This window comes from Camellia sinensis, chromosome 2 (assembly GCF_055761805.1).
Source record: "Camellia sinensis isolate YWXY chromosome 2, ASM5576180v1, whole genome shotgun sequence".
In the NCBI taxonomy this organism is placed as follows: domain Eukaryota; kingdom Viridiplantae; phylum Streptophyta; class Magnoliopsida; order Ericales; family Theaceae; genus Camellia; species Camellia sinensis.
Window position 1 is genome coordinate 196,002,666 of NC_138962.1, and position 144,179 is coordinate 196,146,844.

The 144,179-nt window shown below is 37.1% G+C and overlaps 1 protein-coding gene and 1 long non-coding RNA gene across 7 annotated transcripts; one reads left to right on the forward strand and one right to left on the reverse strand.

Moving 5' to 3' along the window:
- Positions 1-20,557: 20,557 nt before the first annotated feature.
- Positions 20,558-87,658, reverse strand: LOC114304208 (uncharacterized). 6 transcript variants are annotated; one of them, XM_082916524.1, is made up of 6 exons: positions 87,343-87,658; positions 65,264-66,215; positions 56,804-56,918; positions 23,776-23,851; positions 23,023-23,116; positions 20,558-20,872 (listed from the first exon to the last, which is right to left on the reverse strand). In XM_082916524.1, exons 2-6 carry the CDS (start codon positions 65,967-65,969, stop codon positions 20,808-20,810), a joined length of 1,056 nt encoding a protein of 351 aa, XP_082772650.1. In that variant the 5' UTR covers positions 65,970-66,215; positions 87,343-87,658; the 3' UTR covers positions 20,558-20,807. The 6 variants fall into 6 exon arrangements, 1 of the variants encoding a protein (XP_082772650.1); XR_014362246.1 differs by lacking the exons at positions 23,023-23,116; positions 56,804-56,918; positions 65,264-66,215; positions 87,343-87,658 and adding exons at positions 30,028-30,142; positions 30,546-32,952; XR_014362245.1 differs by lacking the exons at positions 23,023-23,116; positions 56,804-56,918; positions 65,264-66,215; positions 87,343-87,658 and adding exons at positions 30,028-30,142; positions 30,546-32,951 and having other exon boundaries at positions 20,558-20,869.
- On the forward strand, positions 51,546-52,647 carry LOC114299452 (uncharacterized). Its single transcript, XR_014360549.1, has 3 exons — positions 51,546-51,598; positions 51,740-51,797; positions 51,956-52,647. It is a non-coding gene; the product is annotated as an uncharacterized LOC114299452 (long non-coding RNA).
- Positions 87,659-144,179: the final 56,521 nt, after the last annotated feature.

A 144,179-nucleotide genomic window follows, 5' to 3' on the forward strand; every position in this document is an offset into this window, starting at 1 on the left:
CCTAGACCTGAAATCCCTTTCTATGAAAACATCCACATGGGTGGTGATTTTGACATTAGTAATCGTGATGTCGTTCCCCGTAACCGAATCTGGAACGCTGAAAATCCAAAGTTGGGCAAAGGAATGGTTTTCGTTGATAAGAAACAACTCGTATATGCTGTGAAATTGTACTATGCAACAAATAATCGAGAGTATAAAGTCGTAACCTCCAAGCGAGACGTTTGGGTGTGTGCTTGCAAGCACGATTGTAGCTGGTGGTTGCGTGCATCTCTTAGTAGGAAACATGGTCTTTTTGAAATGAAGCAGTATAGGGGTCCTTACCATTGTTTATACCCACGAATGAACAGGGACCACACTAATATTAGCTCCAGTTACATTGCTTCTCATCTTTTGGGACAAGTTGCGGTGAGTATACAAAATAAATGTTTACATATATATACATATTTGTTTGTTTATAGTGTTCACACCAAAATAATCTGACTCATAGGTATTGTCGTATGCAGAATGAACTTGATATGCCAATTAAGAATGCCATCGAAGATATCAAAAAGACCATGAACTATAGTATATCATACAAGAAGGCGTGGCATGCAAGGGCAAAGGCAATTAGAATGGTATTCGGGGATTGGGATGAATCATATAGGCTGTTGCCTAAATTCATGCATGCATTACAAACATCTAATCCTGGCACCATCGTGCAATGGAAGCATAGATATACTGGAGGTGCAACCATTATGCCCGTCTTTCACTTTGTTTTTTGGTCTTTCAAACCCATCATCAATGGATTCAGACATTGTAGGCCTGTTATAACCATAGATGGTACATTCTTATACAGGAAATACACTGGTGTGTTGCTTGTAGCAACGATTGTAACTACCAATGGCAAAGTATTACCGCTTGCATTCGCTGTTGTCGACAGGGAGAGTTTAGAGTCTTGGTCCTTCTTCATTTCAAATATCAAGGAACATATTGTCATGGACCGACAGGGAGTGACTTTGATATCTGATCGAGCTGAGAGTATTTTAGCTGCTGTGAGGCGGCATTGGCTGAATCCCTCGCTCCAATTTGTTGGATATCATCGGCACTGCCTTCGACATGTTTGTAGTAACTTTAACACTAGGTTAAAAAATAAGGAGCTGAAACAACTTCTATGGAAAGCAGGGAGTGCTCATCAACGACGAAAGTGTAATGGTTACTTAGAACAGATACAGGCTATTAACCAAGATGCCATCAATTGGGTTCACAAGATGAATCCTGTGGAGTGGGCCCTTGCGTATGACGGTGGATATCGGTGGGGGGTATTGATCAGCAAGGAAGCAGAGTGCTTCAATAGCGTCTTGAAAGGTGTAAGGAACTTACCTATCTTAGCTATGGTTGAATTTACATTTCGGCGGCTCATCAAATATTTTGACGAGATGGGAGCCCAAGTTGAAATAGATGTACGAAATGAGTTCCAATACCCTAGAGAGATGCAAAAAACTATTGAGGATGGCATCGCAAGGGCAAATACTTTCAAGTTGATATCGTATGACAGGTTAGTTTGTAATATAAACTAAATTGTTCTTATTATGTTATGAAGTTAACTACACCTAAAAACATGAACTTGATTAGTTTATATTACAATTTTCTTATAGGCCCCGCCGCGTATTTGAGGTGCAAACATCTTTTCGCCATGGACGAGGTCGCAATACACAAATTTTGCGGATGAATCAACCCACGTGCAGTTGTGGGAAATATGAGATAAGACACTATCTATGTTCCCATATGCTCGTTGTAATGTCTGAATGCGGTGACAATCCATTTGAGTACGTTGATCTAGTATATAGGCTTCCTGTATACATGAGGGTTTGGGAAACTAAATTCAATCCAATACCGCATCAAGATTATTGAGATGATCCGCAGTGGACCTTAATGCCTAATGTATTTCGTTTGCGAGAAGTAAAACGGGGTCGTACATCTATGTCTCGTATTCCGAATGAGATAGATATATTAGATAGGCGTTTGACCGCTCGTTGCAGTGAGTGCCAACAGATAGGTCATGATAGGCGAACATGTTTGGCGCGAATTGGTCGATGAAGACTATGTAATACTTACATATTGTAATAGATCATTTTTTAATTCTTTATTTGTAATAGATCATTTAATTCTTTATTTTTTAATTCTTTATTTGTAAACGAGGTCGTACATTTAAATAGATCATTTTTTATTTGTAATAGATCATTTCTAATTTTTAATTCTTTATAGATTGTAATTGTTTGATTTCCTTGAAAAAATTTACAACTAACATACTAAACAAATAACTTAAACTAAATATGTATTCAAAAACATTTAACTATACCACATAGGCCTAAGTTTTTTATTCTCTACTTGATTGAAAATGTCTATTACAAAATTTTAGTGAAAATCACATAATTCTTCTACCATTTTAAAATTTATTATTTATGAATAAATTTTATATTTTCGAATGCTGCAAGCATTTTTTACATTTACAATTTATGAATCAGATATACGTAATTTACAAATTTTATACTTTATTGGAACTTTTACCATTACAAAATCAATAATGAAGTTTGTCAAATATGCCATAAATATAATTAGCAACCTCTTATTTGAAAAAAAATTCTCATTCAATTTTTTCGCAAATATTTATGTACGAAAACTATCCACATGTTTATACTCATTATTAAGCTTATGTAACTGAGACCCTAAAATTATTTTGTAAAAGATTTCTATATTAGTTATAGCATAGATAACGGTAGGTTCTGTTGAATTGCTTATCATATGTAATGGCACATAAATTGATACTTTTAGATTTTAGTGAATTGCTTCCATGTTAGTGGCACATAAATTGATAATTTTAAAATAATCGATCACATTTGTTTTTCAAGTCGTCATGTATGGAATAATTAGAGTTTAATTGTTATAGTTAAATTACATGCTCACCAATACAGTTTTTTAAAATAAAAACTAATTACATTTTAGTGAATTGTTTCCATATATGGTGTCACACAAATATAGATTTGTAAATAGTTGAGCATACTTTTCATTTACAAATCGTAATTTATGGAATAATTACAGTTTTGCTGTTATGATTAAATGAGACTTTTATTGTTATGATCTAGTATTTCACTTGCTGTACAGGCTTCATGGCACATCTACCTGATGAGGTCCCACTATTTAGTCATCCACATCGGGCTGACAGTATATGGGAGGATCCGGTATGCAATAATGTTTGTTGGACTTTACGCTTACAATGAAAATACCTTGCATTTTGTTTTATATTATGTGATAATGCTATAATTTAAACTAGTCATTCTGTTATGCAGGACGAGGCACGCGCCGTGGTGACATGCCGGTGGAGAGATTCCGGCCTGTGGGCATAGAGTCTTGCAGTGTCTACTACGTGCGGGATTCTATGGTGTCTATCGTATAGGCCATATCAGACTGGACCACCCACTCATCATTGCTCTCGTCGAGAGGTGGCGCACAGAGACTCATACATTTTATTTTCTGATCGGGGAGGCCACCGTCACATTGCAGGACATATTTGTCTTATATGGTCTTCGGATTGATGGGCGAGTAGTTACTGGAGCTGACCCATCATTGACGAGGGGGTAGTGGATAGCCCTATGTGCTGAGCTATTGGGAGTAGCACCTACACCTGCAGACTTACAGGCATGTAGACTGAGGGTGAGGTGGCTGTCCGAGCAGTTTCAGGGTCATCTTCCAGATCAGGCTCCAGATGAGTTAGTATAGCAGCATGCCCGAGCATATATTCTGTGACTTATTGGAGGTGTACTTCTCCCTGATAAGTCACAGAACTTGCTCAAGCTGATGTACTTGCCACTGTTGAGAGACATTGACGCGATCGGCCAGTACAGCTGGAGCACCGCGGCTTTGGCATGCTTGTATAGGATGCTATGTCAAGCATCTCAGGTGGGTGCGAAGGAGATCAGAGGACCCCTTGTCTTGCTACAGGTTAGTAAGAATTTTATTACATGTCAATTCATATTGTATGGCATATATCAGTATTGTAATTGCGTTCAAACTATTGCAGATTTGGGCGTGGGAGAGATTGATTCGCATTGCCCCGTCTAGACGGCAAGTGGTTGCTCCTGGTGAGGTTCCCATTGGCCAGGGAGACATGCAGTTGCTAGCCGAATCTCGAGGTAGCCGGTGGAGGGTTGACATGGGCCACGAGGTCGTATCAACCCACGTAGTCATCGTATATAGAGACCAGCTTGGCTGGATGATAGAGGGCAAGGTATGAAATTTAAATACCTAAATTTTAATTGTCATATGGAGTGTATATGTTCATGAACGATTTTTAATAGACTTGTTGTTATTGTAGTTTATCTGGCAGCCTTATGCTGGGGTCCTTAGTACGCTCCCAGACTATTGCCGACTAGGTGAGGAGATATGGATGGCAAGAGTGCCACTCATTTGTTTTGACGTGGTTGAGTGGCATCTCCCTGATCGTGTCCTCCGACAGTTTGGTCGGGTCCAGTTCGTGCCAGATCGGTGCGACACCGAGTGGCGGTTGCATGCGACTGATAGACGTGGCCGAGCCGGCACTGACTGGAGCTTGTTTCATATGCTGTAGACGTCCCCGAACGTCCCGGGAGGAATCCCATTTTGTTCATTCGGGCTTACTACAGTTCAGGACTCAATGTCACGGTCTTGTATCTAATCTTGCGGAGTGCAATGCAAGACCGATGAATTATCAAATAGTCCAAATCCGGCAAATCGTTTTGAAAAACTGATTTTTAGAAAGAAGTGCCAAACATGGACTGCTTCGCCAGATACAGAGTCGCCACCTAAATATTTTATTTTGGGGGAATTTAGGAAACCCTGACTCGTCCCTAAGGCCACGTGTCCGTCATCACCAAAGTTACCTCGGCTTGGGAACTTGGGTATGATTGAGGAAGGTCACTTCGTGAGCACCCCCACTCGCCCGATCAAAGATCGGCCTCTACTAACCATGATATCGAGTTTTGAAAACATTATGTGCTCTTACTTCGGTTATTAGCCTAGAATTACTATGTGATGCATACAACATACAAGTATAGACTGGATCGTTTGAGTTGGAACAAAACATTTCATGTTTGTTTATTTGAAAGATGGTTTGATGGTGCTACTCGCAAGTAGGCTAAGACGTAGATTTGCCACCCTCAAGTGGGCTTAAGAAAACATGATTTTGCCACTCTCAAGTGGGCTTAAAACTCTGAATTGATGAATTGTTCTAATTCAAATAACCCAACCTTCACCCACAGGCATTCAGACAATTATATCACATAAGCAAATAACCTCATGGTAAGCATGCTATCATGGCAGTCACTCTATGCAAGGATGCTAAAGCATAAATACTTACCGAGTACTCCAAGTCAAAACAGAAACTAGTTAGTAATCAATGCATGATCCTAGTTCATGTTAAGATAGCTAATGCAACACATACAAAATGTAACTAAGATAAGCTCGGCTATTCTAAACGTGGCATATGAAACGCAACAGATAACATGTATTCAACTTGAAATTGAAATACAATGCAGTTAGCATGATGCGCCGAGCCCGGTGCATGCAATACATATGAATGATGCAAACATGCGAGCATAAGTATGCTAATTGAAACATGCCCTAAACTAACCATCAAAAGCTAGTAAATAAAAAGGAGAAAGACGTGGGGTTAGAAGACATTCACACACGCACGCACACTTATTACAATATTGCCCTCCTCGGAGGGTCTGAATAAATAATACACAGCCGAATGAATAATGAACTACAACTAATTATTACACGACATTAACTAATTAACAAACTAGCTAAGTAAGCATGTAAACTAAATGAATGTGACTGCCTCGGCTCTGTTTTGGATGACAAAGGATGCATGCATGCTCGAATCACCTTTGTCGGGAAATCCATCGCAATGCCCCCGACTCGCCTTCGTTTGCAATTGATTTCAGAAACTTGCACAGAACTCCAAGAGGTTGAAACTCTACTCTGGAAGGCTGTGGGAAGGCTGCCGACCAGCCCTTGGCTATGGAGACCACCTGTCGACCACCCTTTGGGGTGGAGACCCAAAAGGGTGGTCGGCTTGCCAGAAAATCTGGTCGGCCGACCACTTTCTGCCCTGGATTCTGGTTTTCTGCAACACAAAGCAATAGGGAAGCATGGCAAGGTATTTTTAACAAATGTGTGCTCGACCACTCTCCCCATCATAGCATAGGCTCTAGGAAGTGTAACCCTCGATCCTCGGACCACCAATCACGCATCTCGATGCATGATGGTCGAGGAGTCGGATTGCACGACTTAATGTGACATGAATGCACAAATAAGCATCTAAAGCCAACAACTCTATCATGGATAGTCAAGATTGTCAGCGATCGGGAATCGAGGCACATTTCATCACTTGGAGTATGAAACGCTCCTCGTTTCCCATGTTTGGGCTAACTCCTATCCCAAACATGATGAAACAAGAATGGCATGCTCAATACAACTTCTAGCATGCAATCCTAATGTAATGCAACTAAATGATACAAAGATGTAAATAATGACATGCAAGCATGCAAATGGCATACACAATGCTATGAACTACACATGACATACTCAATGCACATGGACTAAACAATGGCATACACAATGCATATGTGAAGACTAACAAACACAATGAGATGAACAAGGCATGCTCAACGCAATGATTAATTCATGCGACAACATGGACTATGTGGCATACACAATGCAAGATGGACTTAAACCAAAGTGAATGGGCCTCGGCCACACCCAAATCAGTGGCCAAACATGATGAAATCAAAGCAACAAGACACACATAAAACAATGCAAAGGCTCGAACGTAAGGCATCAAATACCACTCTACCAAAGCATGGTAAGGGATGAAATATAGCATACAATCATACATTTTACAGCTCTAAAATGATATGCAAGATGGTCCCGAATCATGCAAATATGTCACACAATGCATGCTAGATGGCCCGAATACCGAAACTAGTGAAGTGCATTACACTAGAGGTATACAAAGCAATGCACAAATAGAAAAAACAGCCCCAAACAGACCCTAGGCAGGTCCAAGATAGTGGGAAAATGGCCTAAGATGATGGCTCAAAATGCATAGAAATGAAGCTCATGCTAAGGGTAAAAAATAAGGCATACAAGCACAACTCTCAAACATATTGAAGGAGTGATGAACATGAGAATATGGCAACCTTATATGCTTTGAAATATCATGCTTGATGATGCCAAAACATGTCAAGGACCCAAACAACGCATGCTAGTGGACCCGATATGCAAAGCTAGTGAGCTTAAATTGAACTATGGCCATATACAACAATGCATGCATGACCCAAAACACTTCAAACAGAGCTAAGGAAGCCCAAAATATGAATAAAATTAGTTTGGATCATGGCTAAAATATGCTAGGAAAGAAGGCCAAAACGTCATGCAATACAAATTAGTGAACCATGATTTACACTACACCCATATGAAGCACATGAGAGGCCACCAAACCAGTCAAAAATAGAATCATGGCATGTCAAATGAAGCCCAAAAACCCACTGAAACTTGACCAATGCATGCAAGAATGACATGCCCCTTTGATAGGCTATAAAGAGGGTTGTTCTACACATGCAAGATGGACACCCAAAATGGCAAAAAGGGCTCTGGATAGAGCCTATGCAGGTCCTAAAACCCACTAAAAATGGCCTGAAATATGGCTTGGAAGCATGCAAATAAGGGCTCCTTTGTTAGGCCGAATATGCTAGTAAACAAGACAAGGGGTGAGAGGGTCACCCCTCTTTGATTTTGGTGCTCAAAACAGCATAATAACCACTGAAAATCTTCTGGATTTCAGTGGTCAAAAGGGCCAACAAACCTCAACACAAAGGCCCTAATGCATGGCTCAAAACAAGATGAAATGAAGCATGCAAGGGGGTAGATGACCCCCAATAGAAAAATGGTCTTAAACAAACATGTTAAGGACTTCAAAACAAGACTTTTTTCAGTTTATGAAAAAACCCAAATATGCTCGCAAGTATGGCTAAGACATGAAGCAAAATAAAGACCAAAATAGGGAAAGAAGTGTTACCCTTGAAGCTCAGCAACTCCAGCAGCTTTGAAGCCAAAAACTCAGACCTTAGGACCTCTCAAGACCTTCCAAGAAGCTTAGGTTGGTGTTAGAGGTGTTGGGCTAAGATGTGTAATGTAAATGTGCAAGAACCATGGACTTTTGAGATCAAAATAGAGAGATATAAAAAGGGAGGTGTGTATGCCTTAGACAAATTTTCTGAACCTTTGCAAATGAGGGAGAGGGTCTCTCTTATAGAGGAACAAAGGTCCAAGCTTCTTCAAGAAGCTTGTGCAAAGGTCCAAGCTTCTTGAGGAAGCTATAGCAAAAAGGGTCAAGCTTTTTGAGGAAGCTAGAGCCAAAGGGTCAAGCTTCTTCAAGAAGCTAAAAAAGGTTCAAGCTTCTCTTAGAAGCTTAGAGCAAAGGGCCAAACTTCTTTAAGAAGCCAAAACAAGGTTGCCAATCCTCCATACACGTGTATGGAGGATACAGTCTGTGCCTTCCAGCTGGCACAGCTGGCACACACTCAACCAGTTCAAGTGGTCGGCCGACCATCTGCCCTGGTCAGCCGACCAGGGTCAAAAGGTTTAAGCTTCAAAAGCTGGTCGGCAGCCTCTGGGGGTGGTCTCCCAACTCAATTCAAGCTAGTAGTATGGTGGGAGACCAGTAATTATGGCTCAAAAGTCAAGGAGACCAGCTACCTGACAAGAAAAATCGGTCGGCGGGGAAAAGTGGTCTCCAAGAAGAAAAGGTGGTCTCCCACCCTTGTACCACCTTCCAAACAATGAAAACAAGGTCCATGCCAAAAGTGAACCAAGACGGATGCAAAACGAGGGTTCGGGGGCCAAAACGCGCAGCCGGGTGCCCCGAAAACTGACTGTTAAGCATCGAAAGTGGCGTGCGACCACGAAGGTGGTCTCCCGGGCCACAGTGTCCCTCCAGAGAGAGGAAACAAGGTGTGTGCCAAAAACCGGACCAAATGGATAAAGTTATGCGGTCCCGAACCGAGGCGCACGGCCGACGGCTCCGAAAATTGAAAACTAGTCTCTAAACGGGAACAGTGGTCTACGACCACGAAAAGTAGCCTACGACCACTGAGAGATGGTCTACGAGACCTCTCCCTCCCTTCGGCCTTCTCTCGATAACGAGCACAACATGCGCAATCACCGAGCGCTCAATCGATGGCGTCTGAGTCTTAAGGTCGGTCAAAAATGGGGTGTCTACATAAACGATATATACAGCTGTGGGATGCCCGTCGCAATAGTATTGTACAGGTTGACTGGAGCGATGAGGTCCTCCCCTCTTTCGACCCTTACATGTTGTGGTATCGGCGACATACACACCTACTAGTCGGTAATCTGAGCCACCTGTCTGAGTCCGGATATCAGGGACTTGGGCCTTCTCTCGAGACATTGGTGAGTATCATAGTATGTGTCAGATAATTGTTAAGATCATAATTGATTTACTTTCAGTCAACTATAGCCTAATACGTCTGAATTTTTGTTCAGGTGGTTCGAGCTGGGAGGTCATATCACTTGGCTGAGGACGCCCTTTTCGGACGTGATGGATAACATACGATGTAGGCCCTTGTAGAGATCCGAGAGTTATTGTACGAGGGGATCTAGCATGCCCATGGGGTAGATCGTCTGCATTTTGGCCACTGCGATGTACACAGTGCAGCAACTGCTCCAGACACATCAGTCTCGTTCATGTCAGCGCTTTCCACATCAGCGCCAGCCACAGCAGGTCCTTGGACTTCAATCACCCCACCGCATGTTACCCCATACATTTCTCCAAATTCCCCACACGTACATCATACCCAGCATGCTGGCCCTGATTGGACACCGCCCCAATACATGCATGACGTTGTTACCCCACCCACCCAGTTACCACCTGCTTTTCTGGGGACTAGTTCGACCGCGATCATGAGTACAGATGATGCAGTTCTCACTAACATCTCCCACGTTGAGGATGAGGCCCATATTGAGCACCCTCTAGAGCGCGAGGGAGAGGCCGAGGTTATGGTCGTGGCGGACGTCGCGACCGAGGTCGGGGTGCGGGCAGAGGCAGAGGTCGAGGTCCAGCTGCAGATCGTGATACAGTTGCACTAGATGAGGGAGTTTCACAGCTCACAGCAGTATCCGATCTTCAGCCAGAGACAGGATCAGGGGCAGCACATGCAGGAGAGGGGGGGTCACACTTACAGGCTCCACAACCAGTCAGTGGAGGGCCACATACAGGGGAGGGAGTGCTAGATATTCAGAGAGTCTACCGCAGGAGACCGAGGAGGGAGGTCCACGGTCGGGGTTATGGGACTCGGGGCAGGTTAGGGCATTAGCGGGTGTGATATGGAGTGTGTAGTTTTTTTTATTTGTAGTAATTGTTATAGCTTTTGTAAATCAAACTTGTACAGATGATGTAAATGTGTCATACTTATTTATTCGAAAATATAATTTCAACATTTTTTATTCTTACTTATTTTGATGAATCACACAAATCTCTTTCACATCTCTATCTCATTCTCCGTAGTCTCTGCATTATTTATAGTAATTTACGTTTTTTCCTCAAATTTACAAATTGAGACAACCATTTATAAACCAAAAAAATTATCAAACAAGTTTTCATGATAGTTTTTAAAATTTGATAAAAATGTCTTCAAATTAACAAATAATTAAATAATTTACCAACGTAAGAAGTGACTTATCAAAAGATTTTTAGGCTATGTATGGTTTGATTTTTAGAATTTTTTTTCAAAAAATTAAAAATTAATTTGGTTAAGAAATAAAAAATAAAAAATCACTTTTATAATTTAAGGGTAAAAAATAATTATCATTTTAACTTGTGGGCAGGTTATATATATACGTATGGTTATTTCAAATTAATTTGTAAAAAATTATTTCTAACCACTCGAAAAATAAAAATTATATAAGAATGATATATATTTACAAAAATTATTAAAATTATATAGTTGATTATTATTTGCTATTATAAATTATTATATATATTTAATATTGGTCCCAAATTTAACAAATAAAATTTATATATATTAAAAAAATGTGAGTGTGGTGGGCGTGTCTGTACGTGTCACAGAAAGAGAGAGAGAGTGTGTGTGTGTGTGTGTGTGTGTGTGAGTGTCAGTGTGAGAATGAAAATGAAGAGTGAGTGCAACAGTGAAAACGTGTTTTCAGAAGACGTTTTTATGATTTCATTAAAAGCGCGGTTCCTAATCACGTTTTCTGGAAAAAAAAAAATGTATAAAATTTATTTTTTAGGGTTTAGGATTTATTTTTTTTATAAAATTGAAGTTAAAATAAAATTTAAGAATTAAACTATAAATCCTAAATCCTAAAATAAAAATAAATAAATTTTAAGAATTAATCCCTAAACCCTAAAATAAAAAAATAAATTTTATCCCTAAATGCTAAGGTAGCGTTTGGTAACGTTTACGTTTTTGGTTTATGTTTACAAGAATTTTATAAACTGGTTTTTGTTTATTTTTAGAAAAACATAAATTACAAATGCGTTTGGTTTGAACAAAATGTTTAAAATTTTTTAAAAACATAAAATAAAAAATATGTTTGTTCAGGCCTAAAATATTTATATTTATTTTTATTATTTATAACAATGGGATCATACATATTATGATTGAAAAAAAATAATTGAAAAAAATTTAATTGAAATAAAAGATTAACTGAAAAGAAAAATTAATAGAAAAAAAAATTAATTTGAAAAAGAATTATTTGAAAAAAAATTATTTGAAAATATTGGTCTTAATTTCATATAGTTGATTATTATTTGCTATTATAAAATTTATTATATATATATTTAATATTGGTCTTAATTTTATAAAATAAAATTTATATATTAAAAATTATATTGGTTTGGTGTGTGTGTGTGGGATGAGTGTTTGTGTGTCAGAGAGAGAGAGAGAGAGAGAGAGAGAGAGAGAGAGAGAGAGAGACATAAGAGAAGAGTGAGTGCGTAGAGTGAGTGCATAGAGTGGCTGGTATTGAAAGCGTTCTTCAAAATAACAATAACGAAGAGAAAGCAAATGTCTTATGTGTGTGTAAAATTACAAGAACTCTTAAAAAATAATTGAAATATCTCCCTTCATTGATAAGTCGTGGATAAGCATTACAAATCCATTACAAGATAAATGGTTTGGTCATTCATCCAAACAATTTCATTCATTATCATCATCATCTGACATGTCAATATCAGATTCATACATAACATCCATGCTCCAGGCGAAGTATTGGTGTGCATCATCCATTAACCCATCTTCGGCACGCTCATTTGCGGTCTTCATTAGTGAGGACCTTTGCAAACGTTGGGTCATGCGATTAACTTCGTCGCGGATACGATGCAATGCCCTTTGCAACAACTGTGGAGTGTCAGTTGGCATACGCATGGCTAACCGGCGAAGAAATTTAATATTAACTTCACGACATAACTTAACGAGAACGTTTGCTCGAGTTATGCAAAATTCCCACTCAGCTCTCATGGTATTAACGGTGGCATGTGAGTAACGCAAATTTGGATTTAATGGGTATTGAAATTCATCTCCATCTGCAACCCAATAGCGACCCATTGCTGAATATAGATCAACCACCGTATATCTCATGATGATATCGCTCGAAATAGCTATAAAACTTTTGTTGTGGTATGATGCGATATTTATACCATATATACACATGGTAGCTGTATGTATGCAATTATAGTAAACAACTATGCATCAGAGTTGTCACGTCAACTTTTATGACCTGAACAACTATGCATCAACTTGATAGGAGTTGTCACTTCGACTTTTATTTAATACTCAGGGCATATCTAAAGGTTTTAAGCAAAGTTCAAATCCACTTGGAAATGTAATTTAATTTTTCCGCTTACAAATATAATTCAATTTATTTTTCCTTGACAACATATTTAATTTCAGTTTTTACCTTACATATTTCATTTAATTTAATTGGAGAAATTTGACCAATTTAATTTGAAGTTAATTATGTGTTGATTTAAGTCGGTTTTGTTCTTGTCTGCATCCTAGGCTAGGTTTTATCTGTAACACTTTCAAGTTACGAAATGACGAAAAACCCATTCATTCTAACTCTACTACAAATTAATCTTCAATACATTCTAACTGTATAATATTTTATCTTCAACGTTTATGAATCTATTTGGGGCTGCATAGGGTGGCTTTTTAAACACAAAGGGTCTAATTGTTTTGTTATTTTGTTCTGACACCTCAAGAATTTTATGAATTGCATAATTCACATGGGCACAGTAGGTATGGTACGATAATAAATTGTAGCTCGGCGCAGTGATACGTCCAACATTTCTCAGTGATGCTTGCCAGTGACTTGAACAGACGTAATAATTTGTATGCTTTGTTTTTTCCTCAGATGCTAGGTGACTTTGTGCAGTGATACATGTGATGCATGTGACACTGTGCAGTGATACAATGATGCATGTCACTTTGTACAGTGATGCAGTGATGCATGTCACTTTATGCAGTGACGCAGTGATGAACGTGACTTTCTGACTTTGGCATGCTTGTATACTTTGTGAATTTTTTCCTCACATTACGTGATGCATGTGACTTTGTGCAACGCAACTTAGATGTTTTGTTTTTTCCTCACATTTCTGAATTCACTACTAGAAAAATCACTTTCCGTGACGAACATGTTTGGTCGCGAAAAGTACCATATTTGGTCGCTAAAACCTTTTCGCGACCAAAATATGTTGGTTGCGAGTTGGTCGCTAAAGCCTCGTCACAGATAGTTTTCTGCGACCAAAAAAGCCTTTGGTCGCTAAAAGTGACCATTCGCGACCAACTTTTTTGGTCGCGAAAAGTCCAATTCATATTAGCCAAAAGTAAACTTTTAGCGACCAAAGATAAGTTGGTCGCCAAAAGTCAGCGCCTTGACCCAAAAAAAATAATTCTTTTGTGCTCCCTGGGACTTGAACTCCTGACCAAGGAGTCACCATGCACCCAATCCACTCTGCCAATAACATACTTCTTGTTCATATTTGACAAAAAAAATATATGACCCATAAAAATTGGGTTATATATTATTTTATAAAACTTTTAATGCCTAAATAGAAAAATAGCATGTAATTACTGTAGTATCATTTTTTTTAAAAATTTATCCCGCAATAACTTTCCGCGACCAACTTTTTTTTTGGTCGCCAAAGGGTAATCTTCCGCGACAAAAAAAGCCTCTGGTCGCCAATAGTAGACTTTTCGCGACCAACTTTTTTTTTTGGTCGCCAAAAGGTGATCTTCTGCTACCAAAAAAGCCTTTGGTCGCCAATAGCATACTTTCCGCGACCAACTTTTTTTTTGGTCACCAAAAGGTGATTTTTCGCGACCAAAAAATTGTGATCGCCAAAAGTTAAATTTTAGTCGCAGAAAGTGGACTATTTGCGACCAAAAACAATAGGTGGTTGCCAAAAGTGTTTTTTCTTGTAGTGATTCATGTAAGTCACATTAATACGACCACATGGCAATAATGTTGATAAACAATTATATAAAGGACTGAAGGAGTTAAGTGTAATTTACCGAATATAAAAAGAAGCAGAAAATGCAAAGAGGAGAAAAGGGGATGACTACGAAGTTCATTAAGTAAAAATAAGATAAAATATAGGCTGCCGTGCCAATCTTGTTACTTTTTATCAGGTGACCATTGCACTCTGTTTCATAGTTGTTTATGAACAATATTACTTTAAAACAAAGAAAATTAAAGCCCCTGTTTCATTTTGTGATTTCATTTATAAATTTTTGAAAACCCCAATTTGCACTGAAATCGTCAATTCGAAGTGACTACTTACTGTATTAAAAAACGTAAGTATGAAAAAATAGTTTCATGTGGCGATGTGACAACTCACTGCATTATTGATTAGTTTGACAACTCACTGCTTGAATATGAAGGGATTGCATTGTGAAAAGGACGGCTTACAATTATAGTTTTATCTGACAACCACGTCCGTGACTACATCAATTCAGGTACACAAAGTCACGGGTACTCAGGATTGCATGAAATGAATAAGATCAAATAATATCATGGGTATCACTTCTTCCATAGTGCCCCAACTCAATTATCGTCACCAGATCATCTGTAGTTAACCCCCAGTATGATATCTATAAATAGCGGTACCCCTTGTATGATATTTGTTCAAGTCATAACAATAGTAATATACCTACAATTACTATTATTATTAATTTTTTTATTTTCTGAACAATGTCTTCAAGGGGTGTAGGAAATTCACGTCGGCAAAGAAATCTGAAAGTGTGGCTGCTACCTCCATTTACTTATGACTACAAGAGCGAAAAGTACTCGAGTCCATAGGATTATTATGCTGGTATCCAAGCAGAATGGGCGTTCAAGGTAACGGAGCAAGAAGGATTGTTTAATGATCTACGTAACTTTGGGGCACCGGTACCTCATCGTCGTTCATTGACCATGGCTAGACGAAATGTGAGTGACTATGAAAAAGCAGTTAGCAGAATTAAGAAGGAGAACAACATAATGTTGATGCGGAGATGTCGACATTTCATGCTTCAGCTAGCTACCGAAATGGCAGAAGCAAGTAACAGAGATTTGACAGTGATTGAGCGAAATAATGTCTTAAACAATGAAAAATATATCTCTGACTACTACATGTCAGATGAGGAATGAGAAATCAAACACCTTTATCTTTCATATATGTTTGTATGTTGTGTCGTATCTTCGTTACTGGAGTGTAAGACAATGTTGTTGTTCATCTAACTTACGGATGTATTTTGAGTATTTGTTATATGAACCTGAAATTTATGAAATAACTAGATTTATAAGTATTTTATTTATTAGTTCATGACTTTCTTTATTGAATTGCAATGAGTTAATGAATATTCTGGATTAATGAATGGATTAATGTATGTTGAATTATGTGAATACTTAAGGTTATTTTTATTTTTATTTTTTTTCAAACATGATATACAACTCCATTTTTTGTACCCACTTTATAGATTCAGTGATGTGTGAAGAAGATTACAAAATTTTGAAGTATTTTAAACAAATATTTACATGTTAGATGTTTATGAAGACATTTAAAAAAACTTAAACTTATTTTTAAAATTTGTGGTAATAATTTTTTTTTATGATTTTTATGAGAATATTTTATGAAACCCAACCCAGGAGAGAGAGAGAGACAGATAGAGAAAACAAAATTAAGGTTTGTGCTTTCAAATTTGTAGATACTAGGAGTGTCATGAAAATTTACCCTCACCAATTATTCCACAAAATGAAATTAAAATAGAAATATAATATCATGAATACAAGTAAACACAAAATCACAACAATGCTGCATTGCAAAACAACAATATATTGTACAAGTTCACATTACAAACATACAAAACTTAATGCACCATCTATTCTAAGAGAACATGGAAAATGATAGGGAGAGGAAACCAAATGCACTTTGATAGATAAAACAAAATTTGTTAGCTGGAGAAACAATCTCAAAGCCAAGTGGTTGGTCTAATTAGGGGACTAATAAAGTTACGACAGATGAACTGCCACATTCAACAGCATAGAAAACAGAACAGGTAGCTCAGTCAAAAGCTTCCCTTAACTGGGGCCCGTCAAATAGTGATCCTCTAGGTAAAGAATTTCAATCTCCATCAGGAAAGAAGAAAGAGTCGCCTTCCAATTCTTGGAAGTCCAGTCAAAATGATGACTCTGGTAAGGAATGGGGGGTTGACAGAAAACTAAACTTGGGGGCTGGACAAACAAGCTCAAAGCCAAGTGGTTAGTCCAGTTGGGGGACTAATAAAGTTCAGACAAACGAACTGCCGCCTTCAACAACACATAAAACAGAACAGGTAGCTCAGTCAAAAGCTTCCGTTAACTGGGGCCCGTCAAATAGTGATCCTCTAGCTAAAGAATTTCAATCTCCATCAGGAAAGAAGAAAGAGTCGCCTTCCAATTCTTGGAAGTCCAGTCAAAATGATGACTCTGGTAAGGAATGGGGGGACTGACAGAAAATTAAACTTTAGGGTTGGACAAACAAGCTCAAAGCCAAATGGTTAGTCCAGTTGGGGGACTAATAAATTTCAGACAAATGAACTGTCGCCTTCAACAACACATAAAACAGAACAGGTAGCTCAGTCAAAAGTTTCCTTAACTGGGGTTTGTTGATTAGATGTTGTTTTGGTTTGGTTCGTGCTGCTTTGGATGTTTTGGTTTAGTTTATTTTTTAGTTTGGTTTGGGTGTTTTGGTGGGTTAATTATGTGTGGTTTCATGTATTTTAATTTTCTAGTTAAGTTCTTCGCAACTTTTTTGTTTAAAAAATCGAGAGGCTTAGGGGTTGGTTGTATGGGTGCGTATAGCAGTAGTACGGGTGTTTTTATACTTCCGAACCTCTTTCGATGCATGTCATCTTCCTGTACCTTTAATTTCATACTGTTAAATGAAATTTTTCTTTGCTGATCAAAAAAAAAAAAAAAATAGTGATTCTCTAGGTAAAGAATTTCAATCTCCATCAGGAAAGAAGAAAGAGTCGCCTTCCAATTCTTGAAAGTCCAGTCAAAATGATGACTCTGGTAAGGAATGGAAGGTTGACAGAAAACTAAACTTCGGGGCTGGACAAACAAGCTCAAAGCCAAGTGGTTGGTCCAGTTCGGGGACTAATAAAGTTCAGACAAATGAACTACCGCCTTCAACAACACATAAAACAGAACAGGTAGCTCAGTGAAAAGCTTCCCTTAACTGGGGCCCGTCAAATAGTGATCCTCTAGGTAAAGAATTTCAATCTCCATCAGGAAAGAAGAAAGAGTCGCCTTCCAATTCTTGGAAGTCCAGTCAAAATGATGACTCTGGTAAGGAATGGGGGGTTGACAGAAAACTAAACTTGGGGGCTGGACAAACAAGCTCAAAGCCAAGTGGTTGGTCTAGTTGGGGGACTAATAAAGTTCAGACAAACGAACTACCGCCTTCAACAACACATAAAACAGATTGGGAGTAGCTCAGTGAAGAGCTTTCCTTAACTGGGGCTTGTCATATAGTGATCTTCTAGGTAAAGAATTTCAATCTCCAACAGGAAAGAAGAAAGAGTCGCTTTCCAATTCCTGGAAGTCCAGTCAACATGATGACCCTAGTAAGGAATGGGGGGTTGACAGAAAACTAAACTTGGGGGCTGGACAAACAAGCTCAAAGCCAAATGGTTGGTCCAGTTAGGGGGACTAAGTTTAAAACCCAATTAGTTTTACTTGATTTGCTTGTCAAAATATCTATTTACAATTAATTATACTGAAACAGATTGTGTTATGCACCTCTTTAAAGATATTGACAATTCTCTTAGCATAGAATAGCAATCAACGCAAGGCCAAAAATGTAAGAAACTAGACTTCTAAGCAGTTCTAATGACGCTGATTTGAGATTTTCCGGATTTATACCCAAAGAGAACAACACTTCCGAAATTACTGTTTAACACCAATTTTCTGGACATATTTGAATGTACCAGTTAATATAGATTTTGACTCCCAAAAATTATGAGAAAATTCTGATATGCAATTGAATATGTAGTTAATCTACTGTAAAAATTCGTTACCTAGAGGATCACTATTTGACTTGGTGCACAGGCTTTGGTTTTTTCGATTTTTTTTATTACAGTGACAACTCATCTCTTATTGATATATGTGGGATTGTCAATTCAGAAAGTCATATGGCAATAGTGAATTCACTGATTTAGCTTACAGTGAGCATGCCCTTATGTTGTCGGTATATGCAGATGGATTGTCAAGTCATGTGACTTGGTGCACAGGCATTGCTTTTCTCTGTTTTCTGATTACAGTGACAACTCATCTGTTATTGATATATGTGGGATTGTCAATTTAGAAAGTCACATGACAACAGTGAATTCACTGATTTAGCTTACAGTGAGCATGCCCTTATGTTGTTGGTATATGCAGATGGATTGTCAAGTCATGTGACTTGGTGCACAGGCATTGCTTTTCTCTGTTTTTTTATTACAGTGACAACTCATCTGTTATTGATATATGTGGGATTGTCAATTTAGAAAGTCACATGGTAACAGTGAATTCACTGATATACTTTATAGTGAGCATGCCCTTATTTTGTCAGTATATGCAGATGGATTGTCAAGTCACGTGACTTGGTACACAGTATTTGCCTTTCTCTGTTCTGTCATTCTAGTGACAACTCATACCTTGTTCGTATATGTGGGATTGTCATGCAGAGGCATATTTCTAAAGCCGTTCATAACAAACTATTTAAACGACTAAAGGTGAAGACACAACCTTACAACTCATTTCGCCCTATGAAATTATCATTCATTTGTTTAAAAAAATTAGCATGGCTACACGATTCATGGGAGGGAGTGGGAATCGCAGAGGTGGTGGGAACTTGCAAAGGGGTGACAGTTCACGACGAGGAGGGAGAAGGGGACGTGGTGATACTGAAGACGAAACAACAATACCTGTTTTAGATTATGCTTGTGGTTATCGTGATAGGTTTGGGAAGCGACATTTTTTGATGCCCAAGTATTATCCAGTTCAAGGGGGTTCATGTATGGACCCATCTGACAATCAAACAGGATATGGTTTATCCGACGCTGCTCGTCTCAAGTGGCCCACACTATTTATAGAGCGGGTACAATTGGAAACCTTAAGTCGGGAAAATAAACTTATGGTGCCAAAAGCACGTTCTGTTAAGATCCAAAAGGAAGATCTTGATAATGTTGATCAACTATGTGAAACACTACAATGTGAGATTTCTCAAATGCGCCGTAGGTTAGCCCGCGATATGCAACTATACATACTTAAGAAGGAAGAACAGAACCAAATGTTGCGGCTATCAAGGGTACCATGGAGGATCCTGAACTTGTCTTTGACGCTGAGCTTTCGGATTATTCAGACTTTGAGATTGCCGATTTAAGTACGAATTAGGTGTTAATGTCTACACTTCGGCAATATTAGGTCATGCATTACTATGTAATGTCTGTGTTAGACTAAGTGTTTCCGTAATGAGTCTGTCAGATTGTCTGCCTAATATTTGTCTGCCTAACTGTTATGTTTATGTATTGTGTGTTCAGTTCAGGGTGTCCAGGATGTATGTATTGTGTGTTTAGTTCATGGTGTGCAGAATGTATTTTGTGCGAGACTTATGTCTGTACTACCTATGTAACTGAAAACTGCTACATTTGCAACTTCAGTTATGTTGTTTTCATGCCTGTATGAGTATTTAGCAAATTAGTGACTTCGTATATTATGTATTAAGTTTTATTACAAAAATGTTGACAAAATTTATTTTAGGAGAAATACACATTCTCTTAACTTGTTCATTTTCTCAATCGTGACAACCCAAAAATGTAACCATTATTCATTGAATATAACAAATAACATTTTCATTCTTACAAAAAATACACTACCAATTGAATAAAACAAATGATCTTTCCATTCATTCATTCATTGCACATCAGTCTTATGAAATAAGCGAAACCAATTGAATCACAATAACATCAACTCCAACCCAATATTTACATTACATAAGTTCCTGTTCGTAATCGGATTTCAAATTACATACAAGTTACATTATATAGCAAAAAACGGAAAAAGTACCATTTGTATGTAAAAAATACATCACCAAAATTTTAGGTCTTTCTCTTCTTCCTTCTTGCTACAGCTCTCGCGGTGGCCTTCGTCTTCGTGGCCTACTCCGCGGTGCTCTTAGCGTCTCACCCTTCGTCGAACTGCACAGTGTCTAGGTGTGCTTCAGACTGTAGACCATGTATATCACCTTCTAACCCAAAACAAAGACGAAAGAAAATTTTTTTTTTTTTCATGAAAACGGCTACAAAACGGGTTTATTAAACCGATTTTCTGAATTACATTATCGCCTTCTAACACAAAACAAAGACAAAAGAAAAAAAAAATTTAAATGAAAATAACTTTAGTAAAGCCAAATAAAATTTCTGAATTACATTATCACCTTCTAACGCAAAACAAAAGCAAAAGAAAAAAAAAATTACATGAAAACGGCTTTAGTGAAGTCAAAAAAAATTCCTGAATTACACATTCTAACTCAAAACAAAGACAAGAAAAAAAAAATTTAACATGAGAACGGCTTTAGTAAAGCCAATTTTTTTTTTATGAATTACATTATCATCAAAACAATGACAATAGGAAAAAAAAAATTAAAATAATAAATTAATATAATAAAATTTACATGAATAGTGAAAGCGTGGTTTCAATCCACGCTTATTGTAGTGAACAGTGAAAGCGTGATTATGAATCACGTTTTCTTCAGAAAAGGATATGCACAGTGAAAACATGGTTTGGAACCACGTTTTCTTCAGAAAAAAAATTCAAACAATATGCACAGTGAAAGCGTGGTTTGGAACCACGTTTTCTTCAGAAATTTTTTTTATGTTAAACCACGCTTTCTTAATTAAAAGCGTGGTTTGTAATAGCACTTTCACTATTCATCAAATTTTATGTTCCAAATAGTGAAAGCGTGATTTGTAATAGCACTTTAGCCTAGTTTGGGAATTCCGTCCAAACTAGGCTTAGTTTGAGAATTAAGATAGTAAATTGGCTTAATATGAGAAAAGCCTCAACAAACTACAAGGGCAATGAGTGTACTTCACGCTAATAAATTTTATTACCACCAGCAAACTGAAATATATCAATATTGAGAAATCAAAAGCTGGTATCTATCAATCAATAAATGTATTAATATCGAGAAATTTAAAAACTGATATGTATAAGTTGATATAATACGTAATGATTGATATTTAAAATCATAAAAGTAAATACAATGAATCAGAGAGACCTGCCGATTGTTACTGACTATAGCTATTGCCCTGCATCTACGGGTTGCTACTTGTTATTGCCTCTATTCTGTTGGCACCAAAATAGTTGAGATAATATATTCACTATCTTTTCTTATGATATTTTTGAAACATCAATATTACATAGCCCAAAAAAGTTGTTTAAAAAAATGTCAAAAAATAATTTTTTTGAAATGTATAGACTAAATTTATTTTGGATGTGATTTCATAACACGAAGTTTGAATTTATACCACACTTTATTTTTTAATAAATGTTTACATTAGTTTTTAGATTCCTTAACTTTTTCCTTTCTGTAACTACTAGATAGCAGACACAAACGAGTCCATATTTTCATTAAAGTAGGATAATTATATTTTTTACTATATTGTGATTACCATGAGTCTACCACATCAAACAATAAAACAAATTATAAAGGGTAGCATTAATCTAGACAATTAAAGAACAATATAGCTTCTTCTTCTTCTTCTTCTTCTTCTTTTCTCTCTCTCTCTCTCTCTCTCTCTCTCTACTTTTATTTTTAAGAAGCATCATTCATACATACTACTAAAGAAATAAAGATAAATAAGCCTTTCATTATGTTCTGGTCCATGATGTTTTAAATATTTTTTTTAACAATAGGTAGAAGGGTTATAGGACAATGCAAGTTGCACTCAAAACAGTAAGACCAATGTAATCATATTACTTTTCTAGAGAAGAATATATGAGACCAATGAGCCAAACTAATGAAAACAAAATATAATCGAAGCAAAAATTCATCTTAACATGAGATATATAGTTGAGGTCTATCGATCAACCAAGGTTTTGTTAATGTGATTAATATTTAATAAAATTAAAATGGTTGAATGTCCTTTATAAAATTGGTAAGTATAAAAAATAAACAATCATTTTAATAATACTATGATGACTATATTTTTGTACTATGTTTTGCTTGACATCTCATGTGCTACTACTGCATTGGTAATAAACACAAGTGGTGAGATCCATTAAACTAATACAATGTTGACAAATGAAATGGTAAACCAATTGTGCTAAGAAACTACGATTTCTTAACATTACTAATATTTTAAATTTCATTAATAAATATATGCACTTGTGAACCTGTCGTTAGCTGCCGCTTGAATTCCGGCACTTCAGTAATGTTTAGAAAGACATTCCTCATCTCTTCATCAGTTGCTACAACCTTCACCACATTCTACATGCAAAATGGGCTGAATAGATTTAGAGGACATAAATTGATGATAAGAATGCTCACGACAATAACAGCTTAAAACATTAAGCTCATTGTCACGTGATTCAAATGATTAGCCAATAATGTTTTTGTGTGTGATTTATTAGGAGTCTTTTATTCTTTCTATTCAAACCCAAATCATACTTTTTTTTTCAAGAGAAAGATAGGCAAGTTGGTCCTATAAATTATTTTAAATATCGAATGATACATACCAATACCGGCTGATAGGAATTGTTTTTATGGCCTCTAATACTGATACACTCCAGTGTAGTAGAGGAAATAAAAATCACATGTATATCGACTGGTTAGTGATATGTATCACTTCATAGCTAATTTGTGACCCAATTCAGAGATGACAAGTCAGGTCGGTTCACTGCTATGCAGTTCTTTTTATAGCAGATGATTTTAAAATTTTTACAGCCGTGTCATCTAATACCTTTGTTATGAAATTTAAAGCCTTAGTTGTGAGTTCACATCATTAATTGCTACTCATCATTGAAAGCATAATGCCTTTTAGGACATGATTCAAGAGTTAATGCAATCCCAAGTGGGAAATGGATCGTGTTCAAGTGCAAGAGAAGAACAGTTGTTTCAAAACACTGATTATAAGGAGAATAAGGCACCTGAATGGGTTCGGCTCCGTCCAATCCAAAAGCTTTTTGAATAGTCATTCCTTTAACAGATTGCAGCTTTCCTAGACTGAAGAATGAGAAACAAAGAACTACTGAACAATAATTTTTTATTTTTTTTATCAGCAAAAAATAGCACTTTTTTCCTAGACCACCAAAAAAACATTACATAACTAAGGCAATCAAACATAAAGCAAAGGGGGAGTGCAAAAAGCATCAAAGCTAAACATTTTCATCCCAACTACGTTGGCATAGGAAAGAAAGCCCTATCATATGCAAGCACCATCCAAGAACAAAAAAAATGGTTGGAGAGGATCCAACCAAAAACAACAAAAGAGAAACCACCAAAAGCAAAACAAGAGTCACAATAGCAACAACAAAAACACCCACAGCAACCAGCAAAGTGACCAAACAGACAATGCATCACAAAGAAGATAACAACTCTAAATCATGACGCACTATAGTGCAACTACAAGAAAGCCAGATCGTGTACTGATATTCTATTCTCTCCATAACTCTTCTACTTCACTCTTTAGTATATTGTAATACTTTGTTTTTCTCCCTTCGCTATATTGTAACACTTCGTATTAAAAAGGGGCAATAATGCTACGCTGATCATATTTATACACTACAAATAGAGAAATGTTATGAGAAACAAAGAGAATCAGAAAAATCAGGGAAATGAATTGTGCCTTTTGATGAAATGGTGGGGGAGATTTGGTACAGAAAGGAATGCTCTTTGGAGGAGAAATCTGCAGCAAATCAGTCACGGTGAATTCAAACTGCCCCCCTCTCTTTTTAGTACATCTTTGTACAATTCATCCAGGATGTGGAAAGATATCCTTGTAAGCCTTTTGTATTCTGTGTATTCAAATTGTGTGTTTGATTACAACAAGACCCTAGATTATATAGCCCTAACTCCTAAACCAAAAAAAGAAAAACACAATCACACCTATATTAAGTACAATCACAATCATGCCAAATATAGAATATACACAATATATTCTCACAACCCCTCTCAAACTCAAGGTGTTTTAGTAGAAAACATTAAGAGTTTGCTAAGAAGAAATTGAAACCGAGTGGTAGTATGAGTCTTGGTGAAGAAGTCTGCAAGTTTCAACGATGAAAAGACGAAAGGAAGCGAGATAGAGCCAGACTGCAGATGCTGTCGGGCAAAGTGACAATCAATCTCAAAATGTTTCGTTCGCTCATGGAAGACGATATTGTGGACAATCTGAGTAGCACTGCGGTTGTCACAATAGAGAGAGGTCGGAAAAGACCAAATCAGACAGAAGACAATGAAGCCAAACAATCTCAATAGTGGCATGAGCCATAGCACGATACTTAGCTTCGGCAGTAGAATGAGCAACAACAGATTGTTTCTTACTTTTCCAAGAGATCAAGGAATCACCAAGAAACATACTGAAACTAGATGTAGACTTGTGAACATTAACACCACCAGCCCGATCAGAATCAACATAGGCCACTAAGTCCAAAGAGGACGTAGAGAACAATAGTAAGCCTTGAAAGATGGTACCCCTGAAATAGCGAAGAATGCGAACCAAAGCAGCCTAATGAGTATAGTGAGGAGCAAAAACGAACTGACTAACCACATGAACAGCATAAACAAGATTAGACGAGTGATAGTCAGATAAACTAAACGATATAAAGTGGGATCATCCAGAGGGACACCATTAGTAGAGTTGAGCTTCACATTAAGCTTAATAAATGTATCAAAAACCTTAGTATTAGTAAGACCAGCATAATGAATGACCTCATTAGCATACTTAGCTTCAAACAAAAAATAGTCCTTTAGAAAAGAAGCAATCTCAATACCAAGAAAATATCGCAATGGACCTAGATCCTTTATTTTGAAGATGCGAAAGAGATGCTGCTTGACCACAGAGATAACAGAAGAATTAGAGCCAGTGATGATCATATCATCCACATATAGTAAGAGAGTAACAAAACCAGTTGTGGTGTGTCTCAGAAACAAAGAAAAGTCGAAAGCAGAAGGATGAAACCCAAACTCAGTAACAGCAATCTGAAAGCGATTATACCAAGCACGAGGAGATTGCTTCAGACTATACAGAGTACGCCAAAGACCACAAATCCGTCCGGAGGAATGGTGAAGGCCAGGGGGAGGATGCATGTAAGCCTCCTCAACGAGATGACCATTAAGAAAAGCATTCTTAACATCCATCTAATAAAGAGGCCAATGACGAATAGCAGCAACAAATATGAAAGTATGGACAGTAGCCATCTTGGCAACAGGACAAAGGTCTCCTTATAATCAATGCCATACTTTTGTGAAAAATCCTTGGCAACCAGGTGAGCTTTGTAGCGTTCAAGAGAACCATCAAAATGAGTCTTGATTTTATAGACTCATTTATAACCAACCAGATTCTTACCAGCAGGCAAAGAAACCAACTCCCAAGTACTAGTTTTTTGCAAAGCAGACAACTCATCCTCCATAGTTTGAACCCAATTGGGATCTTGACAGGCCTCCTTGTAAGATTGACGTTTTGAAGACGAATGAATAGCAGACAAAAAAAGTATGATAGGAAGCAGAAAAACATGTATTAGACCAACCCGACCTAACCTATTTTGGAGGATGACACTCTCGAGTAGGATATCGGTGTACAGCAGGATAAGAGTCTTCTGAAGCAGAAGAGGCAACAACCGGGGTAGAGACAACTAGTTGATGGGGAGCCTTGCGACAAGAATAGACTAACAACGGAGAAAGAGAAGGAGTTGAAGTAGCCGGAGATGAAATAGGAATAGCCTCAGGGGGGTCAATGGAGAGGTACTCAATAGAAGGGGTAGAAGGTGGAGAAGATGGAACAAGCTCAAGAGAAACAGTGGAGATGTACTCATCAGCAGGGATCTCAGAAGGAAATGGGTCCATGTGAACCAAATCTTCTTTTGAAACTGAAAGTAAGATAACGTTAGAGAAAGGCAACATGATGAGAGACATAAAGGCGATGAGAGACAAGGTCGTAATAATGGTAGCCTTTCTAAGTAAGACTGCAACTCAAAAAGACACACAGGACAGACTGGGCACTTAGTTTGTCCTATCTTTATGGGAAAGAAAGACAAAACAAGTAGACTCAAAAACACGTAGAAGGGAATAATTAGGAAGTTAGAAATACAGAGCCTCACAAGGAGATCCTCCAGAGAGGAAGGGAGTTGGCATGTGGTTGAGTAGAAAAACAACAGTAAGAACTGCCTCACCCTAGAATGGTGCCAGAACAGAGGCAGAGAGAAGGAGAGATCTAGCTGTCTCGATGATATGACGGTGTATCAGTATAGGAAGTTTGATGAAGGGTACCCAAATTGGCCAAATACTCATAGAATTCGGTTTTAAAGTATTCCACACCCAAGTCAGACCGGAGCATTTTAATTGTAGCCCCAAATTATGTAGTGATCAGAGACTGAAAGGTACAGTAGATCGGGTAAAAATCAGATTTATGAGCCATAAGATAAACCCAGGTATAGTGTATACAATCATCAACAAATGACACAGTATGCAGAACCCCCTTTAGTGAGAACATAAGAAGATCCCCAGACATCAGTATGGACACGAGAAAAAGAAGAAATAAAAATAGAGGAACTTTTATTAAAAGGTAAGTATGCCATTTTAGCAAGTTTACAACCTCGACATTCATTGATTTGACTAGAAGAAACTTTATCCAACAATCCTGACTGAGCTAAATACCGCAAGGGTTAACAAACAAATGACCGTGGTGAGAATGCCACAAATAAAACTGACTTGACTGAGAATCTAACTGAAAAGATAAAAGTGCAATGGGAGAGGGAGATAGAGGAAGATGTAGGCTTTCCACCACATAGAGATCTCCAACTTTACGACCAATCCCAATATGCTTCTTGGACACCCGATTCTGCACACAACACATAGAAGAAGAAAAGATAACATCAAAACTAGAAGTATCAAGCTGACTGATAGAAAGCAAGCTGACAGACAGTTGAAGAACATAAAGAACAAAGCGAATAACAATAGCAGACATGGCAGAGGGTAAAACAGACCCAATAGATAAGACAGACATACCAGACCCATTAGCAATATTAATAGCAATAGAAAAATGAGGGGGGATACAGTTTTGGAGTAAGGAAAAATGAGAAGTCATATGATGAGAAGCACCATAATCAAAAAGCCAGACAGAAGAAGGAATACCTGAAGAGGACCCAAGCAAACTTGAATGCAGAGAGGTGAGAGCAGAGGCAGATGAAGATGATTGAGAGGTGGACAAGATCTGTTGAAGTTGAGCAAACTGAGTACTCAAGGAAGCCAAATTAGGACCTGAAGCCGGAGTGGATGCAGTATAAACAGTGGGAGGCTGGAAAGAACTCTGAGTAGGAGCTCGGGACTAAGATTGCTAAGAAGATGAACGTCCTTTCTTGGGACAGTTGTACTTCTAATGACCCTTCTGATGGCAGAAAGACACTCATCTGATGTTAAGGGCCCATTTTTTTTGGCTTGGCAGTGCCCTGAATCGGTGGGGTCAATAATAGTGGAGGTTGAGCAGGAGATAGGAAGACAGATGGAGATGAAGTCTGACTGGCGGTTTTGAGACGGGTCTCCTCGTAGAGAAGCTCACGAACAACGGCATCCATAGAGGGAATAGGAGACTGGTGAAAAATGTCACCACGGATAGCCTCATACAGAGGGGAGAGAGCTGTAAATAACTGCACTAAATGACTCTGCTCTCAAAACTCAATATAAGCATCTAGAACCTTGAGGCTGGATGGTTTCATAGGAGCCAATTGATCCTAGAGACCTATCATTTCAATATAGAATACTGAATAGACAGATCCCGCTAACGAGCTCCTTGAATAGTTGTTTCCAACTCATACCGTTTGGCAAAGTTGGACTACTAATAAACACTCTATAAGTAATCCCACACCTCTTTGGCAGTGCTGTATTTAGAAAACATCATCCCGATACGGTAGTCCAAAAACTTATGGAACTAGGTCAAAACTTGGGCATTATCACAGTCCCAAGTGTCCCAGGAAATCAGATATCCTTCTTGTTTTGGATTCGATGGACAAGGAACAGAACCAGAAACAAATCTCTATTTTTTTCGACCAAGAAGAAAAATTCTCATAATACTAGACCAATAAGCATAGTTGTCAACTGTAAGTTTGCATTTAATAGCTTGAATTTTATCTTCTGACATTGTAATGAACCAGAAATAAAAGAGAAGGGAACTGATGGGGCAAAGTGAGAAAACCCAATAAATCTAGGGGGTCAAAATGTAATAACCCAAAGTTGGAACAGAGGGGTCAAATACTGGTGGATTGAAATCAGAGAATAGAGAGCAGAGACCAGAGACCAGAGGGAAAACCAAAGAAGAGAAGCTTCGATCGACACAGCCAGAGAAAGAGAACCAAAAATCGAGCCAAAGCAGAGGTCACGAAAGAGAGAGAGAGAGAGAGATCCCTCAAACCCAGACCAAAGTCGCAACTTCAGACCAAGCACCAAAAGTCTGTCGCGACTTCGGAGAAGACCAAAGAAGTCTATTGCAACTTCAAAGAAGAATAGAGAGGGTTGTCATGACTTCGGAGAAGACTGTCACCACTTTAGAGAAGCCTAGAGAGACCTTCGTGGCTTCGAAGAGGACCAGAGAAGACTTCAAACAAAAAGGGTAAATGAAGAGAAAGAACTTTGAATAATCAAGGCCAGACCTAGGGTTTCGGATGTGGCTCTATTACCATGTAAGTTTTCTGTATTCTATGTATTCAAATTATGTATTTGATTACAACAAGACCCAAGATTATATAACTCTTAACTCCTAAACCAAAAAAAGAAAAACACAAACACACCTCAATCAGACCTATACACAATCACGCCTATAATATGTACAATCACAATCATGCCAAATATAGAATATACACAATATATTCTCACAACCCCCTACCTTGTTTAATTTCTTTGTGTCAAATATTGAGTTTTCTTTGGATGATGGTAGCGTGATGTCTTTTTGGAATGATAAATGCTAGTAAGAGATATCACATGGATTTTCATGCTACACAACCCTCTTTATTTGGACTTGGGATAAAAATGAAGCACTGAGCACAACACATGCGGATTAATAAGTAGAAAAAGAACATTGATGAATATTCTTTTGCCTTTCATAGATAAATTGTAAACATAAAACTACACAAACAAATAAATAAAACCTGCATAAGAATACTTATTAACCCAATATTTTTCTACTAACTTACCATGTAAACCTTGAGATGGCTGATTCGACTTCATCTCCAGATGAAATAGAAAGTGGTATGTGGGAATTGGCCAGGATTTGAAACTTAACCTCAGAAGAAGTTGATGCTTCCATGGCTGTTTTGAAGATACAAAGCCAAATGTAATTAAGTTCACCATGAAATATATTATAGAAAGATCCTAACATATATATAACAACTACAAATTCTATTAGTTTGGCTGGACATGCATTTGCCCTAGTAAAGGTATGCAAAGTTGGCACTATGGTCTCCTAAAATTTGATTAAAAAATAAAGTATCAAATTAGTTTCAAAAATCAAAATATTTTATTAAAAAATTCATAATAGAATAGTAAATTGATCATATATACTAAGAAATTGATAAGCCTGGCTTGATTGGCATTTGGATTTGGATTGTCCAGCATTTATCACGCATATTAAGCCATTTGTATTAATTCCATCCAAGTGCGTTTAAGATGGTTGGATGGCTAAGTGAATTCCTAGCAAGTAACGTCTTTGTACCTTTCAGGAAACTTCCCTGATAAAAGGTCTATTGCTAGAGAAGTTATTTGGTGGTCCTTGACATTGAGGAGTTTCTACACACCATCCTCTTCTGTAGTTCACACCATTTTTTTTTTTTTAATTACGATTGTGGCCCACAAACAAATTGCCATCAAGGCCAAAAGATACACACCTTCCCTCCTAACCGCACCATCGCTAGCTACCAACCCTTGCCACTACAAAACCCTAGCCATTGCTATTGCCATCGCCACATAATCGTAATTCGACTAGCTGCTGACCACCGTAACTCCCCTCAGTAGCCCCTAATAAAGGAAAAGAAGGAGGTGCGGGCAATGAAGAGAGGGCAACAAGGGAGGAGGTGGGGGTTAGGCAGTGGCCAACGGGGACAGGAGGGGCTGCACAAGCATGGGGGCTACACCGATGAGGGTGGCGGCGGAGAAAGGGTTAGGTTCAGTTGAAGACCTCGACCCTCTTGTAGTGGAACCATAGCCCAAGCATAGCTACCCATGGGCAAAGACCTTAAACCCCGCTGCCACCGTTACCTCTGCCGAATTTTTGGCCCCCTTGTATTTTGCACTTGCTCCTCCCAACAAGCACCCTCATCCTCCACCGCCATACTAGGAAGACTTCCAGCGTTCCAATCATGACTAGCTTCCGCATTCCGACCACTAGGATCCTCCGTCTGACCCTCTGTAATTGTCGACGCTTCTCCCATCACTGAACGACGTCGATCGTTTCCCCTCCCTTGAGCCCCCTTTGTCGCACCACAATCATGTCCTAAGGCACCCGATAGCAACCCAAATACTCGACGAACAGATGGATTTAGTACCCGAGATCCTTACACTTCAAACCCCCATCACCTATCAAACCACGATGTGGATTGAAACCAACCCGGCCATGTGGACCCTGTCTGCCCATTCTATGACTTGTGCGCCCTATCCCAAATAGCCTCACTCCGAAATGCCCAACACCTGTAGGTCGAAGCTGACCTGGCCTAGCATCAAAGCCTCTCTGGCCCAAAACCGCATTTCCTAAAAAAACATTATTAAAATGGCCCAAATCCAAACCCCTCATTCCAAGCCTATGTGTTTTGCCTGGGCCTATTATCTTCGACCCAACACCTTTGCCTAACTGCCCAAGAGAAGAACTCCGAAAATCTCTCCTCCGATCTTGGGCCAGATTTCTAGCGCGAACATCACGCCCCCGATCTTGCTCCAGTGGCCTTGTCGCCGGTGACCAACGTTTACCCGACCACCTAGCAGCCACCAAGATTGTCGCTGGTCCATCCATCTGCATCCTGGATCGAAACCTTCCAGTACCAGCGCAAGGCCTTCCTATCCATCATCTGCCGGTGGTACGAAAATCTGATGACAATGAACCCCTGATAACATGACCGTTTGCACCACACACTCATTCTGCTCAGACCTCAGCCACACCGCCACACTCCGGCTTCAACCCGACACTCGACCCAAGAACAAACCAGGATCCTTAGCCGCATTCGCCTATCGCAATCGCGCGACCAACCATCTAATCGTTGCCCCATACAAAGCAATCTCGCTGTGCCTACCTTGTTCTCGTTTCACCACCAACAACCGACGACGACCACTAGAATCCGCTCCAATGTCCTCCATCTTGTACGCCCGAGGCCCTAGAAACAGAAGCCTCTATCGAGGACCGCGCTCCAGCACCAGTAACGGATTTGCTAAACGCCTTCTCTCTCATTTGAAATTTTGATCCTGACACGTAAATCTTGGAAACCCTGAAGCAAGCTTTGGTGATTATATACGTAATATATACACAAAAATGTATATACAATTATATATGGTAGGTGAAATGAGGATGAGAATGGGAGAGGGGATCACGACAAAGGAGTTGGGGAAAGGAGGGAGAGGGGATGGAAGGAGAGGTCAAAAATGGGAGAGTAGGTCAGGGCTAGGGCTAGGGCTAGGGCTAGGGCTAGGGTTGGCTGTTTGCGTTAGGATTTGCAGGGTATGGAGAAGAAGACGACAGCGGCAAAAATTTCATTCGGCGAACACAAGGGCAAAAATGTACAAGGCCAAACCACAAAGGGGTAAACTGGATTTTTCCTAAATTTGTTATCACCATGTATATATTGGAATGTATCACTATTGAAAATCAAAAAATCAATATGTATCAATTGGAATACTGGAATGTACCAATATCGAGAAACAAAAAAATTAATATGTATCAACTAACATAATACATATCGTTCAATATTAGAAGGGCGGGCCAGGCGTAGCGGTAAAGCTTCCCCTTGGTGATCTAGTGGTCATGAGTTCGAATCGCAGAAATAACCTCTCCACTTGTAGGGATAAGGCTGCGTACATCAACCCTTCCCCAGACCCCGTTTAAGCGGGAGCTTTGTGCACTGAGTACGCCCCTTTAAGAAATACAAGTTTAGTTAGAACGACCTGATGACTATTGCTGACTACAGAAGTGGTTGTGCGTCTATGGGTTATGTAAAACTCGAAATTTAATTATTTTTTAATTAAGTGAATTAAAATTTTATTTTTATTGTTATTAAGATATATATATATATATATATATATATAGTTGTATTTTATTTTAATTTTTGGAGTGTATTTTAATTAAGTTTAAATTTTAAATAAATTTATGATGCAGGTCTACAATGAAAATACGATGTTTTAATAAAATATATTATAAAAAGGTGTACTAAATATAATTGATCAAATATAATGTTAATTAGAATCATAAGACAAGGTATTATAAAACAAAATAAAATAGGAAAATGCTGGAGGCCCTAAAATTTCTACTAAATGTTTTTCTAAATGTCTCACATGAATATGGACCCCACACTTATGTGGGACCCACCCCATGTGAGACATTTGGTAAAATATTTGGTAGAAATTTTGGTATCTATAACATTACTCAATAAAATAATTATGGACTGGTTTTCTGGGAATTTGTTATATAGATGATAAAACCCTAGTTGTAAGTATATTTTCTTTTCTTATTATTTATTTTCCTCTCCAAGTAGCCGTGAGCCATGAGAAGGAGAGAGAGAGAGAGAGAGAGAGAAATAGAGAATTGAGGAGAATCGTTGAAGAAATCTAAGGGAAAGAAACTCACATAGATAGGAAAATATTCTATGTATATTACTTTATGTATGTTGGTATGTCCCAGCCGTGGATTGACTTTGGGAGTTGGAGATGGTGCCAAGGAGAGGGCTTAATATTCATCTTATATTTAATATTCACTGTCGATGTTATTTTGTAGTAGAGATAAGGAATTAAGTAATGTTTTTGTTAGGTGGATGATGGCGCAATATGTTTCCCAATTGGTAATTACACTTTAGTTTGTTGCCTATGTCCTTAACTAAGTGTCTTCCATATCAAATTTTACACTCCATTTGAGTAATGGATTAGCGAAGAGTCATTTGTGGGCGATCTGTAACTATCAAGCAACTTATCTTTATTTTACTTCTCATAAGGTTTCAAAGTTAAGACCTAGAGTTCTATGGCGCATTATTGTATGTTGTCTTGTAAATGCTTAGGGTCATATGGTATGCTGTCTTGTAAACCCTCTGGGTCATGTGCTTATGGGTGAGCAGCTCTGTGGGAGTATAACTAAGTCACATAAAGTTTTCTTAGTAAAGGTCACATGAATAGAGTTTTGAAATTCTATAAGATAGAGAATTCTAAACATGGCGCTTTATGTAGCCTAATTGAGAATGGAAAGAAATTTCCAATATCCTATGGACAGTGGGAGCAGCGTGCCTACTAGTGGATTACTCCATCAGAGAAGAATACTCTACATTCTTAGTTGTATGGTAGTGATTGTGAAAATTTTCCATGTCATCACTGGGTGATTGAGAGGGAAACATTCATGATTGCTCCATAAGATGATAAAGAGCATAGGATAATGCCAAAGGTTCTCTAGTCCCCTGTTTTTAGAAAATGGATCAATGTTGTGCATTTTAAGACAAAGTCATTGAGGATTAACCATTTCTAGGATTTGGTTGACTTTCCGCTATGAAGCAAAATTGTTCTAAAGTTATGTGTGATTTGGATAGTCATTTTTTGAGGCATAAAACTCGCTAGATCCTGAAAAGTTGCACCATTGAGAAAGGTGTAGACCATGAGAAGACTTCCTCTTGGGGAGTGAGGTTACTTCAACTTAGGCTATAATTGACACGAGTTCGAAACTTTACTTTGTAGACATTGTGACCCAATTTCTCATTGGAGAACTGAATAAGTAGATTCGTAGGCATTTACCTTCTGCTTTTATGGCGAAAAGTTAGGAGCGCAAAAAGATTGTTAATTCCAATAACTCTTTTACGGCCTAAAACAGTTATCCAACTAATGGTTCTTAGATTTTGTCGAGCCATGATGGGCCAACAATGATTGATGAAGACTACTGAGACATGATCAATGGTCCAAAAGAAGTTTTTTCTTTCTTAGTCATTATGAGTAAGGAATTTATAAGGTTGTCACCACCTAGGATTGGCAATCCTCTATTTTAGACATGACGAAAATGGGTGATGTAGTTTATATGCTCAGATATACGATCCTTAGGGATTATTTTGGGAGAATTCTCAGTTTGTCTTTGATGACTTACATAAGGAATATCCTAGAATGATTCTAGATGCGAAATTGCAAACCCATTGACTTACCTATCGGTAAAAGCTAAAGCCTTAGCTATTGAGTGAATCCTTAGATTGTCTCTAGGAGAAACAGATGACCGATATTCCTTGATCTTTTGTTGTGGGAGCCTGAAATACGCTATATAGGTGTATTCGACATGTAAATGGTTAACTGAGTAGTTTAGACATTGACCTTGCTCATTAAACTTTGGATAGGATGTTTTACTAGTAGCGTATAAATTTGTCCCTCGTAAGATTCAATGCGCTAGTTGGGCACATCTTGAATGAATGCAAATTGGTCACTAGAATGTCTTTAGAGCGGTAGTTGCACAAGATGTAGTGATCTTGAATCATTTCATGTGAGGCACATATGGTGGATTCCGTTGTATATGCTTATCGCAAGAGGTGCTGATATGGCCTATGTTTGGAATTTAGGATTGCGCAAACTATGGTTATGTTTTTCAATTGATCGTTTGTTTTGTGATATTATGGGATATTGAAGCTGTTATGGTTTGTGTCATAATGACTAGCAGATGATGATGCTAGCATGCAAGATTGGCTCACTCACACAAGCAATCGCCCTTGGCACTTGGGAGGGAGCAAAGATGAGACTAGTGGTTTATTTTATTTGGAGCCAAAATAGGCTTAAATTATCCACTATGTATGTCGCATTGGTTGTAACCAAGATGAGGTTGTGTTAAAGACCAAACATGGATGTTAGTACCCACTTTTCATGTTGTGTCTATTATGATTAGCCAGATGCGAGATCTCATTTGGCACTGGGAAGGCGAGCAAATAGAGAATTCGGGTTAGGTGCTAGAAAGTGACTAGACTAAGATCTGTACGGTGTATCAAATATGAAGTCACTCTTTGGAAGAGTTACTCCACCATAGCATGTATTCATACTACATGTGCTTGGCGACCGAATAATGAGGTGAGAGAATGGATCCCTGTTTCCTCACCGTGTAAGTCTTACGTGTCATTATTGATATAATTTTCACTTATGTACCCTTTTGTGACCTTTGACATTAAACTTTGATATGTTGCCTGCAGTCATGTATGATTCTGTTTTAAGGGACATCACTAGGAAAGCGGTCAACACTAAACTAAATCGCATAAGGGCGAAGGGAAGATCATCTAGTATTACACCACTTGTATATTCATTGCCGGAAACTCACATCGTTCTGTATGATAGGCAGATTGAATGTGAATATATTGCAATATTTGAGAGGGTCAAACATACTTTTTTGAGGGATTAAAGATGTTTTTGGCCCGGTGTAATTGGATAAGTTTGGGGTATATGAGACATTATTTATTTTTATTTTTTTTCGAGTTGATGTCTCGATGCTAGCTCCTTTTTGAGTTTCTAGTATAAAGCTCACACATGTAGGTGTTCTCAGTGGTCGCACGGTCCATTGGCTGGTATGATCATGTTTGATGGATAAATTGAGATAAAAGAAGCACAACGTCATGCCAGCACACGTTCGAGTGGGAGATATTGGAAGCTAGGGGGTTTAGAACCCATACCCGATTGGGTTGCCCATGGTGGCATGACCCAAGACCCATAAGAAGAGACCCAGTCAAAGTGGACTTGAGTTAACTTATCCTGGGGATAATTAACCCACTATCTCATCTCTTGAGGAGACAAAATTGGGGGTGGTTATAACACTCCAATATAATATATGTATTATAGGGTGAGAGTTAATTTTAACCGTATTTGATCTATCTCCTGTAGTATTCTCTTTTTCTTTCTCTCTCCATAAAAACACATAATAGCCATTATACTATGAATAGAGTGGGTAGTTCTCTAATAGTTCTACTCCATTGCTGGGAATTATTCGAAGACATCAATGGAGACACGTGATTCACCCAAATGATCCATAGATTCGGTTTGAGCGTAAAAAGTATGTCCAAATATGTTTATTTCCAAATATGTATAATTTTCACCTATGTCATAAGGTAAGGGGTTGATATTCTGCTACTTTGATATGTTGCCTGCAGTCATGTATGATTCTGTTTTAAGGGACATCACTAGGAAAGCGGTCAACACTAAACTAAATCGCATAAGGGCGAAGGGAAGATCATCTAGTATTACACCACTTGTATATTCATTGCCGGAAACTCACATCGTTCTGTATGATAGGCAGATTGAATGTGAATATATTGCAATATTTGAGAGGGTCAAACATACTTTTTTGAGGGATTAAAGATGTTTTTGGCCCGGTGTAATTGGATAAGTTTGGGGTATATGAGACATTATTTATTTTTATTTTTTTTCGAGTTGATGTCTCGATGCTAGCTCCTTTTTGAGTTTCTAGTATAAAGCTCACACATGTAGGTGTTCTCAGTGGTCGCACGGTCCATTGGCTGGTATGATCATGTTTGATGGATAAATTGAGATAAAAGAAGCACAACGTCATGCCAGCACACGTTCGAGTGGGAGATATTGGAAGCTAGGGGGTTTAGAACCCATACCCGATTGGGTTGCCCATGGTGGCATGACCCAAGACCCATAAGAAGAGACCCAGTCAAAGTGGACTTGAGTTAACTTATCCTGGGGATAATTAACCCACTATCTCATCTCTTGAGGAGACAAAATTGGGGGTGGTTATAACACTCCAATATAATATATGTATTATAGGGTGAGAGTTAATTTTAACCGTATTTGATCTATCTCCTGTAGTATTCTCTTTTTCTTTCTCTCTCCATAAAAACACATAATAGCCATTATACTATGAATAGAGTGGGTAGTTCTCTAATAGTTCTACTCCATTGCTGGGAATTATTCGAAGACATCAATGGAGACACGTGATTCACCCAAATGATCCATAGATTCGGTTTGAGCGTAAAAAGTATGTCCAAATATGTTTATTTCCGCTGTGTATTATTTTTTATTTTTCCTACAAAGACAAAAAAGACAGAAGAAATAACACAGAAGTAATGTGGTTCAACCAATCTTGGCCTAAATCCACACACACAAAGCCCTATGGGCTACATATTTTATTCACTCAACTTCATCCTCTTGATTACATGGTACACCATATATATATATATATATATATATAGAGGGAGATACAATCAAATCCCTTCAGTTAAGAGAATGAAATAAATTAAAGATACAAAAAATCATGATAAGCACAAATCATGGAATCTCCATATATTTTGATATCTTTAACAATATAATCTTATCTTTAACAATTCCATTAATTTAACTATATATGCACACACAACATACATACATAATATACACAGTAATATATATATATATATATATAGAATTATATACATTGGAGCAATGGAGGATCAGAATGGGAGAGGGAGTCATCACAGAGGGGATTACGATGAGAGGACAAGGAAGGGGAAAAGGAGGTCATAAAGGAGGTCAGAAATGGGAGATGGGGTTAGGGCTAAGGCTAGGGCTAGGAAGGGAAGAGGTGTGACAGGGAGGGCTAGCTGTTAGAGATAGGGTTTGTAGGGTATGGAGAAGAAGACGATGGTGAGAGCAAAAAGTTCATTATGTGAACACATGGGTAGAAATTGTCATTTTACAACATTATTTGAATTTCATTTAAATGAAAAAACATTCCAACTCTCGAAATTTGCGCGTGTGACAATTTCAATTAATTTGGGCGAAAAATGTAACCATTTCACTTTTGTCCAAAACCATAGGAGAGATATTTGGCTACTTTTAAACCATAAACGGGTAAAGTGCTACGAGGCCAAATCACATGGGGTTAAATTGGATTTTGCCCTAATTTTTACTACACCACCATATTAAGAAATCAAAAAATCAAAACGTATCAATTGGTATACTGAAATGTATCAATATCGAGAAACAAAACAATTAACATGTATGAACCGATATGTATTTTATTGTTCAAAATTTAAAATTATAGGAAATATAATAAAGTTGGAAAAACCTGATGATTGTTGTTGACTGAAGAAGCCATTGTGCGTCTGAGGGTCGATGCTTGGAGTTCTCACTATGTTGTTGGCACCTGAAGATGTGGGATAATATATTTACTACATTTTTAATGCTAATTTTGTAACAATGATATTACATTGCACAAATTACTTAAAAAACAAATGCTTTGTTTCCTTTGATTTTTCGAAAACTTCTTTCATGGCAGAGGGGATCATGATAAGGGGGCTAGGGAGGGGAGAGAGGGGGTTGCAGGGGAGGTTGGGAATGGGAGAGGGGATTAGTGATAGGGCTAGGGCTAGGGAGAGAACAGAGGTGACATGGAGGGGCTGGCTGTTAGGGTTTGTAGGGTATGGAGAAGGCGACGACGACAGAGGAAAAAATTTCATTATGTAAATACATGGGTAAAAATGTCATTTTACAACATTATTTCAATTTCATTTATGTGAAAAATCATTGCAACTCTCGAAATTGGCACGTGTATGACAATTTTAGCCAATTTGGATGAGAAACTAACAGTTTCACTTTAGTCCAAAACCATATAGGAGATATTTCAGTATTTCGGAACAATAAGGCAGTAAAGCGCTACAGGACCAACCACATGGGGGTAAATTGGATTTTGTCTTGATTTTTATTACCACCATATATGCACTGGAATGTATCAATATTGAGAAATCAAAAAATCTACATGTATCAATTGGTATATTGGAATGTATCAAATCGAGAAACAAAAAGATCAACATGTATCGACCGATATTAAACATCATTCAATGTTTAAAATCATAGGAAATACAACGAAGTTAGAAAGACCTGATGACCATTGCAGACTGGAGAGGTTGTTGTCTGTTTGCTGGTTGCTGCTCAGATATGTCACTACATTATTGGCACCTGAAGAGGTGAGATAATATATTCACTACTTTTTTTAATGATATTTTTGTAACAATAATATTATATAGCCCAAAAAATTACTTCAAATGCAAGTTTTCTATTTTGTTTGACATTTCAAAACCTGTTTTTAGACGAATTTTCAGCTCTTTGGTGAACTTTTTTCATATTTTAGTTTTTTGTTTGTTTGTTTTTTTTTTGGGTTTTGTTTTGTTTTGTTTTGTTTTGTTTTGTTTTTTGATGTTTTAGATGCATCTAATCTAGAAAAAAAGGCATGGAATAAAATGTGAAAAAAAGTTGGCTAAAAATGAATAGATGAACCATCCCACTTTTATGTGTACTATTTGGGCATTGTTTTTATTTTTGTAACAATAACATTGCATAGCCCAAAAAATACTTAAACAACAAAACTTTTAGATGTGTAGACTAGATTCATTTTGGATGTGCACCATCCCACTTTTCTAGTCTACATGCATATAATTTTTAGGCCCAATTATAATAATGTTCCCTCTAATTTTTCAAATTAAATCAACTTAGTCGAATTGATAATATTTGTTAAGAAATTGAATAGACATCAAAAGCAAAATAGTCCATTCAAAAGGAAATGGACAATTTCAAATTGGAAACCAACCCCCCAACCATTCTGATGAGAATAAATTGACTAGTTTACTCTTTCATTTCAGTCTAATTTCTAAATATTGTTATGATTTGACTAAATTGACAAAATGTGACAAAGTCAAAGTAAAATCAATACAATTAGAGTTACAATGACCAAAATTTATATACCAAGGGCAATGACTGTATTTTGCCCTAATTTTTGTTACCATCAGTGAACTAAAATGTATCAATATCAAGAAATTTAAAAAGTTGATATTTATCAGTTGATCAATATCAAGAACTTAAAAACTAATATGTATAAGTTGATATAAATTATAATACATATCGATCGATATTTAAAATAATAAAAGTAAATACAATGAATCAAAGAGACTTGAAGCTTGTTGCTGACTGTAGCAAATGCCCTGTGTCTGCGAGTTGTTGCTCCTTATTGCCTCTGAGTGAGAAAATATTTCACTATCTCTTCTTATGATATTTTTGTAACAATTGTATTACATAGCACAAAAAAATCACTTAAAAAATGTCAAAAAATAATTTTTTTTGAAATGAGCCTAAATTTATTTGGATGTGATTTCATTACACTAAGTTTGAATCTACACCACACACTTTATTTTTTAATAATTTTTTACATTTGTTTTTAGACTCCACAACTTTTTCCTTGTAACTACTAGTAGTAGACACAAACGAGTCCACATTTTCATCAAATAATAAATAATATTAGGATATATGAGACCAATGAGCCAAAATTAATCAACCACTTTGGAGAAAACAAAATATAATCAAAGCAAAAATTCATCTTAGCATGATATATAGTAAAGGTCCCAGACATGGAGGATTAGTTTAAGGTTGGATTTCTATCGATCATCCTAGGTTTTGTTGATGTGATTAATATTTAATTAAACTAAGACAAGTCTAATGTACCTTGCACAGTTCATGGCTCAGACAATGATTGAAAGAATGTAGATCAGACCAAGGACACTAAGACCAAGGCTGTAGCTGCAGCCACGACTTATGTTACATGGACTCAGGTACAGGTATTGGGTGCGAATATGTATCTAGAGGTCAGACTTGTCAAACCATAAATTTAAGGATACACGGACTCAGCAAAAAAATATCATATTTTTATATTTTTAATCAGGTATGTAAGATAAAATGATGCTATATGTAACTTACAGTGTCAAAAAGACATTCCTGGGAATTATACAACAATATGTACATATAATAATAGTGTTTTATATAATTATATAAGAAGTGCCCGTTGAAAAGTATCCAACACATATCCCATACCCTTGTCTGAGTGTCGGGTATCCGACACGGGTATTTGATTTATTTTGAAGAGTCCGTGTAACATAGGCCACGACATTAGCAACACAAGCAACTGTAGAAGCAATTCTAAGGCTGCAGCTCTATCACAAGGCTGCAACTCTATCACAAGGCTGCAGCCTGCAACTCTATATTTTTGTTAGTTAGATATTTGTTAGATAGAAATGTAACAAACTTGGTTAGTTAGATAGATATTTTTGTTAGATTAGTATATATAGATAAACTGATGTAGGATCTGGTTATGATTTTCATTCAGTGAGAATAATATCTTTTTCCATCTGTCTTCTCTTTCCCTTCATAACATGTATTGTGAAAGATGTACAATTATTTTAACAATATTACTACAATGATTATATTTTGTATCATGTTTTGCTTAACATCTTATGCGTGTAAAGTACTGCATTGGTAATAAACATGAGTGTTGGAATCCATTAAACAAATACAATGTTGACAACTAAGATGGTAAACCAATTATGATAAGAAAAGATGGTGGAATCCATTAATAAATAAATGCATTTGTGAACCTGTCTCCAGCTGCCACAAGCATTCCTTAACTTCTTTATTGTTTACAAAAGCATTCCACATCTCTACATTAGTTGCAACATCCTTGAGCAAATTCTACATACAAAGTGGGCACAATAGATGTAGAGGACATAAATTGATGAAAATAATTTTCATGGCAATAACCGTTTAAAACTTTAAACTCCTTGTCATGTGATTACCTAATTCAAAAGATTAGCAAATAATATTCCTTATGTTCTTTGTGTGATTTTATTAAGGGTCTTTTATCCTTTCTATTCAAACCCAAATCATACATTTTTTCAACAATGATGGGCAAGTTAGTCATATAAATGATTCAAAGGGATTCAACAATGATAACTTTGGAAAATGTTGTTGTGGGCATGATTTCAAATACTGGATGATACATACCAATACCAGCCGATACGAATTGGGTTTTTGTCCTTTAATAAAGATAGACTCTGGTATACCCGAAAAAAAAATAAAATAAAATAATAATGCCAAATACTACACATTAATGTGTGTACTATTTGGTATACCAGTGGGAATAAATATCGCATGCATATCGATCGGTTCGTGAAATGTATCGCTTCATAGCGGATTCATGACCCGATTCAGAGATGATATGTCAGGCCAGTTCACTACTATTCAGTTCTTTTCACAGCGGATGATTTTTAAATTTTTATAGCTATGTCATCCATTACCTTGGTTGTGCTATTTAAAACCTTGGTTGTGAGTGTACCTCGTATCATTAATTGCTACTCATCATTGAAAGCATAATGTCTTTTAGGACATGATTCAAGAGTTAATGCAATCCCAAGTGGGAAATGGATCTTGTCCAAGTGCAAGAGAAGAACAAATGTTTCAAAACACTGATTATAAGGAGAATAAGGCACCTGAATCGGTTTGGCTCTGTCCATCAATTCAAAAGCGTTTTGAATAGTCATTCCTTCAACAGATTGCAGCTTTCCTAGACCATCAATGCTTGAAATCAATGGAAGTGAACCGACTTCTGATCCAGTGTCGGATTGCAAAGAACTGCACGAGGTGTCATACGAAAGATAGGATTAAGATCAGATGCATTCATATCCGAACTAGGCAAGGGAACCCAAATCAACTAGTGCAGAACAAAACCACACTCCGAAACATTTGTTGTACTCTCTGAATGAATGTATAGAAAGTTGTATATATATATATGTAAAATACGTGAACTATTGAAGAAGATAACAAGTCTAAATCATAAAGCACTAGAGTACAACTAGAAGAAAGCCGAGATCATGTACTGATGTTCTATTCTCTCCATAACTCTTGTATTTTACTCTCTTTGGTATATTGTAATACTTTGTTTCTCTCCCTTTGCTACATTGTAACACTTTGCACTAAAAAGGCGCAATAATGCTATGATGATCGCATTTGTATACCACAAATGGGAAAGTGTTACAAAAAATAAAGAGGTTGGAGGATTGGGAACTAGAAAAATTAGGAAAATGAATTGAATGTCTTTTGATGATATGGTGGAGGAAATTTGGCACACAAAGGAATGCTCTTTGGAGGAGAATTATCTGCAGCAAATCAGGCAAGTTGAATAATTCCTGGCTTCCTTATAACACATCTTCATACAATTCATCCAGGATCAGGAAAGAAATCATTGCAATGGAAGGTTGATGCGGAAAAGATGGCTAGAATATATGTATATATATATAATACAAAAGGATAGGAAAACCAAATTCAAAAGCTAACATTATTATTTGGCAAGATTCTACCCTAGAATTAGCCTAATAATGATGTCTCAAACACCACCAATTTTCAGCATGTTAGTGTTGAAAATTTAGCCACCAGCCACCAATAAAGTCCAATTTTTAGCATGTTAATGTTGAAAGTTTAGCCACCAGCTACCAATAAAGTCCAAGCATATCTATAGTTTGAAAATCTCATTAACGTGTATCTTTTACTTTGAATTTTGTATTTGTCTTCTATTGTATTGAGATGCCTATAAATATGTAAGCTCATAATGTATTGAGGACAACATGAATGAAATAAGAAAGCTTTGCTATATATTTGGATGTGTGATACATCTCTTCTTGGGTGTGATTGCCCTTGAACCTAGGTGATATTGCCTAGTTTTCTTTGCTTTCTTTACATGCTTTATTTCATTACCTCGGCTGCATTTTTTTTTGTTTTTGTTTTTGTTTTTTTTATACATTAAATCTAGCCTATTGATTATGTCTCAAAACTCAATTTTGAACTTCTTAAACCTTGCTTTAGAATACCAGACCCTAGCCACAATCTGTCCCCAAACCCCCCATATCATTTAGCCTATTTTCTCTCTTTATTTAACCATATTTTGGTGCTGAAGTTTAAAGATCCTACATCAGTTTGGTATCAGAGCCTATGGTTTCGCCACTATGTTCTTACAAAGTGGAAGATCCTATGTGCCACAATATGGCATTCCCCATGACAAAGAAGTTTCAGATTTTTATGGGACGGAAAATTCTATGATGTTTTCACATTATGGGAGATCCTACCCAAGTAGATTGACATGGGAAGAGGGTAAAGCGCTTCTTAGAGAAGGAATTTGACTAAGGAATCTACAGAATGATTTTCTTGATCAATAGTATGCACTTAAGCAAAGTGCTATCCGTGTGATCAATTATGCAAAAAAATACAAGGAACTATTTATCAAATTTGGAATGGTAGAAAGTGAACGGATGACTATTGCTTGTTTCAAAAGTGGGTTGAGATCTAGAGTTAAAGAAGAAATGTCTCATGTATATTTGGAAAATCTCGAAGATGCTATTGAAACTTGCATGCAATTAGAGTCATTCGTAAAAATTATGGAGGTATGTACTGTTTTGAAGCATATGCAAAATACAAAGGCTGTCCAACAAGACCAGCGAACAAAAACTTCAAAACAAAGGGTTCAAGTGCTACAAAAAGGTGCTGAAATTCACAACAAGATGTGCCAAAGCCAAATGTTGTTAGGGATCATAACCCTACACAGTTAAAGTTGCAAGACAAGGAGAACAATCAAAACTGCACGAGATGAAAGATGGCCAGATTTCAAAGAATGAAACAGAAGTTATTAACGATTTAGAAGAAATCTATCAATCTCCTGTAATTGTTGTTGAAGAGGCTCAAGAACAAAGCAATGAATCCAATATTTCATGTATTGCAGTAGCCGTGATTGCAGAGTCGGAGAAGCAAGTTGATTTGTTTTCAAATAAGAAAAAGCTACCGGTTGAGTCTAATTTAGAGTCAGGAGAGTTGTTCTTACATCCTATAGTTATGTCTGTTGTCCAAATAGAAGACTTAGAGGCCACACAAGCTATAGGGACTAAAGAATTACAGTAACCAGCTGCTGATATTGATCCTAATATGGCTTTATAGGTCAACAATTTGCTACCTATATTCTCTACGACAGGTTCTGAAATTTTCCAAAGACATGGTAATGTTGAATTGCATGATGAAACATTGGTTGAAAAGGAGAATGAAAGTTTGGGATCCACAATTAATGATTTGGGTGAAAATATTGATTACAAACACTGCCATGTGGAGCCAAATGGGAACATAATGCACATAAAATGAATCTTAAAGCCCCAGATTTGGATCAGTTCAAGAATGTTTCAACTCCTTCTATTGAATTTGTCATTCCATACATATTTAGTATCATGAAGGACAAGATCAATTTCTCAACATTTTTATTCCTATCTCCAACAAAGAAAAAATGGTGGCAACTTAAGGGTTTTAACATAAAGTCGTGGATGCAATCTTAAAACTTGTGGATTCTAATACTCCAACACTTTAAAACTCGAGGATGAGTTTTTTCCAACCAAGGGAGAATGATACAAAAAAGATGGCTAGAAAATATGAATATATATATATATATATATTACAAAAGGAGAGGGAAACCAAATTCAAAAGCTAATATTATTATTTGGCAAGATTCTACCCTAGAATTAGCTTAATAAAGATGTCTAAAACATAGCCAATTTTCAGCATGTTAGTGTTAAGAATTTAACCACCAGCCATCAATAAAGTCCAATTTTCAACATGTTAATGTTGAAAGTTTAGCCACCAGCCACCAATAAAGTCCAAGCATATCTTCACTTTGAAAATCTCATTAATGTGTATCTTTTACTTTGAATTTTGTATTAGTCTTATATTGTATTGAGACGCCTATAAATATGTAAGCTCACAATGTATTGAGGACAACATTATTGAAATAAGAAAGCTTTGCTATATGTAAAGATGTGTGATACATCTCTCTTTGGATTTGTGTGATGAAACCCTAACCCTTGGGTGTGATTGCCAAAGAACTTAGGCGTGATTGCCTAGTTTTCTTTGTTTTTCTTACCATTTTTTTCTACTATATTTCTCTGCCTAAAATCCAGCTAACTTGTCCTATCTCTAAACTGAAATTTAAGCTCCCCAAACTCTACCTTAGAACACCAAAACCTAGTCCCATTCAGTCCTAAACCTCCCATAAACATTCAGCCTACCTTCTCATTTTATGTAACCCTATTTTGGTGTTGAAAGTTTAATGATCCTGCATCAAAGGTAGGTGCCCTACTTTTTTTAATTTCTTTGTGTCAAATATTGAGTGTTCTTTGGATAATTCAGAACGTTAGGAACAAGCTTGTCTTCAAGGATAGTGTTAGAAAGGTTAGTGCTACATGGGAAGTGATTCCATTTGCAATTTTGTGGACAATTCAGAATGTTAGGAACAAGCTTGTCTTCAAGGATACACAACCAAATTGGAATCTTATTCCAGAGCCTGTTACAATGAGAGTGGCATTTTGGGTCAAGGACTAAGCAAAATTTAAGTATATCACCTTCAAAACTTCACGTTGCTTCTTTAAACATTTTATCCTGAAATACTTCTAATTCCTCACTTTTTAGATTTCACCATCTGTTTTTCAATTTTATACATTCTATAAAACGATATTTTTTCTACCTATCTTTAAGATGCTTCATTACAATTATTACTACATTTCTATGTCTATCTTTTCCAGTAGCATGGTAAATTTTATACACAAATTTCATTAACTTTTTCTTCTACATCATTATTACATTCTTACAATTTAGTTTCTTGTAAACATCCTATATTCTTTTCTTCTAATCATAATATTTACTAATTTCATAGTTTTACCTATTAGTGTTTGTATATTTGACATTGCTAATCTATACCTACAATCCTAGACTAATTTCTTGAACCATGCTAGTTTAGTAAAATACTAAGACCTTTGCCTTCTTGTTATTGGACTCAAGTGCTGACGCGGTGCCCCTTGTCCATTTTTTGAAACGCTTAAAGTCCTTACAAATAGGGCTACAAATGGATCGAGCTAAGCTTTGGAATGTTGGAGCTTGGCTTGTTGAAAATTTGTTGATCTCGAGTTCAAGCCTAGCTTCAGTGGAGCTTAAAAAATCGAACTCGAGCTTAACTCATCTAATATTTGCTAAACTCAAGCTCGACTTGAGTTAACTCGATTACTTGAAAGAGCTGAGGTGAAGCTTGAGCTTTGAAAGAAAATTAAAACTTAAATTAACATGCAAATTTAGAGAATAAGAGAAGAATATGTGCAAAATGTAAGTAATGCTTATATTGCGATTAGTTTTATTTATCAAATATTTAAATTTGCAAAAAATCCAAACATAAATACCAAAATAAATTAAATTAATGAAAATATGTTATTAAAAATGAATATTAATTTATAAAACATTTGTGTTAATGAGCCTACACGAGGCAACCTTTGGTCTACTTGAGCTCAACTTGGTTAATAAATGAACTGAAAAATTTTGTTTGAACTCATTCATTTAGCAATCGAGCCATATTCAAAAGGGCTTTAAATGACCCAAGCTCGAGCTATTCATGAACTATTTGCTTCATTTGTAGCCCTACTTATAGGGAATGCTCTAGCACTTATTCGCATATTCATATTAAGCTTCATGCCAGTGAGGGATAAACAGGGATTTTCAAGCTACACAACCCTCTTTATCCAAACATGGGATAAAAATGAAACACTCACTACAGGAAAAGGGGGATTTGGTGGCATTTTTTTAACGACGTTTCTGTAAACGTCACTGTTATTAGTATTTAACGGCGTTTTATAAACGCTGCATATTCTATTAAACAAAACGACACCGTTTTATAATAGGAGGCGTTTAAAAACGCCTCCGAATGTGGTGACCCACATGCGCCCCTTTCTGTGAAAACCTTATTTTGAATCAGAGCCTACATACGCACAGATCTCTCAACCCTTAATACATGCGCACAGATCTCTCTCTCTCAACCCTCTCCATCGAAGCTCCATCGAAGCTTAAATAAAAAAAGATTCAGATCGAAGCCCCGATCTGAACAAAACCTGATTCAGATCCATCGAAGCTTAAATCAAAGAAGATTCACTACACCCGTGATTTCACTCTCTCTTGCTTCAAACCCTTTCGTTTCTCTCGATTCAAACCCCTTCATTTAGTAATCGATTAATCTGCAACCCTTCTCTTCAAGTATTCGATTCACCTCTTCGTTTATTCGATTGAAGTATTCATAGATCATCGATTCGTAGATCAGTCTTATCTCTATCTCTAGTTCATGTTCGAGTTCGCAGGTCTTTCTTCATGGTAAGTGTTGATCAGTCTTATCTCTATCTTCTCACAGTCACGTTCGATTGAAGATGATACTTACTGATGGAATCATTCGATTCAGGTTTGCTAGGTTTTATCTAGATCAGATCGATCGATTGAAGATCTATTGATCGATTGAACGTGATTTCGAAGTTCAACCTTCTTCAGCTCGGTGATTCAATCTCAGATTCGTTCGGCGATTTCGAAGTTCTCTCTCGATTTCAAAGCTCGGTGATTCAATCTCAGATTCGTTCAGCGAGGAAAGTGAGCACCATCATCTACCAAGGTGAGCACCATCGCTTCAGATTCGCTTGTTTTTTTCCCCTAAATTAGCATGTTGAATTTTCCTAGCATGTTGAATTTTAATCTCTGTTTTTTTATTACCTTAAATTAGCATCAGTTTGGATTGATCAATCAGTGTAGCTTAGATATTTAGGTAGAATATCTGGTTACATTATTATTATTATTATTTTGAATTCTAAAATATAGAACAGTTCATTATATCTTGGAATGGATTGTGATTTTGTATTCATCATATTGAGAAAAAATCTAGCTTAATTCAATTTCTTGCATAATTTTTTTTACAGACAGTAATAGATATTGATATTTGAACAATTTGTGTATCCTCTGCTTTGCTTCTTTACGTGTCTGATAGAAAAATATAAATTGTAATCTCTTTGTGAAGAGATTACCATAGCCGCCTTTATTCATAAGGATACAAATAAGTGTTGGTGCCAAAAATGATTAATAGTAATAAGAGTTGTGTTATCTTCCTCAAAATTCTCATCAATTCAATGTCTTCTTTGAAAAAAAAAGAAAAAAGAAAAAGTGCTTTCATTACTATTCATTTTTAATAAAGTTAATAAATGAACACTTTTGTTAATTGTTTCCGAATCTCCTTTACCCCATAGTTACTGGTGCGGTCTGGACATGGGAGCACAGGCAATGCCACAGGAATGCAAATGCCATCCTCATCCTCTCCCTCTCCCTTGACCGCTGAAATGAAACCATAATTGATGTTCAAAGAAACAAATTTAGTAAATTAATTACAATGCCTCTCAACAAAAAAGATTGGCAATGATTCAAGCTCATTTGTAGTTTTTATCACTTGGGTTTCTATTGTTTTTCTCTAATAACTTCAACATATACTGAGACGGTTGAAGAAATTGACAAACTGTCCTAGAGATCGACAGTGAGCAGGCAATTCTCTCATATATATATACATAGTGGTGGTGGTGGTGGTGTTGTTGTTGTTGTTGGAGGGAAAGAATAAAAAATGCAAGAGAAAGACATGGAGAATGAGGTGTTCGTCGGTGGGATTATACCCCTTCTTTACAACCAGCCCAAAATTTAAATTAGAAAGAAAAAAGAAGACAAAGTAAAGAGAAAGTAATGTAGATCTATCATTTTTCACACACACACACACACACAGATCATGAAGTCTATGGGTTTGATTCTTCATCTTCTTCATATATATTTTTTTTTGGCCGATTTGAGATCTGAAGCTTCGTTCACAACAGATCTATCATTTCCTTCAATTTTTTTTGGTAGATGTGGTGCATCTCTCACTCTCTCTGCCTCATAAGTATGTGTATCTATAGATCTACGAAGAAAACAATGATTTGTTCTCGTTTTTGTTTGAATTATCAATTTTATTTGAAAGGCAAGGTTGGTTTTCTATTTTTGGTTGTTTTGTTTCTAGATCTGAACACAACTTCATTACTTTTCTGAGGTTTGTTTTTGTGTTCTTACTCTTGTTTTTTTACATCGATTACCGATTTGAATTTAGACTCAACAAAGTTCTACTTCTCTCGAATATCACTACTTGATTTTTTTTTACTAATTTTAAGTGTTTCAAATTGATCTCATCGTTTCATTGTCTTTTCTGATTCAGATGGCTTCAACGACGCTCTCTCTTGCCTCTGCATCTGCCTCAGCTTCAGCAAGCTAATCGCAAGGTACCATTAACGTCAATCCACTGGTTAATTTTATAATTTTTTCAATTTTGTGTGATTTTCTTTTCATTTTCCCTATGTTGGATGTTGAAAATGAAGTATAAAAATTAAAAAAAAAATCTATGAATTTAATTTGGTATTAGCTTTACTTCAGTGGAGTCCTTCTATTCTATTGGATCACAACTGATACTTCTATTTTGGACAAATCATTAGAGTTGGGTAACAACTGCAGTTACAGCAATCTTAATTGATTTTCAGAAGCTGGTGGTAGCTAATGTTGGAGATTCAAGGGCTGTCGTCTGCAAGAATGGTGTGGCCAAACAATTGTCAGTTGATCATGAGCCTAGAAAGGAAAGGACATATATCGAGGACAGAGGTGGTTTTGTATCAAATTTTCCAGGTAACTAGACTTCTGAAAGAAAATTGAAAAGTGATGGACTGTCATAAAAAAGTAATAATAATAATAAGTGTCAACTTATTCTAGTTGATTTGTTTTTTTATTCTTTTGTATTTACTTTTTAAGCTTATCTTTTTGCGCAGGCTGTTTCATTTTGTGCTGGGCTCAGGCAGTTTAGAGGAGTCCCAGGTGTGTGTGTACATATATCATCTGGAATTTGTATACTTATTATTATTATTATTATTATTATTATTTTTGTGTGTGTGTGTGTGTGTGTACATATATAATGCTGATATTGTTTAAATTTTATGTTAAATCAAATTCTTTTAGTGCCTCAATGATGGGACTCCAGAAGTGAGGGATGCAGCCTTTGGCAGCAGTGGCTAAGGTATTCCTTTCAATCATATTGCTACTCAACTATATCATGTCTTCCTAGTAAAACTTGATTCTTATTTTTTCCCCAAACTTGTGAAAGAAATAGACCAAGATTTGCTAGTTACTTCTGTTGCACTAATTATTGTTTCTTCATTTTTCTTTCTATTCTAGTTGGTTGGCATGAGGCCTTCAGAAAAATCGTTGGAGAAACTGGATGACGTTAGAAAAAAGAAGCTTTCAGAAATGATTGGGGGTTCTGGAGCTGGTTCAGTTGGTTTAACCTCAGGTTTGAATTTTTTTATTGTTTTAAATTTGTTACAATTTTTCTCCTGAAAAAATGATACATTCTTTGAGGTTTTCTCTTTGCTGATAATAATCATGATATGCCAGTTACAGTTCAAACTTCTAGTGGAAGCATTTCTTCTGCAGCGGTGAGTTTATTCTTGCCTTTTAAAATTGGTATATTATAGTTGGATTGTAAGTAGGATCTTGTAGGATTGCAGTTAGGATCTTTGGGTTGGTGATTTTTCACCTCATCTTTATTATGCATCATCCTTGTTGGTATTTTTACCTTTTTTCATTGTTATAAAAGTATAATCTTATGATTCTTGATCCGATACGATTCAATCTACTAGACTCTCTCACCATTCTCATATCCTGATTTATTAACCATGATGCTAGAGTTGCCTTGAACTGAACTATTATCCATGGTCAAGGTAGATTCCTTCGGTTTTCATAGTAAAATTTGTCTCTTTTTTGGGAAAAGAAATATAATGTGCTATTAGTGCTATATATGAGAGAAGACAAAATCAAAGCTCAATGCAAATTTTATGTCTCATGGTGTTGCAAGCCTTAGGCTCAATATTCAGTTGCTAGACCCTTAAAGTTCGTGCTTCGTGTCATTTCCTTGATCTATGCCTTGGTTTTTGATTCATCTCATGGAATATAAATCTTCATCATGTAGTATCATCAATTCTATTTTCATGATGGTAAAATGAAGCGTGGCATAGTAATCAATTTAATATTTGAATAAATGCATGTGAAATTTAAATCTTATGAATTTAGGCCTCCAAGGAGTCATTTCGACATGTTTATCTAGCTTCTCAATATGATGTACACGTTAATCTTTTTGCAGGCTTATGAAGGATCATTTGTCAAAAAATCAGCAGTAAGCATGCTTAGTGGGAAGAAACCTGTTCAGGCTGTTGTGAGTATTTTCTTATAATTTTTTTCTTAGCATGTCCTGTTTTATGCATATTGTGTTAGATAACATTTTTTTGCATCTTTTTGTTCTATTGTTGGGTTTATATGTTTTCTCAGCCTGCTAGTAATAAAGGAGGGGCTGTAAAATCGGGTGTCTATTTATTTTGCATTCTATTATAAATGGTGTAACATATCTGTCTCGTACAAATGCAGGGGAGGATGTTGTCTTCATTGCCAATGATTGGCACACTGCTCTTCTTTCATGTTATCTGAAGACCAAGTACAAACCTATGGGGATCTACAAGAATGCCAGAGTAAGATTGCTCAATTATGTCGTTAAGAATTTCAGGCAAAGAATAAAATTAAAACAGAAGAATTTTAGCCAAATGACAAGCAATATTTGTTGGGATTTAACACTAGTACTGACAAATGATGGCAGGTTGTTTTCTGCATCCATAATTTTCAGGGCCTGATCTTGTTCTTGCAGTTCTAATGTTGGTTTGATTTGCTACCAATGCTTTACAGTTTGAAGATTTTGCAAACCACAATGCTTTTGAGCTGCTAGCGAAATATAGTACTACTCATCTTGTCTTCGATGATGATATACAGGTATGTGATAATATGGTCGTCATTCAAATAACCTTGAGGAATCCCATGTTCTTGTCTTAACTTTTTTTTTCCCCACTTTTGCAGGGGACAGCAGCTGTGGTTCTTGCAGGGCTTGTTGCGGCACTGAGGTGCGTTATAATTTTTTCCCTGTATTTCTGTTGCATCTCCTTGTTCTATTATGATACAAATATTATGCATTGTTCTGTGTTGTTAGGCCTATTGCAAAATCGATGGAGTTCAAACAAATGTTCTCATCAGTGGAATTGCTGCTCAGAATAGAGCTGTAAGTCTGGGGTTGCTTTTTCTAGTGATGTTCTAAATGAAGTGCTGTTGACTTCAATTGTCTGCGTACTTTTTGTACATTGTGCATTTAATGGATATAAAGTGATAGGAAGTTAACTCACTAATCTTGATTTGTTTGCTTTCTGTTCCTTCATCAGCTGTATACTGTTAATCATTGGCAGTCCCATTTTTTCTTTAATTCATTACTGGATTTCGGTATGCTTGTATATTCAAGTACATTTATGGTTATTTGCATGCTTAAATTTTGTAGTTCCATCAACTTGTTTTGCTTACTTCTATGTGACTCGCTAACCGATTCCTTGTGTATGCCTTTTTCTTTATATCCAATTTGATGATCAGAAAGTAGTTACCATATTCAGGGAAGCAAGAATAGAATTATGTTGATTGGATGCACTTTAAACTATGTCAAGGTTGATGGAAAAATAGTTGTCCATGTACATTAATGATTTTTAAGAGGCAATTTTTTCCACCCTTTCAAGTTTCATCATTGCTAGAGCTGTAGGGATTATGAGTGTGGAGTCCCATGTTAGCCCTCCGAGTGGTTGAAGCTGCTGTTAGGATTGTGAGTGTGGGAAGTGGTTCTTCTTGCATCATTTGACTATTTGGGACAATAATCCTTTTTATACTGGGTATGGTTTTGTATTGAAAAACATTTGTTGAGAAGGTCATTCTTAGGACAAATAAGGTTGACAGTCGGCCTCAAGGATTTAGGGAAGAAGCTTTTCTTTATATAGCCTTCTGCAGCTTGAAGCCATAGTTCAATTTTAAACTGTTTGGTAAAGATAATGGGGAGGACTGAGTGGGTGTTGGTAATGGAAAAAGGGTTTTTCATATCTAATAATAAATTAGGTACATTTTCATTTTCTCTTATTAATACAATGATGTGGTGGAAAATCTTCGGAAAGACCATGGTACTCTTGTGGGAAATCTATCTGATTTTTGTTTTTGTTTGTTTGTTTTGCTTTCTGATTGCAGGGAGTATCTTTTTCCCATGGCTGACATTGTAACTCCAAATTTAAAAGAAGCATCTGCTTTACTTGGTGGTGTTCAATTGGAAACAGTCGACGACATGCGTTCTGCTGCAAAATCTATCCATGACATGGGTCCACGGTTAGTGCTTTGCATTTGAGTTTTTATTCTTTTTGAGTTAGGCTTATCAGAAGCTGCCAAACTTTTCCACAATCCCTCCAAAAGTAGGAAAAATTATATTTCGACACCTTGTTGTTTGGCACCAAGTCACTTTAGCGTTGAATTTACTGAAATGTACTTGTCACTTTAGCGTTGAATTTACTGAAATGTACTTATCAAAGAAAATATGTCAATGTGTACATATGGGCTTGCTCTTTTATTTCTTAGAGCAGATTTGTTTTACAAAGACTATACAAGAAAAAGAATTATAATTCGTAACAGCTTTGTTTTTGTTTTCAGAAATGTACTAGTCAAAGGAGGTGACCTCGCTTCTTCATTGGATGCTGTTGATATTTTCTTTGATGTTATGCTTAATGTATTCATTGGGGTTTTTGAGTTGTAACTGTGTGTATCTCTAGGCGGTGTCTTTTGCTAATTTGATTTCTTGATTTGATCTTCTAGGAGATAATTTCTATGAGCTACGTTCACCACGCATAAGAACTCGGAATACTCATGGAACTGGCTGCACTTTGGCTTCATGTATAGCAGCTGAGCTTGCAAAAGGTTCTTTAATGCTATCAGCTGTTAAGGTAATTAGATTCCAGACTTGCAAATAATGATCTACCTGTTGATATCCAAAGGTTGAGATGTCGTGCTCTGTGTTATTCAAAGCGGACCTCAACCTGCTACACTTGAGGGTAGCATTTCACGAGCATATCGGTGATGTTATGGGTGCCTTGCGAGACTATCGAGTTGCTGTCTCTGTTGACCCAAACCATGAGATGCTGGAACTTCACAGCAGTCAAAGAGCCATGAACCCCCAAAACACAAAATAGAATAAAAAAAAAAATGGGGTTTTTTTTTATTTAAAATTTTAAATATTGTGTCACCATTGTATATTTTGTGAGCATGTGCAATGTAATGTCCATGTTTATCTTCTTTATAATTTTTTGGTAATCAATATCATGGACTGTCCTCACCACTGTTTCTTTCGTACTTTTCCAAATGGCATGGATTCATCAAGAATCAACACTTAAAACTACGGTAGAGTGAGTGTTAATTTATTTAGGAATGGATCAGCTACTGCATGGATTTAAACTTATTGGATTTTTTTCTTGAAGGATGTTGTATTGGGTACTATTATAGATGTGAGGGAATAATTATCTCACAGAAATATGTCTGTACAAAGTTTTATTCATTATTGTTATTTTACAGGTATATTTTTAAAGTTAAATCTTACAAAATTAGTAGTTTAAAAAAAAAAAAGGAAAAAAAATCTATTGCGGCGTTTTTCCAAACATCACTATAGTTATATTTTTAAAATAATAAAAAAGCTTTTACGACGTTTTTAAAGCGTCGCTGAATGCCTGTGTGACGTCATGTTACCGTTGGCTGCGACGTTTTTAAAAAAAACGTCATAAACTTATAGCGACGGCCGCGTCCTCGACGTTTTTAAAGCGTCATAAACTTATAGCGACGGCCGCGTCCTCGACGTTTGGTGGTAAGCGTCACTAAAGGAATTAGCGGCGTTTTTCATACATATATAAAACGCCGCTAAAAGTCATTTTTCCAACAGTGACTTAGCACGACACATGTGGATTAATAAGTAGAGAAAGAACATTGATGAATATTCTTTTGCCTTTCATGGATAAGTTGTAAACATAAAACTACACAAATAAATTTATTTATCAAAAAAAAAAAAAAAACCACAAATAAATAAATAAATAAAACCCACATAAGAATAGTTCCTAACCCAATATTTTTCTACTAACTTACCTTGTAAACCTTGAGATGGCTAATTCGACTTCATCCCCAGATGGAACAGAAAGTGGTATGCGAGAATTGGCTGGAATCTGAAAGTCAACCTCAGAAGAAGTTGAAGCTTCCATGGCTGTTTTAAAGATACAAAACCAAATATAATTAAGTTAAAAGGATGAAAATAATCGTTTTGGCTTACCTATGAATGAGGTGGAGCCTTGCATTTATAATGAAGCAATATTACAAAATAGGAAACGAACAAAATACGAAACGAAGATTAAAAAAGCATTAAATCTATGATTGACATAATCACAGATTTTATACACACTACCATAATTATAATATCACTATTTCCTAATTCTAACACTACCATAATTATAATCAATATTTCCTAATTCCAACACTCCCCTTCAAGCTAGTGTGAAGATATTCAATAAACATAGCTTGCCGATAGACGATTGAAGTAATGTTGGGCGATTGAAGTAATGTTGGGTCTACAAACTTAGTGAACATATTTGCTAACTGCTCAAAAGAAGAGACAAATGATGGTCTCACAATATCAATCCGAGCCTTCTCTCGAATAAAATGTATATCAACCTCTATATACTTAGTATGCTCATGCAGGACGGAATCAGAAGACAGCATAATAGCAGACTTATTGTGACAAAACAAAGGCGCAGGAGCAGTCTCCTCATATCCCAACTCTGCCAAAATAGAACGTAGCCATAGAATCTCACAAGTGCCTTTTGTCGTAGCCCTATACTCAACTTTTGCAGAAGACTTAGAAATAATTTGCTTGCTTCTTACTTTTTCATGATATAAGATGATCACCATAGAAAGTACATAAGCCAGAAGTAGAAAGCCTATCCAGTCTAGATCTTGCATAGTTAGCATCAGTAAAATAGAAGAGTCCAAATTAAGGATCAATTGTGAACAACAATCCCAAGCCAGGAGAGGTCTTCAAATAGATGTGATGAACAACATCAAGATATTTTGTACGAGGTGCATGCATGAATTGGCTAACCACACTAACTGCAAATGTCAAGTCAGGTCTAGTAATGGTCAGGTAGATGAGACGCCCAACAAGACGCCGATACATGCCTGGGTTCTCTAGTAATTCGCCAGACTCTGATGTGAGCTTGACATTGGGATCCATAGGAGTAGAAGCAGGCTTACACCCCAACATACCAGTATCCTTAAGTAAGTCAAGAGTGTACTTCCTTTGAGATAAGGAAATCCCCTGCTGTGAGCGAGCCACCTCAATCCCTAGAAAATACTTGAGATTCCCCAAATCCTTAATATCAAAGGTGTCCCCCAAATCCCGTTTTACTTGATCAATGCCTAAAGAGTCATTACCAATAAGAATGATATCATCCACATAAACCAACAAAACTATACACTGAGCTGCAAAATTATGACGGATGAAGCACATATGATCTGAATGGCACTGAACAAAGCCCATAGAGATGATGACTAAGCTGAAACGACCAAACCGAGCTCGTAGAGACTGCATCAAGCCATACAAAGACTTGCACAATTGACATACTTTCCCCGAATACTCCCCCTTAGCTTGAAAACCAGGAAGACGGGCCATATAAATCGTCTCAAGAAGATCCTCATGTAGAAAGGCATTCTTGACATCAAGCTGATAAAGGGGCCAAGAATGGGATGCTGCAAGGGAGATGAGTAGACGAACAGATGTAAGCAAGGTTCTAAAAAGCGGTTGTGATTGTCGTAACGGTAGCGGTGGCGTAGTTGCGGTTGCGAGGTATAAAGGTCGTAGCGTAACGATTGCGGTAACCGAAACCGTGAATTTTTTTATTTTTTGCACAATTTGAAAAAAACTTACTGATACACTTATTTTTTTTCATGATCATATTTATTGGGTTTAAAACAAATATTAATCAATTTTTGTAAATTTTTAAGTATGATCCAATATATTTCATATTTTTAAATCACTATAAACTGAGTTTTTTACATTTTATTTTTATAATTAATGACTTTATATAATATAAAAAATCAATCACTAACTATTATATATAAGATAAACAATGACAAAAGTAAGAGAATAAATAAGAGTATATATATACATATATATTTTAACCAAACCAAATAGAAAATGACCACACTTATTATTATTATTATTTTCAAACAATATATGGATAGACACGTACAAACAAAATGGTTGAGTAATAGCAGCTGAATAGAATAGCGTAGGTCTTACAGTTTCAACAAATCAATAACATGTTCTTCATCTTTCCTCTTCTCTCTATCTCTTGCACCTCCATCTTCTCTCTTTATCTTCTTCTCTCTTCTCGCTATCCCTCTTCTCCCATTTTCAGTTTTTTTTTTTTTTGTGTTTTTTCGAAAGAAGCGATTCGGTACTGTTACGTAACAGTGCGTAACAGGCTGTTACGGCCGCTACGACCGACACACCTGTGAATCTCAATCACACTGCAAAAATGACCGTAACGGGTGGGGGTAACCACCACAATCGTTACGTAACGGCATTACGTAACGGTTGAAACCGCTTTTTAAAAGCTTGGATGTAAGCTTGGCAACTGGGACAAAGGTAGCACCAAAATCCTTGCCAGGAACTTAAGTGAAGCCCTTAGCTACTAAGCGGGCCTTATAACGATTAACGAAGCCATCAGGTAGGTACTTTATAGCAAATACTTAATAGCAAAGACCCATTTGCAACCCACGGTACTCTCGCTAGAAGGTAAAGGAACCAAATCCCAAGTATGATTCAGTTCTAAAGCTGTCATTTCAGTTTGTATGGCCGCCACCCATTTTGGATTCTGAAGGGCCTCTGACACAGACCGAGGAATAGACTTGGACTCAAGCTTATCAAGGAAAGAATGATATGAGTCTGAAACCTTGTCATAGGAGAGATACTGGGAAATATGATGATCTACACAGATACCCGATGGTCGAGGGGATGTTGATCCCAAGAAGGATTACGAAGAGGAAAGGAATGAGATGTATGTAAAGGGAAAGAATTACCTGACCCAAGATTCGAAGAGGTGGCAGGAGGGGACTAGGCATGAGGGTATCGAGAGTATACCTGCAATAAGGGAAGGGGGGAAGGAGGCAAAGGTGGAGGATGAGAAAGGGAGCAACCTCATCCGCAATCTTGTCTAAAATGGCAATGGGGCGGACACTCGGTGTATCTGAAGGGGAAACCTGCAACAGGGGGTTAGGACTAAAAAAGGAAGATTCTCACAAAATTTAACATCTAAAATGTGGTGAAAGTGATGAGACACGGGATCAAAACATCTATATCCTTTAGACATGGAAGAATACCAAAAAAAAAATACAACGAACAGACTAGTCATATAACTTAGTGCAAGTGAGACACCAGTCCTGAACAAAACATGTACACCCAAAAACACGAGGTAAAAAAGGAAAAAGGGTAGTATTAGGCATAAGAATATGGAATACGGTAAGGCCATGTAACACACAACTAGGAGTTCTATTAATGAGATAGACAGCAGTAAGAATAGCTATGTACCAATGAGACTTGGGCACACGCATACCACGAAGAAGACAATGTACGATAGACATGATATGACGGTTTTTACGTTCAGCCGCACCATTTTGCTTAGGGGTCCGAGGACATGTAAGTTGTTGAAGAATAACCATTCGATTAAGGTGGAAATGAAACTCGTTGGACATGTATTCCCCACTATTATCAGAGCGGATGTTCCTAACAACTATATGAAATTGTGTCTTAGCCATTTGCAAAAACTGAACAAAAATGGGAAACACATCAAACTTGCGGTGAAGTAAATAGACCCAAGTGCACCTAGTATGATCATCAATAAAAGTCGCATAATAACGATGACCCAAAAAAACAAGAGCAGGAGAGAGACCCCAAACATTAAAATGCATAAGATCAAAATCACTAGGGGCCCGTGTCATGTGGTATATAACTAGTACAGATATGTTTAGACAATTCACAAGTAACACAATGAAATTTAGAATCCTTACAAGCTTTACTTAATAAAGGGAAAAGTTGACATAAATATTGAAAGTTAACATGATCCATACGGGTGTGTCATAGCACTAAAGTTTGAACAAAAAAAACACAAGATATAGAAAGAGGCAAAACGGATACCTGAAAACTGGCTAAAGTCAAAGAAGGCTAGTCTGATGGATCCCCAAAGTAGTATAGCCCGTCGCACTCATATCTCCAACCAAAAATCCTCTTCGAATTCAGGTCTTGTAAAAGACACGAAGAAGGTGAGAAGATGACAGCGCAGTTAAAGCTTTTGGCAAAACGACTAACAGATAAGAGATTATAAGCAAACTTGGGAACATGCAACACAGAAGATAAAGTGATATCAGGGGATAAAGACACAACACCCTTATGTTGGACAAAAGAGCAAGAACCATCAGCAAGACACTGATTGGGCAACAGTGGTGGGTTCAGAAAAAGAAAGAAAAGAAAACTCACCAATCATATGATCATTAGCCCCAAAATCCAAAATCTTTGAAGGACTAGCAGACCAAACATGGAAAGCAGTAGAAGTACCTGTAACAAAGGTGGTAGTAAAGGATGATGGACCAAGAGAACCAATGGTGAGGGACCCAAGTTGAGCCTAAGCTGACCAATCTGAGTCTGTAACTGCTGTAGATTAGGGACATTAGGAGGCTCAGAAGCAGAAGTAACTTTCACAAACGCAGTAGTGCGAGCAGAGCCAAAACCACATAGAGCAAGACCACGAGGACGGGAAGGGCGTTGCCTCAACTCAAGATAAAGTTTGAAGCAATGGGCTTTGACATATCTAGAAGCACCACAATGATGACAAGTAACAGAACCGGTGGAACTCTGACAACTAGAACTCGCAGCAAGAGCCATCTGATCTGCTAAAACTGGAGGGACTGAAGGAACATTAGGCTGAACCAATTGCCGGCGATGCTCATCACTGTCAATAATGGCAAAAGCCTCATAAAGAGATGACATGGGTGATGTGTTTAGAATTTGAATTCGAAAACCCATGAGAAACTGAAAAGTGTGCTGTCGGGCAAACCTCTTGGATACAAGGGAGGCAGCTTCTGGTGGAAGGTCAGTTAAAGGCTTATATTGAGCAAGTTCCTTCCAACGAGCCTGAAGATATCCAAAAATTCAGCTACAAAAAGGCTAAGAGAGGACTGAGAGGCCCAGGCTATCTTGGTAAAGCTCGAAGATACGCGCATCATTGTGATCATGAGCGTACATCTATGACAATGCCTGCCACAAACTTAAAACTATATTGCAATAAAGGAACATATGATAAATCCGATCTTCCATGAAATTGAACATCCATCCCAATATAGTGTAGTTATCGATATCCCACTGAGCATGTATAGGGTCTGTCGCAACTGGCGGGGTAATTGTAGATAAAAGCCAATGAGCCATTCCCTTACCCCAAGATAGAGTTTAAGGGAACAGCTCCAGGCAGCAAAATTTTTCCCATTCAACACAATGAATAAGAGTGTGATGGGAAAGAAAAAAATCAGTACTTGGAATAGGCATAGGTTTGGTGAAGACCGCAATAGAAACTTCAATAGGAATGGTATAAGATGAGTTATCCATGGGGAGATGATGAGGGATGAAATAGATAACAATACAGCAACATAATCCGAGTAAACAACCAGAAAAGCTAGAAAAAACTCAACGGCTAAATGCTACCGAATAAACCTGGGTAGCCCACAAAAAGAATAGGCAAAAAAAGGTCCAAAAAAGTGCTTAAAGTATTAGCACAATAACCTAGAAAAGAGAGAAAAAAGGTTCAGACCACCCTAAAGAGGATGTCGAAGTACTCTAGGCCAGGATGAGACCTGGTCGGCAGCAGCAAGGCCTCTAATAGGTTTAATACAGTCCTGCCGAGGGGTATAGGAGGGTGGGTAAGTAGTTTCGGGTGTCTAAGAGTAGTGGGTTTGGCTGTCGAGAGGTCTAGAGGAGAGAGGAGGTCTATCGACTGCTGGAGGAAGAAGAAAGAAGATGAAGAAACTGTTGGGCAATGAAGAACAGGGGCTAAAAGGAAAGAGGGGGTGGTATAGGGTTTCTGTGCTTTGGCTTTGATCAAGGTTATTAAAGGCGGGCTTAGGCGTGTGCCTAAGGCCCAAGTCCCATCCAGACCTAAGGTTTGCACCTTGTAGTGTTCCAGGCTAAGCAACTTCAATAAGGCACGCCTAGGCAACTTCAAGTCCCATCGTATTACGATTGTGATAAGATGCCTGACTGGCCCAAGACTTGCGTCTTGAGGGCTTTTTTATTGATGCTTTAATTGGTTTTGTTTAAAATCTGACCATTGATTTAATATGGTACAGTTACAAAAGATCCCTACTTTTATTACAGATGCCAATATATTGGGCATTCAATCCCAAATCAATGATAGAAGAAAAATTAGCCCTAATTTCTATCTCCAAAAAACACTAAATATTTTAACATTTCATTTTATTTATGTTGAACCCTAAATTTTTTACTTATATTAAATTATATTTTTTTTCCCGTATAAGGTGCGCCTCACTTCGGTGAAGCATGCGCCTCACTTGTACCTTGAGCCTAGGCACCAGGAGACCTTGGCACCTTGGTGCACCTATCGCCTTTAATAACACTGGCTCTTCTACAAAAAAGGATGAAAAGAATTGTTTTGGCTTATCTATAAATGAGGTATAGCCTTGTATTTATAATGAAACAATATTACAAAATAGGAAACGAAGATAAAAAAAATAAAAAAATAAAAAAGACATTAAAATCTGTGATTGACATAATCACAAATTTCATACACACTACTATAATTATAATATCACTATTTCCTAGTTCTAACAACGTTCACCATGCAATATATTGCAGCTAGATCCTAACATATACATAACAACTACAAATTCTAGAAGTTTCGCTGGATAGGCATTGCCTTGGTAAAGTTATGCAAAGTTGGCAATATGGTCTCCTAAAATTTGATTAAAAAATGAAGTACCAAATTAGTTTAAGTTCAAAAATAAAAATATTTTATTAAAAAAATTCATAATAGAACAACTTCATATATACTAAGAAATAGATAAGCTTGGCTTGAGTGGCATTTGGATTTGGGTTATCCAGGATTCATTATGCATATTAAGCCATTCGTATTAATTCCATTCAAGTGGGTTTAAGATTGTTCGACGGCTAAGTGAATGCCTTGCAAATAGCATCTTTGTACCTTCCAAGAAACTTCCCTAATAGAAATGTTTGTTGCTAGAGACGTCATTTGGTGGTCCTTCACATTGAGGAGCTTCTACACACCATCATTCTTCTTAGTTCACACCATTTTTTTTTAATTAAAATTTTGCCCCACAAAAAAATTACCATTAATGAAAAAAGAAACACACCTTCCCTCCCAACCCCACCATCGCTAACCGCCACCCCTTGCCACTACAAAACCCTAGTTGCCGCCCCACACCATTTGTGGGAGCAATGGAGAGTAACAAGGGAGGAGGTGAGAGGGTTAGGTTAGGTTAGGGTTTGAAGGTTGAAGATGAGTGTATTATGGGGATTAAGTGGTGTGAACTGAGCAAAAAATAAAAACCAAAATTGTGTGTGAATTGAACAATGATGTCAACTAACGAAAAATAGGATGTGGGAATAGAAGCTCCCTTGGCATTGTGCCAACACCCTAAAAGGCGCAATCACGTTAAACTTTATGTGATTATGTAACTCTTGAGCAGAGGTGTGCATGGTTGATTTTGGGGAAAAAAATCAACCGAGTTGAGAATTTTTTAATCTACTGCCAACCAAACCACCTCCAAAACCAGCAAGTTGCTTGAATATTTTGGCGATTTCAAACCAATGGTTTGAACAAGTTGGACGGATTATAAATACAAAATGAAAAATAATATTAGTGAGCATATAGCCTTCATTTATCGTTTTTTTTTCTTTGTTGAAGTTCAACCCAAAAAATTTATTTTTGAATTTCAACCAAAAAATTTATTATTTGTTTTGAATCCCAACACAAAACCAACAAACTAATCAATGCATGATGATATTCATGATTATACTTTACAAATTAATATACAAAAGAGTCAAATTAAGGGAAAAATATGTGATAAAAAAGAGGGGTGAGTATTATTTGATTAATGGTATATAAGCTTAGTGTAAGATTGTTTGTGAGCAAGTGTGCAAAGTAATTTTTGCATATACATATAGGTGGGTTGGGTTGGTTTGTAGACAAGTTTGAAAAAAGACTATATCTCAAATGCCATGTCATGTATTGATCCATGTCTTCAGCCTTTAAGGCATAGCTTGCCTTTAATAGCATTATGAGAGTAACCACTTTATTGGTGGCCATATTTATTCGAGCAATTTTCTTATTATTTTTCTTGTCAAGTATAGTGCATTCACCTTCATCAAATTTCACCAATTATCCTTTTTTTGTATCAATTGGCCCAGCCTTAATAGATTTTGTGTTAAACTATGAACATAAAAAACGTCATGGATTAGCTTGGTGCTACCTCCCTTTGGTTGCATAGCAATGGTGCCCTTTCCTTCAATGTTCTGAACCTTCACATCTCCAAACTTCACTTTGGATTTCACTCCTTCATCCAAGCTAACAAAGCTGCTATTGTTTCCCGTCATATGGTTGCTGCATCTGCTGTCAATATACCTCGTGTCTTGTGCTTCTTGTTGAGTGTTCATGTAAGGATAGAACTGTTGGTTTGAAGATTCACGCTTTTCTGAAAAGTTAGCTTCATCCTTTATACGAAACCAACAATCTTTTTCAAGATGGTTAGGATTCTTGCATCTTGTGCAATTTTGGAAATGGCAATCCATGCTTCCATGATTAGTATTCTTGCAAAATTTGCAGTGAGATTCAGATTGTGATATACCTCTTGCAGTCCGTTGAGTATGCCCTTTTCCTCCTCTTCCGTGGCCACGATTAGATTGGCCCCTCTGAAATTGATTGCCTTGATTTTGTTTCTTGTTTCCTCCATCCTTATTCTTTGACATATTCATCTTTGTTTGAAAAGATTGCTCCAATAAGTGATTCTCCGATCCTTGAAACTCATTCTTCAAAATCTCCCATGCTTCTTTCGATTTTGTTGCAACCATTATCCTTGGAGCAATTGTTTTCGTGATTGCTTGTTGAATGAAGTACAAGGCTTTGACATCTTTCATCGTACGTTCTTTCAACTTCTCCTTCCTTGCCTCTAACCACATTGAATATTCTTCTTGGCTTTAAGGGCTTTCGTAACTATTTTCAACCAAATCCCACAGATCTTTTGAGATGAAAAAGGTTCTCATTTGAATGCTCCAAAAATCGTAATTTTCTCCTTCAAAAATCGGTAGTGCGGCTGGTGAATATTTGAAGGTTGTAATGCTGGAACTTGCTGCCATTCTTTGAACTTAAACCTTAGCTGTTTTGTTTTGTAGGACCTTCGATGCTCTGATATCACCGTTATGTTGCTGCACAGTGTGATGGTGCAGTAAGAATTCAGGACAGTTAGGGAAGAGAAGTTTTGTGCATAAATTTGTTACAAAAAAATTGTGGGTACGAATGAGTTTTTATTTGTGACAAAGAAGATGAAAAATATGATACTTTTTGCACTCATCCTCTTTTTTCCTTTATTGATGTAATAGCGTTCTGCTTCATTAATAAAGTTCTTTTCCATTGCTGATAAAAATAAAAATAAAAATAAAAAAAGATGAAAAATATGTACTCACTTCAAGTTATTTTCCTCTATTGGGCTTGCACAGCTGAATAAATTAGATGCCTATCATTCTAGACTGCACCTAATGCTCCAAAAATTTCAATTTAGATCATGGTTATCAAAATTGCAATCCAGATCGTAGGATCATACAATCCTAAATTGTCAAAACAATCCAAATCGGTGTTATAGTAGGATCACATTTTTCACTTTACTTTTAATATGCATCATCCCTATTTGCATTTTTACCTTATTTTTAATAGGAAGTACAACTTACGATCTTCAATCCGACCTTAAGATCCGATTCACAAGACTCTCTCACTGATCCTACGTAAGATCTTGGTTTTAACAACCATCTAACACAAGATTGTTGAAATTGGGATCCTATGTGGGATCTTTGGGAAGGAGTCACGGATTGAACCGTAAAATTAGATTGAGAATCATAAGACTCTAATTTCAATGCAAAATGAAATAAAAATTTATCTATAATGATAATGTATGTAAAATAATTTCAAAATCATTAAAGAAAAATGATAATTTGATATAAGGCTATGCTAAGGTTTATTAGAGGAGATGCTTCAAGAGGGATTTATGGTCAAATTTTTTATATAGATATACATATATAAGAAATAAATAACAAGAAAAGAAAAGAAAATAAAATAAAATACTGGTGGGTATGGGATTGTAGTAGAATCAGGATCGTGGTACGATTCTAAAATTTAAGATCCTAATGTGATCTGAATTGTTTGGCCCAACTGGAGTTATACAATTGTAAGATCCTATGATATGCATCCTGATTATGATAACCATACTCTAACATGCCATTCAAGATAAATTAATTTCAAGTGCTCCATTTTTCATAGACTTTCAAAATAAAACACCGTAGTCATGTCATCTAACAGGTAGTAGCATCAAACACCCCATTTTCATTATTTTTGAAATTACCTAATATTGAAAATAAAGTACACACATGGAACATCATAAAATTCCTCATCCAAGAATTCTCTCACACAATAACAAAATGCTATTAAAATTAAGAACACCCTAAACATGTTTACAAATATATTTAAAAAAAAAATAGAAAATCCTACACTTCACTACTTTTTACCACAAAATTAAAGAGATCAGATGAAAGGAATGAGTTTTACCCCTCCCCCCCCCCCCCCCCCGAAAAAAAAAATTTGACAAGTCTTCCAAGTGAACTAGACTTCAAGAGGGCTTCTTGTTCTTCAAATGGTGAGTCTTAGATCCAAGAAGCACCAAGAGGGGCATTGGGATCTCATGTGTAGAAGTGTAAAGAGAGTGTATATAAGCTTAGGGAGACCAACAATGGAGGAAGGGGAAAGAGGGCTAGCTAGAGTTTTTGGAGGAGGGGGAAAGGCCAAGGATGTTCAGCCATGTAAGAGAGGAGAGCCTAACTCTTTCAAGTCTTTCAACTCAAGAAGACAATGCTAGCTCACCAGAGTAAGGACACCCTTTGCCTGAAAAATAAATAAATAAATAAATAAAAACAAGAGAGACAGCTTTTGGTTTAAAAAAACAAAAAGGCAAAGACTTTAAAAAGTCTAGTCTTCAAGTGTGTGGGGATATATTTTCTGAGTCCCAACACGTGGCCAAGGTGACACCGACGTGTCAGCCGAGGTGCCACGTGTCCAAGTTATGACGCCGAGGTTATCTCGGTTAGGCCGAGGTTATCTCCGAAGATATCGGAATCCGGGATAAGCGGATAAGGGACAAGAGTCCTAGAATGGGAGAAGACTTCAGTTTGGGTAAAGATAAGACTCTTAGAGAGTTTATCCTAATCCTACTGAGAGTCCAAGATTAGCAGTAATCCTAAGTCCATAGGAGTTAGGCTTTTGTTAGGACAAGGATTGAGTTAACTATAAAAGAAAGGCACCCCCGATGGGTCTAAGGTACGCAATTTTGTATTCTGAATAGTGAGTTTAGCACTATTGATTATCTTTTGATCATCGGAGTGCCCCCAGGTGGACGAACCACCGCCGGAATCTTTTCTTTTCTGTTACAGGTCAGCCAGGTGTCATCTATTCTGCCAGTGCTCTCTAGCTGAATACTGAGTTGGCAGTGTGGTCAAAAAATCACTCACACAATTTGGCGTCGTCTGTGGGAAAGAGAGAAGAATAGATGGCCAGTGACGGATAGAAGGAAAAGATTGGGGACGACATTCTTGCTGGGAGTGGCAGACCCATCGACCTTGATGTCGAAGGAGACAACCGCAACACAGAAACCCGTGACCAGAATCACAGCAAGAAAGACGTCGACCGGGATGGCGACGTACCAAAGAACTAGATCGAAGTGGGTACTACAATGAGGATGACCTCCAGGTATGGAAGGATAGATGCCTACGAATGGACGATGAGGTAAAAGAGATGGCAAACAAATTGGCAGACTTGCAATCAGTCGTCAATTTCATGATGCAAAACAATGTCATGTAGCCACCATACCCACTGCAGGACACGCCGGTCCCAGCGGCCAATGCCCAGAAAGGAAGACAGAAAACAATCCCAATGGCCCCCCAGCACACCAGAAGCGAAAAACAGTCTCACCGGCCTTCCAGGGAGGTCGGGCGAGGAGAATCAAGGAGAGAAGAATCACGGAGAACGCGTCACACAAAGGAGGCAGACCCCAAAGAACATCGGCATGTTCAAGAGCAGACGCTATGCTTCGACACAACTAATGGAGAAAGGTCGAAGAAGACTCACCACGAAGCTGGAAGTAGTGCACCAAAAAGATTGAGATCAGGAGATAGCCGAGCTCCTGGGCGGACAAAGGAGGACTTAAGAGACTACCTCAAGAGGAAGCAACAAAAGCCCGATGCCGAGGTAAACTCCCTTGATAAACCGAGAACACCATTTTCAGTGGAGTTGGACAAATTTGAGGCACCAAAGAGATTCAGTATGCCGAGGTTCCAAATATACGATGGTAAGTCAGACCCCAACTTCCACGTTAGATTATATTTGAACTCAATGGCATTATATAGTGGGAACGAGTTGTTGCTCTGCAAAGTATTCCCCTCATCTTTTGGGGAGATTGCATCAGATTGGTTCCACAAACTACCGAAGGGAAGTGTGAAGACTTGGGAAGGCCTGGCCGAGATGTTTGTGGCCAGGTTCGTGACAAACAAGCTGCAGCCATTAAGGGTGGACACATTGATGGCTCTAAAGATCAGTAAGGATGAAGGCCTTAGGGCCTATGTAAAAAGATACTATGAGGTGTTCAACCGAATACCAGAGTGTAATCAAGAGGTGGCGGTTGTATCTTTTAAGAACGGCTTAAAAGACAACTGTCCACTACGAAAATCTTTGGCAAAGACATTGCCAAAAAGTATGGAAGAACTCATGGTGAGAATCGAGAAGTATGCCAGAGCCGAGGAAGACACGTCGGGAACTAAGGAGACAAAGCAAGAGAAAGGAAACGGCTCGCCGAAGGGAGGCCGAGGTAACAATGGATCAAGCAAGCAAGAGTGGAAGCATCCAACAGATGTGGACGTGAAGAACTTCTTATGGAAGAATATCATCACCAGATTTGGGATTCTAAGAGCAATAGTCACTGACAATAGAACACAGTTTGACAGCAAGTTAATCAAAAGCTTCTGTGCAAAATTCAAGATTAAGAATTATTTTTCAACCCAAGCTTTCCTCAAAGCAATGGACAAGCAGAAGCATCCAACAAAGTTATCTTGGATGGGATAAAGAAAAGGTTGCAGGCAGCAAAGGGAAAATGGGTGGATGAACTACCAAGTGTGCTTTGGGCATATCGGACTACGCCGAAAAAATCAATGGGGGAGTCCACCTTTGCCATGGCTTATGGCACAGAAGTTGTCATTCCACTGGAGGTCAGCATCCCAAGGATCAAAACCCAGGGAGTAGAGAATGGGACTAATGATGTACTCTTAGCTCGAGATCTGGATATACTAGAAGAAAGAATGGAAAGGGCTGCAATTCAGTTAACAGCATACCAACAGCAGCTTGCTAGGGCTTACAATAAAAAAGTTAACCCAAGGGAGTTCCAAGTCGGCAACCTAGTCTTGAGAAAAGTCGTCGGCAACAAGAAGGATCCCAGGGAGGGCAAGCTTGGCCCAAACTGGGAAGGACCCTACAGAATCACTTCGGTATTAGGCAACGGGGCATATCGGCTTGAAGATATGAGGGCAAAGAGTTGCCAAGACCCTACAATACTTGTAATCTGAAGTCTTTCTATCATTAGATTTTCCTTGTATTTTGCTGACTTAATGAATAAAATTTTAGCAGAATTCTTCTATATTTATGACTGATAAGACACTTGCTGATGTTTCAAAAATGCATGCATAATGAGAACCCAAGTGGAACTTAGGTTCACATTAGGGGGCAGAGAGAAGATAAATGATGTTTAACACTTGTTGAAACTTGAGAAAAATTTTCAAGTTGAAGTTAAACCGAGATTATGTTTTACATTTATTGAAACTTGAGAAAAGTTTACAAGTTGAAGTTAAACTAAGATTATGTTTAACACTTGTTGAAACTTCAGAAAAGTTTACAAGTTGAAGTTAAACTAAGATTATGTTTAACACTTGTTGAAACTTGAGAAAAGTTTACAAGTTGAAGTTAAACCGAAATGATGTTTAACACTTGTTGAAACTTGAGAAAAGTTTACAAGTTGAAATTAAACCGAGATGATGTTTAACACTTGTTGAAACTTGAGAAAAGTTTACAAGTTGAAGTTAAACTGAAGATTATGTTTAATACTTGTTAAAACTTGAGAAAAGTTTACAAGTTGAAAACTAAACACTTGTTGAAATTTCATGAAAAAATTTACAAAGGTGAAACCAAGGTTAAGCCAAGAAAGGTACTTGGGTACTTGCCGAAGTAAGTCATCAGTTTGTATAACCAAGGTATGCCACCCTAAGAAGGTTGCACAAGATTGAAATATATATTAAAGGTATGCAAAATATTCTAAGTATGGAATAACACAAGAGCAATACAGAGAAGACAAAGACACAAGCATTCAGAAAAGAGAGTTTATATATCGGCGATATAAAGAGTTTACATTACTTCAAAAAGAAAACAAAAGTACAAAATACAACGGAAAAAGACATCAAAATCAAGACTTTTCGGCGACGATGGACGGTTGGGTCTGAAGTTCGGATGACTGCTGGGAAGACACCTCGGCCGCCTTTTCCGCCGCAAGCTCAGCATCAATTTCTTGAAGGGTTTCGTCTAGGCTCTTGTCGGCAAGAATTGCGTCGGCTGGTGCCTTCTCAGCTATAGCATCTTCGGGAACCTCCTCACCCTCCTCATCTTGAGTCAAGTCCAGGACTTGCTCATTCAGAAAATGAGACTTGGTCCCATCAGTCTCCTTTTGTTTCCTCACCAAAGTCTCCTCCTCGGATTCAGATTCATCGTCGGGTTGACTTGGAGTTTGAGGGAATGGAAGGGGAATGGCGTCGGCATTTTTGAGGTCCGAGTCCTCGGGGACTTCCAGCTTTTTTAGCAATGTCATCCAACCAAGGGTAAAACCCTTGTTGTATGCTTGCTTTACTTGCTTTTCGTAGTCTGTTGTGACATCGGCCACTCCTTCGTTATAGCCCTTCTCGTCGGCGGCTTTGACTTCGGCCTCTTTGGTAGCCAAGGCTTCTTGAAGTTCGTTTTGGGCCTGGGTCATTTTTTCTTCGGCCTCTCTTTTGTCAGACTCGAGAACCTTCTTAATGGCCTCGGCGGATTCTGCCTTTTCTTTGGCAACATTTTGGGCCTTGACAGCAGCCTCGGCCTGCTCTTCCAATTTTTTCATCTTTGACTGTAAGCTTTTGTTGGCCTTTTGAAGAATGGAGACCTCCCTCTTCGTTTCGGTCAGCTTCTCCCGATTCTCGAAAGATTGTACTGAGAAAGAATGGGCATGCTGGATGGCCTGAAAGTAAATAGAACAGAAGTTAGAAAAAATTACAAGTATGAAATGAACAAAAAGAAAGAAAAAGTTGCCAGATAAAGAAAGAAAAAGTTGCCAGATAACCTCGGCGTCATAACCTGGACACGTGGCACCTAAGCTGACACGTTGGCGTCACCTTGGCCACGTGTTGGGACTCAGAAAATATATCTCCACAACTGCCTCCTAGGTTCTATTACCTTGACATTCTGAGGTGATGGAACCTATATCGGTACTTACTATCATTATGTCGGCTTAACATATCTTACCTAAGATCTTCATTCAGATCGACATGCCTTTGACAGAACAAGAATTTCAAGAATTTCTTCACACGTATGAGTTGTCATGCATCACAACTCAACCGTTTCAGTCACGTGTCCTTCTCTTACTGGATCGTACTTGGTACGCGCTTCTAAATCGTCTCGCGCATGCGTGCGCCATCTGTCGCTCACGTTGTTTTAGGCGCATTAATTCTGTTTTGTTGTTGTTTCAAGTTTTAACAAAAATCATTTCCCCCTCTTCCATCTTTTCACTTTTTCCTATCGTTTCTGAAGTTTTCTCTCTCTTAGCTCTTTCAGATCTTCCATTGTTTCAAGCTTCTAACGCTCTGCTATCGCTACTATTCACCTCTTCCGACGCAGTTTTCACCGATCTTCCGCCTTCGTAACCGTCGTCAGACTTCGGCAATCCTCATTACGGCTTCCCTCTTTCTGGTAAGCCACTATTTTGCGTGGTTTCAGTTTCTTGTTACCTTACTGAACTTTACTGTTTTACCTGCTGTTTTTGCAATCTTGTTCATATTTTTGATATTTCATCTTGCATCTTGTATTCCACCGTATATTTGAATATGTTTGTTTCATGATTCTGTTTTTACCCAAATCATCTTCTTAAATATACACTGATTTCTACCACTGTTCTTGGCCTGATACACCTGTGCAAACTTTTTGTCTTGATTTCTTGATGGCTTCATCACCATTCCTGATTCTGAAACGTATCCATGTTTTTCTGTTTTTCCAGATCCGTGCGTTCAATCTTCGTTTCCTTAGATCTAGGTTTTGAGATTTGTTTGTAGAACCCACAAATCTTTAGGAAAAAACTGAAACGATTCCCACACATTCTGTGTATCTTCCAGCTTTAGTCAAGGTTCATAAAACCTTCTAGAAATACACCCTTCTAAAATCCAACCCATTTAGTTAAGCCGATATCATGGGTATGTAGAAGCATAGGGTAGACACCTCGACAAAATTAGAATACTTTAAGCGAGAGTTCTCCATCCCTGCTGACATCCATCTAAGGTTGGCTGGAGATGACGACTCCATCATGCCCACCACTGACTCTATGCCCTTCCCTGTAGTGACCTTTATCGAGTGCGGACTTCGGTTCCCACTAAACATCCTTTTTCGTGAAATACTTCATTACTATAAGTTGAACCCTATGCAACTTGCCATCAATTCCTATCGAGTTATCAACGGTATAATTGCCTTAGCCAAACAAGAAAATGTTAGGATCACCTTAGCCGACATTCAATACTGCTACACCATGTGTGGCCTCAAAAAAGATACGGGCTATATTTACTACCTTAAGCCGAGGTCCACAGAATACAAAATCATAGCCGACCTCCCAAACTCCAACAAGGGAGCTGGAGACGATTACTTCATTACCTCGGGGAACTGGGAATTCACTCCAGACAAGGACCTCCATCTCTATCCTCTTCCTCGATCAGTTTTTGTAGAGGGCAATGGTAAGAGCCCTTTTGAATGCCAATGGAATGTGGTGGGAAGACGATGACTTATGTCTTGCCCACACAGACGAAGACTGGGGAAGCAATCAACCAGATGACACCTGGTACCTTGATGAGGTTGATCACATGACAAGAAGCGGGCGGTACTTCAAGCCCCCGCACCTAGACCAACACGAGGCATCTGGGAAGGACAAAGAAGCCGAGAGACAAAAAGAGAAGCGGATCGAAGAGGAAGCTGTACTGAAACAGCTGAAGAAGATACAAGCAGACATCTCCATCTAGGGACTGCTTATGGCGTCGCGAGTACACAGACAAGCTGTCTTATCTGCCATGGACAAGGCCAAACTCTCTATAGATACTACACCAGAACAGTTGGTTGGGCTGGTTTTTCCGGGAGGAGGTTCCCCGGCATTAACCTTTTCAGACAAAGAACTACCACCTGAGGGCACAAATCACAACAAACCCCTCTACGTTTCCGTGGAATGTAGAGACAAGTGGATACCGGTGGTACTTGTTGATACCGGGTCCACTATCAATGTCTGCCCAACCAGAACAGCGTATGCAATCGGGTTGAAGCCCGCGGACTTCGTGCCGACTGCTCAGGTGATCAGAGCATATGATAATACTAGCAGGGAAGTGATGGGGACTGTCAAAATTCAGACCCAGGTTGGTCCCGGACAACACAACATTGAATTCCATGTCTTGGACGTTCCCGCAACCTTCAATCTACTCTTGGGGCGGCCGTGGTTGCACCAAGTAAAGGCAGTCTCTTCCACTTTACATTAGATGTTGAAGTACCCTCATGGGAAGGGGGTGGCTATTGTCTTCGGGAATTCATCAATCCATCCGCCACTGGAAGTGTCCACACCAGTCTTGGAAATCGAGCATGGCACTGAGGATGTGTTCTTATCACGGTTCACTTTGGCTGAGGCTCGAGTGGTGCAGAATATTATGGCTGTGAATGAGGGGGTGTACGTCAGTGCTCAATCCGTCTACCTCATGAACAAGTTACAACACATCCCCGGGATGGGATTAGGAAGGAGCGGCCGGAAGGGCGTCGCAGCATTGGCCGAAGTGCCACACAACCCTCATACCTTTGGCTTGGGTTATATGCCCACCAAAGAGGACTGGGTGAGGAAGGGAAAGGAAATGGCCGGGAAAGCCAAAGCAAAGAAGGCAGTGAAGCCTTTTGAGTTAATGCATCGATCCATTCAGGGTACCCTGAACGGACGCTTCGTCCGGGAGGGGGAGGACTTCCCATTCTGTGGCTTCCCAGAACCGTGGCTGAACGCGGAGAGGAAGCGCGTGCCGGGGTTTGAGATCTTCTTCGACCTGCAACTACCCGGGGATGATATTACCGAAGAGCGGACAGACCCATCAGCTGAGATTGGGCAGTGTAAGGCAGTGGATTCCGAAGGCGCTAAAATTGAAATGGGGCTAGTGCTGGCAAGTCTACTCTCAGATCCTCCGATCGACCATAAGTGCTTGGGGGATAACTTCTCGATTTCCGTGATTGGGGATGAAACGGCTGCAGGCCTACCAGCAACTATTTTGGATGCATCTATCGTACCCTCTCTCACTTGGCAGTACGAGGAGGGGTTTTTGTCCAGCAACGCCGGGTCAGGTAGTGAGCCGGAATCTGATTCCACCGAATCTTGTGAGTCGGAATCAGGTTCCAGCTCGATTGAGTCTGAGTCTGGTAATCCTGGGGATGATAACCCGGATGCCACAGTTATGTCCAGGTCGTCTTTTTTTTTCTCGTTTGAGTCTGTTGTAACCGAGAATTTGGACGATTTGGATGTGCTTAATGAGAATCAAGTAACTGTGGTTTCTGAGTACTTTTCTGTGCCTTTAATTTATTGCATAAACTCAGACTTTCAAAATTTTGATGAAAACGACGAGGAAGAAATTCCTCCGGTTTTGCAATGTTTAATTGAGCAAGAGCAGGAGAGATTTGTCAAACCCTTAACGGATGAAATCATTACCGTGAATATTGGTACTAAGGAGGACCCGCGGCTGGTCTAGATCGGGTCCACATTGTTTTCGGAGGAACGCGAGCGCTTAGTCGCCTTATTAAAAGATTTCAAAGATGTTTTCGCGTGGTCCTACGAAGACATGCCTGGGATTGATCCTAAGATTGTACAGCACCGGATCCCCCTTGACCCCAAGGCCCGACCTGTCAAACAGAAACTCAGAAGGATCCGCCCGGACTGGGCTCTCAAGATTAAAGAAGAGGTCACCAAGCAAATCGATGCAGGCTTCCTGCTGGTGTCCGAATACGCGACTTGGTTGGCCAACATCGTTCCAGTGCCGAAGAAGGATGGCAGGATCCGGGTGTGCGTAGGTTTCAGGGATTTAAACAGCGCTAGTCCGAAGGACGACTTTCCCTTGCCGCATATTGATGAGTTGGTGGATTTCACAGCAGGGCATGCTTTGCTCTCATTCATGGATGGCTTCTCAGGGTACAATCAGATAGTAATGGCACCTGAAGATCGGGAAAAGACTGCATTCACCACCCCGTGGGGGACATACTGCTACAGAGTAATGCCGTTTGGGTTGAAGAATGTTGGAGCTACATATCAACGGGCCGCGACTACAATATTGCATGATATGATCCACAAAGAGGTTGAGGTGTACGTGGACGACATGATTGTCAAGTCTAAAGAAAGAGAGGGCCACTACACCGCCTTGCAAAAGTTTTTTCAAAGGATCAGAGAATTTCGGTTGCGGCTAAATCCTCAGAAGTGTACGTTCGGTGTTACAGCGGGAAAAATGCTGGGATTTCTGATTACACAAAGGGGCATCGAGGTCGACCCTTTAAAAATCAAGGCCATCTTAGAAATGCCACCACCAAGGACTGAAAAGGAGGTGTGAGGCTTTCTGGGTAAAGTGCAATTCATAAGACGGTTTATCTCGAAATTAACCTTGACTTGTGAACCACTTTTTGGTCTCTTGAAGAAAGGAAAGAAATTCCAATGGGACGGCCGATGCCAAGCTGCTTTTGAACAGATCAAGAAATATTTACAGAACCCGCCCGTGTTGTCGCCACCAGAGCCGAGGAAACCGTTGATATTATACCTTTCAGTGACCGAGACCACAATGGGTTGTATGCTCGCACAAGAATCAGAGGACAAAGTGGAGAGAGCCATATACTATCTGAGCAAGAAGATGCTAGAGTATGAGACTTGCTATATGGTCTAGTGGTCTATTTCGAACTGTATGGTCTATTTGCTGGGGACGAGGCTGTATGGGGACGAGGACATGGGCCAGTGGGAGGCTGCTTGGATATATTTGCTGGGGGTTCGCCAGCCTGTTGATAGACCTTCGGGGAAAGTCCGATACACCTGGACATAACTGTGGCATCCGGGTTATCATCCCCAGGATTACCAGACTCAGACTCAGTCGAGCTGGAACCTGATTCCGACTCACAAGATTCGATGGAATCAGATTCCGGCTCACTACCTGACCCGGCGTTGCTAGACAAAAACCCCTCCTCGTACTGCCAAGTGAGAGAGGGTGTGATAGATGCATCCAAAATAGTTGTTGGTAGGCCCGCAGCCGTTTCATCCCCAATCACGGAAACCGAGAAGTTATGACCCAAGCACTTATGGTCGATCGGAGGATCTGAGAGTAGACTTGCCAGCGCTAGCCCCATTTCAATTTCAGCGCCTTCGAAATCCACTGCCTTACACTGCCCAATCTCAGCTGATGGGTCTGTTCGCTCTTCGGTAATATCATCCCTGGGTAGTTGCAGGTCGAAGAAGATCTCAAACCCCGGCACGCGCTTCCTCTCTGCGTTCAGCCACGGTTCTGGGAAGCCACAAAATGGGAAGTCCTCCCCCTCCCAGACGAAGCGTCTGTTCAGGGTACCCTGAATGGATCGATGCATTAACTCAAAAGGCTTCCCTGCCTTCTTTGCTTTGGCTCTCCCAGCCATTTCCTTTCCCTTCCTCACCCAGTCCTCTTTGGTGGGCATATAACCCAAGCCAAAGGTATGAGGGTTGCGTGGCACTTCGGCCAATGCTGCGACGCCCTTCTGGCTGCTCCTTTCTAATCCCATCCCAGGGATGTGTTGTAACTTGTTCATGAGGTAGACGGATTGAGCACTGACGTACACCCCCTCATTCACAGCCATAATATTCTGCACCACTCGAGCCTTAGCCAAAGTGAACCGTGATAAGAACACATCCTCAGTGCCATGCTCGATTTCCAAGACTGGTGTGGACACTTCCGGTGGCGGATGGATTGATGAATTCCCGAAGACAATAGCCACCCCCTTCCCGTGAGGATACTTCAACATCTGATGTAAAGTGGAAGAGACTGCCTTTACTTGGTGCAACCACGGCCGCCCCAAGAGTAGATTGAAGGTTACGGGAACGTCCAAGACATGGAATTCAATGTTGTGTTGTCCGGGACCAACCTGGGTCTGAATTTTGACAGTCCCCATCACTTCCCTGCTAGTATTATCATATTCTCTGATCACCTGAGCAGTCGGCACGAAGTCCGCGGGTTTCAACCCGATTGCATACGCTGTTCTGGCTGGGCAGACATTGATGGCGGACCCGGTATCAACAAGTACCACCGGTATCCACTTGTCTCTACATTCCACGGAAACATCGAGGGGTTTGTTGTGATTTGTGCCCTCAGGTGGTAGTTCTTTGTCTGAAAAGGTAAATACCGGGGAACCTCCCTCCCGGAAAAACCAGCCCAACCAGCTGTTCTGGTGTAGTATCTATAGAGAGTTTGGCCTTGTCCATGGCAGATAAGACAGCCTGTCTGTGTACTCGTGACGCCATAAGCAGTCCCCAGATGGAGATGTCTGCTTGTATCTTCTTCATCTGTTTCAGTACAGCTTCCTCTTCGATCCGCTTCTCTTTCTGTCTCTCGGCTTCTTTGTCCTTCCCAGATGCCTCGGGTTGGTCTAGGTGCGGGGGCTTGAAGTACCGCCCGCTTCTTGTCATGTGATCAACCTCATCAAGGTACCAGGTGTCGTCTGGTTGATTGCTTCCCCAGTCTTCGTCTCTGTGGGCAAGACATAAGTCATCGTCTTCCCACCACATTCCATTGGAATTCAAAAGGCACCTGTCTGTCTCGGGCATGTTTGTACTCACAGCACTTTCAGCCTGCATGCTCACAACATCCTCTGTTCTTGTGCCCAAAGCACTTCCGATCCCCTCATGGATTTTGGCTTTCCCAGTTCTCTTAGAACCTTGTTGTTCTACCTGCGTCAGTGCAGTTTGTTATTCAACTTTCCCTACATTCACAATGCTTCTGTCCTGAGCGAAATTCTTTGTACCGGCGCTCTCCGGCAATGCACTCTGACTTTCGGCTCTTCCGGCCATCACTGGTACTCTCACCCCTGCTTGGCCTTGTTCTGGTTGAAATTCTACAATGTCTAGTTGATCATCTAACCATCCGGTAATTTCTGCCGACTCCTCATATTCAAACCAGTTGACTGCCGCATCCCCTGATTCTTGGTCACTGAAGAATTGGAGGTTGGCAAGGCCCTCTTCTATAGCCGTCAGATTGTCCGTTCCTTGTTCAAATCTGTCCCCCTGAATCACACATAGTTCTGCTTTTTATGGCAGCCCTACACTTAGCTCAGATTGGCTCACTGACAGGATGTACTCACTTGGGTCGTAGGTTTCCCCAGCAAAGTTTCCAAACTGCTCAAACCCTGTCTCAACCATTCCATCCTCCTCTGCAAACTCTGTTGCGCTGTCTTCCACAGTCGCCACCACTGGCTCAGGTTGGGTTGTAGAGATGTCCAATATGCACAAGAAGTCAGTGCAGTCGGGAAGGAGCACCTCCGGCTTAGGTAGATGGGTAGGAGTAATATAGATGCTAGGATCGTAAGACACGACCCCAGTCTAGATAAGATTGACTCTTTTGGGAGGTAGAGCTTGGTTGTGTGTAGGGAGTGGATTGGTTGTGACGTTGGGTTTCTCTAGAGGTAGAATCACATTTTTGTCAACGAGGTCTTGAATCTCGTGACACAGCCTGAAACATTGGTCAGTATCATGACCGTGCTGCTGGTGATATGCACAGTACTTGGCTGGGTTGTGAGAGGGTGGGAGTGGATTTGGTAATGGCCTCGGCTCCAGGGGTTTTAGATGCCCCTTTCTGATTAAGACCCCCAGAGCCTTAGACAAAGGCATGTACAGTGGGGTGAAGGTTCTTTGGCCTCTAGGCTGGTATTTAGTGGTTTGGGTATTACTTCCGGATGCATCGGAGAAGGGTGTGGCTGGCATGGGCCTTGGAAGGGGAGGGGGAATGGTGGTGACCATGCTGACCTCTGAAGCTCTTGCGGTTGCAGCGCCACTCGGGCCTGCGTTATTGTTGCGGTTAAATGTTCTCCGGGGTTGCTCCCTGTCCTGGTCAATCAGACCTTGCTTCATCGCATCCTCGATTTGTACCCCCATCTCATGTAGATCCGAAAAGGTAGGGAAGGGGAGTACAATCATCTTCTGCATCAATTTTGGTTGGAGGTTGCGCACAATCATCCTGATTTGGTCCTTATCAGCGGGCCTCAAAGTCATCATCGATGCCTTCGCCCTCCACCGAGTTACGAAATCTGAGAAAGTCTCTTTGGGCTCCTGCCTCGTTGTTTCGAGATCACGAGTTGTAATCTCGATCTGGGTATTGTACGAGTACTGTGCGACAAAGGCCTCGGCCATTTCATCCCACCTTCTTTTTACCTCATCTTTCAACTTCGCGTACCAGATAGCGGCCACACCCGACAGGGTTCGGCCGAACAGCGAAAGCTTTTGTGGTCGGGTTAGGCCCATTGGCCGTAGTATATCTGAGAATAACCGGAGGTGGACCATGGGATCCCCGGATCTGTCGAAACGATCAATCTGCGGCATCTTGAATCTATCTGGCAACGTTACGGCCACATCGGTATATCCGTCCTCGATATCCAGAATAGCCTTTACTCCTTGTGATTTCTTGAAAAGCTTCTTGAGCTTGCTCAGTTTCAGAGCTATATGGTCTATTTCGAACTTGAAGGGAGAGTCCGGGTGGTTGGGTGTATGGGTCTTGGACAGTTGAGGTGGAAGCGGGGGCGGAGCTGGCCCCGTTGGAAGGTCTGTGTCCTCTTAGATGTTCTGGACATTGGGTAAGGTGTTCTGGGTGTTTGGCAGGGCATTCTGGACAGTAGGTGCCTGCTCGGGTAACGGGACCCCTGGTGGAGGAGGAACTTGATGTGAGGCAGATGCTGCATTTTGCTGTTGCAGTCTAGTGATTGGCTCGGCCTGCTGAGCCATGACTGTGGCCTGCTGTTTAGAGAACTCTGCTTGGCGGGCAGCGTCCTCCTGCATTTGTTTCATGCTCTCTTGGAGCTGGCGCATCATTTCTTCCATCCTGGCAGTATTCTGCTGATCTTGGTGACTGACTGGTATGTGTATCTCTATGGTAGAAACTAAAACCTCAGCCTAACAATTCACTACTAGGGTAGACCACTGTTCTGGTAACCTCTACTCAGACACACTGCGTCTTCTTGGCCTTCTTCTGACAACTGGGGGTAGAGAATGAAACACTGGCTGTCCGTCAACCAGATCCTCGGATCGATTGAGCCGGCGACCTCTTGTCCAAAGTGCTTGGGGAATATCTACTGGGTCGGAAGCAATTGTGCTAAAAATGCCCTAGTAAAAAGATAAATAAAGCAATAAGGAAATAAATAAACAGATAAACGGACAGCATAACAACTTAAAGTAAATACACAACACACGGCTGGGCATAACAACACAGTCGATAAGCTGAATACACACTGTCCTCAAACACTGATCATTATCCCTGAATCGCTGTCCTCGAAAACTGAATCTCTGATATACCCGCAGATAACTGATTCTCAAACACTGACTGATGCCCGCAGGCCTGGTGCCCAAACTCATAAACTGATACATGCATTTTCCCTGTAGAGACGCACTCTTACAGCACATAACAGATAAGTGAGAGCCAAAATACCCCTATGTTGAGGTAGGGTTTCCCTGTCCTATTTTGTCAGGAGCTAGGGTTTCACTACGCACGTAGCGGTTTCAAAAAACCTAAATCGGGTAAGCAACCTGTCCTAGCTTGGAATGGTCACTATGGATTCCGAATATGCACTAGGTCGAATGGTCAAAAAGGTGCCCCGGTAAAACCGGGGTTTGTGTTCTCATACTGGCAGAGCCCACAACCGGTCAACCTTATGGTCATGTCTTGACAAGACAAGCCTCCGGCGAACCGTTCAGGAATAGCAGATGGCAAACACGGTGTCCTAGGCGCACCAATGCAAATGCAATGCAAAGAAACACACAAGTGTAGTCAAAACCAGCTATCATGAGTTCGAGTCAAGTTCTCTAAACTCCCCAACAGAGTCGCCAGAAACTGTAGACGTCCCCGAACGCCCCGGGAGGAACGAGTCCCTCATTCCGTTCGATATTGGGCTCACTACAGTTCAGGACTCTAAAATTGTCACGGTTCTAAATCTGAACCAAAGAATCCAAATCCGACAAATCGTTTTGAGAAAACAGATTTTGAAAGAAGTGTCAAACATGGACTGCTTTGCTAGATACAGAGTCGCCACCTAAATATTTTATTTTGGGAAAATTTAGGAAACCCTAACTCGTTTGCCTAAGGCCACGTGTCCGTCATCACCAAAGTTGCCTCGGCTCGGGAACTTGGGTACGATTGGGGAAGGTTACTTTGTGAGCACCCCCGCTCACCCGATCAAAGATCAGCCTCTACTAACCATGATATCTATTTTTGAAAATATTATGCGTTCTTATTCCGGTTATTAGCCTAGATTTACTATGTGATGCGCACAGCATACAAGTATAGACTGGATCGCTTGAATTGGAACAAAACATTTCATGTTTGTTTGTTTGAAAATGGTTTGATGGTGCTACTCGCAAGTAGGCTAAGACGTAGATTTGCTACCCTCAAGTGGGCTTAGAAAACATGATTTTGCCACTATCTAGTGGACTTAAAACTCACAATTAATGAATTGTTCCAATTCAAATAACCAAACCTTCATCCACAGGCATTCAAATAACCCAACCTTCAAAACTCACAATTAATGATTGCCTTGATTTTGTATCTTGTTTCCTCCATCCTTATTCTCTGACATATTCATCTTTGTTTGAAAAGATTGCTCCAACTGATCAGAAAATCTATTCATTTTCTCTTCACCCACTTGAAGGAAACCCATTAGTTCATGTAAACTAAGAGTTGATAAATTTGCAGATTCTTTTATGCCGGCCACCACACGATCATATTTAATAGGAAGGCTTCTCAAGACTTTTTCTACTACTCTCTTATCTTGTACTATACCTCCACAAGCCTACAACTGATAAATGACAGTAAAAACTCTTGAATAGAAAATTTCGACGGACTCACCTTCCTTCATCATCAAATTGTCAAATTCTCTCCATAGAGTTCGAAGTTTGACAACGATAACCTTTGCCGATCCTTGAAACTCATTCTTCAAAATCTCCCATGCTTCTTTAGATTTTGTTGCAGCCATTATCTTTGGAGCAATTGTTTTCGTGATTGCTTGTTGAATGTAGTACAAGGCTTTGGCATCTTTCAACTTCTCCTTCCTTGCCTCTGACCATGCTGAATATTCTTCTTGGCTCTGAGAGCTTTCATAGCTATTTTCAACCAAATCCCACAGATCTTCTGATTTGAAAAGGGTTCTCATTTGAGTGATCCAAAAATTGTGATTTTCTCCTTCAAAAATTGGTAGTCCAGCTGGTGAATATTTGAAGGTTGTAATGCTAGAACTTGCTGCCATTCTTTGGACTTTTGGACCTTAGCTGTTTTGTTTTGTAGGACCTTCAATGCTCTGATACCACTGTTAGGTTGTTGCAGGGTGTGATGGGGCAGCAAGAATTCAGGAGAGTTAGGGAAGAGAAGTTCTGTGCAGAAATTTGTAAAAATCTGGAAATTTGTTACAAAAAATTGTGGGTTTTTATTGTGACAAAGAAGATGAAAAATATGTTCTCACTTCAAGTTATTTGCCTCTGTTGGGTTGCATAGCTGAATAAATTAGATGCCTATTAACACTTGTTTACAGGTCATTCTAGAGTGCAACTAACTCACTCTAGCTACTAACTACTAACAAAAGAATTTTCAGAATTGGTTTTCATGAAGGTTCCACTATTTTGCCTTGCACGAATCAAAAAATGTGTACTGTTCACGCTCTGAGCTTGTGAAAGAAAATCAGACTCATCCCTTAAACCCTTTGTTTAAGGTTAACCATTGAGTAAATGCCATTTGTGAAATTCTCTCCATTCCAGTTGTTTTGCCCCTTTTCAAAATTGATATCCATCAAGTTTCCATTTTTAATCCAACAGATGATAACAGTTAAATTTAACTCATGTGAATGCAATTTGGGTTTTGTAGTTGTCTCATTTTTAAAAATTGATGCTATATAATTTATTGTTTGGTTTATTTTTATGAAATTTTAGTTAGGAAGGTTGTCATTTTTGTTTTCTTTTCTTTTTTTAAATCAAAGCATCATCCTCTATCTAAACACCTTGAGACCTATGTGCAACAGTTATCTTTGGCATTAGAGTTCTAGTAAGAAACTTTATTTCATGAGGGTTAAACTATTTGTTCCTCAATTGTGCAAAAAATATCTTTTTCTGTAACTGATAGTCCTTCTTTTAGTAGCATATGCTATTTTTGCATTGTTAATTATATCACATATTATGTCACACCCAGGATTTCTAAACCTAATGAGATGAACTAAAAGAACCTAAAAAGTTTAACCAATTAAAAAAGTCCATGATTATGTTAGGGTTCAATGACCCCAAATACAGTCAAAGGAATTCATTCCAGTTTTGAAACTTGCAAACTCACTAATTTTAATCTTGATTCAAATTCCATTTTATTTGACAATCATCTAAACCTTAGTAGCAGGAATCGTCAAAATGGGAGACGATTCTCGTCTAGAATCGCGATTCAACGATTCGTAGCAAGATTCGTGATAGAATCGCGTCTCCGTCAAGATAGAATCGCGGATCTAACTAGATGGGAGCGATGGCGACACAGAAGGGGGGAGAGAGAGAGAAACCAGGCTGCGAAGAAGCATGTGAAGAAGAAGCAGCAGCTGCTAGGGTTAGGAATTATAAACATAAGAGTTGGGCTTGGGACTTTTATTGGGCTTGGGATTTTTTTTTAGACTCATACAAACATTTGTATGGGCTTGTAAGCTATAAACATAAAAGTTGGGCTTGGGAATTTTTATTGGGCTTGGGATTGTTTTTGGACCCAAACAAACATTTGTTTGGGCTTGTGACCTGTTTTATTTATTGTTTGGGTTACTAGATGATTTGTTTGCATCATAAATAGGAGAGTTGGGCTTGGGATTGTTTTTCTTCTCCTCTCCCTCTCTCTCCTTTTATTTGATTTTTGTAAGAAAATAAATAAAACAAATAATTTTTAACAAAAACATTTTAAATAAATAGATAAAAAAATTAATATAAATATTTTAGAATAAATATTTTATAATAAATGAAAAAAATCGAATAAAAGTATATAATTATAATATTTTAACATATGATTTTTTATAGTACTTTTTTTATAAAAAAAAATTATAACATATATTTTCATTATCATTAGAGGAAAAAAAATATATAATCTTACAATATATTTTTTATATATTATATTATTTGATATATATATATACAAACGCTCCCTACCAACGCTTCTTGGAATGCCTACGATTCTCTGATTCCGACCCCGCTCCCGCTCCCACTCCCGCTTCGTGCAACTAAGATCTAAACATGCTGGCAATGTTTCCAACTTTTAAAAATTCTTCTTTTCCCAAACAAAACAAAAACTCCCCCCCCCCCCCTTTTTTCCGAAGGTTACATGTTCATTAAAATAAAGCCTAACCTAAGCATTCACTTCCAAAATCATTTTAGAAAATTATAAAGCATGTGAGCACATAGACAAGCTCTAAAATTCTAATGTTACTTCATTATTTTCAATAAAAATGTCACTTACTTGACATCCAATCTCCCATCTTTGACAACTAAACTTTAAAATATCATCCAAAGCATATTAATCATGTGAACTTACTCCTCAAAGCACAAATCAAATACTTTACAAAATTGATCTAAAATAAAGTTTCAAAGGTACATGGCTTTAAAAATAAAGCCCTAATCTACCAAAATATTTAGAAAAATTATACATTTCAATAACATGGCATATAACATCTAATACTTCAAAATTTTCATTTTACATCATGGTTATCAAAATAGCAATGCAGATTGTAGGATCATACAATTCTATATTGTCAAAATGATCCAAATCAGTGTTATAGTAGGATCGCAAGTAGGATTGTGTGGGATAGTGTAGGATTTGTAATTTTTCACCTTATTTTTAATATATATTGTATTTTTACCTTATTTTAAATAGGAGGTACAATCCTATGATCTTTTATCCAATCCTACGACCCGATCCGATCCGATCCACAATACCCTCTCACCGATCCTACATAGAATCTCGATCTTAACAACCATCTAACACAAGGTTGTTAAAATTGGGATCCTATGTGTGACCTTTGGGAGAGAGTCCTGGATCGGATCATAGAATCGAATCGAGAATTATAAGATTCTAATTTCAGTGCAAAATAAATTAAAAAATTATCTATAATAATAATGTATGTAAAATAATTTTAAAATCATTAAAGAAAAATGATAATTTGATAGAAGGCATCTTCTATGCTAAAATTTATTAGAGGAGATGCTTCCAGAGGGATTTATGGCCAAATATAAGAAATAAATAACAACAAATTTTTTTTGGTTGGAATGGGAACGTAATAGAATCTACAAAATTTAAGATCATAATGCGAACCGGATTGTTTGGCCCAATTGGGCTTATACAATTGTAAGATCCCACAATCTGCATCGTGATTAACCCCAATTGTACTCCTTTTAGGGGTTATGCCATTCAAGATAAACTAATTTTGAGTACTCCTTTTTTCATAGATTTTCAAGATAAAACACCTCTTAACAAGTGGCACCATTAAGCATCCCATTTTCATGATTTTTTTAAATTACCTAATATTGAAAATAAAATACATACATGGAACATCACAAAGTTCCTCATCCAAGAACAAAATAACAAAAAATGCTTTTAAAATTAAGAACACCCTAAACGTGTTTACTTTAGAAAATCCTACCCTTTAAGTTTTACCACAAAATCAAAGAGATGAGATGAGAGGATTGAGTTTTACCCAAAAAAAATTGAGAAGTCCTCCAAGTGAACTAGACATCAAGAGAGCTGCTTCCTCTTCAATGGTCACAGAAGCACCAAGAGGGGCATTTGGGTTTTAAGTGTACAAGTGTATAGACAATGTGCACAATCTTGGGGAGACCACAATGGAGGAAGGGGAAAGGCTAAGGAGATTAGGCCATGTGAGGGAGGAGAGTGAGGAGAGCCTAACCCTTTCAAGTCTTTCAACTCAAGAAGACAATGCTAAGCTCACCAGACGAAGAGAGGCTCTTTGCCTGGGAAAAAATGTGAAACAGAGAGACAGCTTTTGGTTTGTGAAAAAGACAAAAAAACAAAGACCTAAAAAGTCTACGAGGAAAGGAAGAATTATTAGGAATTTTAGAGACAAATTATAATAAAAAAATTAAAATTAAAAGTTTTAATTTTTAGTTTTATCAATTTAAATTTTAATATTTTGATTTGTTTTCAATTTAAGTTATTTATTTATTTTTGTTAAGTAAAATTGACAAAAAAATATTTTAGTCATTAAATTGTATATATTAAATGTTTAAAATATTATTTTTGTTGATTTTAATAACTAAAATATATATTTTTTATCGCTTTTAATTAATAAAATGGTTTATGTTGAAAATAAATTAAAAGTTTAGATTTTAAATTGAAAAAATTAAAAATTTATTTTGTTATAATGCTCAAATCTTGAGAATTTTTTTTTGTAATTTTTCTAAAATTGTGTTTTGTGATATATTGACAATTGAAAATTGAAAATTTATATTAATCGGATTATTCCTTATTTCCAAACTACTTAACAACGGTAAATTATCATATTTTAAGGACAAAGTTTTCAGTTAGACCAATGGTAAAATTTATAAATAATTAGTGTATTTAGTTTCAATTTTTTGAATTTAATTTTTTGAAAATTAAATTTTTTGTTTTTTATATTTTTCTTAGTGAATACTTTTAAAATTTTAAGCAATTTTTTTTTTTACTTTTTTAGATGCACTTTATTTAGATATATCTAAATAGTAAAATATTTTATGAAAAAAATTTAAAAAATTAATAAATACACAAAAATATGAAAAATGTACTGAATTTTCTTCTCTTTTTTTTTGTATTTTTGTTATTTAGTGAATTTGTTTTTAAAAAAAATCACAAATATTATACTTTTTAAGTGTATTTATGTTAGGTGTGTCCAAAAATAAAAATAAAAAAAACTTAAAATATTAAAAAAATTCATTGAAAATAACAAAATATGAAAAATAAAAAATAATGTTTTCTAAAAGATGTTTTTTGAAAATCAAAACCAAACAAGCTGAATGTTACTTTATTTTTTGAGATTACTTTAGGGCCTGTTTGGTAATCATTTCGTTTTCAGTTTTCAATTTATATTTACAAAAATTTTAAAAACTGTCATAAACTTGTTTGATAATTTTTTTGATTTATAAATGGTTGTCTCAGTTTATAAATTTGAGAAAAAAAACGTAAACTCAAAAAATGAGTTTACTTTTTCAGTTTTCAATTTTTTTTTTTCAAATAATTTATTTTCAAATAATTTTTTTTTCAATTAATTTTTTTTCGATTGATTTTTTTTTTCAATTAATTTTTTTCCCAATTATATTTTTTTTCAATTATTTTTTTAATTAATTTGTTTTCATTTAATTTTTTTTTCAAATATTTTTTTTTCCAATTAAATTTTTTTCAATTATTTTTTTTAATTAATTTTTTTTCAATTATAATGTGTGTGATCCCATTGTCGTAAATAATAAAAATAAATATAAATATTTTAGGCCTGAACAAACATATTTTTTTATTTATGTTTTTTAAATTTTTTAAACATTTGTTTTAAACCAAACGTATTTTTAATTTATTTTTTTCTAAAAATAAACAAAAACGAGTTTATAAAATTTTTGTAAACATAAACCAAAAACGTAAACGTTACCAAACGCTACCGTCAATAATGGGAAAAAGAAAAATATTTTGGAGTTCTAATTCTTGAATTCTAAACCAACTCTAATGAGCTGACAGTGAACCTCACCTATTGTAATGTGATATTTTGATTTTATTTTTTTTCTTACCATGTCATTAGTATTTTATTAGAGTACTAAAATTAGTGCTATGAATTATTGCCGTGAGAAAAGAGGGAGGAAGGTCACCAAAGTTTCCGTAGGAAGCTTGCCAACGTTCCATGTCATTAGTATTTTATTAGAGTACTAAAATTAGTGCTATGAATTATTGCCGTGAGAAAAGAGGGAGGAAGGTCACCAAAGTTTCCGTAGGAAGCTTGCCAACGTTCCAAATTGTCATTGGTACAAAAAGAAATGAGAATTGGAAAAAAAAATAGGAAAATAAAATAAATGTAGCCTAGCATATCATTTAATTTAATAATTGTGTAGCATCACTTTGTAGTGTAAAATTACTAGGGATAACTCGGCCTGAAGGCACTGTGAACAATTTTTGTTTGATACCACACGTGCTACGAAATTCAATTATAATAAATCAATTTAAAATGATAATATCATTCTAATTTAAAACTTCACATAAAACAGGAACAAATGATATAAAAAAAACTGAAATAAATAACTAATAAATTTCAAATTTTGTATTTCCTAATGAATTTATCATGAATGTAAACTGCCCACCTCATTCACATAATTGAGGTGATGCCTTTAAGAGTTCCCACCTCATTCTCTAACATATTTTCAAAGTCAGCCATGTTTAAGAAATAGTTCAAATTAGTCTAATAAAACATCAAATATCAATAGGAATAAAACATCAAATATCAATAGGTCCTGAAAAGAAAAATGAACTCATAAACAAACCATGAAAATAGTGCATCTAAATACACTGGTCTTTCTTAATCAAGAAACATAAAATTCATAACCATACTATAACATCCTCCTTCAACCCACTAATAAATTATTCCTGCACAATAGACACTAAATTTACACAAAATCCATGTCAAGCATATGTGACTTCCACCAAAATATGCAAAAATACTAAATTTAGTGAATTTTCAAAGGCACTTTACTGTCCACACTCAATAACCATCCATAAGGTCCAATCTTTTACATTGATAAGAGACTTTACAAAAATATTAGAAATTCATTGAAATACATACCAGTGGGAAACTTTACAAAAATGGTTAACATCAATGATATACTTTACAAAATATTTGTCAACTTTACAAAATTTATGCCATATAATGTCTTTAAACTTGTTCTTTTACAAAAAAGTACTTGGACGCCTCTAAAGCGCTTGGACACCCTCAAACTTGTTCTCCATCACATTCTGAAATGTACAAGTATCAACTTCTATGTACTTTTTTCAGTGAGGAGCATACACAACAATCTAATATTTAAAAAAACAATAACATTAGCATATTGACATAATACGAAAAATAGATATTGAAATAATATGAACCAAAGATACCTTATTACACTTTCATCGGAGCAATGTAGTCTTATTTATCCTCTTGAGCTCCATAGCTTTTTCAACCCAATCCTACAAAAGTTTGACTTGATCATAATTTAAACACAATTTTAATTAAAATACACTTTCAATTTATTTCCTTCTTTCATCATTTGTGTTCTTTTTTAAACTTTAGTTACTTCCATCTTCCATTTGAGAAATTTTATATATCTTTGTAAAAGATCCTTTGTAATTTTTTAAGGATGCATAATTTAGTTTGAAAATCAGTAATATTAAGAAAATTACTCAGAGATTATGCATGCTTCAAAATATCACATTTCCCCCATGATTTTCTTTATACATGTTCCAAAACAAACTTGAAAAGAACCATACCACTTGTGTATTTTTTATTCCCTTTCTTGAGTAGTTTTCCTTTCCTTTTCCTTTAAACTTCTCATTTGCCTTTGCCTTTGCATTTGCCTTCGCCTTCAAAAAAATAAGCAAAAATTATTAAGAAAAAAAATATGAGAAACAAATAAATTTGATTAGTGGGTTTAACCCACGAACACAGAGGACATTGAAGTCTCGTTCATTATGGATCACAACACTGACATTTTTGTTTTGAAGAAACTAAACCTGTGTATAATGCATTTGAAAGGTCAAAGAAAAATTATATTAAGGAATGTAGATTAAATAAAAAATGAGTATAGAGATCTAATATTACTGTTTCCTCTAACATATCATCCACCTGCAAAAAAAAATACAAAAGCATTTGATTATAAGAAAAATTATAAATAATAAGTAAGAAATTAAGCCTCGATTCATAAACTATAAAGTAAACATACATAACCAAAAATATGAATGTTGTCCATGATATAAATTAAAATGAACTCCAAGGTTGTTAAAGAGGTTGAAACACCAAAGATCTGTAGTAAAGAAATAATTCATTTAATAGTGCTATAAATAGATTAAGTTTAAATACCGATGGGCTGTACAATGACTATTTGATTACTTAATTGTGCCATAATTTAAATACAATGAGCTATTTCTTTCTCACTATAATTCTAATTTTTAACAATCAAATAAAAACAAAAGATCACAGAACATTACTTTGCATGTTAAAAAAGGAAACTCAATTCACACATTTATCAAAATAACCCAAATTATTTATCAAAACACTAATCATATTTGAAACACTTCAATCTCATTGATACTTTATTTGGTTCACTGGAATGAGATAAATGATGATTCCCATTGTAATGGATTTTTCATTATTCTTTTAATCAACCAAATATGAGAAGTGTAAGCAATCTTTGCACTTTATTTTAGAAGATTAACACATAGTGAAAAAAAAAAATTAATGATAGGAAAAATCCAAAAATCAGCAAATTTGACTATCCAAGCCTATAAACAACAATTCCTATTTAGTAAAGTTGAGAGCTCTATCTGCTAAACAACAGTTTCCAACAACACATAAAACATATGTTAAAAAACTTAAATCCCATCCCATATCCCAAAAATGTCTGATTTCCTGAGATGAGAAAACAACAAAGAAAAACAACCTATTTCCATTATTCATTCATAATCAACAATGATTCAAGATACAATTATAACCTGCTCAATCCATTTCAAAAGTATAACAACAAACTAAGCATCACTGTAACAATGTAATAAATATATTTTTTTAAAAAAAAGGTCGAATGTAACAATCAATCTTCAAAACAAACTAAAATAGATATGTAACGACATAAAATGAAATGAAATGATGGGTGTTGAAGGTGGGGGTGGGGCGAGGGCTTCGAGCGAGGGAGTTACATATCAGAGCCGTTGGGGTGGGAAGTGATTTTTTTGGCTAAATGTCATATAAGACTCTGTATTTTCCTACCTCTTCATTTGGTTTTCCCCTTTGGCTTGACACGCTTTTAACTTTGAGCATGAAACTGATCAATTTTGCAATATGCATTCATCAGACTGGACCAAACAGTTGAATATAGTTCTCTAGTTGTGTGTAAACTTGGTGTTTTATCCATTTCTTGAAAAACCATTTTGACTTAAGGTTATATTAGTTGCTAAAATCAAAGGGCTTAAGTTTTGCTATTTTTTGAATACATACTTGGGTTTTATATAGCCAAATAGAAAACCAATTACAATTAAAAAATAATATAAGCAAAAAGCCACAACTATATAAGAAGCCAAAAAGCAAGGCAATCCATTTCAATTATCACAATCCAATTTACCAGATTAATAAATGATACTGATTACTTGAAAGTAGAAAAATAGGAAAAACACAACCCCAAAATGTCTGATTTCTTGATTAATCCCTAAAATCAATCAATTTCAATTATAACTTGCTTAATACAATTATAAACTGCTTAATACATTCATAACCAAAAGCATGAAAAACAAAATGATTCAAAAATTATAGCCTGCTTAATACAGATTTATGGATAAATAATTCAAAAGCATGAACAAAAACAATGTAACAATTAACAACAATAACAATATAACATGCTTAACACAATCCACAACATGTGGGTATGGAATTAAATTGAAATTATATTTAAATGAAAAAAAACAAAAAAGTAAAATTATATTTCATTCATATAATTTTAGGGTGTATCATGTATAGACACTAAAAAATCTTGGTTCAAAAGATTGGTATTATCAAAATTGGTTTTCTTCTATAAATTGAAATTAAACAAAATTAAGATGAGCAATATAGAGTAGGGATGAGGCTGCCAATTAAAATTTTATTCAAGTCTAAGCATATGGGGGGAAAAACAAACAAAACAAAACAAAAACAAAAACAAAAACAAAAGCAAAAAAGGAATCTCAGTCAGGAGTTTAATTTTTTAATTTAGAAATTGTTGATCAGTCAAGCACTCAAATACATGACTGATGTCAGAAGTTTAATTTTTTAATTTAATTTTTTAAGGCAAGAAAGTGATGTCCTCAACTTTGATTATGTTCACAAATTAAACTTGCAACTCAGTTATTGTTCAATCACTCTTCTTGGACAGTGATGGATAAACAAAAATGATGACGAGTTATCTAACAAAGATATACATAACAAAGAAAAACGCAAGAATGATGATTACATAGGTTATATAATCTATACTCTAACTAATCATCCCTTCAAGAAGATGGCAAACAGCCATATTATGATTGTTTATTTGCTTTAGTTTCCATTGCTCTTCTGGCCAAGTAGAGGAGAACGAACCTACTTTGACTTGTTCACCAACTAATAGATTGTAGTTTAAATCATGAAAAGAGACATGAAACCATATAAATCATGAAACCATATAAGTTCACCAACAGTTTTCTTTACTTCTTTTACATGTCGGGACATGATTTTTAGGAGAAAAGAGACCCAAAAAAGAGAGAGAGAGAGAGAGAGAGAGAGAGAGAGAGAGAGAAAGGGAAAATGATGAGGCAATTCAAACCATATAAAACGTCTTAACCATGAACAATAACAAATAAAGCCAATCTCCAAAGATATCTTAATAGCACTTCCAAACACAATCAGACTCCAATCAAAATTGAGTGAATTCCTGTAACAAAGCTAATTAATCCAAGAACTTGACACATTTCAATGAAGCATCTTCTAAAACATATCTTCTAAAGCACATCTTATTATTACTATTTTTTTTGTAATTATTCATGAAACAAACAATAGAAACCAATATGGTGGATACAAACCAAAATGTATATAAAAAAGAATGTAGTGAAATCAAGCTACAACCAAACTGCAAAATTAAGACAAAAACACAAATCCAAATCCTACTAATCCAAATCCTCCAAACAACACATTTCACCAAATCAATCTCACTACCAGAATTGTGCAACTAAGTAAGAAAATACAGGATAGGATTGTGCAACAATACATACCAAAACAAATAAAAGACAGGATACCCTTTATTGGTTTTGTTTCCTATGGTAAAATAGCCCCTTTTGTTTTCACCAAATCAAATATTTCCTGCGTTTCTTACCTAACAGGATAGAAATTTTTTCAAACCCTTAGAAACACAAACACAAACACCGCCCTTTACAGGCCAAAAACTGTCTGATTTGTTGATTAATTCCCAAAAACTGTTTGATTTATTGATTAATTCCAAAAAATTGTCTTGATTAATCCATTTCATGAGATGAGAGAAAACAACTCAGAAAATTTCCATAAATGATTAAAAAACATGAAGAGAGTGAGAGTGAGAGTGGGGCGACTGAGACCTTGAGGGAAAGAGAGAGGTGTTACCTGAATACGACGACGACCACCGAATCAACGAAGAGCCAATGAAGCAACAAAGAACCACCGAAGCAATGATGATGAATGGGTTTGAATACAACCACTGTGGCAAAGAATGAGAGAGAAACAGTGTTGATGAAATGGGTTTTAAACGGTGAAGGGGGAGTGAAATGGGTTTGAAATGAACAATCTCAACCTTTAAATCCATAGGATAGATGTTCCATTGGGATTCAAACCCACTTCAATTAAACTACTGTAAAACAATGAAACTCTCAACAACCAATTCCAAAGACTTTTGCTTGAACAGTATGATACTGTGAAGGGCCTATTCGTGAATTCTATAATTCTGTTAAGGGCCTATTCGTTGAAATAAAAAAATGAAATGTGGTTTAGATTTAAATGAGACAAAAAAAAAATTAGTTGATAATTGTAAGAAAAAATTAATAAACTGTACTTATAAATTTGATTTTAATATACCCAATTTGATTTTAATAAACCCAAATTTTAATAAACCAGACTAAAAAATTTGATTCTTGCTCCCCCTACCCCACCCAAATAATGACAATTTTAAGAAAAAATTAAAAAACCAAGCTTATAAATTTCCTACACAACCAACCAAAACAATGATCAATCACAAACTATAGCGATCCCGATTTTACCTTCATTGTTTAATTGTAATATATGACAACTTTTCAAAGATTTTGCATGATTATACTAGATTCATCTCATTAGTAAGATACATGTACATCAATTAGATGGTGACTAATCATTGATACCTATTTATACAATGTATAGAAGTCTAATGCTAATACATTGAATGTGATGGATTTATTATGAATGGATCTTAGAGATGCATTATGTATCTATTATGAATATGTAAAATACATTAATCTATCTAATGAATTCATTAATATAGAAGATGCATTATGTATCATGAATGTATGAGATACATTAATCAATTTAATGAAGTTTATTGAATGAATAACTTGAGAGTTTCTCTCTTTAGACTACATCTTCTCTCTATAAATACATCTAGTTCTAGTGATCTTCTACCCTAGTTCCTTTGTATTGAGTGTGGAGCTTCCCTTGATCTTCATTTTAATCTGAAAGTTTGGCGATTTGGAGCACTTTGGTTTTTGGCCTTCATCTTCTCCATTTGAGGTAGGGATTTCTTTGTTCTTTTTCAATACTCCGTCTATAGATAGACATGTGGTAATTTTGTATTGCATGAAAATCATATCCGTGTTGGATTTGTTTTAAAATCATGAGGGGAACCTAGGGTTGGTTGTTTGAGAATGGTTTTGTTATCATTGACTGTGGTTTGGACTAATTAGAGAATAAAATTAGCATGTTATTATTGAAAGAAGCGAAAGCCCTAAATTATATTTTGATTTGGTAAAATAAAAAGGGTTTATGGTTGAACAATGTTGGTAAATTTCTATTGTTAATGTGTAGAAGGTGTTAACAGTTAAAGGATTAATTATGGTATTGGAGTTATTTTGAAATGAACATATTGAATCAAGTTGGGTTATGGCTTATTATCCATGGAATTGATTTTGTAAAATGAAGAGAATGTAATTGGTTTTGTGAAAAGGGAAAAGTGTTTTTGGAATAAGTGATGGAACATGTTGACTTGAAAAATTATGAAAGTTGATCTTGAAAATGGTAAATAAAATGTTAACTCTATGTGAGTCTCAGAAAATAAATTTGAGAATTGAACTATTGTATCATGAGTGTTGAGTACATACATTTGGGGGTTTTATCTTTACCTATCGTACTAGTGTCGTTGTTGGGTTTAAGGATTGCTTGAGAGTTGAGTCTCTTTTATTAGGTGTACTGAATACATGCATCTAGAGGTTTTGTCCTTGGTCATCGGTGGAGGATGACATTGTTGTGTTGAATTGTGATGTATGTGTTACACTTGTGTTGGGTAAACATTATTGAATGGTTTATGTGTATGTATTACACTTGTTATTTATGCTTTGTTGTATTGAGGAATTTGTACATGATAATCGCTTATATACATTGTTTTGTGTGGGAGGAGATAGGGGATGTACTCCACGGTTTAGGGGAAGATAGGGGATGGACCTCTAAACCGGATTTTGTTTGGGAGGAGATAGGGGATGGACTCCATTAGCACCACTATATGTGTGCTTATTGATATTAGAAGTGTTTTTGTTTGATATTGATACAGCACTAAAATGTGTATCATTTGTTTTTGGTTACTCAACGGTTTAGGGGAAGATAGGGGATGGACCTCTAAACCGGATTTTGTTTGGGAGGAGATAGGGGATGGACTCCATTAGCACCACTATATGTGTGCTTATTGATATTGGAAGTGTTTTTACATATTGTTGATACAACACTAAAATGTGTATCATTTGTGAAGTATGGAAGTGTTTTTATCTGAGATTGATACAGTACTAAAATGTGTATCTATTATGAGGTATGAAATGTTTAAAATGAGTTATTATTTCGCTTATCGCTTGGCGTATCCTTAGCTTACTGTGCATATAGCCGGTAAAGCAGAGTTTTAATTGTTATCGTCAGTGTATCTAAGTATGTTATGGGTTGCGGTGGTTACAGTTTTGAAAGGCCGAGCTGCCTCATTTATGGATTATATACATGTTGATGATTTGTTATTTCCCTTTTATTTAAGGCATGCATGTATTGACATGAATGTATTGGGAACAAACCAAAATGCCATTTTGAGATTTTGGAAAGTATGAAGGAAAATGGGGTATTTGTGAACATGTTTTCAAAAAAAGGTCATTTTGTTATAAGTACGAAAAATGGGGGAAGAGTAATGGGCTTGGTGAAATTGTTTTTTTTTTTCTAAAACTGTTATAGTCATGAAAGTTTGGAAAATGGGTAATAAAAAGAAAAAAAAAGGTGAACCGCTTATAGCGTCGAATGAAATGGATGTTTTCGAGAAAAGTTCATACTTATGTATATTTTGTATAAACTGCCACATTACTATTCTAGTATGAGAATGAACATTCATGATCATAGCTATCTGTAAGTTGTTATTGTTGGAGATCATGTTGAGATCCCTACTGGACTATATGTTCATCCCACGTTGTTGAATTTTTTTTCAGGTGATAGCCAGGATGTTCTACAAGGTTTTGGATCTTCTTATTTGTTGGCCACGGGGCCTCTTTTGTGTTGGCGGAATGCCATTTTTGTAAAAAGGGTTATACCCTTCTTCTTGACTTTTAATGATGTAAGCCTAAGGGCAATTTATTTAGTATACTCATGTTGTATTTACTTGCATACGAATGAGAGCAATGTTATTCACTTCTACAAGTTGAATATACGAGTTTATTTCCGCATGTTATCTCTGAAATGGAATTATGTAAATAAAATTGGTAATACTTTGAGTAATAAAAAGTGGGGCGTGACACAAACTGTAAACATCAGACACAATGTTTCAATCACAAATTGGACAATTTTTCAATGTTTCACCTAATCAATGTTTAAATATTTCAATCACAAATTAATTATTGAAATTAAATTTTAGAGTAAAGATTATCCAAAAATTAGAGTATAGATTATCCAGAGATTATCCAAAGATTACCCAAAGATAGAAATATAAATACTAAAGAAAAAGCCCAAGTTTGCTCACCTAAACAGTATGTATACCAGATTATTCATGAGATGAGAGAAAACAACTCAGAAAATTTCCATAAATGATTAAAAAACATGAAGAGAGTGAGAGTTAGGGGACTGAGACCTTGAGGGGAAGAGAGAGGTGTTACCTGAATATGACGACGACCACCGAATCAACGAAGAGCCGATGAAGCAACGAAGAACCACCGAAGCAATGATGATGAATGGGTTTGAATACAACCACTGTGGCAAAGAAAGAGAAAGAAACAGTGTTGATGAAATGGGTTTTGGGCGGTGAAGGGAGAGTGAAATGGGTTTGAAATGTTTTCAACTTTCAAACTATATCCAACGGTGAAATGAACAATCTCAACCTTTAAATCCATAGGATAGATGTTCCATCGGGATTCAAACCCACTTCAATTAAACTAATGCAGAACAATGAAACTCTCAACAACCAATTCCAAGGACTTTTGCTTGAACAGTATAATACCGTGAAGGGCCTATTCATGAATTCTATAATTCTGTTAAGGGCCTAATCGTTAAAATAAAAAAAATGAAATGTGGTTTAGATTTAAATGAGACAAAATGTAAAAAAATAAAAAAATAAAAAATAAATAAATACAATTAGTTGATAATTGTAATAAAAAATTAATAAATGATACTTATAAATTTGATTTTAATATACCCAATTTGATTTTAATAAACCGGACTAATTATAGCGACCCCGGTCTTTTCCCATTTGATTATTGTATCCGGACTGTTCCGTAGATTCTGTCATTGTATAATTGTTGTTGTTGTTGTTCCTTATTTTCTTATTTGGAATTATAGGATGTGTTGGGCAGGTTTGTTCAGGTTGGTTGGGTTTAGAAACCAAGTGTTGCTGTCCAGAATTTTGGTTATTCGCTCGAGCGAGGAGTTTGTCGCTCGAGCGAGATGTCGTTTTTGTTCTTCGCTCGAGCTGGGGTTTGGTCGCTCGAGCGAGAGTTGGCGTCCTGTATGGACCTGTAGCTTTGCATTCTTGGCTCGAGCGAGCTTTTCTTCGCTCGAGCGAGTTAGTTTGTTCTTCGCTCGAGCAATAGTTCCTTCGCTCGAGCGTGAGTCTGGTTTCAGGCCTGAGGGTTTGAGTTCTTCGCTCGATCGAGCTTTCTTTCGCTCGAGCGAGCTTTTGGGTTGTTGGCTCGAGCAAGGCTTCCTTGGCTCGAGCGTAGTTTCTCTGTGTCTGGTCGCTCGAGCGACCAAGTCTTCGCTCGAGCGAGCCTGTCCAGTTTATATACACAGCAGCGGGATTTGATCAGTCTTTTTCATCTTCTTTGGATTCCAAACTCTAGGTCCGACTTCTCCTTCTCCCTACTCACCTTCTCTCTTAGATTTGATCCACTTAGGGAGTGTTTCTACCCTAGATCCTTCATTAAAAAGATAGAGTGGGTCGAGGGCTTCCATTTAATCTGAACATTTGGCAATTTGGAGCACTTTGGTATTTGGGTACTCATCTCTGTCTTCACCATTTGGGTTGTTTTCTGTAAGGTAGGGATTTCCTACTCCATTTTATAGGTTATGTTCTAAGTTTTGGTATTTTAATATGTTGGGAATACTTTGGTAAATTTTGGGAAAAACCCTAGTTGAATTATTGAATTGATTTGTATAAGTAATTCATGGAATTGGGAAAAGATGGTTAAATTCATGGAATTGGGGAATTCATTGATTAAATGGCATAATTGGATAATTTGAATCATTTGTCTATTGAATTGTGGACATAGTTATTTTCAGTTTAGAAATAACTGTTTTGGGCTATCGGTGGAGGATAGTCGTGATTGTTGTAGACATTGCATGTGGATTAGGAATAACTGGAACTAATCACATTGGTTAAGTCATTAATTTTGACTATGGCATTGATACAGAAAATACATGTATTGGTTGAGCATTGCATTTGCATACATTGTTTTGTGTGTGGGAGGAGATAGGGGATGTACTCCACGGTTTAGGGGAAGATAGGGGATGGACCTCTAAACCGGATTTTGTTTGGGAGGAGATAGGGGATGGACTCCATTAGCATCACTTTTATGTGTGCTTATTTATATAGAAGTGTTTTATTGATACAGCACTAAAATGTGTATCAATCTGGAAGTATGAAGTGTTTGATTTGAGCTTGAGTCTCATTTGTTTGTTGATATTGGAAGGATGTGAATATGATATATGTGATTCACTGTTGTAAGTTTGGCCAGGTTCTGAGCCATGTTGATAAAATTGGAAAGTAAAACGTATCTTAGACAATAGTGTCATGAGACTGTAAAATGAAGTAATTGATTATCTTGGTTAACCATCTGTTGAATGCTATTGCTTTATTCATTGCTTATATGTGGTTTAGTATATTTCTACTGGGCTGTGGCTCACCCTTTATGGGAACATCATTTTCAGGTTCAGGTGATAAACTACCTCCAAGGAATTAGCTTGGGAGGGTTTGGCTTCTGGATTGAAGAAGACTATTTTTAGTTAACTGTCTTAAATTATTAGTACATGTAAACATTCAAGCCTAGGGCTTTTCTTGTATTGAGTTAGAACTCATATTTTTGTATCCAAGTGTTGGCTTGGAAAGATGTAAGCCTGTAGGGCATTTTATTCGATGATACATGTAATGCTTTATTTTGTTATACTCTGATGAATGAATTAATAGATTGTCTTCTTTAAATAATGAATGTCAATGATATATAATGGGTTAATTTTGAGGGCGTTACACTAATAAATTTGATTCTTACTCCCCCTACCCCACCCAAATAATGATAATTGTAAGAAAAAATTAAAAAATCGGGCTTATAAATTTCCTACACAACCAACCAAAACAATGATCAATCACAAACTGTAAACATCAGACACAATGTTTCAATCACAAATTGGACAATGTTTCAATGTTTCACCGAATCAATGTTTAAATGTTTCAATCACAAATTGATTATTGAAATTAAAGATTAGAGTAAAGATTATCCAAAAATTAGGGTAGAGATCATTATCAGTAAAGACTAAAGATTAGAGTAAAAATTATCCAAAAATTAAAGATTAGAGTAAAGATTATCCAAATATTACCCAAAGATAGAAATATAAATACTAAAGAAAAAGCCCAGGTTTGCTCACTTGAACCGTATGTATACCAGATTATTTCTTTGTTGAACACCATTGTTCCCTTTTGCAGTCCCCTTGTTCCTCTTTTGCAACGGCTCCGTCATCAATGGGGTTTGGGGTTGCCATTGTTGATGAAGATTGAGAGAGAGAGGGAGGAAGAGAGAAGATGAAGAGAGTAATACGGGGTTTGGGGTTCAATCGCCAGCAAGGGTTGGGCGGAATGGGCTCCGATGGAGGTAGACAAAGAGAGGGGGTGCCGTCGTCAATATTCAAGGGTGTTTGGGGCTGCCACTGTTGATAAAGATTGGGATGGCAGAGAGATGGAGGGAGGAAGAGAGAAGATGATGAGAGGGAATGGGCTCCGACAGGGAAGGTTGGGCTCTGATGGAGAGGGAGAGGGAGAGGGAGAGGGAAGGGCTGCGTGTTTTCAAAATTTGAAATAAAAAAAGAGATAAATGGGAGTGAGAGAGAGGGTCTGTTGAAAATGAGAGAGACAAATAGGGTGAGATATTTTGAGCCCTTACATTAAATTAATCTAATGGTCCAAATTTTGACACATGTATAAGAGTTACATCAGGATTCAAAATTCTGAATTGTTTTGTTATATAGATTAGTTCGACTCTTCACAAAGAAAAAAAAAAGTTTGATATTCTTTATAATGGTGGCATTAGTGACACTTCTCTAATTTTGGTTTGCACAACCTATTACTCATTATATCTTCGGTAGAAAATTAAGCCTTATTTGAAAATATGTTATTTTAGTAAATTTTTGATTTTTTGACTAAAATATGAGATAAAAAAATAAGTATGTTTGGAATGACTTTTTGATTTTTTATAAAAAGATGTGCAAAAAATAAAGAGAAAATATATTCTTTGACATTTTGATATAGGTTACAAGTTTTTTAGTTTTTAGTAACTTTTCAGACTTTTGAACTAAAAGTATTGTTTACCAAACGAAGCCTTATTCACTCGAATTAGTTGCTTTGGGAAAATGGTTAGGGTGTGTTTGGTAACGTTTACGTTTTCAGTTTATATTTATAAAAATTTTATAAACTGATTTTTGTTTATTTTTTGAAAAACATAAACTACAAACGCGTTTGGTAATTGACAAAATGTTTAAAAAAATTTAAAAATAGAAAAAAGAGTGAGAAATGGCAAGTGGTGGCAAGTGACGGCAGTAGACGGTGGTGGAAAGTGGTGACGGTGGGTGGTAGGTAGCTGGTGGCAGGTGGGTGGTGGTGGTGGGTGGGTGGGTGGGTGACGGTGGCGGGTGGTAGCGAGTGGGTGGTGGTGGTGGTGGTAGGTGGGTGACGGATAGCGGGTGGTGGTGGGTGGTGGCGGGTGGGTGGTGGTAGCGGGTGGTGGGTCGTAACGAGTGGGTGGTGGTGGTGGTGGTGGTGTCGTGTGGTGGTGGCAGGTGGGTGGCGGATGGCGGGTGGTGGTGATGGTGACGGTGGCGGGTGGTGGGTGGCAGCGAGTGGGTGGTGGCGGTGGTGGCGGCAAGTGGTGGGTGGTGGATGGCGGATGGCGGGCGGTGATGGATGGTGGCGGGTGGTGGTAGTGGTGGTGGTGAGTGGGTGGGTGACGGTGGCTGGTGGTAGCGAGTGGGTGGTGGTGGGTGGTGGTGGCAAGTGGGTGGCGTGTGTGTGACGGGTGGCTGATGGTGGCAGGTGGTAGATGGTGATGACAGGTGGGTGGTAAGTGGTGGTGGCAAGTAGGTAGCGGGCAGTGGATGGTAGTGGCGGGTAGTGGGTGGTGGCAGGTGGATGGCAGGTGAGTGGTGGGTGGTGGTGGTGGTGGTGGTGGCGAAGGGTGGGTGGTGGTGGCGAGTGGGTGGCAGGTGGGTGGTGGGTGATGATGGCTGGTGGTGGGTGGTGGTGGGTGGTGGGCGGTGAGTGGTGGTGGGGGGTGGATGGTTGGGTGGTGGTGGCAGAAGGCGATGGTGGAAAATGGTGGCGGGTGGTGACTAGTGTTGAGTGGTAAAAAAACAAAAAAAAAAAAAAAACTCAAAACTCAAAACGGAAACACATTTTTTGTATTTTCATTTTTTGGCCAAATTTATAAACTGAGATCACTGATTTATAAATCAAAAATTTTACCAAACAAGTTATTGTTTGAGTTTTTAAAATTTTTGTAAATATAAAAAGAAAACTGAAAACGTAAGTGTTACCAAACAGCACCTTAAAAACTAGCTTTTTGGCTCTTTTTTTTGGTGAAAAAACGTGTAAAACATGTGAGAGATGATATAACTCAAAATGGGTTAAAAACTGAAAAATGACTTTTAACCATCTTTTCAAAATAACCCTAATTCAGCTATGTCGTTTATGAACTTCCTTTCTCCATTTGTTAGGTGTGGTTTGGGATCTAACTAAAAAAAGTGACATTTTTTTCAAAATGTTTTGTTTTTTAGAGCTCGTTTGGGATGTGAGTTGACTTTTTGGCTTTTTAGCTACTTTAGCCTTGGGCTAAAAAATCTCATTTGGGATAGGTTTTTTGGTATTTTTGACTTTTGAGAAAGAAAAAATAAAATGATTATGGGATTGGACGTGACATTTTATCATATTTGACTAAAATATACTATTTTGTCCTATATAGTTATTTTAACCCAAAGCGTCATCCCAAACGGGGCCTTAGTTGATTTTTTGAAACTAATATATATAGGGGTTATTTCAAACTAGGGAGACAGATAAAAAAATTATAAAAATATGTGAGGTGCAAGTGATTTGTTGATATAAGTGAAGGTTGTGAGGATATAAGTATAACTTGTACCCTCTATATTTGTATAAATTTTTTTTTCTCCTATTAAAATGTAATTCTCCCATATATATTTTCTAATACTCTAGCCCCATACAACTTTGTTTTTTGGATGGCCAAAAGAGAGGAGTTCGGATCCTTGGCGGCCTTATCCTGCGGCTGTCCATGTGGCGCTTCAAAATGACGTCGTTTTGGGGCGAAATTTGAAAAAAAAAAACAAACAAAAATACAGAATCAGAGAAGAGAAGGAGGAGAAGAAAGGAAGCACAGAAGAAGAGAGAGAGGAGAAGAACACATCTTCAAATAGAGCTCCTCTTCAGATTTGGGTTTCAGATTTTGGCACTTTGTTGTTGTTGTTTTTTTTTTTTTTTTTTTTAATCCTTTTCACATTTCTCTCTTGCCCCTCTATTCCCAAATCTGAAACCCAACAGAGCCCCCTGTTTCAGATTTGGGTTTCAGATTTTGGCACTTCGTTGTTGTTGTTGTGTGTGTGTGTGTGTGTGTTTTTTTTTTTAAAATCTTTTTCACATTTCTCTCTTGCCCCTCTATTCCCAAATCTAAAACCCAAATCTAAGAGACAGTGATAGAGAGTGGAAGACTGTAATAGACAAAAACCGACGACCAAGAGTGGCGACGGAGAGCGGCAACGGCGACTCCTACAGAGTTCCACGAATCTATTCCCAGATCTGAAATAATCCCCAACTTTTATTTGCCCAGAGAGGAGAAAAATAACCTCTTCTTACTTGCCCCAACAAAAAAACACACACACACATACATACATATATATCTATATAATAAGTCACAAAGGTTTTTGAATTTATGTCAAAAATGTATGCGAGATACATTTTGATCCAATGGCTGAGATTAATCCCAAGTTTATATCAATGGTTTAGTTTGGTTTGGATGGCTCACATTTCCCGCCCAACACATTTCTTTGTCTCCCCCATACCCTCTGTCTACCATCTGTCTTCCCATACCCTCTATCTACCTTCCCATTCCTACTCTCTGATGAGATGTGAAGCTTGGCTTGGCTATACCATTTTGTAGAAAATATAATGTGAATGAAGGACAGACAAATACTGCTGTAGAGTTGAGAGAAGCAGATAGTGAGGTGTGTATTGTATATATTGTTATAGCATTTGATGATAACATGCGAAATTGATTTGAGAAGGTTGGAAAAAAATATGCAACTTCCTGTTGCTACTTGGATTATATGTCGATCAAGAATGAGATAATCCCTTTGTGAAATCAACTACTATGTCATATATCCGATTCATAATTTGATTTCATTTGCCTTCGGGGGAAAAAAAAATGAAAATAATAGAAGTTTGTGTTGTGATACAAATGTTTTGACAACCCAGTCTGTGAGCTAAAATGTTCTTTCAATTGGATTTGTTTTTTCAGAAAAGGTATGGATAAGAAATACTTTTGAGCATCAAAAGGATCAGAAGTTGGGGAAATAACAATTTAAGTGGTTCCATTTCCCTCTCTGTCTACCGTCTGGCTTACATTTTCCTTGCTTTGTTTTTCTGTTTTTCTGTTTTTGGGTTTGGATTTTGAGTTATTTGAATGATATATATATATTGGGTTCAAAAGAAATTCTGGGTTCAAAAGAAATTCTGGATGATATTGAGTTATTTGAATGATATATATATATATATATATTGAGTTATTGAATTCTTAACTGCTGGGTTCTTAACTATAGTTTTTAATTGCTAGGTTCAATAGAGTTATTGAAAACATGACTTTAACCAATTCAGTATTATTATTTAGTATTGAAAACATGACTTTAGTATTCTTCTTGAATTTTTCTTCTTCGGGTAATTGTTCTTCTTCTTGAACTTTTTTTTTTCCTCTCTCAGCTTTTGCCTTCATCACTTTGGCTGCTCGGCTATTCACTTCGGCTGCTTGACATCCTGCTCAGCTGCTCGGTTAGTTTATTACTTTGGTTCTTATTGTTTTTCTTTTGTTATTGTTTTGGTAATGTTTGGCTTTTGCTTTGATATTGAGCCAACTGATATATTGCTTTGCTATTGAGTAAAACTAAAGAAGAATTCTGCATATGAATTCTGCAGAATTCTGCATATGATTTCGACATGGTTTCAGTTTTGATTTTGAAATGGGTTTGAATGATTTCGATTTTGATTTTGAAATGGGTTTGTATGATTTCGGTTTTGATTTTGAAATAAGTTTTCGAATCTCTATATTTTGGTATTTATGTATTTCTATGTATTTCTATTTATGTATTTTGAGTACCCATTTGTCTACATACATAAAACTAGAATCAACACCAAAACATCTTGGTGCACTTTATTTATGAATTACAAGGGGATATGTGTAACAGTAAGACTTTAATTTATGAATTACAAGGGGATATGTGTTTGTTTTTAATGAGAGGAGATCAAACAAGTACTATCCTCTTATCTTAAACGGATATGTGTTGTGTATCTGTCAATTATTTTATTTAATTAAATTGTATTGTTACAGAATATTTTTTAACAAAACCTTAGTTACAAATTTTTATTTGATGAGACAAAAAGCGACCATGTGTTGAATTTGAATAAAGGGAAGTGATGATCCATGTTAAACTAGATTTTCAAAAAGAAAATTTCTTTTGAAGACTAGCAAATCTTTTTTCTTTTTCATTTTATTATTTTTTATATAGCGATCTCGATTTCCCTTTCTTTGATTGTTGTATTTCGGACTCGGTTCCGTAGAGTTAGTGGTTGTGTATGTCTTGTGGTTATCCTTTAATTCCATATATATGAGTTTTAGGATATGTTGGGCATGGTTGTTACAGGTTGGTTGAGCTTTGGATTCCTTTCTTGTTGCCCAGTTTTCAGGTGGTCTGCTTGAGCGAGCCTTATTGCGCTCGAGCGGGGTTTACACACTCCCAGTATTTCGTGCCTCTGCAAAACTTCTACAGGTGTGTTTTTCAAGCTCGAGTGGATTTTCTTACGCTCGAGCGGGATTATTGGCGCTCGAGCAGATAGTCTTTTTTTTTTGGTAAAAGTTCTGGAAGGGCGTAATCTACGCTCGAGCGGACTATTTTTCGCGCTCGAGCGGGTCCAGTTTTTGTGCTTGACGCTCGAGCGTCCTGTTCTCCACTCGAACGGGAATGTCATATATCAGTTGACAGCTAGGCTATTTTGAATCATTTTTACATCCTCACTCTCTCTCTTACTTTTCTAAAACCCATTTTGAGAGCTCCTCTCTCTAGAATCTCCCTTCTCTCTAGGGTTTGATCTAGCTAGAGTGTTTCACTCCCTTATTGTCTTTACAAAAAGTGTTGATCTTGGAGTGAGCTATCTTTTCATCCGAAAATCTTGGGATTTGGAGCACTTTGAGTTTTCATCATCTTCTTCGTTGAGCTCCGAGATTTGAGGTAGAGATTCCTACTCATCTTTATGATCTTTAACCTAAATGTAGAGCTTTTGTATAAATGGTTTGGTTTGGGAAGTTAGGGTTTGTAATGTGTTATATTGAAAAAGAAGGGTTTTGTCTTTTTGACTCATATATATATTTGGGGTCTTAAAAGGAGATTATTGGTGTTGTTGATAATATTTGGACCTTTGGGTCAATATTGAGCTTAAAAGGGAAAAATACCATATTTGGGTATATTTGGGTCATTAGTGTAATTAATGACATTTGTTATGAAATTGAGTTCGGGCATTTATTATCTGTTTAGAAATTACTGTTTTGGGCTATCGTTGGAGGATAGTCTTGATTGTTGTAGACATTGCATGATGATTAGGTGAATTGAAACTAATCAAGTTGTGTATTTGAATACATGGGTGCCAAATCCCGCGGATGAAATTTCCGTAAAATGGCCATCTGAATATCTATACATGGGTGCCGAATCCCGCGGACGCAATTTTCGTAAAATGGCAATCCAAATATATCTATACATGGGTGTCGAGTCCTGCGGGTGAAATATCCGTAAAATGGCCATAAGAGAATGAAAATACATTGGTGCCGAATCTTGCGGACGCAATTTCCGTAAAATGACAGTTTATAGTTTTGTTGGCATGAGATGTAGCCTCATTTCAGTTATTTGGCCAGGTTCTGAGCCATGTTTATAAGTTGAGTTTTGTTAAGTTGAACATTTATCAAGTGCTATTGTTTTAGTTATTGCTCATATTATGTTTAGCATATCTCTACTAGGCATTGGCTCACCCTATATGGGACATCATTTTCAGGTACAGGTAGTATGCCACCTCCAAGGACGTAACTTGAGAGGCTTAGTGGCTGGGACATCTTTTGTGATTACATTTTTGTATTACATGTATATCAAGCCAAGGGATTCTTTTGTGTAGAGTTAGTACTCTCCTTTTGTAACCAAGAGTTGACTTGGAAAGTTGTAAGCCTATAGGACATTTATTTTTGTTGTCAACATGTAATACAATTTGTATTGAATACTCTGATGAATTGTGATTAGGCTTCATTCTATTATGTTTAAGCATGTCCAGAATGTATGATTTATGGGTTTATTTTGAGGGCGTTACATTTTATGTTTTAATCAGTTGTGTTGAATGACATGAAGAAACACCCAAAAACTAAATAAATAACAAAACAAAAACCAAAACCCAAATAAAAATAGAAAGAAAACTTGGAGCCCCAGGACTTCTTTGCTCCAACTTAGTCTAGCTGAAATATTTTTTAGCACTTCTCTACCAGTGTTAGAATAATATTTCTTTGATTATCACAAATATGAGACCAAATATGACACTGCTGACTGCCGAGTCCAATAAGGGTTACGACCGACTTGCGCATCTATTAGATAGTTTCATGAGAATCTACAAGTTTCTATCATGTTATTCAGGTTATTCACATTTTAAGATGCAATTTAGGATTCACAGAGAGTTCATAGTCAGATTGCTCACATAATCAAGCCACAGATCTGCCACATTTTTCCATAATCACTATAGTGGCACACAGTTACATTCATTGCACATACCAAGACATATACCAGTCTAAACCAACCCCATACCATCGCGACAGAGATCAAGCTCAGAAAGCAACATTTTCGAGAGATTCCAAGTAGTAGAGAAAGCAACTAATGATCAATTAGCTGATCCATCACAAGTCCAGATCGGTATTTTCAATTCTATTTGAAAAACTAATTCATGAAACTACTTATTAGATACATCACTCTGCACACTATATAATATTGAAGAGGAAAAGGAGGAATTTTAACTGGTTTTGGGATTGAGTTTGCGTCTTTTTTGTTTGCTTGCTATGTTTTTTTCCCTGCAGAATTAGTACAAGAATTTTGTTCAAATTTCCAAATTCAGAAGGTTAATGGAATCAGCCTAATAAATCTTTGAGCAATTAGCTGATTTTGAAAACACAAAAAACTAAAGATACCATACACTAAACTAATATTTTATTCAGATTATTCCTTCCTTTGGTGCTTGAAGTGACATTAAGCATTTCAATCAATGCAAAGGTTAAACTATCTATAAATCCACCAAGAACCATACCATTATGAATTATATCAAACATTCATGTTTGAAAATACAATATATTCACCTACCCAATATATTCATGTTTTTATGATTTCGGTTTGTATGTTTGGGCTCTATATTTTGGTTTTGAAATAGGTTTCTATGAAATGGTTTTCGGGGATTAATGAAATGGGTTTTAGGCTGTGTTTAGTTTCATGTGTTTGCTAACTATATTAATTGTAAGTTTTGACATTCAAACTATTTGGTGTTGTATTTTGGATCATACATTTAGTGATATTTCAGTAATCATAAACATTTAGTGATACTTCCTGTTCCAGTAATCATAAACACTAAAAAATCCAGTAATCCAGTAATCAAAATTTTTTCACTTCCTTTAAAGATACTTCCTGTTGGGGAATTTTCAAAATGGATTTTCAAATTTATAGTTTATTTTTGAGTGTTTTCAAAACCTTAAATGTTTTTCTTTGGAAAGCATAAAATAAGTTTGGGGCTTTGTTTCACATCGGAAAAAGGGGAAAACATTGAGCACTTAATAAAAAGCTACATGGAATATTCCTTTGAATATGGTATTATGGGAAGAATTATTATTATTATTATTATTATTATTATTCCTTTGAATAAGTTTGGGTTCAACTGTTTGATAATAATAATAATAATAATAATAATAATAATAATAATAATAATAATTTGAATCATCAACTAAGAAAATATTAGGTGTATTATATAAAAAGATTTTGTATATACAAATTGTGCATAAATTCAATTTTAAAAAATTTGGTTTGTTTGTTTACTTAATTTGTGTGCGTGTGTGTGTTTAAAAAAAAAACGGTGTTCCTATTTTTGTGTTTATATGTTTATAATTTATTATGTTTTCGTATAATTTATTATGTGTTCGTATTTTGGTTTGTTTGTTTGTTTGCACTATCACAAATGTTCGCAATTTTTTAGACTTAATAAGCTTTTGTTTGTTTGTTTGTGTAGAAATTCAGTATTTAAAATTTTGATTTTTCTATGTTTGTTATTTAAAATGAAATTCAGTGCTCTTAAAAAAGTAGATGATGTTGACAAATCATGTGAATCATGTGAATCTGTATGTTTTGAAATTTTGATTCACATGAGTGTCTTGGATTTTTTTTGTCTTATCAACCTCAATTGTTTAGACTTAGACTTAGACTTAAATAGTTTGTAATTTTTCCTGTTTCACTTTTTCAAGTCCTCTGGCAACTGAATATGCTCCATTTTAGGAGTCATCTTGGGCATGTAATTGATCATACATATGTATATGCATATCTTAGCTTGGTGGCGGGTTGTTGATTTTGCTAAGATAAGAGGCTTTTTTTTTCATAATTTTAGCTTGCTAGATTTGTATCAAGGTTCTGCCTCAAGGTTGAGGCCTCACCCGTTGGTCATGTAATGAAATCTCAATGGATAAGCATTCTATTTCACATTTAATTCACTACACTTTCACAAATCATGCCCCTCTTTCTAGATAGCACGCCACCAAGTTCCATATGGATTGGATTCTGAATTTCAGACATCACCTGGCAAGATATATAGATCAATTTCCATCACACATGGACATGTGCATGAACACTTCAAAAATGCTACAAATATACCAGAGATTCCATGTGATAGTTATCCCCATGGTCATGTAAAATTAAACTCACGCTCAAAAAAAATTATTTAACATTTTATTTGCTGTGTAATATATTTATTTAGTTGTACCATTCAAATGTAATATATTTGTTGTGTGATTTTGGTTTTAATTTCATCTTTATAAAAGTGAAGTCAGTTAACAAAGAGAAAAGTTCAAATTTAGACCATTTTATTGTGCTCCAGTTTTAATTTATCATTTTAATGTGACTGTTAAAAAACATCTATTCTAAATACTGGGTTGACTCAAAAAATGTGAGTTTGATTATGGGTTTCACAAAGAATGTAGAGAGAGAGAGAGAGAGGGGGAGGGGAAAGGGACTGTTTGTTTGGAGCTATTTAAAAAGAAAGTAAGGGTGATTTATTTAGTTGATCTTCCTGCAACAAAAAAATTAAACTGACACTCAGAAAAATTTATTTAACATTTTATTTGCTGTGTAATATATTTATTTAGTTGTACCATTCAAATGTAATATTTATTTTCTGTGTGATTCTAATGTACAGATGATAAATATTTTTCATTTAATTTTTTTGTGAATATCTAGAGTTCCTAATTAAAAGAAAAATTTGAAAGACTTGACATTTTAACATTTATGTGTAATATGGCAAGAGAGTTTATGTTTTTTTTTTTGCACCTTTTTAAGGGAATATAATATTCTATGTTGTATTTCAAAAATTCTGGTCAATCCTTATGTGTGTGCGTATTACTTTAGTTGTCTTCATGGCTTCAAAAAATGTATCAAACTTACAAGTATTTAACTTAACGCAAGTATTTAACATAATCCGTTTTGTTTTGAATCAAATTCACCAAGTATTTAACTTAACCCAAAAAAATGTATTTAATATTTTGTTATAAAAAATTTAAAAAAAAAAAATTGTACCATTCTAAACAGAGAAGGCATGTACCTCTGGTATCTGTTGACCTTTTTCTTTTTCTTAGAACTTTATATTTTTATTTATTTCTTTTCCTCTTGATTGTAACCCGTTAAGTATTTTCTATTCATTGCAGTTATTTATTTAAATAAAATTTTGAATTTTATTATTTGATTTGGTAGCAACATATTTGGAAATAACATTTCATTGCCAAAGAAATCCATGTTAACTTTTATTATTACTAATTTTTTGTTTCTTTGTGTCTAAAATTATATAACCAAACATTTTTAGGTTGAAGTACAACAGTTATGAACAATATTACTATTTTTGGTCAAGTAAGTTTTTTTTCTTCTTTTTTCTCTTCATATAAATTTAAGTACCTCTCTTATAAATTTAAGTACAACAGTTATGGACAATATCACTATTCTAATTATTTTTTTTCCTCATACTTTATAGGTGGATGGGGACTTACACCGAATCATAATATCACCTCCCTTTACTAATTTTCTTATTTATGTGTATAAAGTTTTATTTATCACTCTAAAGTTTTTGTATGTATAGGTTTGATTTCTTCAAGAAAGAAATGTTAATGTTGTTATTCGCAATGAGCATGGCCTTAATACTATTCGCATTCATGAGGTAAGCCTAAAAGTCACTTGAACATTGGACATGTATTTTCTTATCATTTTAAAAATAATTTATAAATATATTCTACTTATTTTATACAGGAAAAGGCAAAAGAAAAAGACAAAGCAATATTAAAGAAAACAAAAAAAGCTATTCTTTATGGCAAACGAAAGGAAAATGCACATCCTATGGTATGGGTTCTCAACAATTTTTAAAAGTTTCTTTTTCGAATATTATATAGATTTTTTTAGGAATTGCATAGTGTCATATACTATTTTTTATGTACATTTTTCAAAAGTTTCTTTTTCAAAAATTTATTCCATTCTTTTTATTGAATGTGAAATGTTTTTCTGAAGCATGTTAAAGTAAGCATTTGTACAACATGCTAATGCATTTGTATGAACATTAATTTGAATTTTTAATATGTTTGTCTATTTGTATGATAAAAATATGTTGCATTTGTACAATATGTTGCATCTACAGCATAGCACAATAAAAATATAATAGAAGAAAACAAAAAAGGAAAATAAGAAGAAAGAACAAATATGTGATAAAAAGGAAACTACATAATATAATTTTTTTTTAATTTTAATTTTTCTTATAAGAAGTTCTTAAGGAAAGAAGAAAAAGACAAAAATGTATTTTAATTGTGGGGATATATTTTTTGAGTACCAACACGTGGCAAGGTGACGCCGACGTGTCAGCCGAGGTGCCACGTGTCCTGGTCGAGACGCCGAGGTGATCTCGGCAAGGCCGAGGTTGCCTCCGAAGATATCGGAATCCGAGATAAGCGGATAAGGGACAAGAGTCCTAGAATGAAGAGGGAACTCAACTTGGATATGGACAAGAGTCCTAGATTGGGAGAAGACTTCAGTTTGGGTAAAGATAAGACTCTTAGAGAGTTTATCCTAATCTCACTGGGAGTCCCAGATTATCAGTAATCCTAAGTCCATTAGGGCAAGGCTCCTTTTGGGACTAGGATTGTGTTGGCTATAAAAGAGAGGCATCCCCATGAGTCTAAGGTATGCTTTTGATACTCAAGCTTGTGAGTTTAGTACTTGATTTATCTTTGAGAGATATACTGACTTGATCGTCGGAGTGCCCCCGGGTGGTCGAAACCACCGCGGGATTCTTATATTTCTGTTGCAGGTCCGTCAGGTGCCATCTATTCTGCCAGTGCTCTCCAGCTGGTTACTAAGCGGGCAGTGTGGTCAGAAAATCACCCACACAATTTGGCGCCGTCTGTGGGAAAGAAAGAAGAATAGATGGCCAATGACGGACAGAAGGATCAGATTAGAGACAATGCTCCTACTGGGAGTGGGAGACCTATCGATCTCGACATTGAAGGGGACGATCGCAACACAGAAAATCGTGAACAGAGTCACGGAGTGAAAGACGCCGGCCAGGAAGGTGACGCACCAAAGACAACAGATCGAAGCGGATACTACAACGAAGATGACCTCTAGGTATGGAAGGATAGATACCTGCGGAGGAACGAAGACCTTCCAAAAGGGATGCAAAGACAGGGGGCATGAGCGCTCCCAAGGAGATAACATTCAATTATAGAAGAGCTCAACCTAAGTAAGCAAATCCCGGATCCCAGATCCCAAAAGACATGATCTCAGCCTAGATGAGTATGTCCGAGAAAAGAAGAGCTCAACCTGAGTGAGCAGATCCAAGATTCCAGAAGATAAGATCTCGGCACCTGAGTCCGAGAAGAGAAGAGCACAATGAGCAGATCTCAGATCCCAGAAGATAAAAAAGAAACACACAAGATCAGACTAAAGTTGGCCAGAATTGAGAAGTATGCTAAGGCCAAGGAAGACATGCCGGGAACAAAGGCGTCGGAACAAGAAAAGAGAAACGGCTCGTCGATGCGAGGCCAAAAATCAAACTCAGGTTGGAGCCAAGTAAGATCAATAGAGAAACCAAGGCCGACAACCTCGGCGACAAGGTCAAAGCTACATGTATGATGAGAACCCAAGTGGATTTTAAGTTCACACTAGGGGCATAGAGAAGAAGAATACGTTTACCACTTGTTGAAATTTGTAGCAATTTACAAGTTCGTTAAACCAAGATGATGCTTAACCGAAGTTAAGCCGAGATAATGCTTAACCGAAGTTAAGCCCAGATGATGTTTAACCGAAGTTAAACCGAGACGATGCTTAACCGAAGTTAAGCCGAGATTATGCTTAACCGAAGTTAAGCCCAGATGATGTTTAACCGAAGTGAAACCGAGACGATGCTTAACCGAAGTTAAGCCGAGATGATGCTTAGTTAAAATTAAGCTGAGATGGTTCCTTACCTTCACTTGTTGAAATTTGTAGCAATTTACAAGTTGAAGTTAAGCTGAGATGATTCCTTATCTTCACTTGTTGAAATTTGTAGCAATTTACAAGTCGAAGTTAAGCCGAGATTATTCCTTAATTCACTTGTTGAAATTTGTAGCAATTCACAAGTTGGAATTAAGCTGATTCCTTATCTTCACTTGTTGAAATTTGTAGCAATTTACAAGTTGGAGTTAAGCTGATTCCTTATCTTCACTTGTTGAAATTTGTAGCAATTTACAAGTCGAAGTTAAGCCGAGATTATTTCTTAATTCACTTGTTGAAATTTGTAGCAATTTACAAGTTGGAATTAAGCTGATTCCTTATCTTCACTTGTTGAAATTTGTAGCAATTTACAAGTTGAAGTTAAGCCGAGATTACTGGTTCTCTTCACTTGTTGAAATTTGTAACAATTTACAAGTCGAAATGAAACCGAGGTTATAGTTTGCACACTTATAGCAATCTACAGGTTGGTCCAACCAAAGAAGATGCTTAACACTTGTTGAAATTTGTAGCAATTTACAAGATAATGTTGAGCCGACATGTGATCATCTGTTAAAATTTGCAGCAATTTACAGGTTGAGGTAAAAGCTAAGTATATTGTTTAACCACTTGTTGAAATTTGTAGCAATTTACAAGTAGATCATTGTTATAACTTGAGAAAAATTTACAATATATGTTAACACTTGTTGAAATTTGCAGCAATTTACAAGTAGGCTAGACCGAGATCACCGTTTAAACACTTGTTGAAACTTGAGAAAAAGTTTGCAAAAATTAACATTGAGTAGTATATGTTCCACACTTGTTAGAATTTATGAAAAGTTTGCAGGTCAGTATCTTGCCGAAGTAAAAGTTTTGTAGCTATTATACCCGAGGTATGTAACCCTGAGAAAATTGCACAAAGGAGGCAAAGTATGAAAGGCATGCAAAATATTCTAAGTATAGAATCATGCAAGAGTAGTTAGAAGAAGATCAAGACAGAATTCATGGTGATTGACACGCCTTCACCTTACAACATCATCTTGGGAAGGCCATGGTTGCATGCAATGGGGGCAGTTCCCTCAACGTTGCATCAACTATTGCGGTTCCCTACAGTACATAAGATTGAAGAAGTCAGAGGAGACCAACTGCAGGCAAAGAATTGCTCCATGGCAGCAATGAAAACTACCTGCAACATTCGGGAACCAGGGAAGGCAGAGATTGAAGACGAGGACATGGAGGTCCTAGATGATGTCGGCAAGGAGCCAGCCAAAAAGAGTGAAGAGACACTGAAGAAAATCCTCGTCTAGGAGGGCGACGAAGAGCGCTTCATTTAGAGAAAGAAAGTTGAATTAGACATTGAAGAACAAGGAGGCACATCGGCCATATGCAGAGTTTACATTATCTAAAGAACAAAAAGGTACAAGAGTACAAGCGACAAAAAAAGGAAAAAACTTCAAAAACTGAGATGATGCTTAACCGAAGTTAAGCCGAGATGATGTTTAACCGAAGTTAAACTGAGGTGAGGTTTAATTGAAGTTAAACTGAGATGATACTTAACCGAAGTTAAACCGAAATGATGCTTAACACTTGTTGAAATTCTGAGCGAATTTACAAGTTAAAGAGTGCACAAAGTTAAATGTCGGCAAAAGATTCGCCGGAGTCAAACGTCGTTTTGATTAGAACCACTAAAGTGCACGCCAGAAGTGGTGACCAGAATTGTGAAAGGAATAAATGCTTCAGGAAACAGCGATGATAGTTTGCAAAGGCCAAGAGAAAGAGGGTCTAAAGGGGGTGAATTAAATACCAGAGGTTTTAATACATTGGCGAAAGAAGAACACATCAGGTCTGTGACTACAGCACGAAGCCCACTTCCCTAATGTGATCCTAACGTTCACATTAGGGGGCAGGGAGAAGGTGCAGGGGGAAGGAGTGATAATTAAGGAGCAAGGAATGTTAACACTTGTTGAAATTTTTGAGCAAAATTACAAAATGAGTTAACCAAAGATTATGAAGTCTACCACTTGTTGAAATTTGTAGCAATTTACAAGTTTGGTATAGCCGAGATAAACACTGAAAGACGTTTCCGAGATATGGTCAACCGGGATGACCAACTAGCTTGTTGAGAGCTGAGAAGGTTGGCAAGTACAAAAATGAAGACCTTAAAGAACTAGGGACTGAAAGCAAGAACATCGGACTAATCTGTTTCGACGGACGACAATGGTTCAGCCTCGGCAGTAAGTTGGAGGAGCTTCTCTACCGCTACCTCGGCATCAATTTCAAGAAGGAAGCAAACTACTCGGCATCAGTGGTAGGTTGTGTCTCACCCCCAGAAGACAGTTGGAAAGAACTTCTCGGCAGCTTTCTCAGCCACGAGCTCAGCATCGACCTCCTGAAGAGTTTGATCAAAGCTCTTCTTGGCGATTGGCACCTCGGAGTTTGAAGGCAAAGATTGAAAGCAAGAATCTGGAAAAAGACACAGAAAACAGAAACATTAATGTAATTCGAAATCAAGAATGATGATGAAGCTATCAAGAAATCAAGGCAAAAAGATTGCACAAGTGTGTCAAGCCAAGAACAGTGGTAGAAATCAACAGATGTGTGAACAGTGTGTATTTAAGAAGATGATTTGGAAATAACGGGTAAAACAAGCAATGGTGATTAACAATGAAGCAGAGCTTCTTGGAAAGCAACAAGAAATAAAACCAGGAGGATCAGTGGCTTACTAGAAAGAGGGAAGCCGGAATGAGAATTGCCGAAGTCTGACGACAATGACAGAATGACGTAAAGCTTCACCGGAGGAGAGAAACGAAGATAGTTGCAGAAGCTTGAAAGCTTGGAACAAATGGTAGATTCAAGCAAAAGAGCTAGAAAGCGAAGAAGCCAGAGGATTAAATGAAAAAGAGAAAAACAGAAGTCAAGAAGATGACAAAGTTCAAAGAATAAAGCCAAGTGCACAGGCATTAAGTAAGTATGTGAAGAACAAGAAAGTAATGCACCAGACATGATGCTCGCAACAGAAAGCGGATATGACAAAGAACAGTTCCAGGCATTTTAGCAAATAAGAAATCAAAAACTTGAAGACAGACGAGAACAGAAGGCCACAAATGGCAAATAAACAGATTCAAAGTAAATCAGAAGAGTTATGAAAGATTGAGCTTAATAAAAAAGTAAGAGTTTTTGAACCTACAAAAGTGAAATGAACGCCGATATGAAAATCGTCGGAGTCAAATAGGTGACTGGAAATCGGGAACTCACCAGAGAGTGTGAGTGGAGAAGTTGCAAAGCTCTTGGAGTTTACGAATTAATGGAACCAGAACCTCGGCTAGGAGGTGCGATTTCAAGCAGCTTGGAAAGCATGAAACTTGATTCTTGACACCAGTGGACAGTAAAGTCCAGGAAACTTTAAGGTCGGCGAGTTTGATCTCGGACAGAAGGGCACAGATGAACGAACAGTGTAGGTTCCATCACCTCAGAATGTCGAGGTAATAGAACCTAGGGGGTAGTTGTGGGGATATATTTTTTCAGTACCAACACGTGGCAAGGTGACGCCGACGTGTCAGCCGAGGTGCCACGTGTCCTGGTCGTGACGCCGAGGTGATCTCGGCAAGGCCGAGGTTGCCTCCGAAGATATCGGAATCCGAGATAAGCGGATAAGGGACAAGAGTCCTAGAATGAAGAGGGAACTCAACTTGGATATGGACAAGAGTCCTAGATTGGGAGAAGACTTCAGTTTGGGTAAAGATAAGACTCTTAGAGAGTTTATCCTAATCTCACTGGGAGTCCCAGATTATCAGTAATCCTAAGTCCATTAGGGCTAGGCTCCTTTGGGGACTAGGATTGTGTTGGCTATAAAAGAGAGGCATCCCCATGAGTCTAAGGTATGCTTTTGATACTCAAGCTTGTGAGTTTAGTACTTGATTTATCTTTGAGAGATATACTGACTTGATTGTCGGAGTGCCCCCGGGTGGTCGAAACCACCGCGGGATTCTTATATTTCTGTTGCAGGTCCGTCAGGTGCCATCTATTCTGCCAGTGCTCTCCAGCTGGTTACTAAGCGGGCAGTGTGGTCAGAAAATCACCCACACATTAATATAACAGAAACAACAAGAAGAGAGAAAAGGAAAGTACAAGACATTACATGCTAATATTCACATTTTACGTACCCAATGATCTAATATTTACCTTTTCAACGTACATTTTGTAAAGAGATGGGTAGTGTCTTAAAACCAATAAGTGCGTGCATAGTGAATTTGCAGTTTTGTGTTTTCAAATTATTTTTCCCTTCCTTTTTCAATTTCATAAATACATGCATTGGTTCTTATATGACTAACAACTTAATCGAGTGAAGAGGAAAAGTTAGTTAAAAGGAAGAAAAAATACATGATGAAAGGGAAGCAAGTTAGTTAATCTTCACATTTTATGCACCTTTTTATATAATATTCTCATTTTAGGCACACAATGATAATGTGTTATCAAAAGCTGCATTGGCCCAACGTTGACGGTGAGAACGTGAAAAAAATCAATAGCCATGTTTTGCATACCAATTGGGAACACCTGCGACGAGAACGAGAAAGAGAAAGAGAAAGATCGAAGGAATGTATTAACCCAAGACAACCTTCTTTAACACCAAATTGGTAAAAAGAAAAAGAATTTTTTACCCAAGACAATCTTAAATTTTTTACTCTTACTATTACCACTTTATTATATAGATTTTAATTTGTTCACAATCTATTTATGTAGGCCTCCTCCTACAACTCCATGTAGAAATGTTGGTATGGTCATCCGTGATGAGCACGACCTTAATGTTATCCGTGTTCGTGCGGTAAGTACAAAATCAAGTCAAACATTATATGTATTTTATTTATATAAGATTTTTTTAATCTTTTCAATATTTTATTTATATTTGTTAGGCGAAAGATAAAGAAAAGGTCAACCCAATGTTTAAAGGAAAAGAAAGATGGCTCCTTCTGGCAAGAGAATGACAAATGTATGTTGTAGACGTCCCCGAACGTCCCGAGAGGGGGACCCCCGTTCTGTTCATTTGGGCTCACTACAGTTCAGGACTCAAAGTCACGGTCCTGTATCTAATCTCACAGAGTGCAATGCAAGACCGATGAATTATAGAAGAGTCCAAATTCGACAAATCGTTTTTGAAAACAGATTTTTTGAAAAAAGTGCCAAACATAGATTGCTTTGCCAGATACAGAGTCGCCACCTAAATATTTATTTTGGGGGAATTTAGGAAACCCTGACTGGTTGCCTAAGGCCACGTGTCCGTCATCACCAAAGTTGCCTCAGCTCGGGAACTTGGGTACGATTGGGGAAGGTCACTTCGTGAGCACCCCCGCTCGCCCGATCAAAGATCGGCCTCTACTAACCATGATATCGAGTTTTGAAAACGTTATGTGCTCTTATTCCGGTTTTTAGCCTAGATTTACTATGTGGTGCGTACAGCAAATAAATATAGACCGAGTCGTCTGAATTGGAACAAAACATCTCATGTTTGCTTTAGAAATAGTTTGCTACTTGCAAGTAGGCTAAAAAATGTGAATTTGCCACCCTCAGGTGGGCTTAGAAAACATGATTTTGCCACTCTTAAGTGGGCTTAAAACTCGCAGTCGATGAATTGTTCCAATCCAAATAACCCAACCTTCACACACAGGCATCCAAGCAGTTATATCATATAAGCACATAGCCTCATGGTAATGCTATCATGGCAATCACTCACACGCATGCAAGGATGCTAAAGCATAAATACTTACCGAGTACTCCGAGCCACAGAAAGAAGCTAGTTAGAAAAACATACATGAATCCTAACTATGCTGAGAATGCCTAATGCAACACATGCAAAAATGCAACTATAATAGGCTCGGCTATTCTAAAATGACATGTGAAATGCTACAACTAACAAGTATTCAACTCGGAATTGAAATACAATGCAGTTAGTATGATGCGCCGAGCCCGGTGCATGCAATACAGATGAATGATGCAAACATGCGAACATAAGTATGCTAATTGAAACATGCCCTAATCTAACCATCATAAGTTGGTAAATAAAAGGGAGAAAGACGTGGGGTTGGAAGATATGCATCACACACACGCACACTTATTACAATTGTGCCCTCGTTCGGAGGGTCTGAATAAATAATACAAGCCGCCTAATTAACTAACTCACGAGCTAATTAATTATTACAAAACCGAATTAATAACTAGCTACAACTAATTATTACACAACTACTAACTAACAAGTAAGCAATAAATGAATGCTATTCCAGCTCTGTTTGGAGAAGAGGAAGGTATGCATGCTCGCTTCGGTTCTTCGCCTCGAAACACCTTCCAGTTGTTCTTTAGAGGCTCTGTTTGCAGGGTGTCTTCCAGTGTTTGTTGTTGGAACTTACCAAAACACTGCTGGGGAATTCACTAGTGGCCTGCCGGCCATGAAAGGAGAGATGCCGGCCAACAACAGGGCATTGCCGACCAAGGGTGTGACACTGCCGGCCATAAGTGGTGCACTGCCGGCCACTGGTGTGCTGTGACACCAAGCTGCAATAAAGCACAAAATAGAGAGAATGGAGGGTCTCCCAAGGGCATGTATGCACTATGCCACCCCATATCGCCTCAAAACATCAAAGGAGAGGCCTAGTCGGATCCACGACCATCAATCACGTATCCCGATGCATGATGGGCAAAGATCCAACTTGTGCAAATCAATGTGAAAATGAATGCACAAATAAAGCAAGTAAAGCCTAGAACTCTATCATGAATCATCAAGAGCTCCAGCGACCGAGAATTGAGACACGTTCTATCACTCGGAGTATGAAACACCCCTCGTTTCTCGTGCTCGGATTAACACTTAATCCAAACAATGCAACACGTAAGCATGGCAAACATGCAATATGAACAACCTAACAAGGCTAATGACATGCAACAAGCATATAGGCATGATGTGAGGTGACAACCTTGGACAACATGACAAAATGCAACATGAACATGCAACAACATGTAATGGGGCTAGCATTCGACAACATGCAAAGATGGAGCAAGCATACAACAATATGAAAGACAAGCATGCGACAACATGCAAAGGGATGGACTTAAACTAATGTGGGCAGCTCTCAACCAAGCCCAAATCAGTTGCCAAAAGTGATGAATTGATGGCATGAAAAGCATGAAATGGCAAGGCAAACATGTATGCCAAGTGGCTCAAGTATTAAGGCACAAAGAGGACAACTCTTAAGCACACTTAAGGAGCAACAAACACGGATGTATGACAATGAGGTAAGCTCTAAAATCTCATGTAAAGCGATACCAAATCAAATCAACATATTATGATGCTCAAAGCTCAAAGTGAGCAAAGGGACTTAAGCCATGGCCATACAAGGCAAACCTCAAGGGGCTGAGGGGACCTAAAATAGTCCTAGGGCAGGTCCAAACAAGACCAAAACTAAGCTCAAAGCTAGCCAACATAGGCTAGAACACAAAGCCAAAAACATGGAGCATGCAAGGCTTTAAAGAGGCAATGCACTACACCTATTGAAACCAATCGTGACAAGACTTGGACAACATAAAACAGAGTTACATCATGGTATAATAAGACCCAAAATGCACTGAAATGATGAGCCAAAGGCTTAGGCTTAATGGCATGTACAAAAGTCAATTCTTGAGGCATAAAGCACAAGCTCTATAAAGCATTCAAGGCTTGCCAAATGCAAGTGTATGACAACATTTCATGGACTGAAATAGCATATGGAATGAGGGCAAAGCATGCAAACATCACATGTATGGCATGGTAGGGGCCTCAAAACCCAAGACTAGCCTAAGCATTTACACTATAGCTATACAAAGCACGAGTGATATGGCCATGGCAGCCCAAAAAAGTCCTAGGAAAGCCCAAAATAAGCATAAAATCATGTTAGAGCAAAGCCAAAATATGCTAGTATGATGAGTCAAAACATCATGCACAAAGGGCTAGTAAACAAGATTTGTTCTATACCTATATGGAGCATGCAAAGGATAATCAAACCAACTATGGATAGGGTCATGACATGCCAAATGATGACCAAATACATGCTGAAATGTAAACCAAAAAAGCTAACATGACATGGCAAAGCATGGAGCATATGAAGCTAGTTTAGGGGATTTACACTACAAGTGTATCATGCAAGCATGGAGTGACAAAACTAACCCAAAACAGATTCATGGCATGGTAAAACATCACCAAAAACCCACTGAAATGGACTTAACACAAGCTAAGCACACATGCTACTTTGATGAGCTATGAATGGAGTTACACGACACATACTAGATACATGCAAAATATGACCAAGCCAGCCATGGACAGGGCCAAGGTAGGTCCTAAAATTCACAAAAATAGGCCTGAACCAAGCCTCAAAAATGCATGGAGGGATGGTCCTTTGGAAGGCCAAAAATGCAAGCAAAGAGGAACCAAAAGAGAAGGGGCCACCCCCTCTGATTAAGGACCTCAAAACCACACCTTTACCACTGAAAATCCACTGGATTTTAGTGGTAAGAAGGCCAAACCAAGGCTAGCTCAGAGGCCTCAAGGAATGGCTTAAAACAAAGCCAAGCAAAGCATGAAAGGGGGTTACACACACCTAACAGCAAAATGACCTTAAACAAACTTGAAAAGCACTTAAATACAAGAATTTTTTCAGTTATAAGCAAAGCCTAAATCAATATGCAAGGAGGGCTAAAGTGAGGTACAAGAAGGTGCAAAAATGGGGAAAATATTCACCCTCGAAGGCCCTCTTCGAAACCAGCAACTTCAGGCGGTGGAAACCAGTTTTCAGACCTCAAGAAGACCTCCCAAGAAGCTTGGTCCAATGGTGGTGGTGTATCTCTATGTGTTGTAGTGTAAAAGTGCAAGAAAATCCAACTTCTAAGCACAAAATACAAACAATATAGAGAGAAAGAGAGCTTTTTCTCTTCAAAATAGCTGAACCCCTTTTAAGGAGAGAGGCTCTCTCCTTATATAGAGGAATGCAAAGCTAAAGCTTCTTTAAGAAGCTTTACAAGGGTTCCATCCCTCCATACACGTGTATGGAGGGGAGCAAACAAAAAACCAGTTGGCTCAAAAGATCTGAAGGAAAACTAGCTGAGACAGGGGGGTGCCGGCCATCATCAATGGCCGACAGTGGCTCACTGATGGCCAGCAGGGCATCACCAATGGCCGGCAGGCACAAAGACATGGCCGACAATGCCATGCCATGACCGGCAGTGCACCAAAAGGTCCACTATGAAAGGACCTAACCAAGGTCCAAAAAAGGGGCAGAAAGGATACAAGGTCCGGGAAGCTCGAACCAGTGACGTTTCGCCGCGACAGTTGAGTACTCAGCGAGCAATTGAACTAGTTGTTGGGTGTACCTACAAGCACAACCAAGTCTTGAGGACGGTCAAAAATGAGGTGTCTACACATGTCAAGTGGTATATATTATTTTTTAAAAATATGATGCAAAACTAATCAAAATTTTGAATAGTTAAAATATATGAGTGTATAAAATGAATTTATTGTTTTATGTTATTTTTGTAGAATAATTGTAATATATTTTTCTGTAACTTGCTATTATTTGTATGTGTTTTTCAAATTTATTTATTCTTATTTTGCATGGATACATGTGCATTTATAATTTATCATCCATAAGTTGTTACTTATATAAAGAGAATAGGAAAAAAGAAATGAAGAAATAAAAAAATATATATATAAAGAAAGGAGAAACTAAATAAGATAGGTTTTTAATTCTTATTTAATATATAAAATAGAAAACAAAGAAAGGGAAAGGGAAAGGGAAGAAATAAGAAGATAGAAAGGGAAGAAATAAGAAAAAAAGAAATAAAGATAACACTATTAAAGGTATAAAACAAATAAAATAGAAAACAAAATTAAGAGAAAGGAAAGAAATAAGAAGATAGTTTCATTTTAAGCACAAAATATTCACATATTTTGCTTCAATGATAAAATATTTTCTGTTTAGGCACAAAATGATAATGTAATATCAAAAGCTGCATTGGCCCAACGGGCACGACGAGAGCGTGAAAAAATTGAATTTCAATGCTTGCAACGAGAGCAAGAGGGATTAGAAGAATGTGTTCAAAATAAGACAACGTTCTTTAACACCAATTCGTCGCGATCGCACTCACTTGGAGTGGGAAACAATAACTGAAGATTCTTAGTCGGCACAAAAACGAACAATGGTTACCCATCATTCTACATGTTCGTTTTCTATGCCAAGCACATCTTCAAATTCACAAAGGAATCGGTAAACTATTGTGTCTAATCTTGAAATACATACTTTTACTCATACCGTTTTGTTTTACAGAATTTTATTTATACACAAATATTCGTAGGTCTACTCCCATAAATCGATTTCTTCAACAAGATCTATGTACTAATGATGAATTAGAAGATCTACCTACGAGTATATCAATTGACGCCCGGGCACACAAAGATTCTTGCCGCAATTATCTTGGCAAGATGGATGTATTATGTCCTTATTGTTCAGCCTTATATTGGATGGATGAAAAATTGACAAAATCATTTATAAAGCGTCCCTTATTCGGAACTTGCTGTTTGGAAAGAAAGATTAGGCTACCTTTACTTATTACACCCCCTCCACCACTTCAGGCATTGTATGATGGGAATAATGATCAATCAAAATCCTTTCAAAGTTATACTCGAGTGTACAATGCAGCCAATGCTTTTACGAGTCTTGGTGCTATATTGGATCCTAGAGTACTTAGTGGAAAGGGCCCTACATCATTCACAATTCATGGGGAATTGCGACATCAAACAAGATCACTACAACCACAACCAGGGCAGGATGCGAGTTATGCTCAGCTATATATCTATGACCTTTATTCAGCTTTAGAAATTCGTAATCGTAGAAATCCTAACTTGAGAAGGGATGTTCTCAAAACTATTCAGGATAGTTTGTTGCAAGTCAATGCATTTGTAGATAAATATCGCCAGGCTCATGCCATTTTACATCAATTAGACTCGGCAGGACACAATCTACCTGCTCATCTTCATTATAGTTCAACAACTGATCGACGTCGGTATAACCTACCAACTACAGATGGGATTGCAATTGTAATACCAGGTGATGGAACAGAGGTAAATGGAATGAGAGATATTATTTTACATTTCCGAGGAAATAATGAGTTGATGCAAATTAATGAATGTCACCCAGCATCCTTGCCATTACATTATGTTTTATTATTTCCATATGGTGAACTTGGATAGGAACCTGAGTTGAAATTATGGAATGTTCAGTATGATCGACCTTTAACTGATCGACTTACTCAAATGAATTTTTATAGTTATCATTTATTTGAACGACCCACAGAGTATTCAACAATTTTGAGAGGTGGGAAACTATTTCAAGAGTTTTTGGTAGATGCTTGGGCTGCAACTGAGCAAAATCGATTGACATACTACAAGCTTAATCAAGGGAAACTTCGGGCTGAGCTTTACCAAGAGCTGTCAGATATGGATCCAGATTATGTGCGACCTGGACAAATTGGTCAAAGGTTTGTTTTGCCATATTCATTTACTGATAGTCCTAGACATATGTTTGAAATCTTTCAAGATTCAATGGCTATCACACGATACAACCAACACCCAGATATTTTTCTTACCATGACTGTAACGCCCTCAAAATAAACCCATTATATATATATCAATGACATGCAATATTTAAAGGAAACAATTCATTCATCTGAGTATTACTAAATAAAAACATTACATGTAACATCAAATTAAATGCCCTACGGGCTAACATCTTTCCAAGCCAACACTTGGACACTAAATATGAGTTCTAACTCAAATACAAGTAAAGCCCTAGGCTTGAATGTTTACATATAATATCAAATAAATAAATAACAACTAAACTAAACAGAGTCTTCAACTCCAATTCCTTCCAAGCTAAGTCCTTGGAGGTAGCTTATCACCTGAATCTGAAAATGATGTTCCCATAAAGGGTGAGCCACAGCCCAGTAGAAAAATACTAAACCAAATATAAGCATTGAATAAAGCTACAGCATTCAATAGAAGGTTAACCAAGATAACCAATTATAACTTGATACTGTCTCATGACACTAATGTCTATGACATGCTTAAATTCTCATTATTATCAATATGGCTCAGAACCTGGCCAAACTTACAACAGTGAACTATATATCACATTCACATTTCTTCCAATATCAACAACACAGATGAGACTCAGGCTCATATCAAAACACTTCATACTTCCCGTTTGATACACATTTTAGTGCTGTATCAATAACATGCAAAAACATTTCAATATAATAAGCACACATAAAAGTGATGCTAATGGAGTCCATCCCCTATCTCCTCCCAAACAAAATCCGGTTTAGAGGTCCATCCCCTATCTTCCCCTAAACCGTGGAGTACATCCCCTATCTCCTCCCAAACAATATGTATATGCAATGCTCAATCAATACATGTAATTTTTGTATTAATTCAATAGTCTAAATTTATGACTTAAACAAATTGATTAGTTTCAATTTTCCCTAATCCACATGCAATGTCTACAACAAACATGACTATCCTCTACTGATAGCCCAAAACAGTTATTTCTAGACTGGAAATAAATATATCAACAATTCAATAGGCGAGTGATTTAAATTATCCAACACCATTTAATCAATGAATTCCTCAATTTCATGAATTTAACCAAATTCTCAAATTTACTTAAATTAATTATACAAATTAATTCATTATTACAACTAGGGTTTTTCCCAAAATTACCAAAGTATCCCCAACCTATCAAAATACCAAAACTTAGAACAAAACTTATAAGATGGAGTAGGAAATCCCTACCTTAAAGAGAAGAACTCGAATGGAGAAGATGACGAAAGTCCAAAGTGCTCCAAATCCTCTCTTTTTCAGATTAAAAGAAAGCTCTCGCAAAGCTCTACCTTTCTTCCAAAGGAACTAGGGTAGAAGACCACAAGGAATAGATCAAATCTTAGAGAGAAGGTGAGAGTAGAGAGAGAAACTCTCAAGTGGCGGTTTTTAAAGAGTTAGGGAAAAGAAGTAGGTCAAAAAATGATCCAAAAAGTGAAATCACGGACTGGTGTAGTCGACTCCCCGCTCGAGCGTCCAAACTCCCGCTCGAGCGTCAAATACGCACTCCCAGTACTTTTGCAGAACCAGGTCCCCGCTCAAGCGTCCAACTCCACGCTCGAGCGGCACTCACACATTTCCGCTCGAGCATCCAATCCCACGCTCGAGCGTCCAATACTGCACAGGAAATACTGGATGGGTGATAATCCCGCTCGAGCACCAAAACCCCCGCTCGAGCGGACAAGCAACAAAAGAAATCCCCGCTCGAGCGTCAAACTCCTGCTCGAGCGGACAGGTCAAAATCTGGGCAACTAGTTTTGGCATCTAAACTCAACCGACCTGTAACAGACCTGTCCAACACATCCTATAACTCAAATACAAAGAGATTAAAGGACGACAACAACCAATATATAATGACAGGATCCACGGAACCTAAGTCCGGATACAATAATCTAAAGGGAAAAGACCGGGATCGCTATAATGACTGCAAATCCCAATTGGCCAGAAATTACTTCAGCACTATTACCATATCAAAAACCTACTGATCGTCCTGATTTAATTGCCCGTGTTTTTGAGTTGAAAAGAAAATGTTTGATGAAAGAGATAGAAACAAATAAAATGTTTGGAAATAAAGTTGCACATGTTTTCACAATTGAATTTCAAAAACGAGGCCTCCCTCATATGCATGCACTTTTATTTCTCAAGGGTCCAGACAAAATTCGAACATATGCTCAAGTAGATAAATTGGTCTATGCAGAATTTCCAAACCCAAAAGATGATCTTATGTTTTTTGAAACTATCAAATGTTGTATAGTACATGGACCATGTGGTGCTCGAAATCCGCAAGCACCATGTATGGAAAATGGTAGATGTACTAAGAAATACCCTCGAGCTTTCACAGAAACAACAACTATGGATCAAGATGGATACCCTATCTATCGTTGTCGCAATAATGGTCAAGTACATACTGTGAGAGGGTAATAAGTTGATAACAGGGATGTCGTACCATACAATGCATATCTTTCAAAACTTTTCAACTGTCATATAAATGTGGAAGTTTGTGCCGGAATGAGATGTGTCAAGTATATACATAAGTACATTTATAAGGGTTACGATCGTACAACGATGGTGTTAGGAATAATAAATGAGATTCAACAATATCTCAATGCAAGGTATATTGGACCTCCAGAAGCTGCTTGGCGAATATTTGGTCATCCTTTGCATGCAGAGATGCCAACAGTTGTACGATTGGCACTTTATTTACCTGGAATGCGTCGTGTTGTTTTTAACCCAAAAGAGTCATTACAAACGATTCAATCTAGAGCTGATCAACAAATGTCAACTCTTACTGGCTTCTTTGCCTATTGTGCTGCCAGTGAAGATGAATGTCCATTCACTTATCAAGAATTTCCACAACATTTTGTTTGGCTCAGGTCAGAAAAGAGATGGAAATCAAGAGAAAAGGGATATGTAATTGGTAGAATATACTTTGCTAGCCCTAATTGTGGTGAAAGATTTTATCTACGTTTGTTACTAACCGTTGTCAAAGGACCAAAGTCGTTTCAGTCTTTACGCACGGTCGATAATGTTGTGCATGATACATTTAAATTAGCATGTGTTTCAAGGGGGCTTTCAGAAGGTAATGAATAATGGACACAATGCTTGAAAGAGGCTACAGTCATAAAAACTGGATTTCAATTGAGGAGATTGTTTAGTATTATTCTCACCTAGTGCTCTCCACTAAATCCATGTGCATTAGGGAATCAATATTCAACGCATATATGTGATGATCTTGCACATAAGATTTGTATATTGTTTGTCATTTCTAAACCAACTGAGGCTCAAATTGAAAATTATGGTCTCCATCTTTTGAATCAAATGCTTCATGAATCAGGCAAAAGTTTAATTGACTTCCCACCCATGCCACAACCTACTGCAAATTAGAGTGCAGAAGTTGGTAATAGATTGATAATTGAACATCAACAACTGCAGAGTGAGGCACAACATGCAGATCCACAAATTACTATTGATTGTCTCAATAATAGACAGCGGAATGCTTATAATACAATCACTTCTTCAGTTTTTCAAAGTAAAAACTGTTTTCTTTTTGAATGGGGGTGCAGGAACAGGGAAAACATTTCTATACAATACGATTGCATTAAAATGTCGTAGCCTTGGGCATATCGTTGTTACTGTGGCTTTGTCTGGAATTACAACACTGTTACTGGTAGGAGGTCGCACTGCACATTCAACATTTTCCATTCCGTTAGATGTCTTGGAAAATTCACTTTGTGGGTTTAGCAAACAATCATTACAAGCTATAGCGACCCCGGTCTTTTTCCCATTTGACTACTGTGTCCGGACATAGGTTCCGTAGATTCTGTCATTGTATAATGGTTGTTGTTGTCCCTTATTTTCTCATTTGGAATTATAGGATGTGTTGGGCAGGTTTGTTTCAGGTTGGTTGGGTTTAGAAATCAAGTGTTGCTGTCCAGTATTTTGGATCTTCGCTCGAGCGAGGAGTTTGTCGCTCGAGCGAGCTGTTGTTTTTGGTTCTTCGCTCGAGCCGGGGTTTGGTAGCTCGAGCGAGAGATTGCGTCTGGTTTGGACCTGTAGCTTTGCATTCTTGGCTCGAGCGAGATTTTTTTCGCTCGAGCGAGATTTTCTTCGCTCGAGCGAGTTAGTCCGTTCTTCGCTCGAGCAATAGTTCCTTCGCTCGAGCGTGTGTCTGGTTACAGACCTGAGGGTTTGAGTTCTTCGCTTGATCGAGCTTTCTTTCGCTCGAGCGAGCTTTTGGGTTGTTGGCTCGAGCAAGGCTTCCTTGGCTCGAGCGTAGTTTCTCTGTGTCTGGTCGCTCGAGCGACCAAGTCTTCGCTCGAGCGAGCCTGTCCAGTATATATTTACAGCAGCGGGTTTTGATCAGTCCTTTTCATCTTCTTTTTGATTCCAAACCCTAGGTCCGACTTCTCCTTCTCCCTACTCACTTTCTTTCTTAGATTTGATCCACTTAGGGTGTGTTTCTACCCTAGATCCTTCATTAAAAAGATAGAGGGAGTTGAGGGCTTTCATTTAATCTGAACATTTGGCAATTTGGAGCACTTTGGTAATTGGGCACTCATCTTTGTCTTCACCATTTGTGTTGTTTTCTTCGAGGTAGGGATTTCCTACTCCATTATATAGGTTTTGTTCTAAGTTTTGGTATTTTAACATGTTGGGGATACTTTGATAAATTTTGGGAAAAACCCTAGTTGTATTATTGAATTAATTTGTATGAGTAATTCATGGAATTGGGAAAAGAGGGTTAAATTCATGGAATTCATTGATTAAATGGCGTAATTGGGTAATTGGTATCATTTGTCTATTGAATTGTTGACATAGTTATTTTCAGTTTAGAAATAACTGTTTTGGGCTATCGGTGGAGGATAGTCGTGATTGTTGTAGACATTACATGTGGATTAGGAATAACTGAAACTAATCACATTGGTTAAGTCATTAATGTTGACTATGGCATTGATACAGAAAATACGTGTATTGATTGAGCATTGCATTTGCATACATTGTTTTGTGTGTGGGAGGAGATAGGGGATGTACTCCACGGTTTAGGGGAAGATAGGGGATGGACCTCTAAACCGGATTTTGTTTGGGAGGAGATAGGGGATGGACTCCATTAGCATCACTTTTATGTGTGCTTATTTATATAGAAGTGTTTTATTGATACAGCACTAAAATGTGTATCAATCTGGAAGTATGAAGTGTTTGATTTGAGCTTGAGTCTCATTTGTTTGTTGATATTGGAAGGATGTGAATATTATATATGTGATTCACTGTTGTAAGTTTGGCCAGGTTCTGAGCCATGTTGATAAAATTGGAAAGTAAAACGTATCTTAGACAATAGTGTCATGAGATTGTAAAATGAAGTAATTGATTATCTTGGTTAACCATCTGTTGAATACTATTGCTTTATTCATTGCTTATAAGTGGTTTAGTATATTTCTACTGGGCTGTGGCTCACCCTTTATGGGAACATCATTTTCAGGTTCAGGTGATAAACTACCTCCAAGGACTTAGCTTGGGAGGGTTTGGCTTCTGGATTGGAGAAGACTACCTTTAGTTAATTGTCTTTAATTATTAGTACATGTAAACATTCAAGCCTAGGGCTTTTCTTTTGTTGAGTTAGAACTCATATTTTTTGTATCCAAGTGTTGGCTTGGAAAGATGTAAGCCTGTAGGGCGTTTTATCCGATGTTACATGTAATACTTTATTTGGTAATACTCTGATGAATGAATTAATAAATTGTCTTCTTTAAATAATACATGTCAATGATATATAATGGGTTAATTTTGAGGGCGTTACACAAGCTGAGTTATTTAGAGAAACAAAACTCATAATTTGGGATGAAGTTCCTATGCAACATGGACATTGGGTTGAGGTGGTTGATCGTGCATTGAGGGATATTTGTGATAGGGAAAAGCCATTTGGGGGTATTACTGTTGTTCTTGGAGGAGACTTTCGACAAATCTTACCAATTATACCTAAAGGAGTTCGTGAGCAAATTGTGAATGCATCATTAAGACACTTTGTTCTATGGAAGCATATATATATATCTTGAATTTGGATTTGAATATGCGCTTGAATCATGAAGGCCATGAAAATGCTAATTTTGCAAATTTCTTGATGGAGGTAACACTACTTTAACCTGTATTATATAGATTATTTTAAATTAATAAATTATGTTTACACTTACTTTTTTATTGATTTCACTTTTTTTTAGATTGGGACCAATCCTCAAGAAATCGTTAACTTTCCATCAACAATACACAAATGTCAAGATTTGAATGAATTACTCCCTACAGTTTATCCACAATTGAATATGATAGAGACGTCAACCCCAACATTTTTAACTGAATGCACAATTCTGTCTGCGCGTAACGATGATGTCAGTGACATTAATACTACTGCGTTGAATATCTTTCCAAGGAGATTATATACTTATCTTGCAGCAGATAAAATGTCTGAAAATAATGAAATTGATCCAACCATTACAAATAGATATCCTAATGAATATTTAAATTCATTGGATCCTCCTGGGTTGCCAACTTTTAAGTTAGAGTTGAAAGTGGGTTGTCCTATAATATTGTTGAGAAATATTGCACTGAAAGATGGACTATGTAATGGTACAAGATTGATGGTTACTAGGTGCGGCACTCGCATAATTGAAGCTCAAATTTTAACTGGAGAAAAGTTTGGCAATTTGGCATTCATACCAAGGATATCTTTGACACTATTTTCTTCAGAAATGCCTTTCCAAATGACAAGACGTCAATTTTCAGTCCGATTGGCATATGCCTTGACCATTAATATATCTCAAGGACAATCTGTGAAATTTGTTAGGGTTGATTTGCGTATACCGGTGTTTAGCCATGGGCAATTATATGTGGCATTGTCTAAATATACATCCTTTGATCGTATAAGTATTCTCCTCCTTAAAGATAATTTGGATTCTACTACAAATATTGTTCATCCTGAAGTGTTGCTGTAGTATTCTATGCAAATTAAATGACGTTTTATTATAAGGTAATCACGTAGATTTATTTCTGTTGATTATATAACTTTTTAAAAAATTTCAATTTAATAATAATTTGAAATTTGGACTTTTGTAGGATTAGACCGAAAAATCTATGGAGCTTGAAAGGAGAAATACGACTACCTTGCTTCGATGGAAATGTAATAAGGTAATTTCAATCTGAAAGTATTTTTACATGCATATTTCCAACACATGTACTAATCTATATTTTTTTTGTTTCTACAAATTACCAGATTGTTGTGCATATTCTTCATTGGGGATACATAAAAGTTGATACAAAGACTTTTTGGAAAGTAATGAGGAGGAAGTTTGGGCAAACGCATATTTGAAGACATGTTATTGACACATCTTTTGTAAAGCATACATATTTTTGGTGTATGACAATATAATTTTTGGTGTATGATATGTTAGTGACACATCTTTTGTAAAGGTTTAACCCACTTTTTGTAAAGTTTTAACCTACTCTTTTGGTGTACGACAGTATAACTTTATTTCTGTTTTTTGTTCAGTGTTTACACTTTTTTTTACTGCCTTTTATATTTTGATATGCAATATAACTTTAAATCTTATATGTTTGTTTCTTAATTTGCATTAAGATTAGGGAGAGTTGTTATTTTATTTGAGTTTTGTAGAGCGCGTAATACAAGCAAAATTGTTATAAGTTCTTTAAGAAGAAAAATATTTCAATATATGTTTTCAGTATCTTTATCAAAAAATGACACAAAATTTATAAATTTCAACATAATACGTATAAATTATACCTGCATTTTAATCTTAAAATTATTTACACCGTGCCTTTAGGCACGGGCATATGCCAGTATATATATATGGGTTGGAAACACCAATTTCTACTCTCTCCTTTTCACTCTCTTCTTGCTTTGAAGATGGACACAGCAAATCTTTTGTATAATATGCAAAGAGAGAAAGTGGTAAAGAGACAGAGAGCTGATTCAATGTTTTTGTTTGTTTGTTTTTTTTTTTGAATTTTTGCCCCAAAACGACGTCGTTTTGAGGCGCCACATGGACTGCCGCAGAAAAAGGCCGCTGAGGATCCGGACTCGAAAGAGAGGCCTAGACAGAGAGATGTCCTCTCAAGTCAGATCCTATAAAGAGCTTAGGTAGTCAAACAAGAGCAGCACTATCTATCTATTTATATATTATATTATATAAATAAAAGAGAATTTATAATAAAGAGTCTGGTGAGAATTTTAGGCTTTGTTTGGTTTATATTCAAAACATAGTTCCATCACTGATTTGAGTGTGGTATTTTATTGGAACTTTCAAATCATAATTCTATACCCATTTCTCAAAACTCATTTCAAACTATAATCATTACTTTTCAAAACTCATAACCAAACACATAACTTAAAACTCTTTTCAAAACTCAAAAACAACTTAATTTTTATTTTAAATATTTTTTTATTTTTTTATTTTAAATATTTTATAGGAATATTTTTAATATTTTAATTTTCATAAAAATATTTTAATATTTTAATTTTAATATTTTGATATTTTAACTGTAAATATTTTGATTTTCGGAATATTTTTAATATCCTGAATATTTTAATTTTCAGATTATTTTTAATATTTTATTTTTCAGAATATTTTTAATATTTTAATTTTCTAAATAATTTTAAAATATTTTTAATATTTTTAATGTTTATACAGGCCTAAAAAATGAATTGACAGAAAAATTAATTGACATAAAATAATTGACATAGAAGTTATTTGAAAAAAAAAAATTATTTGAAAAAAAAATATTCAAAAAAAATTACTTAAAAACAATTAATTGAAAAAAAAAATCATTTTTTTATTTGAGTATTTTTAAAATAGTTTGGTTATGACTGTTGATAAAAAATGCGGATATCGAGTTATGAGTTGTGTGTTTAATTATCAATTATAGGTTGAATTAAGTTTTGAAAACTATTTTGAAAACTCATCACCAAACAAATTTTCTTATTTCAAATGTCACATCAAACTTTTAAAACTCAATTCCACAAACAATTTAAAACTCAATTCAACACTCTATTAAAAACTATAACCAAACAAATTTTCTACACTCAAATCATAATTTCACAACTCAGAAACTCAAAATACACCTCATACCATCAAATCATATTTACAAAACTCTACCAAACGCTACCTTAATATTTCACATTATTTTTCTTCATTTTAAATAATTAGAAACTCTTTATCGGCAAATTTCTATTTAATCATATAAAAATAAAACTCTAATTAGTTTATGATTTATTTGATAATTCCACATCGAAAAACAAAGAAAACAATTAGTTGTTTCACTTATATAAAGTGAATCTTATACACTCATTTAATATTGTAATGTTGTGAATGTTTCAATTCAATATAGTTTAAATTTTAAAATAAAATTCAAAAATTTTAATTAATTAATTTTTGTGTAAGTTGGTTGATTTTTTGACCTAACCGATTAGGCTGAATCATGTTTGCTTTGACTGATTCGTTGGTTTAACCGTGATTTTATCAGTTTTATCAAAATATATTGTTATATTTGTTTAATTCGAAATAAACTAAAGATTTATCTGATTAAATATTGAACAACTAAGATTGTTTGATTAAAATAAACTTTCCGCCCAAACAATTGTTAATTTTTATTTTATAATCTCACATCGGAAAAAGAAAAAAAAAAAGTGAATTGTTTTACTTATGAAAAGTGAAACTTATGCTCCAATTTAATATTGTAGTGCTGTGCATACTTTAATTCAAAATAGTTTGAATTTTAAAATAAAAATAACATTTAAAAGTTTTAATTAATTAATTTTTTTATAAATTGGTTGGTTTTTTGATTTAACCGATTAGGCTAAATCGTTTTTAATTTGACTAATTCGTCAGTTTAACCTCGATTTCTCATACTGATTTTCTTAATTAAAAAAAAATAAAAAAAATTCCCATTGCCTAACTTTCATTTAACCATATAAAAATAAAACTCTAATTAGTCTATGATTTATTTTATAATTTCACATCGGGAGAAGAAAGAAAAAAGTGAGTTGTTTCACTTATATGAAGTGAATCTTATACTCTTATTTAGTGTTATAGTATTGTGTATAGTTTAATTCAAGACAATTTAAATTTTAAAATAAAAATTCTAATTAGTCTGTAATTTATCTGATAATCTCACATCGGGAAAAGAAAAAAAAGTGAGTTGTTTCACTTATATAAAATGAATCTTATACTCTTATTTAATATTGTAGTGTTGTGCATATTTCAATTCAATAGTTTAAATTTTAAAATTAAATTTAAAAGTTTTAATTAATTAATTTTTGCATAAGTTGGTTGGTCTTTTAACCTAGCCAATTAGACTGAATCATTTTTTGCTTGACTGATTCGTTAGTTTAACCGCAATTTTAATAGTTTTATCAAAGCATATTGGTTAGATTTGTTTAATTCGAAATAAACTAAAAATTTATCTGATTAAAGATTTAACGACTAAGATTGCTTGATTAAAAATAAACTTCATACCCAAAACATTGTTAATTTTTATTTTATAATCACATATCAAGAAAAGAATTAAAAAAAAGTGAGTTTTTCACTTATATAAAGTGAAACTTATGCTCCCATATAATATTATAGTGTTGTGTATTTTCAATTCAAAACAGTTTAAATTTTAAAATTAGAATAACATTTAAAAGTTTTCATTAATTAATTTTTGTATAAGTTGATTGGTCTTTTGATCTAGCCGATTAGATTGAACCATTTTCGATTTGATTGATTTGCTGGTTTAATTGTGATCATAGCAGTTTTATCGAAATATATTGGTTTGATTTGTTTGATTCGAAAAAAAACTAAAGATTGACTTAATTAAAAATTAAATGATTGATATTGTTTGATTTGAAATAAATTTTTCGCCCGAACAATTGTTAACTTTTATTTTACACAATCCTATATCGGGAAAAGAATGAAAAAGTGAGTTATTTAACTTATATAAAGTAAATCTATGCTCCCATTTATATTGTAGTATTGTACATGTTTTAATTGAAAATAATTTAAATTTTAAAATAAAATAAAATTTAAAAGTTTTAGTTAATTTATTTTTGTGTAAATTGGTTGATCTTTTAACCAATTTTAATGATTTTATCAAAAAATATATATTGTTTTATTTCTAAAAGATATGACAAACTTTAATGTATAATAAAATAAAACTAAAAAATTTATAAAATGAAATTTATTTTATTTTATCATAAATATAATTTATTTTTAATTTATTTTATTTTTTTTTATCTTTATGGGTAAATTACAAACACACCTCCTGAGGTTTACTTAAATTACGAATTACCCTTGTGGTTTTAGAAATTACATTATGCTCTTTAAAATTTCTAATTTCATAACAAATAGGTCATTTTTTTAATAAATCATCAAGTTAATTAACAGTTTTTAATAATGTTAAATTTTTATTTCAATTAATAATCGAGATAATTGTATTATTATATAGGTGAACAGTTAGAAATTTCACTTTTTTCAATTAATTATGTTAAATAAAAAATTCTGACAATGAGATGTTCGTAATTTTTCAAATCACAGGGGGCAATTCGTATTTGGGCAAACTTCACTTTACCTCCCTGTGGTTTGGGTTAGATGCGGATTACTCCCTGACATTCGAAAATCACTACATAACCCCCACGTGGTTTGTAGATTAAAACGCATAGTTAGCTTTTCCATCTAAATTAATGGGTTGTAAGGTTCACACGCCCATGAAGAAAGTAAGCTATACTTTATGACCAAAATACCCCCTACACATCTTTAATTTTACAAAAGCTTGCTATTCTTCCTTCTCCTCCTATCTCACAGAACGAACAAAGTTGTTTCTCCAACCCTTTCTTTTTCCTGATTAGAACTAACCTTTACAGCAAAGAAAATGGTGATATCAAGCTGCTAAAGATGCTTTTTGATTCAAGATGCTTCATCTCCATCAATGGGCTCCAACTTTAGATTAGGAGTGTTCATGATCTTCGGCCAATCCAAACTGGGTCTCTTCTATGGAGAGAGATCATTTTTGTTGTAAACAAATCCACAAATTCAAACCCATTTTTCTGAACATATACAAACCCAGTTCACATATACAAATCCAAACTCATTTTGGTTGCTATTGTTTGTCCCAATTGGATGATTCATTTGAGCTTCTTTACCCAAATTTGTAGCAAAAGTTCTTCCATGACTACCTCGTTGACCTCTACCTTGTTGAGCTATCGAATCGAAATCAAGACTGAACATAATTTGTATTAAGAACAGATCAATTGTAACATAGATCAATCTCCAGATCACAGAAACCAAACCCGAGTTGAATCAAATATTTCAATTGGAATCAACCCAAAACCATCATGGTCAATAAAGAACTCCAAATGTTGAGGATGAATTTCAATAGATGGAACTTGTTTGGTACCAGAACATAAATCTTCCATAATCAAATTCAAGTAATCCTTTTTAATGGGTCGTTGCTCTACCTCCAAAACCAGACCTTCATCTTTATCACATTCCAAGTTGGATACAAAAACAGAGCAATCCATGGATGTATCATTGTCGCTTGTGAATGACTTGCCCTCGGATATAAACCAGGAGCTTCAATCGAGTTTGGATCTCAAACAGCTTTAACATAAGAATTTTTTTTAAATATAATCCTAAATTTTTTAACATAACAAAAATTTCTCCTTCTTCTTTTTTGTCTGTGTGTATATCCATATATATATATGTGTGTGTGTGTGTGTGTGTATAAATCAGGAGCTTCAACCGAGTTTTGAATCTCAAATAGCTTTAACATAACAAATTTTTTTAACATAATCCCAAATTTTTTAACATAACAAAAATTTCTTTTCTTCTTCTTTTTTGTCTGTGTGTATATACAAATATATATATATATATATGTGAGTGTGTGTGTGTGTGTGTGTATGTATATTTGCAGGTTTAAAAGAGAGAAGAAGAAGAAGACAGGGGGTATAATGGTAAATTTACACGTTCTGTTAACAGAAGTTAGTGTGTGTTTTAGTCCATAAACCAAATGGTTATGTGGTGATTTCCGAATGTCAGTGGGGTAATCCACACCCGGCCCAAACCACAAGGGGGTAAAGTGAAGTTTGACCTTTGTATTTTAAGCAAATTTCAGAAAGTGTATTTGTAATTTTTCCTATCTTTACCAATTAAATTATGGCATCTATTTTTTATTATGAACTTAAAATATACAATTAATAACATAATAACTATATATATATATATATATATATGCTCTAATAAAATGATTAAAATTTAATTTATTCTAAATTATTTTTTAAATAAATTTTATATTATTATTTAATTTTAAAATTATTTTTAATTATTTATTTAATTCGTACGTCGCACGGGTTAATGTGGCAGCAATAATTAAAGTGAGAGTGGAAGAACAACAATTGAAATCGAATTGGTTTTGGAAAAGTTAAGGAAAAAAAAAGAAAAAGGGATCACGAGAAGCATCTCTCGTGCAGTCCTTTTTGGTCCAAAAAAATAGACCAAAAAATTAAAAGAAAAAACATGAGAGAGAAAAATGGAAATAGAGTCCAACAAAATAACATATATAATATATATATTGACATTGGTAAGCCCATAAAGATTATAGCCCACCATTTAGGGCCCAATACATAATTCAACTACTAAAGCCCAACGTTGTTGGAACTCAATATGGCATTAAGAACCAATGACATCTAAACACGTGGCAAGAGAAGGACAAGCCACATAAGCAGACAAAGATCCTGCAAAGTTATTGCACTGCACATCAGCCATTAATGAAGCCCCTTACAGCATTTATTGCGATAACCCTTCCCCGTCGAGACAGAACAGCCTCACCATGAACAAGGCAAGCTAGAGCATAGACTTTCGGCCAAGATGACAGGTCGAAAGGGACAACGAAATGATTACCAGAGGATATAAGCAAACGTCGAAGACAAGAAGAAGGTTAAGTTTTCTATCTCTAATCTATCTCTATATTCCACCTCTCTTTCTAACTTGCCCGTCGGAGGGTTCGCAGGGAGACTCCCCGTTCCCCGTTAAACTCTGGTGCAGGTTCCTCTGTGGGCTTGGTTGTCCGAACACTGGTTTGGGAAGCGTGGATCAGTCAGATCCGTTCCATCTGGAACACGCTATATTATCAGTTGGCGCCGTCTGTGGGAAACTTTTGATCAGCGTGCCAGTTGTGCTCATTGTCGCTGGAGACCTTTTCCTAATAACCCCTTCCTGCCACCCACCAAGGTGGATGGTCACAACTAGATCCATGGCTTCTCACCACAATGTTGCCGACCACCAAGCCGACCCTCCCAATCCAAACAACCCACCGCAGTATTTCACCGAGCTCACCAACAACATTAATCGCCTGGCCGAGCAAAACCAAGCCCTGATTAATGCTCTACTCCAAAGAAACCTTCTTATGCCCCCCTCCACCACCTCCAGATATCCCACCCAACCAAGAACGGACCCCGAGCCACACTATCCAGCAACCCTATCCACCTAACTTGGAAGGCTTGCAACCCCCTTCCTCGGATATAAACCTGCCACCCCAGGCCCCACATCCATCGATCCCGGCACCAACCCCCGAAGGAGAGGCCAGTAGCGTCCAGCCTCTGATGCCTTCCGGTGGTGACAACATTTCTCTCTGGGATGCAGAACTCCGAGCCATGAAGCTCCAGCTCTAGGGAGTCATGCAGAACATACAACATAAACCATCTCCCACAGCCAACTCACTATTCGTTGCCTCCATCAGGGACAGACCTCTACATCCTAAGTTCAAAATGCCCTCGATTGACTCTTTCGATGGTACAACAGACCCAGTCGATCACTTGGAGACCTACCAGACTCTCATGATCCTCCATGCATTCCCTGATGAAATCATGTGTTGGGCTTTTCCCGTAACACTTAAGGGGTCGGCCCGACTATGGTTTAGTCAACTATCGACGGACTCTGTCTCTACCTTTCAGCACCTGAGTGACTCCTTCCCCTGCCACTTCATTGGTGCCTAGCGGGCAACTCAACTCCTTAACATCCGTCAGATGGAGGGAGAGTTGCTGCGCAGCTTCGTCACCCGCTTCAACACCGAGGCCTTGCGGGTGGTAGAAAATGATGACAAGGTCATTCTCACCGCTTTTATGGCCGGTCTACGATCATCTGATTTCCTTTTTTCCCTCTCCAAAAACCCCCCGACCTCCATGGCAACCCTACTTTCTAAAGCCCAAAAATACATGAATGTCGAAGATTCCCTAGCCGCCCGACAAGATCCTATAGCCAAACACCCGACCCTCAGAGAGAAGAGAAATGACTTAGAAGCCAAAAACACCGAGTACACTCACCAAACACCTCAGTATACTGATCGACCACCCCGAGCCGACCGGCCGGCGTCAACCCGACCGGCCGGCCGGTTTGAATGACACACCCCCCTCAACTCCCCCATAGAACAAGTCTTAAACCAGATTCAACGGGATTATCCCCTAAAATGGCCCCAACCGTCGCGGTCTCCTTCTAACCGGCGAGACCAGTCCAAATACTGCCGTTTTCACCAGGACCACGGCCATAAGACCGAGGAGTGTGTTAACCTCAAAGACCAGGTCGAGGGCTTGATACGTCAGGGACGTCTCAGTCGATTCACGGAAGCCCGCCCTCAGCAGAGGCAAAGGACTGAACCCATCAAAAACAACCGCCGGCGCACCCTCCCTGGCAACCAGCACAACTTGACCAAGGTCAAGATCGCCCTCCACAGCAACCCCGGGGACAAGGTAACCCCGCCCCCCCTGTTGGAGAAATCAGAGTTATTGCTGGTGGGCTTGCTTGTGGAGGACCATCCCGCTCGGCTCAGCGGGCAGAACTCAGAAGAATAAAGCAGAGTTCAGACAAAGAAGTTGCCACATTGGACCGCCCTTCCAAACAGCCAAAGCAGTAGATGGAGCCCATCACCTTCACGGAGGCCAACTACACAGTCATTCGTTACCCCCATGACGATCCCCTCGTCATCTCCGCCCTCGTCATCTCCGCCCTCCTCTCTAATTACAAAGTCAGACGGGTTCTCGTCGACAACGGCAGTTCTTCAGACATCATCTTCCTAAATGCCTTTTGCCAACTCAAGGTCGGGGAGGAAAGTTTGTCCCTTCTCCAAACCCCATTGGTCGGTTTCACTGGAGATCGGGTAACCTCCATCGGCTCCATCGATCTTCCCATCACAATCGGCGAATACCCGCGGCAGACTACAAAGTTGCTCACCTTCCTTGTCGTCGACTGTCCCTCTTCTTACAACATCATCCTCGGCCGCACCGCCTTAAATACTTTCCAAGCTATCACATCCACTTTCCATCTTACCGTCAAATTCCCCACTGACCTTGGGGTCGGCATGGTGAGGGGAGAGCAGACCGTGGCCAGAGAATGTTACATCGCTTCACTTAAGGAGGTCAAGCTAAAGGAGGCTATGATCATTGAAGGACTAGACATCAGGGACGAGGATGAGCTAGTCAGAAGGGAACCAGTGGAAGAGCTTATCGAGGTCCTCATCGATCCCACAAACCCGACAAAAACTGCCAAGATCGGCAGCCAACTATCCTCCCAGGCCAAGGCCGACCTTATGGCCCTCCTGATTGAGCACAACGACGTATTTGCTTGGACCCACTCCGACATGCCGGGTATTGACCCCTCCTTCATCACCCATCGTCTCAGTATTGAGCCTCATTTCCGACCCTTCCGCCAGAAGCAGCGCATCTTTCACCCGGAACGTAATACTCTTCTTGCTTCTGAAGTAGATAAGCTCCTTGAGGCACAATTTATCAAAAACATGGACTACCCCAGGTGGCTGTCAAATGTGGTCTTGGTCTGTAAAAACAACGGTAAATGGTGACTCTATGTCGAGTACTCCAACCTCAACCGAGCTCGCCCCAAAGATAGTTATCCCATTTCTTGCATAGATCTGCTTGTTGACGCCACAGCCGGTCGTCAAATGCTCAACTTCATGGATGGCTTCTCTGGGTACAACCAAACCCATCTGACCAGGAACACACCTCCTTCATTACCGATCGGGGAACCTACCACTATTGTGTCATGCCCTTTGGGTTGAAAAATGCCAGAGCCAC

What these genes read in the sequence shown, in the direction of transcription:
- LOC114304208 (XM_082916524.1), bottom strand. Translation starts at nt 65,969, where the DNA reads ATGTGGTTAGAGGCAAGGAAGGAGAAGTTGAAAGAACGTACGATGAAA. An exon ending in GCCATCTCAAGGTTTACAAG is followed by an intron (nt 23,852 to 56,803) that starts GTAAGTTAGTAG and finishes CTCATTCTTCAG; the next exon opens with TCTAGGAAAGCTGCAATCTG. An exon ending in CAAGCGGCAGCTAACGACAG is followed by an intron (nt 20,873 to 23,022) that starts GTTCACAAGTGC and finishes GTTTTGGGTTAG; the next exon opens with AAGGTGATATACATGGTCTA.